We start from the raw sequence: 144,179 nt of genomic DNA, 5'->3' as shown, positions 1-144,179 counted from the left end.
CTCTGGTGATGAGGCATCCTGGGGGGGGTGTTGTCTCCTTCCACAGCGCTGTGACCTGTGCCTTCTTTCTCTTTCTCCCTTCTCTTAGTTGCTGGTGCCCTCTCCTCCCTTGCTGGTGCTGGAGTGCGTGAGGACTCTCCTCTGGAATCAAATTGACATAGGGTCAATGTTGTTGTTCACCTGTGTGTAGTTCTTAAGTAAATTGTTTACACACCTTTGCACAGTGTACTTTTTGTGTTTGGTGATGTGTGTGGCATGCCTTGCTGAGTCTTGTAGTGTATGCATTGCATGTATGTACTCAGGACTATGTCTACAATGATGCATTGCTGGCCCAAAGTATGATCTGTTCTGCAGTGTAATGATTCTACACAGTGGGGTACGGGTTCAAGTTATTGGTTGTGTATTGGGGTACATGCATCTTACCTTGTTTCTTTGTTGCTCTTGCTGTACTGTCCAGGTCTCCAATCCCATGGATGCATTCTGGCTCCATGGTGGTTTCAACAAGCTCCTCCATCTCTGTCAATGTTGGTGCTTTGCCCCTGCCACCTCCTGTCACACCAGCATCCTTTTTTTGCGCTGCAATCTTCTTTTTGGTTATGATGCGCATGTCATACCATCGCTTTTTAATGTCCTCAATATCCCGGTGGGTCACACCAATGACATTGACTTTGCCCTGTATGCCAAGCCATATGTTCCTCTTCACACACTCTGCAACATGCAGAGACTGTGAAGAACTGAAATCGTCATTCTCAGGGGTCTCACTAATACAAAAGAACTTGGCACAGAAGCTGAAATATTAAAAGACATCTTTATTAAATTTAATAAGTGAGGCCATGTCACACAGAAGCCGTAGCAACTGAATGAGGTAGTCTAAAGAATACAGAACACAGAGGTCTTTTATATGCTTAGGTTTACAAACTCAGCATAAAAGAAAGGGGCAGTCCTAGCTTCTGCAAGCATACAAAATACCTAAAATGGACATACAAGATCTGCAAAATATTAGCCAATAGAAAAACATCATGTAACCAGAATGTCCCCCTTACGTCGTGTTTCTGCCCAACCCATAAGTCAATCAATTACAGCACTTATAGGTCAATCAGTAATGGCAGAACATGTCTGTATGCAGTTAGGCCAGCTAGTGTCTGAGATTGCTTTCAAATCAAGGACAGAGGGGGGGGTTTCTACACGTTGCAGTCCAAAGGGCAGAAACACTTCATGAATAGAGCAGTCTGTGTAAAGGCAACACAAATTGATGACAAATGTAAGATGGAGTCAAAATTAAAGAACCTCAGACCCCCCTTTTGCCATTACACAGGCAAATCCTAAAATTATTTTGCAAACATTATGTATTTCAGTGACTATTGACAATGGCAATAAAACAATAAGAATCAGTCTCCAAACACCAATACTATGCGATCGCACGGGAAATACCCAGAGTCCGTCAAAGCCTCTCTGGCAGACTTCTATTGTCCATCAAAATCTGTTTCTGTTGTTTTCTTCCGCATGGGGCTCTACATTCAGGCCTTTCATGAAAATGATGTTACTCAGTATCCGTTGGAGTGCCTTCCTGGCAAACACTCACAGCTCACTTGAAAGTCTCAATGTCTCAATGCAGCGCACCAATATTTCCGGTGCTGCAGGCACTACAGATAGTGTGCTGTTCATTGATCAAGGGCACAGGTCATCTCATGCAGACCCAAGTACTATTAATCGGGGAAGAGCAACAGACTGTCACTCTCAGCAACACTTTCAGGCTCCAACACTCTCTATTCAGTGTCAGAGGATGCTCGGGCTGCTCTTTCATGGGCACCATAATGTAGTGCCTTTTGCCAATCTCAAATCCTCAGGTGCACTGCACCTCCGTTGGAGCAAAGGAAAAGGGGGTGTGTGGCCAAAACTCAGGCCAAGGGGCTCAAGGGACTGCACACTGTCAGAGGTTAACCAGCACATGACAGGTGGGTGGAAAACTGAAGCCTCAAACAACAAGCATCCTTCTCTTTCGCTCTTTTGCACTGAAATTCTGGTTCTGTGGCAAAACCAGATCCTCCTTCTTTTCTGATGTTCAACGCCTTCTGATGAAGCAAGTACAATAGTTGGAGATATCACTGATGGCACGCTGGCGATCGCTGTCCAATCTTGCTACTTTTCTGGGTGCTGGAACATTTCATCTGTTAACTGTCACTGATGGGATTGTGGGTGAGTTCCACAGGTTATTTTGACTTAATCCCGCAGAACCTAGTGACGTAGGAAATGTGACACAGTTGTTTCCTTCAATTAAGTAAAAAAAAAGTTCATTGTATAACAAGGGACTGCAAGCAAGTGGCCTGCAATCTTTAAAGGAGTGGCCATACGTCATGGGACATTTCTGGTCTAGAACACACTGTTATTCTGAAAAAATACAAAGCCAATAAGCAAAACAGTGCCTCTGATTTCTTCAATTGGGTTTCCATATGAGAGCATATCCTCTACCATCTAAGGGTAGATAGTGACATGGGAATTCCATCTGAATGGATGTCCTCGCACATAGTGGCATTGTCTAATGGGGCAAACATATTTTTTTTCTCAATGATTATATATAGGTGTTCCTAAATTCCTTATCTAGAACACCTCAAAAGAGAGATCACATCATACATATTATCAGGGACATGTAGATACCTCCCTTTAATAATTGTGCATCAGGTGGACTATACAATACAAAAGCTAATGATCAAAATGTGGAAACAAAAGACAAGAACTAGAGAGTCCTGGTATTTCCATTATTTAAAATACACCTGGTCCATCAAAAATTAAAGCAGCAGAAAAAAGGACCTAAAAACCAAATTAGAATAGGCATTGAATTTGTCATATTCAAAAAAACGTAAGGTGTCTCCTATTGAGGTGGAAAACTTGCCTTACTATAGTATTGAGTCAGTTAACCAGTCCATCACTACCCTAACAGTCAGACTAAAAAAACATCAGAGTAGGCCTAAAGAACATTTTTGAAAACCAGACTGGTCATACAAAAGGGAATTATACATAATATGGGGTCTCTGGTACATTACTGCAGTTTGGAAGTGTGAACCTGAGCAATACACCAACTGGTGAAAGGAATTTGGAAAAGGGAAATGGGACTAGGTAAAAATGAAGCCTTGTTTCCTTTATGGTACAAAGCCATACACTACTTAGGAAGCAGAACAAAACTGACTAATGTAATATAGAAATTAGGTCACCATGTACAAGAGTCACAAATCTATAATTTATCCTTACATCCAATCAGGATACATAATTTTAGGGCTGCCTGTTCCTTTAAGGGAAGAGGAGAGTATATTGACTAATTGCAGATGACACACTTTGATTCTGTATATCTCTTTTTTATTTTCCTTCAAATACCATTAAAGCCAAATTTGACATACACTGGTGAAGGGTTGTCTTGTCTATCTGTGAAATTTAGTGTCAGAGCAAATCTACCCGTGCTGTACAGGATACACATCGTCATGTATATCTTTTCACACCACAGGTAAACTTGTAATAGTATCAAAAGCAGCAACATGAAACGAAAACATGCATTAAAAAAAACACACACAAAACGCACATGTGTGGAGAAGTGTGGCTCAATGGTTAGAGCGGCAGACCCTGATGCAGAGGTCTGGCCCGGGACCAGGGTTCAATTCCTGCCTTGGCTGGTCTTGGCGGATCTTGGGCTCATAATTCCTCGGACCTGATTTCTCGCCTCGGTGCCTACTCTAAGTATGGGTCCCAAGCTGCAACTCTGGGCAATACCTTGCTTAGTCTCCACAACGGCCCCCTACAGCACTAGGGATGCCTGGTTGCACCCTGGGGATGCCCAGGAGTGGACATTTCACGGGGAAAAACCAGGAAGGGTTCCCTAGCGGTATGAGTACAGCGCCAGGACACTCAGGAGTATCAGTGCGCTTTACAAGTACGTCTACATTTACATTTACATGTCAAGCCATCAGATATACTTGCGTATATCAAGCACAAAAAGCATAGACAAAACAATAGCATATGTAAATAAGCGGTGACACACAACACTATTGCATGCACTTTTATGCACTGTGAACCTGCAGCTCAAAACAGAATATTCAGGCCTGCTTAATTTGTCAGGCTTAAAATCCTCACCCTCCTTTTGACAGCAGATCACCAGTTAGTGGACATTTGGCTGTCAAAACACAACTAACTGTGTCGCTTCTGACACACAGGACCAGCAGGAACAATTCATAAAAGGATAAAATGCTAAAATGTGTAAAACGCACGAACATTTCTGCACATAACACACAAAATATCAACTGTAACAACCATCTTTTGAAAACATGCTAAACCTTTTTAACTTTCCAAAAACTTTTTCACAGACACTCTGCGTGTCCCGTGCACCAACACCCTTTGAGGCCCTGCTTTTCCAAGCAATAATTCTCCATCTCTTTACACTTACTCCTATCCTACCTCACTGACCTGAAGGTCAAAATCTGCCTTGCGGGCTCCTCAGCCCTCTATCTCTTCCTCACTCTAAGGCTGAAAAAAAGACAAAAAACCTTCCCAACTCTTTCTAACCTGCAATAACCAACCCTATTTAAAAACACATGATATATATATTACTCCTGTTAGGGGCTACAATTTATTTCTATACTTAGATTATTAAAACAGTTACTGTGACTAATTCGCAGAACATAATAACACACATACCAGTTTTTAGAACAAATGCTTGTTTGCAATGGTACTCATTTCATCTACCTTAAATGGATGACGGTCTCAGTTAGGTCCAGCAAAAGTTAAAACCTTCCACCCTGATATTAAACTCAAACCTCTGCACCAGGCACATTGGCTCACTGACCTATTTAAAAGGAAACCCAAATGGGAACAACCTGCAAATTTGTATTATACCTAAATGTATATATTTACTGAAGCCTAAAGCACTTTAAAGCTATTGTAAATGGCAAAAATGCCCACATTTTACCCAAATTCGACTTTGATATTTGGGGCACTTAAAAATAAACATCCTATAATAATGTTACATATTAATCATCCTCAGAATGTTCTTTACAAATTGCAGAGATTGGGCATTAAACATATCTCCTGCAAATCCTGAGAAAAATGAGTTTTTCACACCTGCGTCAAGTAAAAATCTATATGCTAATGCCCTCATTATGCAGTATACCATACCTTAAATTAAATTATAATGCTAGGAGGTCACAGTATAAGTATTAAGCTTCATGAATAGTAAAACACTAATTTTGTAGCACTTATTTTTCTAACCTAATCATCTTTGATAATTCCACATATTAAGGCTCTGTAATTCCTCGAATCTGACTTCATTTTCTTTTCTTTTTTTTTTTTTTCGCTATGTGCCACGTAGGCCGACGAACAAAGTGGCCTGGCCTCCCCAGGTCATGTACACATTAACCAGATTAAACTGTAAGAAACTAACTTTCGTCACCCGAAACTGACCTGCAAAGCCAATTTCCCTGATTGATCTTTATCTGAGATTGCCAATCAATGTTCAAGACATCGTTAACTTTTTAGTTTCCTTGGACTTGCTCTATCTTGTTTCAGCATCTGTTACGGTTTCTTTCTTTTTAAATGTTTCTTCACTACATGGGTTAATTATTACTTAGCAACTGAGCCAAGAATTTGCTGAGAGAAATGCTTAAAGAAAGGAAAACCCTTAATTGAATTTTCTTCCTATAATACAAAATAATGAACCTTAGTTTTAGAACCTTTTTAAAACAACATTCTGAAATGCAACGTTTCACCTGTGCAACTGAGCGCAAAGTCCTGGCTGAATAAATATTCCTGTTTATTTAGCTTGTCTCTAAGTGCTTGTAACATGAGCAGCTAGCAGTCTTTTTCAAACTAAAACATATCGATGCGTGTTCTATATTATTTTGAGTTCAGCAGGAGTTTACTTCAGCTGATCTGTTTGCCTGTTAACACCTAACACAATGTATCTAAGGAAAATGCTGTAAGTTTATTTATTTTTTTGCAAAACACCCAATTTAGTTTTTGGGGGCTTTTTATTCCTAGTGAATGTGAATTTACATTTTAGTTTTTAAACATTTAGACATCTTGCTTAATAGACTGAAAACATCATGAAAAAACACAAACACACATTTGAGCTCATTTCAGACAAACAGAAAGGGGTCAAACACTCAGGACACACAATACGGCTCGCGTTCAACCATGCATTTCGTGAATAGCGCCAACGCCATTCACTTACAGAAATTGCACTAATGGGAAAACCACATAGACATTTAAACACACATTTAACCCACATATCAATACTCAGGACAGAAAGAAAGGACAGCCCACAGACTGTACTTAAACCAAACCATTTGTAAATACTAGCTGTAAGTCATATTTACAAGAAACGCTTCTCAATTGTGTTCCAAAAGACTGTGAAAACAGCCCAACAGACTGATGTATGTCCAAGAAGCGAAAATACACTCAATTCACTAGCTTTGACTAGCAGAACACCAAAAATCGCTCTGCATATATTCATTAATAAAATTGCACAGAACAAAGGATCCTTGTATGTATTATGTCCATATTTTAATTCCCTGGGGATACAAAATCACCAAGGAAGAAATATGTTTGTAAATCTAAACCTATTTAGATATTCCCTCTAGGAAAGCCGGCTAATTTACTTCACATCACAACATGGTACCTTCCAAATATAAAGCAACACATTCTCATGTGAGCTTTCAAACAGGCATGCCCAAAATATTGCAAAATATACAATATTATAATCAAAATAGTGCTTAATGTACTTTTCGTACGTGCACCGTTCAACTAAACCAAATAGAGAAAATTCTCCTCATTACCTGTCTACACAAATTGCAATTTGCATATACAAACCTATACAAATCCAAAAGTTGGCCAACACAAATTCCAAAGTTCCAAAGCTACAGTCCCAAATTTGCTAAGATTAGGCATCTTATAGCTCACTAATCTAGCTTCAAACGTCAAGGGGTTATCTCTACCAATACACTCGCAAATATACGAGACCCTCGGTTTTTGAAAATTGCAATCTTCAAATAAAAACTAAGGACTAAACAAACTGAGAACCAAACTAAGAACCAATCAAAACCAAAGAACCAAAGAACAAAGGACTGGGAGCGACCCACTTATACTTAACTCTTACTTTTACTAATCAAAAGGTTATCCAAATTCTAACTGTCAAGTTCTACATGACCTAACGGTCTTTTTAGAATACTCACGCAAAAAAGGTTCTCAGTCAGGAGTGACATCATGTGGAGGATCAAAATCAGGAAGAGCAGAAATACACTGGGCTGCAGAAATGAAGAATCCCCAGAATCCCTGAGCACAGAGTACCTTCTTAGTAGAATCCTGTCTTGTCCTCCTCAGTAGCTTTCTGTCTCCTGACAAGATCACTCCCACAGAAAGTCACTTCTCTGATGAGCCCCACGTGGGGCGCCATCTGAAGAACTGAAATCTTCATTCTCAGGGGTCTCACTAATACAAAAGACCTTGGCACAGAAGCTGAAATATTAATAGACATCTTTATTAAATTTAATAAGTGAGGCCACGTCACACAGAAGCCGTAGCAACTGAATGAGGTAGTCTAAAGAATACAGAACACAGAGGTCTTTTATATGCTTAGGTTTACAAACTCAGCATAAAAGAAAGGGGCAGTCCTAGCTTCTGCAAGCATACAAAATACCTAATATGGACATACAAGATCTGCAAAATATTAGCCAATAGAAAAACATCATGTAACCAGAATGTCCCCCTTACGTCGTGTTTCTGCCCAACCCATAAGTCAATCAATTACAGCACTTATAGGTCAATCAGTAATGGCAGAACATGTCTGTATGCAGTTAGGCCAGCTAGTGTCTGAGATTGCTTTCTAAGCAAGGACAGAGGGGGGGGGGGTTCTACACGTTGCAGTCCAAAGGGCAGAAACACTTCATGAATAGAGCAGTCTGTGTAAAGGCAACACAAATTGATGACAAATGTAAGATGGAGTCAAAATTAAAGAACCTCAACTGCTTCCCGAATATTTGGTAGTAGTGACTTACTACTTCTTCAACAGCCACCTGTAGCTCTTCTGGACTGAACTTTATCTTTCTTTTGCGCTCCCCACCTTCCTTTTGCCCTTCCTGAGGCTCCATTCTGTTGCAGTGCTTGGCTCTAGATGCTCAGCTCCTCCCACCTCAGCTCAATTGTTGTTCAGTTGGTGTGCACCTGCATGGGTGTGGCTACTCCCAGGTACTGGGGAGGGGTGCTTCATTCTGATTGGTTGGATTCTCTGGGCCTTGGTTGTGGGGTGTGTAGGGTGTCCCTGATTGGTTGGCAGGCTCACATGTCGATTTTCATACTTCCGACTCGGTATTTACCGATTCGGTATTTACCGAATCGGTAAATTCACGAATCGGTAAATACCGAACTCAGATACCGAGTCGTTCCGAATCGGTAAATGTTACCGATTTTTTATCTACATACCATTTTCCGATTCAGAAATACCGATTCGGTATGAGTCGGTATTTAAGAATCGGTAATTTGAATTTACCTACATCTGGCCCCAAATACTTTGTAGAAATATTTAACAAGAGCATTAAGAGCACAATGGGAACTCTACCACAGAACTTCAGGAGGAAGATGAATATTCTCCTGATGTCTTGTATTCGCCTACCAAGAAATTCTACAGTAGAGGGTTAGAGTTCAGTCTCTTTGAACTTCAGTTTGGATGCCCAGTGCATGGCCCATACTCCTTTGTCAGCAGAAGGTAGAAGGGAACTCCTAAGTTACTTCAAAAGGATTTGCAAGACTATGTGATTTTCATCAAGAAGATGAAATGCAATGCATGAGTCAGTCAAAGAAAATCCTTTGGGCAATCCAGGTGCTGCTGCTAATGAATAATTGGTATGTGTAGAAAGTAGTACCAACTGTGCACTTGGGTTGAGGGGCAAGGGTCTGCTGGTGTGGGTGCTGAAGCGCATTTGTCCAAGAACTTTTAAAAGAAGGAAGTGCAGAAGATTTAATGAGAGCTTCTGACAGGACCTGAAGCTAGGCTGCCCCCTCTGTGAAATTTACAGGGGGCCCCCTCACGTTTTGTTACACCACTGTAGGAATAGTGCAGAAAAGTGTACCTATTTGCTGACTCTGGCATTGACACTTGTGTATTATTGGCAGATACAGGTGATATCTTGAACTCTAAAGAGTTGGATCTGCTGGATTTCTAAGTCCAGTAGTTCATCAAGGTAGAGGTTGCCAAGGTGTTGGATTAAGAGGTGGCAGAGCATTCCCGTAGTCCATATACCAGTACAGTGGTGTCTAAACCGAAGAAATATTAAGAAAAGTGAAATTGGGAATCAGCAAAAAGAGGTGATTTGTTGATACAAATATGAGACACCAATTTCAGTTAAAACCCTCATGGATAAATAAATTCAATTATTATATCGGCTAACGGCCACAATCTTTCTCTCTGTGATGACAGGATTACAGAGACAAAGTTTTTCGCCGTTAGCTGATACAATAAGTGAATTTATGTATCCATGAGTGTTTTAACTGAAACTGCTTTCTCGTATTTGTATCAACCAATCACCTCTTTTTACTGATTCTCAGTTGAACTTTTCTTGATATTTCTTCAGTTTTAATTTGATGACACACCTGGGGTCTGTTTGCTACTATTCTTTCACTATATACTACCAAAAAGAATTGTTTAATTTTGTGTTTGTTTCTTAATAAAATTTGGTTTGGCTGAACCGTGTTGCATACATGTTGAGTTATCATTGCCTCGTCTAAATGTCTTTAACTTTACATTGACGTATTTGGGGTTTAGCCTGCATAGAAATATCTGTGATATTCATAACTTGCTTTTGTTTGAGTTCCATGTGATTGCATATTTCAAGGATCACTTGATACCCCTAATCACATGGACATAAGGGTTGATCTTGTTGTTTTGTTCAAATAGCCCAGTGGTGTGTGTACCCAAGCAAGGATCCAGAGACTTGTATTTTGTGTGGGCTACCAGGCTCTTAATGAGGTGCCAAGACCAACGGACAGCATATCCCGAGAGCTGATATGCAAGTGGACTGCAAGGGTGCTGCAGCCTACTTCAGCACCTTTGATTTGACCAGTGTCTATGGGCAGATCTTGTTTGCACCTAATGCCACAGAGCATGCATTCTCTAAGACATAAAAGTTATATCAGTGTAGGGTAACGCATTTTGGGCTTAAGAATGCTCCTGTTAATTTCCAGTGCCTGGTGAACCATGCTTTCCTATGGCTCGACGAGTTCTGTGTGGCCTACCAAAAGAATATTGCTCGCTTTGGCATTTTTAGAGAAAACCAAATGAAGCCCCTACAATAGATATTGGTAAATATACACAGAGGGAAACTTGCCATCAAGACAACAAAGGATGTGGGGCAGTTCTCTAATATTTTCCATTGGGCATTAATTAGATGGCTCTGCCAAGACCCAGTCTGTATTGTAATGGGAAGTCCTCACCACCCAGACCCATGTGAGAGCCTTTTCAGGACTCCATATTTATAGCAGGAACTTTGGGGCCAACTATGGGACTTTAGTGCTCTGACATGCAAGAAACAGCCCAAGCTTTTGATCTGGACTGCAGAATATCAGAATGCTTTTGAGGACCCAAAGGCAGCACCATTCAATGCACCTGGTCTGAAGGCTCCTGGCTATGTCATGGTGCAGACTGAAGCCCCAAATAGGGGAATTAGAACAGTACTGGCTTAACTTGATGGAAATGGTAAAGAGCATCCAGGGGCCTTGCTCAGTTGCAAACTACTCACTGGGGAACGCTGTGGCAGCCATTGAGAAAGAATGCTTTGCCATATTATGGGCTATGAGGTGGTTCTAGACTTTCTTGACCAGACAGATCACAAACCACTCAAAGTGTTTGATTGCAATCCCGAATTGCTGACATGCGCTATCTTATTAGAAGGCCTAAATTTCTAAGTGGAGCACAAGGCCGGAATAAATCACGGCAATGCAGATAGACTTTCCTATCGGTTTTGCCGACCCGAAATTAACATAAAAAGAGAGGCAATTATTTTCTAATGATAAGTCGTTATTTCATCATTGAATAATAAGGCCACTATAACATTTATCCCTATAGAGAACCTTTTTTCCCCTTATCAGCTTAGTATGCCCAAGTTCTACCTGGTTAATTGAGCATTCCCCTTTTCTTCCTATATGCAAACCTCAGCATTTCCCTCCTCTGTGTGAACATTAATTCCCCTCTGCCCTGACCATATCATCAAAATATATCACACCCTGTTTAATCAACTCCCAGAATCCCCTCTTGCGGCCATCAACTCTTGCCACTCCTTCATTGTTATAATGTGTGCTGTTTGGAATTCTGCTTTGTAGATGACTGAGTGACTGGATGAGTGAATAAGGGAGTAACATCTGATGCTGAGACCAGCCAGCTACCTCTGGTTACCTTTGGCATTAGGGATTGTCTTTAGAATGGGCACCAATCTAAAAGTAACCAAAAACACTAATCCTAGGCAGCGATCAAGGAACTGCAGTTGATTGTGATTTGTGGGACGAGTTGGGCATTTCTTGAACCTCTGGATCCCTCAATTACCTTGAACCAAAAAGCTCCAGTGGTCTCCTATTCACGTTTTCTTGCTTGATGTGCTGAGAATGTTGGTTTATTTCTCTACGTAGGAATGTAGACCTATTTCAATAAAGCTGAGATGTTGGATCATGGATTTCCATTAAAAAGCACAGCACCGAGGAAGGGCGGCACCTTTGTTATATCTGAAGACAGCCTATTGTTTATGAGCATTGGCCGCATGGTAAAAAAAAACAAGCATTTGCAATGCAATAGGTCTCGCACATATGCGAGTTTGAGCTATTGGCATTGTAAATGGCAATGCCTTTTATTTATATTTTGGTTTTTAAAACATAAATAAAAGGCATTGTCATTTACAATGCCAATAGCTTAAACTCACGTAAATGCGAGACCTATTGCATTGCAAATGCTTGTTTTTATAATAGCAGTGAAACCTGAATCAAAAGCTGCATCAGACGTTACCAAAACTGAAATAATGTGGTAAGGCATGCGGTGTGCTGTGGTTTCACACTTTACTGCAAGGACTTCAATGACCCTGTTATGGTTCGATTGCCTTTTATTTTAACTGTCCATCTTTACTTCAAAACTAGGGTAGACAAGGCTGCCAAAGTTAGAAAAATGCTAATTAGGGAAGGGACTGCAGAAGAGCATTCCCTTCCTTCCCAGTAAGCCCCTCTTTCGAAGGTGATGGTGCTGGTGGGTTGGTAACTGTGCACCTGTAAACATTGGAATAATACCATAATACTTCACAAATAAATGCAGTTACAAGTTAATTCCCACAGAATGGGGAATAACTGAAGCTCCGTTTTTTTCCAGATATTTCTATTTTCTTGGGGATTAATGGTGGAAGGTAAATGTGACTGATGGCATGGCCGGCGGGTTGGGCGTCCAGCAGGACTAGATAAGAAGGCAAAGAAAGATGGTTGGTGGGCATTACATACGCCCCCTGTTTTGATATAGGGTGGAGCAGGGTCAAGGGAACGGAGCAGGGTTTCATTGTATAAAAACACAAACCAAACACTAACAAGCAGTGAGGGCACATGGCATTGACAGGGCTGGAGTGGGAGCTACATGGAAGCATGCTAATGTAGAAAATAAGAAAGGCACGTAGCCCCCCCTTTTACCTCTCAGATGCTTCTGAAGCTCCCACCATGCTTAGGAAGGGAGAGTATGAAGGGATACAATGCCTCATGCTTCCTCGGAAAGTAAATTGAAAAGTAAAGAAACAGTGCAACTCGGGAAGGTGGGGGAATAAAACAAAGCGCAGCGGCGGAAATAAAGGTTCGAGGTGGAGAGGGGAGGCCACTGTAAAACGTGGAGTGAGACAGAAGGCGAGGAGGAGGGGTGCTTCATGCCGCACACCGGAGTTTGCAGATGCTGCGGTGCACGTTCGTTTTCCCATTCACAGTGGGCCACACTCTCCACTTAACTGCATCTCCTAAAAGCAGTGGTAATCATCCTGCACGGCTCTCGGGGCATCCACGCCTTCCAACACACGGGCTGGCTAAGGCTACTCTGGACTGAGGGCAGCTGTGGAGAAGGCGCCCGGGAACGTTGCCCCATGCTCACCGTGTGCCTGGCTGGGGTGATGTTAGATGATTGTGGCTGCTGCCCTGAGTGTGGCAATGTGGAAGGGCAGATCTGTGACCTGGACATCGCCAACCCCTTCTACTGCAAGTGTGGCGAGCACCTGGAGTGCTGGCTGCACGTGGACGACAACTAATCAGAAGTCCCTAAGCCCCAGTGCGCGTGCACACTTCAAGGGGCTGTCTGCGGCTCCGACGACAAGACTCATGGGAACATATGCAAATTCAATTAGATGTATGCAAAGAAGACAAGCATTTGCTCATTTTGGTGCATGCGTATAATGTAAGGCTGCGCACACGTTATTGCGCACTATTTAAACAAAAAAAAACAATTACGCTGTGTAAGCGTAAGGAGACTGAAGTTAGCCAGTGCTGCTCACAGAAAGAACGAAAGTTACGTATTGGCTGGGGAGCCAATAATAAGGCTGCTAACAAAAAAAATGGAAAAGCTAACGAATGACAAGTGGCGAGAAATTACCCTGCAATAGGCGGAGTTTCACCACGCATATAGATTACTAGATGTCTCGGAGAGACAGTCCATGTGCGCTGCCTAGACGAGACCCAAAAAAATGGTCATGTTCCAAAGTGGTATCTGGTGCAGAGCAAAAACCATTTGCGTTCCCCCTTTCTGCATCTCTTATAATCACCAACAACTTCATTCCTGAATGTACCTTTATTTGATGATTCCCGCTTGGGTTTGAGGCTGATTGTGAGCGGACGGCCTTTTTAACAAGGGAATATAATATTCTTACCTAAAACTGCATAAAATCTACCTTAGTATAAAGTGGTGTATACGCACTGCATCCCTCGGCGGCTCTTTGCTCTACAAAATGCCCAATTATGGATGCACATCACGATGAAACACCGATCTCAGCAGGGGGTGCCTCGGTGGGCTTTTATCTGTGAAGAGGGATATTTCATTTGTAAGTAATTAGTCAAACACAGCACCGGGCAGACTTTTTTCACTGAATCGCAGGACTGTTTAAAATATCTGGTGTCTGAAGGATTTTAGAAGAGCAAAAAACGAGTACATTGGGGAAATAATTAGAGTAAAGTTGCAAGAATGCAATGTTTAAAATGCTGCCGCCTTCAGATATTTTGTATATTTTCTGTAGTAAACCACGCATCAGCTAATAAGGGGTTCGCTGATCTTTGTAGTACTGAACACACTTTCAGCTGCTCTTGCAAAGATAATGCTGGAGGCATGCAAATAATATTATTATCCAAAGGATGCGATACAGTTGATTTTTCAGCATAGCATTTATTTTTTCAGTTATCTTCAAAAAAATTAATCAGAAGGAAAACTCATTTCAACATAAAAGCTGTATCCTAATTTCTGTCCCAAAAGTGAAATATGTTTCTCTGAAACTGTAAGCAACACAACATTATTTCTCATGGCTTAGCATTTGATTCGGAGAGCTACCCAAGACTTCAATATGCTTATCAATAACTATAGATTGGTCGAGGGCGTTTCTAAGATATCTTTCAATTTCTCCCCAGAGATTTCCTATTTCCGGGCATTTCCTGACAATGTGTGACCATGTGCCTTCTCCTTCTTCCGCACATCGGAAGCATCTATTTTCTATCTGGGGATAGATTTTATGTAAGAATGCCGGGGTCCTATAAGTAGCCATTCTGTATAAAATTGCTTTCTTTTAAAATTAGCTCCTCAAATTAATGTGGCATTAAACTTATTAATTCTTCTCCAGGTTGATCTTGTAATCTGTATTCCCTCTTTTTTACTCCATTTGTCCTGCAATATCTCATAGCTAGGAACTAGTTGGTTATCATTAAAAAAAATTATCCATGCACTTCCTGAACTTTTTGCCGGAATTCTAGAGCTTCGAGTATTCCAGAGTTTGCTGTCGAGGCCACTATGTCAATCTTTCCTGGAAAACGTTTTATTTTAATATAAGACCATTTAAGCACATCTTTGGAATGGGAAGGTCTTATTTCTATCTCAGACCATTCTTTCCATAAATCTAAGCAGCACAACATTCTTTGAGAGCATAGCTCTCTGCCATCCCAAACATTATTACACTGTGATGTACCAGGGATGCATGATTCTGTCCCTCAATGGCAAACTTTTGGAAAAGGGTGTGCTAAGATAACCCTAATGGTGGGAGAGTAATTTCACTGACTTATTTCTAACAAGACTTGTTCATAATTTGCATTGCACAAGCTAAATCTTGTATAAACCCTGTTTATAGGTAAGAGTATGACTCCTGACTTTTTTACTCACACTGCTACTCTGACTATGACATCTGAGACTTCCTTTCAAGACAAACCTTCACCAGTGAGGCATAATGCGGAGAAATATCTATATGTACTAAACTGCAAAGGTTCCTGCTTTGGCCCTAGGCAGCACACGGTGCGCTAGCATAAGGAGAGCACGGAAATGCTTTACGTCTTTGTAAATATTCTGTGTGCAAAAATTCTGCTTGCTCCCTTTCATGCAACACAGCACGGCTACTTTGCTTGCTGTCCTGCATTGCATGAAGATTAGAAAATATGCCCTTGGATGTGTGCCATGTGCCTGGAGCTTGCAAAAATCACTATGCAGTATGCAAACAATTGGTGGATGTTCACATGTATTCTCCTTGCTGTGACTGCATTATGAAAGGAAAGCCATTTTCAACAGGATTTTCTGACCAAAGGCTCCATTCCTGAACTTTACCACATGATTTTGTTTTCATACAGTGAAAGTGTCATAGATTCTGCTGTGGATACAATAGCAACTTCTTCTTTATATCTTCCAGACACTTTGTGCTCGTTGACTCATTGATTATTTTGGATTCTGATACCGGAGGGAAAACATCACTCATCTCTCATCTTTGTATTAGGTTTAAACCTTTTTCTAAGATCACTGATGGTTGAGGGAGGCATTACGGGTACCACATATATAGGGCCTTAGTTTAGTCAGTGAGATTTAGCGGGTGTGAGTCTAAGATTTCCCTACCATCTCAAAACAGTACTCTGCTAGGAAAGAGTGTTCTTTGAGCAGGAGTTGGTTGATTGAATAGACAACATCGGAATGGTAGAAGATTTGTTAAAGTAATCAATGAAAAGAATGGTGTTTGACTAAAAACTAATGAACACTCTACAAGCCTGTAAAACCTACCTATTAATTTTGTGTTGAATAGGAAGAGCTTGCTAACAGCGAATAGAAGCTGCTATTCTGAGCAGCTGTCTCTTGCACTTTACAGGTTCCAGTGAGACAGATTACAAGATTACAGATTACAACATTAAGTGCCTCAGGCAGTCATCTACGTGTACATTATTTGAGTGCAGAACTTCCATTGCAAGTAAGACACCTTGGTGGGCAAATTCAGCTGTTGCACAAAACAAATGTGTGAGATATTTGTGTGTGTCTGCATGCATATTTTTTACTTTTTAGATATTTTATATACAGCATGAAACTACATATGAAGATTTAATGACCTACGGAGAAAGACAGTTTTATCCCTTGGAAGGTTGCTCTGGATCAGATCATGTAGGAGACATCAGGTCTCACCCTAGCTGAATATTTGCCTCTGTATATTGTTGACTTGAGGTGTGAAACAGAGAAAGATGAGCTGCCCAAAATGAGTATTTTTTTTAATTTAACGGGACATGGACCTCTGATGTAATAAGCCCAAGGAAACCCAACATAGTTGCTTCCATACCCAACTCAGAGTCCCTGGTCCTAACTTTTCCAGTGGACAGCACATTTAATAGTGAGGTAGGAAGGGAGACCCCCTAAACCATCCAGAAGCAACACCCCTGCACATATAAAATAATAGTTAGGTAAACGTGAAGGACAGGGATGTTTTTCACGGAGGAGTTATATGTGATATTTGAAAGTGAGCTGCAGCAGTCTATGATGTCACACAGAACCCCAAGGCTTCATTTTCAGCCACTTTTGAAAGCCTTCTACAAATAATAAAGGGGGATTTCCACTAACATGATCACTATCAACAAAATAACCAGGTCTACAAAAAGGACCAAGAGATGATCTGGTTGAGTGGTTGTGCATCTCTCCTTCTTCCACAGTTCCAGATGGCTCAGGAGAGTTTCTGGCTTTCTGCTGTTCCCGTTCTTTAGCTTCCTATTGCTGATGTTCCAGTCTACCGAGGTCAGCACTTAGAGGGGATCAGGTCCAGTCTTCAATGAAAGGCAATTGAGTAGTTGTTCAGGTGACTGATGCATGACAGGAGTGGTAGTGGTGGTCTTCTTGGTGATCCTAGCTGCAGTGGCAGGAGGGCGATGAATCGTTGAGCTTGCCAAGGATGAATTGTGGGAGATATTCGAATATCAAAGGGCCTCATGTATGAGGCCCTAGTGGCACCTTTGCACCGCTGTAACATCACGTTTTAGACTTTTCAGTGTTGCAGTGTGCCACAGCATGTTTACAAGGCCGCATAAACCTACTTCACTTGGTTTTTCACCACCTTGTAAATATGTGCAACTTTCAGGCATTTAACTGCGTGAAAGGGATATTCCGTGGGTGTTGTTGTGGGCGTCTCACGCAATACCCATGCAAATTGAAGCATTCCCAAATTTATGAGAAAGCAGAAAACTGGGACTGTGTCAGAATCTAACAACACCGCAAGGGTGGTGTTTGTATTGTGCGACGAGGATAACAGTTTTAATCTCTCCGCTTATTTTCCTTTTTCAATGTGTGCAGCATTCTGCAGAACACATAGAAAGAGGAAAGAGCCTGGATTGATTGTTTTTGTGCAGGATGGTGTCCCTTGCTGCACAACATTAATCATGTCTGCAACGCAGACACCCTTGCACCATGGCACAAGGGTGCCTGCATTGGCGTATGCCAGTCATTGTGCCCTAAAATAGGGGAATAAGACAAGAATGCACCCTATCTCATTGATAGGGTGCAAGACTGCCCCTTTGTTAAGCTGCAGGACAGAGCAGCAAGGTTTCTTGCAGCGCTGTCCAGCACCAAAAGCTAGTAAATGAGGCTTCAACTGTGTTTTCAGCATTTCTAATACCAGATATTTTCCTACTTAAAAAAATGCCTCTATTTGGGCTTAGCGGCAGTTCATTTTCTGTAGCAACAGTCTTTACACAGGAAAACCTACCTTGCATGTCATTTTTGGTAAGTCTAGCTAACAGAAGTGGCACAAGTCAAATTCATATTGACACTAGAAAAATGCCACCAAGTGGAGTTGGCACCAACATGTAATTACAAAGATAAAAAAGAGTCGCCGTTATGTCAAATAAATGAACACTACACCGGCATTAAGTTCTGGTATATATCCACCGTATTGTTCTTTAATGAATTACATAGATTTACTGCGTTATGGACCACACATGGATGTTGTATATCTACTTTCATCATTATATTGTGCTTGAAGGGTTCACTCAATGCAAACCCTAAATTAGGAATGCAGACCATTCACCCTTTGTAGATGGCACACATGTGCCGGAACATGGACTGCCCTGATGTTTCGACACCACTACAGGGCCATATCCAAGGTAGCTCCATCTATCTTTGGTACACATGCCTCATCCCTGTTTGTTGAGGCAAGGTAAAGGACTTTGTGAATGAATATTACAGAACACCTGACTCAGACCTTGCCTCATAGCTTGCCCCTAACAAGTTCAATCTTAAGATTATGCGTCAATGTGTGCGGCAACATGCATTCACCTTTGGTTTTCAAAAGAAAGGTGAATGCTACGTATTTTGTATGGTTTTACCATTCTCAAGAATACTCATCTGAGCCACCACATATTTGGTTACAGTCTCAGATGACTACAACTTCTTCAGCATCTTCAGGCAAAGGTATGTTGCAGTGCAAGACCCACTACAACACACTTTGTATCCCCTATCCCCCTCTCATGCTAAGTGGAGCATGTGCCTAACGCTGATTAGAACATTGTGTCACTTTGTTTTTCTTAACAATTTTTTCAATTTCAAATCTTTATTTCGATCACATGATCATAAAAGATGTACAAAATTACCACATTAGTTAAAATTCCAAAGTATAAGTAAGTCGTTAGTATTAAATACGTTGGAAATTTGAAAAGAGAATGATAATAAAAGGGGTGGCAATGAGTCAAGGGGTAAGAATTTTCAAGAGTCTCCAGCCATCTTTATCAGTCGGGTTCGGATGTGCCACATTGCAGTTAGAAATTTTGCCAAGACAAACACAGTTGGCGGCGATAAATCTGTCTTTAAAACTCTACATGCAGGTAAAAATGTTCTAAAACCCAGGTTTTTAAGAAGGGGGACAAGCCAAAATTTCCTGCTTTTCTGGTAGGCTCAACAGAAGAAAATCACGTGCACCTCATTCTCCTTTATGTGGTCACATGCCGGGCACGTCTCTGTGGGAGACCGGCAGGACCATGCTTTTGTAAAGGACATTAAAGGAAGGGTCCCGTACCTCCATTGCAGGAATAGTTTTCTTGTTAGGACAGGAGTCATGCCATCCGAAACACTTTCAAGGTTATATGAGTTTTTAGTTGTAATAAAGCAGTGTGTCAGAGAGCCCTCTCGTGCGCTATCCAGGGTTCGAAGAACATTTTGTCATAGTATGCTCTGGACAGCGCTTTCCTTGGAATCCTGATACTTGTGCTTTCCGGGTCTGACCATAATTCTGGTAGACCAAGGGTCTCGCAAGTTCTCTTGATGTATTTTAACGAAAGGGGTCTTGGTGGCATTAGGTAAGGATAAAAATTCCTGTAACTCAGATCTATAGGAGGGAAGATCTTGGCTACTCCAAAGACGACGCCAAAATGTTAAAGGTTTAAGCCCTAGTTCCTCCGTAATAGGCCTCAGACCCAGGTCCAGTCTTAGGGGCAGGATTGGAGTGCTCAGGGGAAGAGCTGTCAGCTGCCTCAGAAATTTATTCTCTGTGGTTAGCAAATTGGACGATGGAATGTGGCCCCACATCTCTCCCCCGTAAGTGACACCCCCCGCACCTGTGCTTTGTAAATTTGATTAGCAGGGCTGAGAGGGCGATATGATGACTTAGTCGCAATTCTTATAATACCACCCGCCTTCTGGGCCAATTTCATGATCGCCTTTATCTGGTGTGCCCCCCACGTGAGGTTTTGGTTTAGAGTTATCCCCAAATACTCTATTGTGTGAACCCTTTCCAAGCGCACTGTGCCAAGCAAAGGGTTTGAACGCTTGGAGGACTTGGGGTTTAGGACCATGAATTTTGTTTTCTGCGGGTTGATTTCGAGTCCCCTTTCTGTGCAGAATTCCAGGAAACCGTCTAACACCCGCTGTATGCCCATCGGGGATTTGGACAGCAGCAGGGTGTCATACGCAAACATGATTGCGGGCACCCTGCTGCCGGTCAATTTTGGGGCGTCAGTGTTTGCAATCCCCGCCAGGTGGGCGATTACCCCGTTCACAAAGAGGCAGAACAGGGTAAGTGCAAGCACACAACCCTGTCTCACCCCTCTGCGAACGGGGAATCTTTCGGTTAAATTACCACTTCTCCCGCACCTGACGCGTGCAAAGTTGTTTTGATGTAGTTTTATCAGGATTGCGAGGATGTCTTTCGGGACGCCTAGCTCTTCCATTACCCTCCACAGTTTTGATCTTGGCACCAGATCGAAGGCGGCACGTAGGTCCACGAAAACCGTGTACAAGGTGCCGCCCTCGATCAATGCAGTCCTCCAGTACATGAGGTTTAATCTGAATATTTGATCGATTGTAGAGACCCCCCTCCTAAATCCTGCCTGGTATGGACTCAGGGTATCTGTTTCCTCAAGCCAGTTCTGCAAGCGGTCCAATATTAGCCTACCGAAAAGCTTCTGGGATACATCGATAAGGCTTATCGGACGATAGTTGGCTGGGAGCAGAGGGGAGCCCTTTTTGAATATTGGGACCACCTCTGCACCCAGCCAAGTGTCCGGGACCTCCATTCCCTTGAGGATTGCATTAAATATCAACAGGAGATAGGGGGCCCATATCCCTGGCTCCTGCTTGAAGAGATCTCCTGGCACCCCATCGAGCCCCGGGGCTTTGCCTACTGTCAAGCCCACAATTGCTACCCGGACTTCTTTTTCCGTAAAGGGTTCACCCTCCTGGCCACTCGCTGTGATACAGTGGGGTGTACTCAGGGCCGCGTCCTCTATTGCATATAAGGACTAAAAGTGGTTTTGCCAAACGCTCGGGGCAATATTGGATTCAATTGCCGACGGGAGGTCTTCTGACCCATTGTTGACTAACCGCCAGAATTTACAAGAGTCTTTGGTGGCTAATGCACCAGTGAGTTCCTCCCAGTGTTGTTGATCCCACTCGGCCTTGGCATTTGCCAGAAGTATCCTGTATGCCCGTCTTCTGGCTTGGATCTCCTCCCGGAATCTACGTGCCTTAATTGCGAGGAGGAGTTCACGTTTCGAGTCGCGGCATGTGACATTGTACCAGAACTTTTTATATATCCCGCTAGTTCTAACCGTGCCATTTGCAAAGAGATCTAACTCCAAGGTATTTATTATATCTTCATGGGTTCGCCATAGCTGCTCTCTATTTTCCCCATTGCCGAGATCCTTACCAAGAGCGAATGCCTTTTCCAGCACAGGGGTAATTCTGGCATAGAGCCTGGGTAACTTATCCCCATTTGTGGCCAATTTTCCCCACCTAACTCTCCTCCTATTATTCTCCAGGAGTAACCCTGTCTTTACACTTTCATTGTCCTGTCCCATGTCCTCGATACCTGGCATGGCATATTCAAGTTCGAGGGCATTATGATCACTGTCCCCTCTGTCCAATACCCTGAAGTGGATGATTCGTGACCAGCAAGACAGTTGAACTAGGACATAATCTAGTCTGGATTCACTTCCTACTTTATTAAAGGTGCATTTACTTGGAATGTCTGATTTAGTGCGCCCATTACAAGCCCTTAGACCGTGGTTGAGGGTAAGGGCGGTGATCTGCAATGCAAGGGGAGTCCAGGCTCTTGGTGGGGGTGCCACCGTGGCAGGTATCAGCCATCTTAAATCCTCCTCTAGGGAGGGTCCATCAAGAAGGCCAAGCAGTGGCTCATAATGCGAATTCAAGTCCCCTCCAACCACGTATGGGAGGTCTCTTGGAATTTCACTCAGGAAAGTCGAGAGTTCCTCAATGGTATTCGATTCGCGTTGCAAAGCTACAGGTCGCGAGTAGACATTTATTATCATCAGTTTGGAGGAGTTTGGCCATTCTAACAGGACAGGTAATATGTCTTCGGAATCAACAGTTAGCCGTCTGGCCTGACAACCTAATTGATTGGCTACCCAAGTTGCCAACCCTCCTGATGGTCGTCCCCTTCCCCTCCATTTAGCGGGTTTTGAAAACACTGCAAACCCCGGGCTTGTATGCTCCTCTCTTGCCCAGGTTTCCTGGAAGAGGCAGATACTTTTTAAGTTAATAAAAGAAGCCCACTCCGGGCAATCCATTTTGTTACCCAGCCCAGCTACATTCCATGAAATCAGGTTGAGTGTTAGAGGTCTTGGAGATGGTAACACGATGCCAGAATGGTTGTTCTCTTTTGTAACGAGATTTACCATTGGATGTTGTAACAATTTCCCCTGACCAGCCCCTAAATTACTACCATTACCCAATGTATCTACTATAGAGTGACCGGGGTCCTGACAATGTGTGAGATCATTAGGAGCAGTTATCAATTCTAGTGAAACCTGGGGTTGTTCACAATAGATAGTTCTATCCTCACTACTATCTATTAGATGGGATTGGTGCTGGTCCTTACCTTTGGGCTCAAGCAGTCAGTCAACCATTTCAAGGCTGCTGTACCTATTAGAGGTAGGGAAGTAAGCTGGCTGATGGATTCTATATGGCCCCGGAACTCCTCTCACTCTTCCCCCCATCCGCCCCTCCTCCTAGTGCTAATCTCCCATCCCTCCTCATCGCCATGTGGGGGTAAATATTCGGGGACCATACTCCTATGAGGATATGTGTCCCTCCACCCATCACGATTGTTCTCCCACTCTTCTAACAGTTCTTGATGATAACCCCATCTTTGGTCTTCTAATGTATACATATTCGATGGGTAGAAGAATGAGAGAGGGAGAGACTGGATGTGGCTCCCTTGGTCTTCGGGGGCCCAGCTACAGATGTAGGAGGCTGTCCTAGGTTCTCGAAAACTAACCACCACACAATCGCCTCTGATTGTTTTTCTCATGTTTCCAACCCAGATAGTCCGTCTCACCATGAGAACGTCACTAGTTGTGCCTTGCGGGAGAGGTCTATATATAGACAACCAGTTGATGACTTTGTTCTTAAGGGAGGCAGTCGTCTCTATAGCGGTAGATTTTAGCTCAGGTACACCCGCCAAGATTACTGTGTAAGGGTACGCCTCAGGTGGTAGGCTCACAGCTTTAATTTTACGGGGATTATTTAGGATGTTATCTGGGGGTTTTAGGTCACTCTGCAATTTGTCTGAGGAAATGACATTATCTTTAGGGTGTGCAGTTATGTATGGGGGGGGGAGTGGTGGTGCCTGAGTTTGTGAAGGTAAAAATATTTTGTTTGTAGTAGCCAAGGGTTGTGGGGTCTTATTTTGGTTGGGTTTATGTTGTGTGTGTTGAGAAGTAGCTGGGCCATTTTTCTTCGTTGAAACTGTACGATTGAGCTTTGGTTCTAACCCCCCTATAGCTCCCTTAGTTTCTTTTTTCAAGCTATCTGCCAGCTGGACTGTAGATTTTTCGATATTGACCAGCCTGGCTTCGATCTTTATCAGCCGGGCTTCAAGGGGGCCTAGGAGAGACCTGAAAAGTGTACCTATGTCTGCGAGTGTAATATCCTCACTAGAGGGTTCCATTGAAATATTGGTGGAGTGAGAAGGTATGCCCATGGGTACAATGAGTACTGGTGGGGCCTCCGAGCTGATCTTGGATGATTGACCTGAGGTATTACTACCAGAGCTAGCAACGTCCTTTGCGGGGTTGGACTTAGATGTTTTTGACTTGCATCCTCCCTTAGTTTGCTCCCCTTTCTTCCTTTTTTGAATTGCTCCTTCCCTTGCTCCCCTTAAGAAATCCGAAACGTTCTCGCTAATGGTGACTATGGGTGAGTCGGGGTTGGGTGTTAGAAGTGGGATAGATGGTATTTGGCCCGTCGGTAGGGTCATTAGGCTCATATCCTCAAGATCGTTTAAGGCCTCCAAGGTGAGATCTGCGTTAATAGGTGGCTGGTTAGCCCCCAGGCCCTCATGGTTAAAATTATTAGCCTCTGGCCTTCCTTCGGGAGTCTTAGCCAGAGCCATTGGGCCCATTGATGATCTCCTTAGACAATCAATTTCCTGTGAAATGCGTCTTTCAAGCACAGTAATTTCGTCTATCAAAAGTGATCCTGCCTTAACAAAGTAATTATCGATGGTACCTTTAGCGGCTCCTGCCACAGCCTGCGAGGATTTACTCCTTGTTTCCCTGGTGCACATCTCGACATCAATGTAGGCAGGGTCTTGTGGCGAGTGGGATGTTGGAATGATCCGACCAAGAGGGGTGGCCCGGTCCCGGTCTCTGCCGTCCTCGAACGGCCTCAAACAGCCCGCCCTTTGCCGGGCTTCGCTCCGCGCTTCGTTCCGCGCCCTGTTTATGTACGTATACGCTGTGGGGGTGGCTTACAGGGAGAGCGGGCCAGGTGTCAGCTGTTGGCCTCGCAGGGACTCCTGGTTGATGGAGTCCCCGCCGTCACGCTCGCAGCCCTGTTTAGCTGCCACACAGACCCGGGTGGGTGCCCTTGTGCTGCGGGACACGCGGAGCGGGTCCGGCGAACAGTATCACGAAGCTGGAAGCTGGGCAGAACAAGTAAGTCAGAACAGCAAGTCCTGAGGTCCAGTGGTTCGAAGGTGCAAAAGAAAGAGAATACCACCAGGTCCGGAGAGAAGGATTGCTTTTCACCAGGCCGGTGCGCTGTGGGCGTGGCTTACAGGGAGAGCGGGCCAGGTGTCAGCTGTTGGCCTCGCAGGGACTCCTGGTTGATGGAGTTCCCGCCGTCACGCTCGCAGCCCTGTTTAGCTGCCACACAGACCCGGGTGGGTGCCCTTGTGCTGCGGGACCGGCGGAGCGGGTCCGGCGAACAGTATCACGAAGCTGGAAGCTGGGCAGAACAAGTAAGTCAGAACAGCAAGACCTGAGGTCCAGTGGTTCGAAGGTGCAAAAGAAAGATAATCCCACAGTGTCCGGAGAGAAGGGCTGCTTTCCACCAGGCCGGTGCGCTGTGGGCGTGGCTTACAGGGAGAGCGGGCCAGGTGTCAGCTGTTGGCCTCGCAGGGACTCCTGGTTGATGGAGTCCCCGCCGTCACGCTCGCAGCCCTGTTTAGCTGCCACACAGACCCGGGTGGGTGCCCTTGTGCCGGCAAACAGTATCACGAAGCTGGAAGCTGGGCAGAACAAGTAAGTCAGAACAGCAAGTCCTGAGGTCCAGTGGTTCGAAGGTGCAAAAGAAAGAGAATCCCACCAGGTCCGGAAAAAAGGGCTGCTTTTCACCAGGCCGGTGCGCTGTGGGCGTGGCTTACAGGGAGAGCAGGCCAGGTGTCAGCTGTTGGCCTCGCAGGGACTCCTGGTTGATGGAGTCCCCACCGTCACGCTCGCAGCCCTGTTTAGCTGCCACACAGACCCGGGTGGGTGCCCTTGTGCTGCGAGACCCGCGGAGCGGGTCCGGCGAACAGTATCACGAAGCTGGAAGCTGGGCAGAACAAGTAAGTCAGAACAGCAAGTCCTGAGGTCCAGTGGTTCGAAGGTGCAAAAGAAAGAGAATCCCACCAGGTCCGGAGAGAAGGGCTGCTTTTCACCAGGCCGGTGCGCTGTGGGCGTGGCTTACAGGGAGAGCGGGCCAGGTGTCAGCTGTTGGCCTCGCAGGGACTCCTGGTTGATGGAGTCCCCGCCGTCACGCTCGCAGCCCTGTTTAGCTGCCACACAGACCCGGGTGGGTGCCCTTGTGCTGCGGGACCCGCGGAGCGGGTCCGGCGAACAGTATCACGAAGCTGGAAGCTGGGCAGAACAAGTAAGTCAGAACAGCAAGTCCTGAGGTCCAGTGGTTCGAAGGTGCAAAAGAAAGAGAATTTTTCTTAACGTCACTCTTCACATGAAAATGTTGGACAGATTGGTTTAGACACACGTTATAACAGACCCTTTCCATGTCATGGGATTTGGATAAAGCATGAGTTACCTATTTCTAGACTTTGTCACACTGCAAGTCTGTGGTGATGTGTGAGTAGAAGGCGGGTTATGATGATGTGAAACACATGTAAAATGGTGTGTGTTGATGAGTATGTGATTGGCCATTTTTCTTTTTTTTTTAAATATCATTTGTGCTGGCATTTTTAAGATCTATTTCGGTACAATCTGTATGTTTTTACAGCGACAGTAGGTATATAGTCCATACATCGAAGTCTTTCAACAATAGTTACAGTAAACTTCATCAGGGGGCATACAATGGTCAAATTTAATGTTCAGTCTACATCTAGTAACATTTCCATGCCCCGCTACACCGCCCATCTTTACTTTAATATTGAAGTTGTGTTCCTACTATGCAAAGGTTTTGTGCAGGGAGTAGTTGTGTCAGCTGCCCACATCTTACACTCTTGTGTAGCTATGCCATTTATAATAATAATAATAATAATAATAATATTAATAATAATACAGAATTTTGTAGAGCGCGTGCAGTTACCTCAACCAGAGGCGTCCCGGCGCTGAGTGAGCAGCGGAAAGGCAGCGAAAATGAGGAAAGGAAAGGTGTTTATCCCTGGAAAAGCCAGGTTTTTAACAACCTCCTAAAGATTTCTTCGGAAGGAGCCCACTGCAGGGCTGGTGGCAGCGTGTTCCACAGCTTCTCCGTGCTGTCCGAAAAGGTCCTGCCCCCAAACGAGCCCGTCTGGCTCGTGGGACGCGAAGTTGAAGCAGGGAATTTGAGCGAAGGAGTCTCACCTGAGCGTATCTCGGGAGTCGAGTTTTTAAGTAAAGAGGGCATGTTCCATGTAGGGCTCTGAAAAGCCAGCGTCAGAGCCTTGAATTTAATCCTACTTGCTACCGGTAGCCAATGTAGCCTGTGCAGATGCGGCGAGACATGCTGTTTAAACGGGATGTGCGTTATCAGCCTCGCCGCCGCGTTCTGAACGGTTTGGAGCCGTTGGATCAGGTATTTTGGAAGGCCAAGATAGAGGCCGTTGGCATAATCCAGCCTAGAGGTGACCGTAGCATGGATTACCGTTTTTCGGCATCCTTCCGGGAGGAGCCGGAGGAATTTCCGTAAATTCCTCAGTTTGCTTAAGCAACCTCCAACTACCTGTTGGATGTGGGGTAGGAAGGAAAGGCTGTCATCCCACTTCACCCCCAGATTTTTGGCCTTAGTGCTGGGGGTAGGTGCCAGGCCCATTTCTGTTGGCCACCAAAGATCCGCAGAGGAGGGGGGGCCCTTCCCAAAGAAGATGACCTCTGTTTTCCCCGTGTTCAGCTTCAATTTATTGGTGTTCATCCAACTAGCTACATCGCGAAGGCACCCCTTAAAGTTAGCAAATGCCGCCTCTGACACCTCTGAGTAGGAAAAAACTAACTGGGTGTCATCGGCATATGAAATTTCCGTGACACCCCAGTTAGCTATTAACGAGAAGAGCAGGGCAAGGTACACATTAAAGAGCAGAGGACTGAGTGCCGAACCCTGAGGCACCCCACAGTCCAGCCTCCTGGGTTTGGACACAAAAGCGCCCAGTGCCACTTTCTGGGACCTATTAGACAAATAAGATTGCAGCCACCCAAGCGCTATATCTTGTAGGCCCACCTCCGCCAACCGCTGCAGGAGCCTGCCGTGGTCGACCGTATCAAAGGCGGCCGATAGATCCAGGAGCATCAGCATAGCGGATGCCCCTGAATCCAGCGACCACCTGACTGACTCGGCCACCTCGATCAGGGCGGTCTCAGTACTGAAACCGGCCCTAAAGCCCGATTGCGTATCATGCAAGATTTTATTATCCTCCATAAACCTATTCAATTGGCGCTGGATCCATTTTTCTAGCATTTTGCCTGGCGCTGCCAGTAGTGAAATTGGACGTAGATTGCTAAGATCCTCCGGATCCCCATTCGATTTCTTTTTCAAAGGGAGAAGTGTAGCCTGTTTCCAGCAGCCGGGGACACGCCCGAGGTAATAGACGCGTTCCAAATCTGCTGGAGAACAGGTGCAATAGAGTCCGCCATCACACTCCAAAGCTTAGGGGGGCAGGGGTCATCCGGAGACCCAGATTTACCTTTCTTTATTTCATGAAGGGCCTCCGGGTGCGAGATTGCCAGAAATTGACATAGGGTGGGCAGGGGGTCCCTGGCCTCCGCCGTATCCACCTGAGCCGTGGGCCTAGGTGTGGAAAAGGTAGCGCACACCTTCTTGATTTTATCATCGAAAAATTTCGATATGTTGTCACAGAGGGATACTGAGGGGACAACCTCCGTCTCAATGCATTTAGGTTTAAAAAATGACTGTACTATCTTAAAAACTTCTTTACTTGAGTGGTCTGCTTGCTGAATGGAGGCGGCAAAAAAAAGTTTCTTAGCCTGTTTCAATGATTTGTGAAACTTGGGGATGGCAGTTCGATAATGGGCTCTTGCTAAGTCCTCATAATTCGCCCTCCACAGACGCTCTAGCTTTTTGCAGGCTGATTTTTCTGCTCGCAGATCGTCCGAAAACCAGGGGGCCGAGGGGGATTCCCTCCGAGACCTAGTTCGTTTGATCGGGGCGATGGCCTCCACCATGTCACTTATCCAATGATTCAGAGCCATGGCGTCCACGTTGGTATTGGAAGTTAGGGCTAAGGGATTCAGAGCCAGGGCTGGACCGATGACTTCTGGTCGCAGATTTTTCCACTGTCTCTGAAGGACGGAACATTTGCCCCCCTCTCTCCCCACCCCCAATGATGTAACAGAAAAAGGGATTAGGGCATGGTCTGTCCACAGTAGCGGCCGTGGTGCCTCCACTGACATATCACTGATGTTGGAGAATATCAGGTCAAGCAAGTGACCCGCTATGTGCGTGGGCCCAGTGGAGAACAATGACAAATTCGCATTATTTAGAGTAGAAATCAGCTGCGCCGTTAGAGGGCAATCAGCACTGTCAGCGTGCACATTGAAGTCTCCCAAAACTACAAAGTGTGGATGAAGTAGAGAGCATTGGACAATAATGTCCATGAGTGCCGTTGAACTATCCCCTGAACAATCCGGGGGTCGATAGATAACTAAGCCCGCCAGAGATTGTTGAGGGTTAATTTGGAGGCAAAAGTGTAATCCTTCCAACCCTGCGATCGCAATCTACGTTGAGGACGTGAGCCTGTACCGATCTTTATAAATGAGGGCCACTCCCCCCCCCTCTTCTATCAACATCTCGATTGGAGAAACACATTTTGAAGCCTTGTGGTACTGCTAGGGCAATGGTAGTCATGTTATGGTCATTTAGCCATGTTTCTGTCATACATCTGTGTATGTAATGTGGAAGAGTATAATAACAAAACAAAGAAAAGAAAAAGAAACCCACCTAAAGCAAACGCAACTAAGTCCACCAGGGGTCCACATACCGTCAAACTATGTCATCAGTTCCGGTTCGTGGATTTTAGCCCACCTGGTGGGCCAGGGAGTCCAGGAGGGGGAGGCAGGGGTGGAGATCAGGAGGACGAGGGTAATCACCACAGTAGCGCGGCCATATCTCTGTCCACTCATTCTGACATCCCTTTCCTACTAATGCCAGGCAGCTGCCAGTCCTGCTATTGACCAATATTTGCCTCTTGCGCATTCTCAGGCTCTACATTTTCTGCATTTGGCTCTGTATCGTCCGTCTTACTTGCTTCAAATGCCCCTAATATTTCCGCCCATGGCTCCGCCAGAGGTTTGCACCTTTTAGTGACTTTATCTTCATGGATCAGGGCTCTTTCCTCTGCTCTGGCCCAGCTGGAAACATCACTTTCCCAATCAGATATTTTGGGGCTCATTGATGCCCCCCATCTGAGGGCTGTCCTCCGTTTAGCCAGTAGAAAGGCCATGTCTGCGAATCTATGTCCCAACCATTTGGATTTAGGCCTCAGGAAGAGTCCCAGTAAGCACACTCTGGGCAACATGTCATAGTGCAAGCCAGGACCCCATTAATAGTCTCCTCAATCGTTGTCCAGTTCTTCTGGAGTACCGGACAAGACCACATCATATGATCAAATTGGCATCTGTTGTTAAATATCTGGCACATCTCTGATCATCTTTCCTGTACATGATATTTAATTTGTGAGGCATTAAGTAAGTCCTGTGAAGTACGTTAAACTATATAAGCTTGAAGTTAGCATTCCTCAATACCTTTTTTGAGCTGCCCACGTCCTTCTTCCATTCATTCTACAACAACAGCCTAACCGCCATGTCCTCCCACCTCTCCCGTAGTCGGGCAGGGGCGTCTGTGACATCTCGATTATCGCCAGGTACAGCCATTTCACCAGGTGCCATGCAGAGCCTAGCGTCACCCTCACCTGGAGGGCCGTGTGTGTGGCTGCCCCACAGTGCGGCCAGTGCCTCCCTTACCTTGTGATAATTAAAAAATTGCCTTGGTGGTAGGTCGTGATACTCGAGGAACTCAGCTAACGGGTACAAATCACCATCTTAATAACAGTCTCCGACTGACATCGCTTCTGCCTCTTCCCAGCCCCGTAGCTTGCCCTTTGTGGATAGAGGACCCATCCCCATCTATGGTATATCTGTTAATGGTAGGTCTGTTGCGTAAAGTGGTATTCTCGGTGCCCGCTTTGTCCATCTATCTCAGCATGTCACTGCCACTTTGAGCAGTACTTCTATATTTCTAATCTTCTGTTTGGGACTTAACATCCTGGTAAGTAGTACCCCTCTGGAAGTATAAGCTGTTTGGACAGCCATTGGAGGTATGCCGCTAGGGAATATGCCTTGAAGTCAGGTGCTCCCAGCCCCCGTTAAAGGCTGTCTCAGAGTCTTCAGGGATACCTTGTTACATCCACCATCCCACACTAGGTCTCTCAACAGGGTGTCCATAGTTTTAAACCAGCTCTTTGAGATCACCACTGGAAGATTGACAAAATAGTAAAGCAGTATCAATAGCACCAACATCTTGGATAGGGCTACTCTGGGCGTGACTGAGAGTTTAAGAGAGCGGCAAAAGGTCACATTAGTTCTCAGTGCTCTCAAGGCACCTCTCAGATTCCCATCCAATAGGTCTATTTGTCGATGGAACACCTGTATTTCCAGGTATTTGAAAGAGCCCACATGAGTTCCTCTGGGTGGTTTAGTGGTCTGTCCAGTGTGGCCCTCGTCGGAAATAGGCACGTCTTTTTGGTGTTGACTCGCAGTCCAGACAGTTCTGCAAACTCTTCCAAAATGTGCAGCACAGTCAGTACACCCTGCGGTCCGTTTTGAATATAAACTAAAATGGCGTCTGCATATAGAGAGACTATGTGTTCAGTCCCATCCAGTATCATCCCATGTCTCCCGCTTTCCTGCCTGAGTCGTTCTGCACTGGATCCATCCCCAAACCAAAAAGCAGTGGCGACAGATGGCAAGCTTGCCGTGTTCTTCTGTGTATGGAGTTTTGGGCTGACACTGCTCTACCTGTGCGTACTCTAGCCGTGGGGTCCGTAAATAACAGTTGGACACATTTCAGACATTCATCTCCCACCCCCATTCTCCCCATCACCTCTAATAAGAAGTCCCATCACAAAGAGTCGAAGTCCTTATCCAGGTCTACTGCCATCACTACAACATCAGGGAACGTCTCCAAATCTTTGTGGACTTGTACGTGATATAGCCTCCTCAGAGTGTTAGATGTCAAACGCTTTGGGATGAACTCATTTTGGTTGGAATGGACCAATCGCTGCATCTGGGGCAGGAGCCGAGTTGCCAGTACCTTGCTACATACTTTAAAGTGAAGGTTTAGCATTGACAATGGCCTAAAGTCTACTCTGTTCACTACCTCTTTTTTGGTTTTAGGCAAGGGAACCACCAGTGCCTCTCTGATGGATGTCGGAAGGTGTTCTTCCTCTAATGCCTCAGCATACATTTGCTCCATTTCCAGGGCTAATAAGTCAGCGAAAGTGTAATAACATTTTGTCCGGGAGGCCATCTGGCACCCGGGTTTTCCCTCGTGCCTTTTCTTTAATGGTTGTTCTAATTTCCTGCGTGGTGACTGATCGTGCCAGGGTCTCCCCAGTGGCTTGGTCTAGTTCTCACAGTCCTAACCCATCCAAATGCACAAACATCCTCTCTATACACACCTCCTTTGGCTTCTGTATAACTGCTCATAACATTCCCTAAATGTGTCATTGATTAACTTCAGGGAGGAAAACATCTGTCCGCTAGAGTCCAAAATGCTTGGTATCAGGGACCCCCTGCCTTCCGGGCTAATCAGCCATGCCCGTAGCTTCCCGGCTCTGCCCCCTTCCACATGCTGCCTTTCTTGGTATACTCGTGAATTAGGAAGTCTCAACCTTTCCCAAGTGGTGCTATAAATACTTTTCATGTCTGTCATGCATTTCTGGGTGTCAGCCCTATTCCCAACCTCCCAATCCAGTGCCAGTATTTGGGTGTCTAGGGACTTAATTCCTGGTTGATTTCCTTCCTGGGTCGCACTGTCTGTCCCAGGCATTGCCCCCTAACCACCACTTTGAAGGCCTCCCACTCCACCCGGGAGGAGCCAGCCGTCGCCTGGTTCTTTTCAAAATATGTTGCTCTTGCCTCTGAGAGCTGTTGTCTGAAACAATCATCTTCTAGTAAATTGGGGTCTAACCACCATATTGGTAAGGGAGCCCTTTCGGGGGTTGGGACAAATCTCAGCAGGAAGGGGCTATGATCTGAAATGGATGCCTCCAGATACTCCACCTCAGCCAGCGTGGGAGCCAGCTGACTCGAGCAGAGCAACACGTCTAGTCTGGTATGTAGATCATAAAGTGGTCCGTATGTTTTGTAACCTCCAAACATTCAGCCACTCCGACTCTGTGATTCAGCCCTGTATCCCCTTAGTGGTCGAGGCAGCTGTTGTACCCTGTAAAGGGGGGGTTAGATCGATCCATACCCAGGTCATATATACAGTTAAAGTCACACCCCAAAATCAGATCACCCCCGGCAAAGGTTTAGAAAGTTGCATCAGGAAAAGAACTTGATCTTGGTTCGGGGCAAGAATACTCCCCAACATTACCTCTTTTCACTTTAACTTGCATTTTACTAGCCCATATCTCCCATCTGGGTCAATTATCTTACGTGACATATGAAAAGGGACCCCAAGCCTAACCCACACAAGTGCCCCCCTACTGTGTGCTGAATAAGTTGTCGCAAACAGTTGCCCCCGCCACCTGCGCTTAAGCCTAGTAACTTCTACATCTGTGAGATGGGTCTCCTGGAGTATCACTATTTCTGCGCCTCTGCGCGTTATATAATTAAGGATGCAGAAACGTTTGGACGTAGAGCCCATACCTCTAATGTTCCAAGTTAGGAGTTTAAACTCTTCCGCTTGATTAAGGTTTCTGGCCATGATCCATGGTAACTATCCCTCCGTTCCCCATCCCAATGCCTCTTCTTTTGTGTATATAGTGGACCCCATGATTTAGAACAACAAACCCAACTGTGGAACTCCCCATCCCATGAGCAGACTGACAACGGTCAGCTGCCCAAACCTATAATTAAACATCATTCCAGTCAGAACGCTGCCTCCAACTCCAGTGGCGGTTCACTCTGGTGGGGGGTGGAAAATGTTAAATAACTTTGGAAATGGCGTTAGCGCTGTCCGGTCCCGTATGTCATACGGGGGCTACCCCCCTCCTACTTCACACGGTAATGCCATCTAGACAGTCATAGTGCCACTACCCAATGCCATCCTATGTGTCTTTAGCCCCATACTGTTAAATAATGTCATCTGCCGTACGCAGGGTCAGGTTCCAGTGCCAGGCCTCACAGGGCCTCCTTCAGGTCAACTGCACCACTGCCCGATCACACCAGACTGGCAATTTACTTTGGGCCTTCCTAGTGGGCTTTAGTCACTGGCTTGTGGGGATCCTTGTTTTAGCACCTTTCTGGACCGCCTTCCTGTTCCCCTGCCAGCTGCTGCCCTGTTGTCTCTGAGCACTCCCTCCCTGCCCTGCCTCCTCACCCACTTCACTCTCGGGGGTCTGGGATCTTTGGTGCTCCATCACGATGTCCTAGTCCGGGTTACCCCTAGGATTCGCAATCTGCCCCAATCGCCTCTGTGGCCGCGGAGCTCACACCCCCTGCCCTCCTCGTGGCCGTGCTTGGTCCCCAGGCGCTCTCCTCTCCACCGCTATCCTGATGCCTCAGCCTTCTCAATCCACTTGAGGATGTCCCAGGCAGGCGCCGGGAGCGGGCCGTGTTGATGTTCTGCGCTCAGCCACTCTCAGTCAGGGCGGCGCTCTCCGCTCCGCAGTGTGAGGCCCCGCACAGTCTGGGGATCTCGTCACTTTGCTGTCTTCTTCTCTCTGGCTTCCGCGTCATCGCTGCCCTCACTCTCCTGCTGTGAAGGGAGTTTGGGGGGAGGGCAGCCGACCGCAGGGAGGTACCCCCCCCGGGCGATTTGGGAGGGCTGTGGGGGGGGTTGGGTCTTTTTGGCAGGCAGAACATTCCAGAATCCTGGTTGGGCTGCTTCCTAGTAGGTTTTTGCAGCCCAACTTATAAAGCTCCTTGTCCCCGCCTCCCAGCCACCATTTTAGGTTTGGTGACCTGGTGGCTGGGAGGTTAGCTAGCAATTTTTGTGCTTTAGAGGAAAGAGTTGTAGTTATTTAGCGTAAAGTTTATTATTAGGCTTAGTGTATTTTGCTGACACTTACTGTGCTATGGTGCTTGCTGTCAGAAGCCGTCAGGATGGATCTAGTTATCGGTGGGGGCCTGGCTCGTCCCTCGCGCCAGGCCTCTGCTGGCGTGGCTGCGGCAGTGGCAGCTTCTTCCTCATCAAAGAAGCGCCGGTCTCAAGGGGTAAGTGAGCGGGGCCGCTCCCGCACTCGGAAGTCGGTCCCGTCAGAAAAGGCGCGTGTGGAGGGGGAGGATGTTTCTGGGGCTTTACGCGACCCTCCGTGTGCAAGAGCGGTGGTATCTCAGGCAATCGGGCGCCCGTCTGAAGGCGCCCGTGGCAGCGCGCAGCTTAGCGGTTTTGAGGCTTCCTCCTCGACCGTTTCAGGTCGCGGAGGTCGTAAGAGGAGCGGGAAGCGCTCCGCTTCCTTGTCGGCGGTTGAGCGGCGGGAGGGGTCAGGAGCCGGTGCGTCTCCGCGCATGCCTCGCAGGGGTTCCATTGCTTTGGGAAAGGGGAGGGGCGGCTGGGTAGCGGGCGGGGAAGCTCTTCCTTTTGGTCCTGAAGTGTCTGCCCAGGAAAGCGTTCAGCGTCAGTTTGGAGGTGTGTCTTTAGGGGGCATTTCACATGCAGGAGAATTTTGTGTGCCAGACTCGTTGGTTGGGCAATATGCACAGGCAGATACTGAGGTGGTGATGGTTGGGGGTCCTCAGGAGGGTGAACGCTTTGTTGGTAGTCCCTTATTGTTCTCTAGGGAACCTTCAGGACATGAGGAAGTGTTGTCTGTATTGGGTAGTTCTAGGGGGCAGGGGGAATGGTCTCAGATGGGGGAAGGGGGTACAAGCAGAGCTGTTTTTTCTGAGGTGGGGGAGGCACGGACAGGGGCTGGGGGGTCAGTGCTGGGGCTGTCAGCTGAGACCTGGTCTAAGGCACCTGTGGGTGGTTTACAAAATTTAGTTTCAGGTGTGTTTCCACGTTTTGATAGGGATTTGGAACATGTAGGTAGTGTTTCAGTGGGGGGGGTTTCAGATTTTGTTCCCTTTGGTTCAGAAGGTGTGCGTGGCGGAGTTGGTGGGGCCAGGCCGTCTGGTTGGAAGCATTTTGGGAGCATTTGTATGGATAGAGGTGAGGTGCAGAAGGAGGGTGATGAGCGGGGTTTTGCAGAAGGGGTTCTGGGCAAGGGGTTTTCTTCTGACGTGGCAACAGCTAGGCTGGATTGGAGTGATGATGAGGATGTGGTGGGTGATTCGCCTGTGAGGGGTGCACCTCTGAAGGGTTCAGGCAGGGTTTTGTCATTGGACAGGTTGCAAGGACGGTCAGTTGATTCAGTGGTTTTGCAGCGGCCAGGGGCAGGTGTTTTTTTTGGAGATCCCAGCACACCAGTCCAAACTTTTTCTTTTCAGGACATGGATCAGTGCGGTGGTCCGGACTCGGTAGGGCGTGGTTCAGCCCATTTTCGCTGAGGTGAAGTGAGGAGACAGCCTAGCGCGGCGCTCTCTGTACCGCCGAGGGAGCCCGTCGCGGTCAGCGCACGAAGGTCTGGCACGACCTCGCTGGCCCCAACGAATAGCAGGTCTAGGTGGTCTACCTTACCGTCGGCTATGGAGCTTCAGAGTCAGCGCATGGGGGGGTACAGGCGGGTACAGTCTGCTCCCCCTCCAGGAGGACATTCTAATCAATTTAAGCATAATGTTGCTAATGACGGGTTGGGTAAGACCCAAGGTGTGGCTTTTGGAAATGTTGGGCTTCCGGAGATGGAGCCTGTGGAGTTGGACTATGACGAGGATAGTCCGGAGGAAGGGGAATTGCGAGAGGTGGAAGGGGGGGGGAGCCCTCTCATGTGTCTCATAGTGTTTTTCAGGTTTCAACAGTGGCACGGCCGTCAAGGGACAGACGAGAGCGCGGCCCATCAGTCAGGGCTCCTCGAGGACGGACCATGTTGGATTTTTCGGCGCCACGGGCGGAATCTCTAAGGGCAGTGTCTTTAGAGTCAGGTGAGAAGGCAGTTTCGTGGGCCAAACCTAAAATGGTGTCTGTGGGAATTGCGGTTCAAGGGGTTGGGGGGGTTGAGGAGGGCAGATTGTTGAAAGGAAGGTACGTGAAAGACACAGGTGTGGGCACAGATGACAATATTGGGTCGGCGGGGGTGTACAGTTGAAAGTGATACAAACACTGATGTTGCAGGGGAGGTTAAGGAGCCTCTGGGCAGCAAAGAGTTGAAGATTAAAAAATTGCCCTAAATGGGAGTTACTAAACCTTTGGGTGCTCATTTAATGTTGGCAACAAAGGAGCGAATTTGGAAGGGTGAGTATGTGGAGATACTGAAGCTCCTTCACCGCGAGCTCAGGTCCAAGGAGGGTTCTAAGGAGGAGGAATATGAGTTGGCAAAACGCCCAAAAGTTCCATTGACTATTGAGAATTGGACGGCAGCTTTTCTGATTTATGCAAGCGTTTACTGTGAGAAGTTTCCAGAGCGCAGCGTTTCTATACTTAAATATATGGACGTGATCAGGAAGGCACAGCTTACTGGAGGGGGGTATGCTTGGGCCCAATATGATGAAGAATTTCGGGCTCGGATGGCCTGGGATCCAGAGGCAAAATTGGGGGAATTGGATACTGATCTCTGGTAGCATACGTTGGGGGCAGCCTCGGGGGGCAGAACTATTTTTACAGCTTGCGGTCTGCCTTTAATCCATCGGCCCTTTCAGGCTAAACCCACCCGGGACGGGGTGGGAAGTAGTTCAAGTGCACAGTCAGGAAATGGAGCTTGCTGGGACTTCAATAAGGGGTTGTGCGTTAGGGAATACTGTAGATATAGGCATGAATGCTCTAGCTGCGGTAAATGTTGGGTCCCAAACTGCCAGGTGGACAACAAGGGAGTCAGACAGGTACAGGTGTTTCAGGATCCACTCAGCAGTTTCAGGGGGGTTGGGGAGGTAGGGGAGCGCAGGGTTCTGGGCCCAAGGGCTCATACACCAGTTAAGCTGCCGCAATTGCAACGGGCCCTCCAGGATTATGAGGATGAAGGTGTGAAACGGAAGCTTTTGGAGGGATTTCAATTTGGTTTTCGTTTGGGCTATTTGGGGCCAAGGCAGAGGCGTTGAGCGGACAACCTGAAGTCTGCATCTGAACATAGTGCGGTGGTGAGAGAGAAATTGAGTAAAGAAGTGCATGAAGGACGGATGGCAGGCCCTTTTCATGACTGGCCGATCCATGATTTGATAATTTCACCCATTGGAGTGGTACCTAAAAAAGAGCAAGGGCAGTTCAGACTTATTCAACATTTGTCGTGGCCAGAGGGGTCTTCTGTTAATGATTTCATTGATGAGGAGGCTGCTTCGGTATCATATTCCTCAGTTGACCGGACCTGACCTGGTCAGAGCCGGTCGCTCCACCCGCCGCGTGGCCCATCCTGAGTGTGCCCGGTCTCCGTTTGCCGCCGCCGCTGCCAGTATTGTATCTGCCTCACTGTTGTGCCCCTGATCTCGTTCTCCACTGTTGTGCCAGTAATTGTTTTTTCTCGTCAACTGTTGTGCCCCTGATCTCGTTCTCCATTGTTGTGCCAGTAATTGTTTTTTCTCGTCAACTGTTGTGCCCCTGATCTCGTTCTCCACTGTTGTGCCAGTAATTATTTTTTCTCGTCCACTGTTGTGCCCCTGATTGTTTTTGTGCCTCTACCGCCGTTTTTCTCCCGCTGCTCCACCCCGCTCCCCGCTCCCTGCCGCTGCTCCCCCGCGGCCCCACCCCCGTTTCCTCCAGCATCACCGCACCGCTCCCCTCCCCACTCGCCACCCAGCTTCCGCCTCCCAGCAGCTCCTCCCTCCCACTGGATACATAAGGTGGTGTCCGCGAGGCGGGAAGCTGTGACTTGACCTGATCTGGTCAGAGCCGGTCGCTCCACCCGCCGCGTGGCCCATCCTGAGTGTGCCCGGTCTCTGTTTGCCGCCGCCGCTGCCAGTATTGCATCTGCCTCACTGTTGTGCCCCTGATCTCGCTCTCCACTGTTGTGCCAGTAATTGTTTTTTCTCATCAACTGTTGTGCCCTTGATCTCGTTCTCCACTGTTGTGCCAGTAATTGTTTTTTCTAGTCAACTGTTGTGCCCCTGATCTCGTTCTCCACTGTTGTGCCAGTAATTATTTTTTCTCGTCCACTGTTGTGCCCCTGATTGTTTTTGTGCCTCTACCGCCGTTTTTCGCCCGCTGCTCCACCCCGCTCCCTGCCGCTGCTCCCCCGCGGCCCCACCCCCGTTTCCTCCAGCATCACTGCACCGCTCCCCTCCCCACTCGCCACCCCGCTCCCGCCTCCCAGCTGCTCCTCCCTCGCTCCCCCCCCCCCATTCTCCAGTTATGGCCGAGTCCGCACGGACGCACAGCGGGCACGCCAATGGTGCGCCGAAGGCGCGCCAAAGGCAAGCCAGTCTACGCCCGTCCGCGCCTGGACCGCGTCCAGCACCAGACCCCCTGGCCCCCGCAGATGCCAGCCCACCCGGCGGACTTACGACGACGCCACCCTCCGCGCACTCAACACCGGCCGGATCCCCGGTTGCTACCGAGCCACCCCGGGACGCACCCACGGACCCTTCACCTGCCAATCCTGCAAGTTCACCTGCATCCGGTCCTGCACCGCACCCGCCAAGCCGAGCACCAGCAGCAACCACCTGAAGTGCATCCTGCTCAACACCCGCTTCGTCCACAGACATGCCTTGGAACTATGGAACCTGCTCGACACCACATCTCCAGACGTCGCCTTCCTCACGGAAACTTGGATGAACGCCTCCTCAGCGCCCGACATCGCCATCGCCATCCCGGACGGATACAAGATCACCCTGAGGGACTGCGTCAAACAGACAGGAGGAGGCATCGCCATCGTCCACAAGAATACCATCCGCATCACGACCAACTCTGACGACACCCTCACAGCCGCCGAACATCTTCACTTCCAGATACACACCGACCACAGGACCACACTCAGAGGCACCCTAATCTACAGACACCCAGGACCCCGCACACAATTCAGCGAAGACATCGCAGACTTCATCAGCCCATACGCCCTTCTCTCCGCTGACTACATCCTCCTAGGGGACCTCAACTTCCACCTGGAGAACAACAATGACAACAACACCACCACCCTGCTGGACAACCTCGCCAACCTCGGACTCAAGCAACTGGTGAACACCCCCACCCACTACACCGGACACACGCTTGACCGAGTCTTCTCCTCCAGCAAGTACATCTCCTTCAGCCACTCCACCGGACTCCACTGGACACACCACAGCTGCGTCCACTTCAGCTTCAGAAGGACCACGACTCACCACCACCCGCAACAGGTTCCCTGCTGGATCTGGAACAAGATCCCCACCGACCAGCTCACCACATCACTGAACCAGATCCCTCCCGCCAGCTCAACGGACCCCAACCAAGCAGCCAACAACCTCACACAGTGGATCACCAACTGCGCTGACGACCTCGCACCTCTGAAAAACCATCCCAGCAGGCCCGGCAGCAAGAAAGCCTCCTGGTTCAACGACGACCTCAAAAACTCCAAGAAGAACTGCCATACCTTCGAGAAAGCCTGGCGAAAAAATCCGACTACAGACAACATGTCCGCCCTCAAGCACGCCACCCGCAAACACCACCAGCTGATCCACACCACCAAGAAGACAGCATTCACGGAACGACTAGACAACAACGCACACAACAGCAAGGAACTCTTCAGCATCGTCAAAGAGCTTTCCAACCCCAGTGCCGGAAACAACAACATCACTCCCTCACAAGACCTCTGCGACTCACTCGCCTCGTTCTTCCACAGCAAGATCACAGACATACACAACAGCTTCGGTGCACAGACCACGCACCCAACCACCGAACCGACGCCCCCCACCACCACCCTCCGTGCCTGGACCCCGGTCAGCACCGAAGACACCATCCACACGATGAACACCATCCACTCCGGATCACCAACCGACCCATGCCACCACCACGTCTTCAACAAAGCCGACTCCGTCATCGCACCCCAACTCCAGGACATCATCAACTGCTCCTTCAACACCGCCACCTTCCCGGAGAGCTGGAAGCATGCCGAACTCAGCGCCCTCCTGAAGAAACCATCAGCAGACCCCACCGACCTCAAGAACTACCGCCCCATTTCGCTCCTCCCGTTTCCTGCCAAAGTCATCGAGAAGACCGTCAACAGACAGCTTGCCGCCCTCCTCGAGACAAACGGATCCCTCGACCATTCGCAGTCCGGCTTCCGAGCCAACCACAGCACCGAGACCGCCCTCATCGCGGCCACCGACGACATCCGAGCCCTGCTCGACAACGGGGAAACAGTGGCCCTCATCCTCCTGGACCTCTCGGCAGCGTTCGATACTGTCTGCCACCGCACCCTAGTGCAGCGCCTCAGCAACATCGGAATCCAAGAGAAGGCACTAGAGTGGATCATCTCGTTCCTCGCCGGAAGAACCCAGAGAGTCCGCCTCCCCCGTTCAGATCCGAGGCCACCGAAGTCATCTGCGGCGTACCACAAGGATCATCACTCAGCCCCACCCTCTTCAACGTCTACATGAGCTCCCTCACAGCCATTGCACGCCAACACAACCTCAACATCATCTCCTACACCGACGACACCCAGCTGATCCTCTCCCTCACCAACGACCCAGCCACCGCCAGAACCAACCTACACAAAGGGATGAAAGACGTAGCCGAGTGGATGATGAACAGCCGCCTGAAACTGAACTCAGACAAGACGGAAGTCCTCATCCTTGGATCATCACCCTCTGCCTGGGACGACTCCTGGTGGCCCCCTGCCCTGGGCAGCGCACCCAAGCCAACGGACCACGCACGCAACCTGGGCTTCATCCTGGACTCCTCCCTCTCGATGACCAGACAAGTTAATGCCGTCTTGTCATTATGTTTCAACATCCTACGCATGCTCCGAAAGATCTTCTGATGGATCCCCACCGAAACCAGGAAGACTGTCACCCAGGCACTCATAACCAGCCGACTGGACTACGGAAACACCCTCTACACCGGAACCACAGCCAAACTGCAGAAAAGACTCCAACGCATCCAGAACGCCTCCGCACGACTCATCCTGGACATCCCCCGACACAGCCACATCTCCGGACACCTGAGAGACCTGCACTGGCTCCCCGTCAGCAAGAGAATCACGTTCCGACTCCTCACCCACTCACTTAAGGCCCTCCATGACCTGGGCCCCAGGTACCTCAACAACCGCCTGACCTTCTACACTCCCACCCGCCAGCTACGATCGACCAGCCATGCCCTCGCCGCCGTTCCACGCATTCGAAGAGCCACCATGGGAGGAAGATCCTTCTCCTACCTGGCAGCCAAGACTTGGAACTCCCTCCCCATCCACCTCCGTCTGACCCAAGACCACCTCTCCTTCAGGAAGCAACTCAAGACCTGGCTGTTCGAGCAGTAGCGGACCCCTCTCCCCTAAGCGCCTTGAGACCCTCCGGGTGAGTAGCGCGCTATACAAATTTCTTGATTGATTGATTGATAGGTATTGAAACTGATGAGAGTCTTTGTGTTGGGTTGCTTGAAGCATGACTTTTCGAGCCTTGCACATTCCCGGTGTGGACAATGACATAGCGGATGCTTTGTCTCGTTCGCAGTGGGGGAGATTCTGTGGACTGGCCAGGGAGGCGGACCGATCACCAACCCCAATGCCGATACATCTGTGGCACGTAGGCAACGTCGGGTATTACAACTGGTGGTAGGGTCTTTGTCTGTGTCCACGCGTTTAGCTTATTCTTTGGCATGGAAGGAATTTTTTGAATCAGGCGCGTGCAGGCGTGAAGAGGTTTGGCGCCGTTCAGAGGATGTCATTCAGTTCATCCTAGACCTCATGGACAAGGGTCTTTCTAGAGTGACCATTGCAGGAAAGTTGGCAGGGATATCCTTCATGGGTAAGCTTTTTTGGGGCTGTTCTCCTTCGGCTGGCGAGATTGGCAAAAGAATGCTTGAGGGTTGGGCCAGGGAGCGGGGGGGTGCAAGAAGGTCTAGAGCTCCTTTATCTTGGCAGACACTGGCTCGTCTATTGGCGATTCTGCCCTCAGTCTGTAGAGACGATTTTGAAGTTTGTTTGTTCGCCATGCTGATGGCTTTCATGTTCTTTGGGGCGTTTCGAGTTTCGGAATTGTTGGGTTCTAAATCTAAGGGAGGAATTTGTTGGCGAGATGTTCTCTGTTCAGAGGAGGGTGTGCATGTTTGGCTTTCCAGCTCAAAGACTGATCAAAGGCAGTTGGGTAAAGGGGTGTGGTTGGAGGCGCGTTCACCAAGAATTACATGTCCATTGCTCCTGGCTCGCCAATGGCGCATGCTCTCGGGGGGTTGCGATTGTGATCTGGTTTTTCAGCTTTTTGATAAGACGCCTGTGACAGCATATCAGTTGCGCATGGTTTTGCGTAAGGCTTTACAGCAGATTGGTTTGGATGGGGTTCAATACGGAAAACACTCTTTTAGGATCGGTGCTGCGACGGAAGCGTTTAATAGAGGTTGGTCTCAAGGGGACATCATGAGGTTGGGGCGCTGGTCGTCTAACTGCTTTCAGCGATATGTGCGGAGCAACGCGGGGGAGGCGCATGCGTCATCCTCCTTTTCTTGAGTATTCATTGTTTTTTCTTTTACAGGTTCAGTTGCTGGGCCCCGTTCTGAAGTGGTGACGATTTGGACAGTGGGGCATTCGTTCGTCAAGTGGGCACGGGTTCAGGCGGCTCAAAGTTATTTTGGAGAGATGTTGTTGGGTTTCAATGACAAAATGTTCAATATTGTTTGGAAAGGAAAAGGGGGGATGCTTTGGAGGAGACTGGTTCCATGTCTTAATACAGGAGTGGTTGGGGGTTGCTGTCCAGATATTTTAGTCATCAACTTGGGGGAAAATGATCTTGGTGCGACTAAGGGAGTGGTTTTGTTTCGGGCAATTAAGAGGGACTTAGCTGTTATTAAGGAGCGCTGGGCTGGTTGCCATGTTTTTGGGACGGAATTGATTCCGCGTAGGATTTGGAGATGCGCAGTGAATCCTAGAGCGATTGATAGGGCCAGGAAGAAGGTGAATGCTGAGGTTTCCAGATTCTGCAGTCAGCTGGGTTTTGGAAGAGTGTCTCATAGAGAAATACCTTTTGAGTCGGTTGAATTTTTTAGGGATGATGGTGTTCACTTATCTAGAGTAGGTATGGACCTGTATTTGTTGGAATTGAGAGAAGTTTTGGCTAGGTCTTTGACTGTCCGGCGGTGAGTGATATTCGGATCCCTTCCTTTTTCCTAATGGGGGGGCAGAAAGGGGGGTAGTGTTGCTCCCCCCCACCTTCCTGGGTGGCGGGGTCTAGTTATTTCGGGGCAGTTTGTGTCAGATTTTGGTGATTAATGGTCAGGTTTGTGTTATCGACAGGGAAAGGATAAGTTGGTCATTGGTTGACCGTTTATACGTTTTGGGGGTTTGACAGAGGTGAAGGGGCAGGCATGTGATTGGTTAATGGAGGGCCTGGTATTTATAAGTTATTGGGGTTGATATGATGACGTAATGTTTTATATTGATGATGTAATGTTTTATAATGTTGTTGTAATGTTTGAAATGTTGTATTGTATGGGTGGGGGAGGGGCTATGAAATTTTAGGGGAGGGGTGGGGGGCGGGGTCAGGGTTAATTAATTATTTAGTGAGGTTTAGTTTTGGAAGGCTTTTGCCAAGGTTTATTTAATTTTTGATGTGCACCTGTTCCTAATAAAGCGGCCTTTTCCACATTTAAAAATCTTTTCTTGGTCTGCGTTATATCCCCCCCCTCGCCCTCCCTCCCAAGATGACCGCAGTCCAGCGCCGCACACAGGTCTCTCGGTCGAGGCCTTCTCTCGGAGATTCCTGCTCCTCTGGGCCCACGCCGGCTCAATCATCACTCGTCCATCAGGCTCTAAAGCTCCCTAGAGCCCCAGTTCCGGTTATTTTGGACGCCGGAGAGTAACCTGTCTTTCTTTCATCCATGTGCGGGACTTAGAGAAGCCCCACTTCAGTTTTAGACAGGATTACTTTGGGACCATGACGGAGCTTCGCAGTTTTGCGGCTGCCATAACTGCGGTCCTCGCCAAACCCCTCCCCCGCTGAGATGCCCATTTCATATTAGATGTATGGGCGTATTTGTGTTCAACTGTGCCTGCAGATGTAGGGATATTTTGACTTGTGGAGTTGTGATTAATACCTAGATTAACACACAATATGCAATTAGCATTTGGAACCTTGTAGTGGCATTCCAGCGGGAGGTGATGCAACTTCATTGTGCTACTATGTTTTTCCTGGTACATCAAAATACATTGCTATTTGATGCTGTGTTTGGTTGTATGTTACTTGCATGTTTTGGACATACTTATTGCTATCCCTGTTGCACTTCACTCAAGTATCTGTCTATTTTTTCTGTTGGGGTGTAAACAGAGAGTAAGTGTGATGAGATGAGGATAGTACAAGCACACAACATTAATTGCCTTGCCACAATCATATTGTTGGACGTGGGACAGCTACATATTCTCATAATTACATTGACATGTCTATTGTCCAACAGACATGTTGAATGCTGATGCTTTCACAGTAGTCCCGTGGCAATGTATGTGCAGATTAAAAGTTTGGCATTATTAGATCAGTGCAGTGATAAATGATGAGTCATGCACAGGGTGAGTGATGCAAGACATTTCCTTGTTTGTCATTACAGTGATGCATGTGTCACCTATGACAGTAGGGTCACGTGCTACTGCTGGATATGTGTGTGTATGCTTGGTGTTAAATGCATTCCATGCACGGTATTAAGGCATCCGTTAGTCTGGCTCGACTATGCTTTGATTAGTCATCATCCACACCCTCAAGTTGATCCAGTTCCCCATTGTCATGTACCTTTGTGACATTTCTCAGTAAACATTTTTCAAGTGGCACATATTACACAATGAAATTGTTTGTCTACACATTTGAATGGATATGAGCTGTGTGGCCCCACATACATTGATGCGCCATAGACACATTGTCTTGACTCCTACACTCTTGTGTGAAGACGGACCTGATTGTACTTGGGGCACCACACAACAAGCACATTTTATTTCTCAATGATGGAGCATATGAATTCTGTAGTTCCAATGCCCAAAACATTTCCCCATTTCCGGTCATACGTTATCAGCTGTCATATACCCTGCTAGGTGATTGATCTGTGTGACACTATTGTTTTGATCATATACTTTTCATGATTTTTCACATTCTGAAATCACTAACCCAGCCTACAAGTTCTGGGTGGAGTTATAGATTATTAAACATCATCAACATGTGAACATATATGTGACAAGGTATGCATGAACAATATGACAGTGAGGTGATATTAGGTGAAGAAGTTGTTGATGATGGCATCCCTCCTCAGTGTTTCAGCTGCAGAAGTTGAAGGTTGGCTTGGCTTCACTTCTTCCTCCAGCCCATCATCAGGATTGTCTATTCCTTCCTGCTCTTCAGGCATAGGTGTATATGTCCTCACAAAAATGTTGTGCAAGATACAACAAACTAGTATGATCTTGCCTACCAATTCCGGCCTGTACTGGAGTCTTCCACCAGAAATATCTAGGCAATGAAACCTTGATTTAAGGATTCCAAATGTACGTTCAACAATGATCCTTGTGCTGCACAGTGCTACATTGTACTCTGGCTGTGCCTGTGTGTGGGGCACTTTGATTGAGGTCATCACCCATGGCAATAGTGCATATTCTTGATCAGCCGAAACAGAAAATGGAGAATAGGATACATTAGTATACTGTCCTGATGTGTTGGCAGTGTAGATTATTTGACATTGTGTCCATTGTGCTGCTTTCTACATTCTCCTTCCACATGGTGTGGTACATACAAATTAGCTGCATCTATGCCATTGAATTACCTATAGTTTGCAGCCTACCCATCAATAAAATGCCATTGGCCCGGTCCTGTGTATTACCTTCACATTGTAACAGTCAAGGTATATGGGTATCTTTACATACATTTTACACTCATCATCCTTATGCTCACATGACACATGGCAATGGCTGTAGGGATTACTTTAATTAGTGCAAAGCAATCTTTGGGCTTTTATAATCTTTATGTTAAACGTGCAATGGGTCAGGCATGAACATGAAAGCAGATCATTTTGACCCTGTGAGTTTTGATCATCAGATGTTAGTGCATACTGGCCATACTTGGGACACCATACATTTTCCAATGTGCGTATGGAGTTTGGACATTGACATTGTGTACTGCATAAACAGAAAGTCAAGACACCTTGGCGCAAGTGTATATCAGATCTTCGACACTGTTTGTTACCCATTCATTGTGTGTTGGCACTGTCACGTACAGTTCTATTTACCACTGTGACACACACAAAATGCCCTTGAAGTCGTTGTTCTTAGTTGTGGTTAGATGAGATGTGTTGTGTGTATGCAATGTGTACTTGCTGCACAGTCTGTTCCCTTGGATGAGAGTTAGGGTGATGAAGAGTCTCACAAATGTTCTTTTGCTTTTCGTTGTCTGCTATTTATGTCATTAGTTGTGTTATGTTTAGCAGTATTGTCTAGTATGACTAGTGCAGTACGGGTGTCTGTGATTCATTAGCTTACTCAGATGAGTGTGTTATGTCAACTCTTATCTTGCCATGGAAACAGCTTAGGGGCCACTGGGTTCACAGCAGGGAGGATTTGCTTTCACATTGCCTAGCTTTAGCTGTTCAATATGAATTGCGTTTGTACATGTCCTAGACAATATCTGGATGTGCAGAGGTTTGATGATATTCGATGTGTCACTGTACATTGGTGATTGTGTAGAAGGCTGAGCTAACCTGAATGCAGACCAAACCGTAGCACTGTACTTTTGAGTGAAATACTGAACATCCATGTTGTTCATAAGTAAACATAGTTACAGATTGATGTATTTGAATGACTGAGCTGACACTGTTGGCACATGGTGGACATGGCATCTTGTTGTGTGGAGTTGGCATTAGGTGATATGATACATATGTCACAAATCTTGCTATGTGAGCTGAGTTACTCTTTCTTGCATTATGTGATACAAGTTCCAGGGACTAATCATGGTGTATATGAGGATGGCCCCTATGATTATGTATCCCCATTTGGGATTCAGGAGGGTGGCCCAACACTTGAAGCCAGTTAAATGTATGCGCTGCATTAGCAGGGTATGTTGCGGTTGTGGTCTCACGATATCTTGAATGTTGCAGGTTGACTAATTGTACTTCTAAGCCAATGTTGCCATTTGCTAAGTGTGGGATGTCCTTCATAGTGGGTTGCCTTACACGACTACCTATTGTTATTTTGTATGCTCAGCGTTATTTCTGCACATGACCAGCTTGTGGGACAATGGCCATGTCCTCCACCATGGCGGCATGCTAGATGACTGTCCCTCATCCCATGAGACTGGTTTCTGTGACCCAAAATGTCTTGTTGAATTTTCCCATGACCAAATTCTGGGCAGAGGTAGCACACACTAGACATAATTGAGCATGATAGATTGTGGCAGATGTGTTTGACATCCCGTTCTTGGATGTCATGTGTGACAGGACTAGCATTGTATGGACAAAGTAGCAACTTAACAACAGTGTGAAAATGTTATATTAGGCTACAATTGTGAATCAGAGGGTAATGGCCTGTGACCCATAAAACAGGAATTATGGACACTTGATGGATGACCTATTGTTACCTATGAAGGCATGGCAACAGCAGGACAGAATGATGACAGACTGAAATTGAGTGTGAAAGGTAAGCTATTTTGAGTTGGATGGACCTTGAGTGCACATACTTCATAGATTATGATTTGATGATACAAGTGTGAGGGATGTAAACAGTCAACCTCAACAAATGGATTGGGTTGTACATATTTATTTGAAATTGTGATTTGATGTGATGAAAAATGAAATTGGTCGGAGTAATATGGAAAGCAGACCAATCATATTTCACATGGAACTGAGTGATGGGTGGAAGGGCACCGGAATGAATGTAGGCACAGTGAGATTGGATGAATGGAGGCCAAACCAAAGTTGATGAATGAAGGTAAGAAGGGTTGATGGAAGGGCTGGGGGTGGATGATCCAAATAGAAAAGCCAACATAGGAATAAATTATTCATTGTGTGGCAGATCAGATTATTTGAACATGGACAATGAGCAATGCCGAAAACTAGGAAATGTACACTATGTTGAGGGAATGGACCAAGGTAAGGTATGATTTTAAAGAAGATTCTGCTGCACATGTGATTGAAAGTAATGATTCAAATGTTTTTGTGACGTCCATACTTTGAATGCGTGAGGTATATGGCAATCAAATGTCACTGCTGAATGTGCACTTTTAGCACATTCGTATGAATTTGCATCTGCAATATCCATCATTGTGAGGAATTTGGCTAAGGGTAGCAGACACCAGAGGCACTTGAATGCTAAGTGTTGAACTCAAATGGGCTTAGCTACAAGCCCCTTGCGCCACAGGTGTATCACTGTTTGTGATGCACCATCAGAGCTACCCGCTGCCCTGTACTTACTAGGACATATGAAGCCAGCCCACATGTTTTTTCATGTCCTTGGGAATATGGCAACTTTAAACCTGATACTTTTTGTGCTAGGGGCGTGCCGTGGGTGTTGACCTGGGTGTTCCCACACAACACCCATGTATTTGGCAAAATCTCCAGCTTTACAAAAAATTGTAAAGCTTCAAATGCATCATAATGATATGCCTCACCAGGGGAGGCACAAGGATTTGCAACATGGAGATACGTTTACATTTATATTTGTTTTTTTGCTCTTTCTATGCATGCTGCATTCCGAAACAACACATAGGAAGATAAAATCACCTTTTGTGATTGTTTTTGTGCAATAAGGTGTCCCTTCATGGACAAAAACTTTCAGCCCCATGACGCAGGCACCCTTGCACCATGTCAGCTAATTGTGCGCCATCGCAGGGGGGAGCAGAGTGATCCATCATTATATTGTACATATGACACATCCCTTTGCTTCGGAATCAACACAGCACAGTGCAGGCAGATGGCTTGTGGCACCCGCTGCATTAATTCCTTGCAAATTTTGGCTGATGAAGATCTGTATTCCTTGAGTGAATAAGTGGGTTATGAATGCATTTCTATCCTACTACCTTGTTGGAACTAATTACATATATGTTCTTCATTGCCATTATGTGTTTTTGTATAACAGTTGGCCCAGTAACAATATATGCACAATGCAAATTGCTACTTGTGCATTCTTACATAGTTGCCCTACATTACTGAGTGACTTGAGGTGTGTGGTGCGTGCAGTTTGTACTTACCATCAAGCAGTCGATTTCCATTGATGCCATACTGGTACTGCTGGTGGATGACCGATTGGGGGAAGATAAATGAATCATGGACACAGCCTGGGTACTTGGCCATGACATTCAGGAACACACCAAGATGGTCGACTATGGCCTGAACATTCATGGAGTATGTGTGCTTCTTGTTCCTGTAGATGTGGATAGTGTCCGCAGGAGGCAGAAGTTTCACATGGGGGCAGTCCATTGCCCCCAACACATTCGGAAAACCTGCAATGGCATAAAAGCCTTGCTTGTTAGTGCGCTGTTCTTGCGCAGTGTTGGGGAAGTGTAGATACAGCAACGTCAGGCTGATGACGGCATCCAGGACAGTGGGGAGAAACCTGAAGAAGGATGTCTGGGAATCTCCAGCCACTCTGGTGGTGGTTGGTTGGAAAGTCCCTGAGGCCAACATGTGCAGCACAGCAAGTAGCTTGGTCTGTGGAGGGATGTTTGTGCTGCGCTGGGATGTGGCCTGAAGCCTTGGTGCAATCTGGTTGAGGAGGCATAGAATGGAGGATCTTTTTAGCCTGTAATGGTCTATGACCTCATCAGGACGGAGGTGTATGAGGGTGATCCTATGGCGGTAGACCTGCTTTCTTCGGCAGCATTGCCTTGGTTGTAGTGGTCTCCTTGGTGCTCCAATTTGAAGGAGCAGAAGCTCCATGATGTTGTTGAGGTTGCCAATGATGCTCTTGGATTGTCGTCATTATATGCAGGTGTGTTTGCACCATTTTTAAGACCAAGTAAGTTTGACATTAGAAAACTGCTGCTAATTTGACTTTACAGCAGTTTTTTGGGTTTAGTGACATACTGGGATTTATTTGTAAATGTTGCATTGTGTGTTTTGCGACAGTTTTTTCACAGGAACGCCAACTTTGCAGAAGTGGCGATCTTGAAAAATCCTGTTTACGTGAGAAAATTGCCGCTAACTAGAGTTAGATGCGGGGGGATGTCCAAACGCCGGCAATGGTGGAAGCAGGTTGAAAGAGCTCCAGGGCTGAGCCGTACAATCCTGTCATATATCTGTTAGCTGAGGCACACCCACGACTGTAAGCATGCACCGCTGCTTCTGACCACACCAGAGAATCTAGCGATCCTGTGAACAGCCATTAGGAACAACAAGTAAACAGGCGTTACCAGCAATACGAAGAGGGGCAGCCGGGTTGCAGATGCCATATTGCAACGGAGCGACGGGAGATTAGAGGGCTGGCGGCAGCTGATCCTACCCACAAGCAACAAGATGATTGAAATGCCCACAATCAGGGTGGCACTTCATGGTGGATTTGCTCTTCCTGGGGAGCGGGATCCTGTGTCCCAGAGAGTGACTGCGATGATCACCGATAGGCACCTGGAGTGCGGAAAAGAGTGTATGCAGCATGGGGTGGAGCCCCACTTCAATAGCGGAGATCGCACCTTACAGAGCCAGAGACTGGCCCCGAATGCACAGATAGGTCTCGGATGCCAGGTGTGACTGTGGTGGGCCCCTGAAGCTACGCTCGGAAGTGAAGGCCATAAGAATAAAGAAGTATAGCAGCATCACCTGCAGGCCTGAAGACTCGTTGTCGTAGAACCGGAGCAACTCGAGTACTGATTGGCCTCTAATCTGTCATGGGGGCAAGACTTGAACCCGCGTCCTCCTGCTAAATTGCGACGATGGCCACGGGCCAAATTACTGGGCCTGGATGTGAGCAGCTTGCAGGACCCGTGTCTCTGGGCACCCGAAGCATACAGCATGCTGGTTAACTGCTGGATCAGAGCGTACCCGGAGCCTGAGAGCTACAATCGCTATCAGAAGGAAAATATCGTTTGTAAAAGTGGTCCATTTGGCTTTTTAAAGAACAGGCTAGTGATACATGTTACTGCCCCAAAGTATCTCAGGAAATACTGTTAGCATGGGTGCAGTTGAGGGTCGGCCAGACTGAGGAGCGACGCAGTAACTGTGGATAGAGGTGAGACCTGCTCATTCTGTTATCACCGTTATAAGGGGCACAACTGCTGATAATCAGATCCCCAGGCGGACATGATATAACACAGGCAACGAGGAGTGCCTGAAAGATACGGCCCTTTCTTCACTATAACCCCACAGAAACGCTCAGTTGGGCCCAACCCCAGCCCTGGATGGGACATGATATACATGAGCCAGAATAACTAGACCTAAGTTGCACCGCCACTACAGAAAGCAGGGAGCTCCCACCGGACAAACGTTCACGAGGTTGCCGGATGGTGAGGTGCGCACCCGTATACCGCCTACCACACGGGGATCCCCTGGGGCACCCCAAACCTAAAAACTTTGCTGGGACCACTTTGAATAGTGCAGGGGTTTTATGGAACCATAGCGTGGGCACCCACGAAGAGAGGGCCCAGCTTGAGATTATAGGCGAGTGGCATCAACACAGCGCATGCACCATCTCGCCCCTGCCTTGTTCAGTGACCCCTACTTAAACAATGGCAGCGCCACACCGGGCATAGGACTCCTGAAGTGTGGATGCCGTACAACAGAGCTGGGTGACGCTCTAGTCTTTCTCACTGCTCTCCCCTACCTCGCACATTTGGGCAGCTGATGGTGCCAACGTGCACAAGATAGATAAGGTACCCATGTTTTCTAGGCAGCAGACCTCTGCTGTGGGGGACCTCCCTTTACTATTTGCACAACGCAGTCTTTTTACTATTGTTTTTAGTCTAAAACGCGGTCTTACCTCTTAATCAGGATTTGTAGTGTATTTTAACCTGGGTGTTTACCGGTGTTACTTGGTGACGAATAACTGTGTTTTTTTAGCCCGCTCCCCCCCATTCCACCGTAGCATTCCCGGTTGTTTGATGGAGGGAGGACCGGATAGTTTTTAGCTCATTTCCACTTGTGGCTTTCTCCAATGGGCATTTTGGAGAGGTGACACTCCAGTCTTTCTCATTGCTCTCCCCTACCTTGCACATTTAAGCAGCTGATGGCGCCGACACGCAGTGAACGTATGCAGTGGGCGCGCCTAACGCAAGGCCATCTGCGCCCGTCCACACCTGGACGTCGTCAGGAGCCAAAACCCCTGCCCTTTTGGCTCCAGACAACGATTCCAGGCGTTGCTATATGGCCTCTCAACTTCTTCAGGTAAAAAAACGTATTACACCATGCCCATTAGCTTTCGCTTTTGCTAATCTGGAAGGACCTTTCGCCTGTTTGCACTGCCATTTTCACAGCTGTGATGATACATGTGTTACCCCCGAATCTGTGGGTGGCAACATTAGCTCTGATACACTGGCAGGCGTGAGTGTGTCCCCTCACAGTCAAGTGAGAGCCCTCACCACTACCTGACTCCTTTTTGGAGTGTTTTTGTATCGAACGAGCGTACTTTACCTAAGCATGCCACCGAACTGTGAGATCTGTTGGCCTCCGATTCCCCAGATTTAGGCATCCTAATTGAGACCTGGCTTAAACCCACCTCACTTCCTGATATTGCCCTTGCCCTCCAGATAACTACCGGATTCTTAGATCGGAGAGAGAAGGAAAAGTGGCAGCTGGTGTTGCTATAATATACAAAGATGTTCTGAAAGTCGCAGTCATTGACTCCGCCTCTGATAATGAGATAAAAATGTGTATATTTAAAATTGACCTGACCCCCCAGGACAGTCTAAAGGGCAGTCTTATATATTCCCCTGTAGGGAAATGGACCACCTCAATAATTTTGGGTTCACCTTTCATCTGTTTTAGCCTTAAGATGGGCTTATGGTCTGTCTGAACAATGAAGTGAGTGCCAAACAAGTATGGCCTCAGCTTCTTCAGAGCCCAAACCACAACAAAGGCCTCCCTCTCAATATCTGCCCAATGTTTCTTTCTGGGGGTCAGACTTCTGCTAATAAAAGCTATTGGCTGATCCTGACCTTCTTCAATCAAATGTGATAACATAGCCCCTACCCCCAACTCAGATGCATCTGTTTGGACAATGAATTGTTTGGAGTAGTCAGGAAGAATGGGAGCAGTGCACATGGCCTGCTTCAGGTCATCACATGCCTTTTTGAAGCTAACTGCCCACTGAACTTTCTTTGGCATTCTCTTGGAAGTGAAGTCATTTAAAGGGGTCACTATGGATCCATAACCTTTGACAAACCTCCTATAGTACCCAGTCAGGCCCAAGAAAGCTCTGACCTGAGTCTGGGTGGTTGGAGCAATCCAGGCCATTATAGTCTGGATTTTGCTCTGCAATGGTTGAACCTGACCTCCACCTACCAGGTGGCCCAGGTATACAACTTGACTCTGCCCTATCTGGTACTTGGTGGCTTTGATAGTGAGGCCTGCTTTCGGCAGGGGCCTCCAAAACATTTCTCAGGTGGACCAGGTGATCCTCCCAGGTGGAGCTAAAACAACAATATCATCAAGACATGCTGTACTATAGTCTTCCAGGCCTGTAAGGATTTTGTTCACCAACCTTTAAAGTGTGGCAGGTGAATTCTTCATCACCACAAATTGGTAGTGCCCACTAGGGGTAGAAAATGATGTTTTTGGCTTTGCATCATCAGCTAGTCTGATCTTCCAGGAGCCAGCTGTCAGGTCAAATGTGCTAAGAAACTTGGCTGAGGCCAAAGTATCTATAAGCTCATCTGCCCTTGGAATTGGATGAGCATCTGTCCCAGTGACTGCATTGAAACCTCTGTAGTCAACATGCATTGCCCCCTAACCACCACCTTGAAGACATCCCACTCCACCAGGGAGGAGCCAGCCGTCCCCTGGTTCTTTTCAAAATATGTTGCTATTGCCTCTGAGAGCTGTTGTCTGAAACAATCATCTTCGAGTAAATTGGGGTCTAACCACCATATTCGCAAGGGAGCCCTTTCGGGGGTTGGGACAAATCTCAGCAGGAGAGGGCCATGATCTGAAATGGATGCCCCCAGATACTCCGCCTCGGCCAGCGCGGGAGCCAGCTGACTCGAGCAGAGCAACATGTCTAGTATGTAGATCATAAAGGGGTGAGTAATAGGAGTATTCCCTCTTCCGTATGTTTTGTAACCTCCAAACATCCAGCAACTCCCACCCTGTGATCCAGCCCTGTTTCCCCTTAGCGATCGAGGCAGCTATTGTACCTTGTAATGGGGGGGTTAGATCGATCCATACCCAGGTCACATACACAGTTAAAGTCACCCCCAAAATCAGATCACCCCCGGCAATGGTTTAGAAAGTTGCATCAGGAAAAGAACTTGATCTTGGTTCGGGGCATGAATACTCCCCAACATTACCTCTTTTCTCTTTAACTTGCCTTTTACTAGCACATATCACCCATCTAGGTCAATTATCTTAAGTGACACATAAAAAGGGACCCCTGGCTTAACCCACACAAGTGCCCCCCTAGAGTGTTGTGCTGAATAAGTTGTCGCAAACAGTTGCCCCCGCCACCTGTGCTTAAGCCTAGTAACTTCTACGTCTGAGAGATGGGTCTCCTGGAGCATCACTATTTCGGTGCCTCTGCGCTTTATATAATTAAGGATGCAGTAACGTTTGGATGGAGTGCCCATACCTCCAATGTTCCAAGTTAGGAGTTTAAACTCTTCCGCTTGATTATGGTTTCTGGCCATGATCCATGGTAGCTATCCCTCTGTTCCCCATCCCAATGCCTCCTCTTTTGTGTATGTAGTGGACCCAATAATGTAGAACAACAAACCCAACTGTGGAACTCCCCATCCCACGAGCAGACTGACAACGGTCAGCTGCCCAAACCTGTAATTAAACATCATTCCAGCCAGAACGCTGCCTCCAACTCCAGTGGCGGTTCACTCTGGTGGGGGGTGGAAAAAGTTAAATAACTTTGGGAATGGCGTTAGCGCTGTCCGGTCCCGTATATCATGCCGGGGCTATCCCCCTCCTACTTCACACGGTAATGCCATCCAGACAGTCAGAGTGCTAATACCCGATGCCATCCTGTGTGTCTTTAGCCCCATACTGTTAAATGAGGTTTTGTTGACTACCGGGGTCTCAATGCAGTCACGAGGACTGAAGCCCATCCAATCCCAAGAGCAGATGAAGTGGGTGAGGAGGCAGGGCTGGGAAGGGAGTGCTCAGAGACAATAGGGCAGCGGCTGGCAGGGGAACAGGAAAGCGGTCCAGAAAAGTGCTGAAACAAGGAGCCCCAACGACCCAGTGACTAAAGCCCACTAGGAAGGCCCAAAGTGAATTGCCGGTCTGGTGTGATCGGGCAGTGGCGCAGTTGACCTGAAGGAGGCCCTGTGAGGCCTGGCACAGGAACCTGACCCTAGGGAGCTCACGGGAGGCAGACCTTTTGGTGGAATTCAGAGGATCTAAAGAGGCATTGGGGAGTGACCCTAAGTGGAGTGGGTCAGGTATCTTCTAGCCCAGAGTGGTGGGAGAGTTTCAGAGTAGCCCAGCTAGGTCCCTGTATAGTGGGAGGGGTTTAGGGGCTCACGTCCTGTCTCCAAGGAGAAGGAATGAGAATAGGATGCGTCCCAAAATACCCGAAACTCAGTCTCAGGGCCTGGATGGTTCCTTAAGGGAATACCAGGCAGGGAGCCTAGGCTGTCCTGATAGGCCAACCGTTAAGGGAGATCTCCTAGTGTCAGGAGAACTTGGAGTGTCTGTAAGCGGATCTCCATCAGTTCTGGGGTCTGGCAGTGCCACTCCTAAGTGGAGGGTGCAGAAGTCCAGATGAAGGGGTGAGAAAGGGATGCGTTCCCCAGTGGAAGAACCAGTGGGTCAGGGGCCAGCCATAAGGGCTGAGCCTCCTAGAAGTGACCATGATGACACCACTTCTGTCCTGGGGGATCTTCGCTCACTGCCAGATAGACAGGGGTCGGGAGATCTGCTCCAGGCATACTGTCACACTGAACTCTTCCTCCAGGTCAAAGGGACCAGTATGGGGGCCACATGTGCCCCCAGCCTGGCCTGCCTTTATGTGGGAAACTTTGAGCAGAGACACATTTTTAACGAGGCCGCCCGTACTTCGAAAACATCTCTTGCTGGCACCGCTACATTGATGATATTATCTTCATCTGGAGCGTTGCCAGTGAAGAGTTACTCGAATTCTTCGAGTGGCTCAATTTAGGTGACCCAAATCTAAAATTCAACGGACATCATAGTAATTCTAGGGTGGAATTTTTAGATGTCATCATCAAGGAGGAAGATGGGAGCCTTAAAGTTGAGCTTTTCACTAAGCCAACGGACAAAAATTCACTATTACACTACTCCAGCAATCATCCGAAGGCACAAAAGGATAATGTGCCATTCGGAGAATTTCTCAGATTGAGAAGAAACTGTTCCAATTTAGAGGACTTTTATACGACCAAAAGGAAACTAAAAGAAAGGGGTTACCCAAATAGATTGATTAAAAATTCGTTTAAACGTGCACGCTTTTACAATAGAGAAAGCCTGCTAGATCAAAACTAAAGTCGATCTAACACCAAGATAGACCGAATAACTTTCGTAACCCAATACTCACATGTCAGTAATCAGATTAAAAACATAGTCAACAGGAATTGGCTGATCTTAAGTTTCAACTCAGATAACAAACTGAGTAAACCTCTTTTCTCTTTCCAGAGAAATAAAACCCTGAGGAATTGTCTCGTTCACACATACAAACCCCAGAAAGAGACACAGCTCACACTGACAGAAACAATGGCATCAGGCAACTACAAGTGCCGGAATTGCTCCATTTGCCCCCACTGTATCGTTACTAATAGTTTTGAACACAACGGTAAAAAGCTAACCCCTAGCACGTTCAATAACTGTCGTAGCCAGAATGTAGTCTATCTGTTGGTGTGCCCCTGCAATTTGGGCTACGTAGGGGAGACGAGCAGGGAATTACGTACACGTGTTCTCGAACACAAATCAGCAATTCGCACTAATAAGTGCAACGCGCCGTTGACCGATCATTTTAGAGAATCGAACAACTCGTGTGAAGACTTAAGATGGTTCATCTTGGAAAAAATTTGAACCACCAGGCGAGGAGGAGCTATAGATAAAATGAGGAAAACACGAGAACAATGGTATTTCTGCCATCTCAATACTATTCTCAAAGGATTAAACACCAGAGAAGATTGGACAAAGTGCATATAGTGCTTTTTCCATCTAGGTCTGCCCTCCTCATTTTACTAACTTTTCAGCAAGCTCTCTCCTAACTTTAAACAGGCTGATTCTCTTTGTATCATATCCCCGCCACTGATATGTGACTGTATATCGTGAACCCATTGATTGGGATTCCAGTCTCTGTTCTATTTTTCCCCTACCCTTGAGACGTGGATTTCCTTAAGACGCTTAGAAATATCAGTCCAATCTCTTTCTCGTCTTTGGACATGTACCAATACATTATTAAGAAATTTTACACTTGCAACCGTGTTTACAACTGATAGGTCTATCCTACGATCACATTAGTATATATTTGAGATATCATTCTCAATTAATATTTCATTTAGTTTGTCTATTTAGAATAATCAGTCTCCTTACTTGGAGGAATTACCTTCGAGTGAGTAGCACATTACATAGTATAACATCACATTGTAGTGGGAACCTTATATATCACCTCCATAACATTGGCTTTAGCTCGGCGAATCGCGCCGTTCTGCCACCAATGTTAACGCTTCCACGTTATTTTGGCTCGCCGTGATGCGGACCACAGAGAGAACTAGTCACAGCAAACTCGTTCACTTAGAACTAGGAGCGAACCAATAGGAATAGAGATGGATGATTTCATCCATGCTAATCTATAGCTCGGGGAATAACCAACCCGGACGGTTGCATCATTTAACCAATCCGCACCCAAGGTACGGACATTTAAACCGGGTGTATTTTCTGCATTGTTTGAAACACGCCACGGAAATTACAGAAGCTGGGCGCTGAGGACCGACCAACAAGGTAAGCCACAACTAGGCAGAGCTTCAACTTTGCCACGATAGGATACTTTATTAAAGGCGGCACGTATTTAATTAATTTCATGTGTTGTGTCTCACGACATACTATCCGTCCCCTCTTCCTTTTTCCATAGCGTTTTTCCTCTGCAACGAGTGCCAGAGCGTGAAGAGGGCTGAGCCTTACATAGGAGCAATCCACATGGCTCGACATTTCAACTAACAGTTACCCTCCCATGGCCATTAATCCAGGTATGCTGGTTTCCCTCTTGATAGTATCAGTATAAACAGACTGGTAGGGCACACGGCCAATCTTTTCTTGATTTACAGGCTACCCCCTGGTGTTTCAAAAACATTGAGACGCTTATTAACGTTCCAAATAGGGAAATTATATTTGAATTAACAGATGCAATATCCTCGTCCCTTTTCAAGTATTTCAACTAACATCTTTTACAACAATATGAACTAGTCGGACAGTTCTTCCAATCACATATTATATTTGGTCCTTCATCTATATCCTGTATTTTAGACTTATTATCCTGATTTTATGCATTTTGCCACATCCCCGTAGATAGAGGGACCTAGCTGGGGAATCGACCAATTCCTGCTCACATAAGCGTAAGACATTCTTTACCTAATATTGGTTACTTTACTTAAAATGGCATGTCTTAAAATACCTTCCCTTCCAGATAGAAGTTGGCTCCTTTAGTCCAGGAAATCTCTCTAAAACCTAGGTTCATACATCTTATTTAGTCTAGATAAGCAGGCTTCAAAACCAGTGGAAATATTCCATATAGAAGCTCTCTACATCCTATTTGAGCTCTTTTCTGGATTCATCAAATATTTAGTGCCCAACAATGTATAGACAAGTGGGTTATGTGTTCCTTATTGATGGTAAGGCATTCCTGAAATCTATGTACAATGAGGGTTTCATTGAGGGGGTTTCCCCCCAATCAAATGCAATTTGTTGTTAATAAATGTGGTGTATAAAAGACCATTTTTTAGCTATTCCCTAATGTATTGTATATTTATTTTAGGGAAATTTCAATGACCCCCTGGTTACGACAGATATTGTGTTCAGTCTTGAGAAAGGTGACCAAAATTTGGGAAATCCACCGAAACGCATCGACGCTTTCCTGTCCTGTATAATTCAAGACTCTGTCATCGTTGTCGATACATCAACTATCTCAGTACATAACATCGATGTCACAAATAGGAGTTTGAATATACGAATTGTATTGCACAATTCTTTTGTCTTACCGTTTCTGTCTTTTTGTACCAATTATGCGGGTCATAATTGAATGTTATGATTTGTGATGTAATGCTTTTATTTAGCTTCTAGGATTGTGTTGTCTAGTACATTATTGTATTTTTTATTGTATTTTAACATTTATATACATAATAAATTGTGATTCCTACTTTCAGACTAATTTGCGGATTTGTCAGAAATATTGTCAATGTAGTTATAGATTGTTCTTTCTATCTGTAATTGAAGTCCAGTTCAAGGGAATTTTGCTTTCACATACTGTCACACAACACATGAGTCATGTGTTACCCTAGGCGGGGGCATGTGTGCTCCAGAGGAAGTCCTGGTGTGCCAGGTGGGTGCTCAGCCACAGGATTCATTCCTTGGGTTGGAAAGCCAGGTTCAGGTATTGCCTGACCTGGTGGGAAGGGCAACTGCTAACAGTGCCCCTACCGGTTTGTCTTCTGGGGGCACCTCTTCAGATGGGAGGGTGCAGGGCCCCGGTAAGGGGGATGGGGAGCGGGCAGCCTCACCCCTGACATCTGCCCAGTCTAAGGGTACAGACCCTAGGCTGGGATCCCAGTTGCAGGATAGGACCCCTGAACCGGTTGGTGAATTTTGCAGGACACCAGTCCCAGGCGCCCTGACAATTCTGGAAGGGGATACCACTCCAGGTGGGAGGGTGCAGTGCCCAGAGGAGGAGGACCTTATGTGGGAAAGCCCACCACAGTCTTCTGTCCAGCCACCGGGTACAGTACCTGACCTGACAGGCGGGAGAGTGGACAACGGGTGCCAGGCACTTGGGGCTACTGCCCCCCACTCTCTGACACCACAGAGGTTGGAGAAACATGAAAGGCCTGGGGCCTGCCTATCATCACTGACAGCTGTTAGTGGCCATTGTGACTTGCTGTCCTGGTGGACAGAGTTGCCCCTGGGAGGGGGGCAGGAGTCACACCCTGGGGGTGGACTGGGCCACACCACTGTGTTGGCCATGTGGGTACTGCCTGTCTGTTAGGACAGACCTGTGAGCAAGCTAAGGTTAGGTGCTGCACAGATGGTGTACACAGGTGAGGAGAAGGGTTTCCCAAGGGTTAGCTTAGTGGGCCCTGAGATTATGGACAGAGGTTCCAAATAAGTTCAGATTGTCATAGAACTGGAGTATGCCCCTGCAGTTGTGGGCCAGGGTCCATGTTCTGTCATCCCAAGCAGGGAAGCCTATCAAGGTATTGATTAGTCTACCCTGGCTATAGGCTGCAAGGGGGTTGTGTTGGACTTGGCACTTTTTGCAAGGTCATCCCAGAACTTTTTGCCTTCCTCCTGTATTTTTTATGACCTGTTGTTGGTGGTTTTATGGCTCTGGCTTTTTCACTGCTGATCAGTGCTAATGTGCATATGCTCTCTTTTGTAAATTGTGTTATGGATTAGTGTTTCCATGATTGGCTATTTCATTTACTTGTCAGACCCTAGTACAGTGCACCATGTGTGCCCAGAGCCTGTAAATCAAATACTGCTGGTGGGCTTGCAGCGCTGATTGTACCACCCACAGAAGTATCTTGTAAAAGGTGGCTCAGGCCTGCCATTGCAGAGCCTGTGTGCAGTCTGGGACTGAATGTTAGTCACCCCTAAAGTATGCCAGAGTTACCCCTGTGGACAGGTTGTATTGTATGTGAAAGGTAGGACATGTCCTAATGTGTGGGGCATGTCCTGATAGTGAAACACTGCTAATTTCGTTTTTTCACTAGTGCAAGGCTATCTGTTCCCATAGGCCAGAATGGGCAGATTGTTTATAACATCTTATAAACATATCTGACCCTAGGAACAAGATAGGAAAATAAAGTTTAGTATGCCTGAACTCGGAATGTTAAGATGCATCTTTTAGTGAGGGCGATTTTTACATTCTGTGTTTGAAAATACCACTTTTAGAAAGTAGGCCTTTTCTTGCCAAACCATCCAGTGTGCCTCTGCTAGGTTTGTGTATTGCATGTCTGGCTTTTGGATGAGAGGGGGCTAGAGAGGGCTGTGGCTCCATAAGTCTGATGAGTCAGGGCTGGGCTGAAAGGACCTTAGTTGCATTTAGAGTAGAGGGAGGAGATTTCCTTTAACCTGCCTGGGCCAGGTCTGTTTTCAGCAACACTGTCTCCATCTCCTCCCAGGAAGCTGCACCAGGGAGGAAAGAACTGGTTTTGGCTGGGTACAGACACTCTCTGCCTTCAGAGAAGAAAGCATTTGTGTGTATAAAAAGTGACTTTTAGATCACTTCTGGGAATCAAGAGGAACCTTTGCCAAGGAGGAAAGCTGGAGAAGCTGAGGAGGAATACTGCCGCTGTGCTGTTTGCTGTCTGGGGTTGCCCTGCAGTGGCTGCTTGCTGCCATGGAAAAGAGAAAAGGACTTTGCTGTTTGCTTTGTCACCTGCTTGTAGAAAAGTTCTCCAAGGGCTTGAAATTGAGCTCATGGACACAAAGACTTCACCACCAGCTCCCCTGAATTTCCTTGTTGGGAATGCCAACCTGCAAAGAGGTGCCTGCTGCTGTTTAGGACCTCTAGAGACTGTTTGTCGCAGGGAGCTGTAAGATCAATGCAATGGGGGAAAATAGTGTTGCATCTGCACTAATTCCCGACGCGTTGCCGAGCCACGGAGCAGACACGTGCCGCATCTGCACCTGGTCCCGATGCATTGCCGAGCCATGGATAAGAAGGGCACCACATCCACACCAGGTCCTGACACATTGGCGGGAAAACCATTGCAGCACCTGCCATGCGGCTGCAAACATTCACGCATCGTACTGGATCATCGCATCGCATCAAGCCGCCATTTTGTCGCTTTGAACAGGATCCTCGCAATTGCGGCGCCATCTTGTCGCATCGTAAAAGGGACACAGTAAGAAACAGGTGCGTCCCCTCCCCTCCAGTAATGAACAGATGCATCACCTCCCCTGTGCTGCAGTCAGTAACAGACGCTTCACCTCCCCCGAAGCAAGGAACTGACGCATCATCTTCCCTGCGACCCTTTTGTTTGTTTTGCGCAGCGCATCCAAGGTACTTTGTGAGAAAAGTGTTGCATTTACAACTTGCATTGAACTGAACTATTTCTACCATTTAAGAGCCGTCTTTTTGATTCTGTATTGTGGATTTTTGTCGTTTGGTCTTGTGTTAAGTCTAGATAAAAATTACTTATTTTTCTAAACTGGTGTGTCGTCCATTTGTAGTTTTCACTGTATCACTGTATGTGTTCACAAATGCTTTACACGCCGCCTCTGGGATAAGCCTGTCTGCTCGTGCCAAGGTACCAAGGGGGTGAGCAGGGATTATTTTAGGAGTGTATCCCCCTTGCCCTGACTAGAAGCAAGGGTCCCTATTTAGACAAAGGTACCTACCTCTACCAACTAAAGACCCCAATTTCTAACAAATGCAATTGAGACATCTCAGGCTGAAGCCATGCTAAGAGCAGCGAAATCTGGATCCCCTCTAGATGTTATGCCAGTGCATGTATTTTCCCTACTAGCTCCTCTTCTGGCCCCCACCATCTGTGACATCCTTAACACTTCTCTGCGTGAAGGGGTACTCCCACTTGATTGGAAGACCGCACAAGTGCTACCAATTAAGAAGAGAGCTCACTTACCCTCTGAGGTGATTGCCAACTATCGCCCCATTTCGCTTCTTCGGCTAAGTAGCAAAATGGTGGAAGGATATGTCAACACTCAGCTGATGGGTTATCTTGAATCTCAAGGTACCCTTGACCCATCCCAGTCTCGGTTTAGACCCAACCATTCTACAGACACTACCCATATTGGCATCACAGACTATATAAAATGGCTTTGGATAACAACAAGGCAGTTCTGCTGGTTTTATTGGATCTGACAGCAGCCTTCGATACTGTCTCTCATCAGGAATTGATTTATCAACTGAGAGAGTCCGGTCCACAGGGAGAGGCACTTAAATGGCTTACTAGCTTTCTAGATCAGCACACCCGGACAATAAATCTAGGTACCTTTCCCTCCCAAACCTTGAAGCTTACTAAGGGGGTGCCCCAGGACTCCTGTTTGAGTCCTACCCTGTATTCCCTACTCTTATGCTGATGATACACAACTACTCTTATCCTTTGATAAGGATATAGAGCTAGTTGAACATCGTTTTGCTAAAGTCATGCTAGCCATATCAGCCTGGATGACTGAAAACTTTCTCCAACTGAATGCGGCCATGACCCAAATCCTGCTGTTTGGCTCGGCTCAAACATCCTGGTCCCCTAATTAGTGGCCGGCTGTTTTGGGCCCCGTCACGACCCCTTCATCTCTGGCAAAAAATCTAGGGGTCGGTTTGGATGTCTCGTTGTCTATGAGGGATCAAGTCATGACCACCTCAGGGACCTGCTACTACACAGTCTTTTGCGCAGAGTGTTCCAGTGGCTGCCCCTATCTGTCCAAATAACTTTGATTCAGGCATTGGTCATTGGTCGTCTTGATTACTTCAATGCTCTGTTAGCATCAGCAAACTAATCTCTGGTGAGTAGATTACAGATAGTCCAGAATGTTGCCTCACGCCTAGCTCTCAAAAAGCTGCCTCATACCTCCTCTGATTATTGACAAATCACAAGGGCTGTCCAACACCCCTGAACCAGGGACAACTAGTTATAACAACAAACAAACGGTTCAGGTGAACAATTATAACGTAAATGAATTACAAAAAAGAGGGAGAAAAAAGGAAAAAGAGAGAAGAAGCCTAAAGACACATACACAAATTTACAAAGGCAGTCAGAATTTATTATGCATGTATTTCTTTTTTTTAAAACAACATTAAAGGAACATAAACGCTCAAGAAAATTGTTGGCAAAACAAAAAACACACAATTTACATGCCAAACACGTGGCTAACAAACAAACATGATATCTATAAGGAACAGCAAAAACAAAATAATGTGTCCTTCTCAAAATATGGCCACAAGGCGTCGACGGCGTTTCAACCGCTAGGTTACTGTGCGGTCATCATCAGGAGAGAAAGTGTCTTGAGCGAATAGATGTTACTGTGTACAATAAAAATATAAATATCTATCAATTACATATTTCCGAAGTAGGCTTCTTTAGAGGAAAAGACTAGAAGAAAGGAAAAACACCCGATGGGCAATCAAGTAAAGAAATAAGGAAGATAACACCACACCAATCGTGATAACAGCAACCCAAAAAGGTAAAAAAATAACGAATGAGAATCACCTTAATATAAATTTGGCCAATCAAAACATTGTGAAGGCCCTTGGACAATTAACCAGACTCTGTAAATAAGATGTACATATTTAATGGCCATGTCCACAAACTTTAGCAAGGACAAATTCAAAGTGTATAGAAAAAATTATAACACCAAACAACTTACTCAGCAAGTTCTGTAAAATAAACAAGGATTAATGGGTCGACTTCTCAATACTGCCTCCAGGAATCCTCAGTAGAATAACTTCAGCCGTGGCCTCTTTTAATTATGCTCACCAGCATGTCAAATTGAATTTGCTGAAAGGCAAGGGGAGGAAAATAAATGACCTAATCCCCTGCCATTTCAAACACACACCAGAGGACATAGCGTGCTCAATCTCAAAATCGCCAAGAAACCGCGTTAAAGTAAGGCATATGTTCAAGGAAATGCCCGTAAGTAAAGATTGCACGTGGCATGCATATCTATCAAAACAGTCTACGTTAATTAGACATGTCAAAATAAAGACGGTATTTACCAAAACATCCCTGTCGTACAAGGGTCAATTTATCACGAAAACGGAATCAGGGTGTACAGAATTGTTAAAATAGTTGAAGCAAAGGATGCTTACCTCAGCTTAAGCGAATACTCGCACTCGCGGTGCTCCCAACGCAGCACTAACCAAAGGGTAGCGGCGTGCAATTAGAAATAGACATCGGCCCTGCGCATCTAGCGTTCTCGGCCGGCAGTGTAATGTATTTAACGCAGCGTATCCGGCCGCCATTTTGGAGTGGAGTACGAAGTCCTGATTTACTCAATATACCACCAACTTGATGGTCAATAACAAGGAGACATTCAGTATGATACTTCCCAAAGGCAAAAAATTCATATCATAGATATTATTAAACATTCGAAATGTGGACATGTAAACCTTTTTTTATATATATCCAACTTGCCAGCGGTATTATAAAAAACGTTGTCCATTATATTACTTTTTTTTTGGCTGTTTTGGCAATTTTATGCTGTGACGAAGCCTTATGTATCTCCCGTTTTTTTATAATACCGCTGGCAAGTTGGATATATATAAACATATATACTTACATAACCACCACAGCACACATCCTAGGCATCACTCACAATAAGGCCCCAAGTGCTATTTGATCTGGTGAGGCACTGCCAGGACTATCCGGAGGACTGGTCGGGGGTGACCGGTGACTTCAAGGGGCTCCCTTTCGGTGCCTTATGGGCTGCCCAGCTGAGCCACACCTATATTTATGTGCCTCAGCAAACTACCACTGAATATTGATCAGCAGCTAACAGTGAATGCTAGCCTCCTCCCTGAGGACCGCATTGGATGGATAAACTAACTACGCAACAGCATACGCTGATAATGACCAGATGGGCAAACCCAGAACGGAAAGGACACAACTGCAGCCATCAGGTGCGTAGGCCCTGGCATGAAGAGTACGGAACACTCTGGGTCCCCAACTCTTGTTGACCACAATAACCAATCACATCTGTTCAATGAGCTAATGGCAGTCATATTAGACATCAGGACTACCTTGGATTGACACACTAGGTGTTGATATAGGTTTCTTGAGGGAAGATCACAAGAAGCTGAAAGACAGAGTGGAGGAATCGGAATCCACTCTAGCGTCAATGCATCCCACAGTGAATGCAGCAGTGGACCAGCTTCAATATCTCCAGCGAGAAGTGGAGTACCTGAGATCCTGCATGGAGGACCAGGAAGGATGCTCATGCAGGAATAACATGCGAAAAGTTGTACTCCCGGAGCAGGCGGAAGGCCACAATATGGAATTCTAGCTGGAGAACTGGTTCCCCACGGAAATCCTCCAGGGCAAGACCCTAAATTCTTCTCAATTGAAAGAGCTCACAGGGTACCAGGCAGACCCCCGCACCCGGGTAACCCTCTCAGACCAGTGGTGGCGAGGTTACTCAATTATCGAGATAGGACCATATCCTGTAGATAACTAGAGCCCAGGGCTCATAGGAAGTCGACAATACAACATATACCCAGATTAAACCCTGTCAGTGCAGTTCTGCAGATCTTCTTACCTGGAGGTCAAGAAGTGCCTGAAAGACCACAAAATACAATGTACACCACAATACCCGGTCAAGCTACGTAGTCATCATAAAGACAATACCTTCTTCTGTGCCACTCCTGAAGAGGCCTGGGCTTGGATAGATCAGCACAGACTTGCACACACACCGCCCACAATGGTGTCGGATTCTCGCCAAGCATGGAAACTGGATGAACCACGCAAGGGCAGTGGCAGGGGTAGACAGAGACAACCAACGAAAGCCCAGCTGGCCCAAGAACGAGCACAAGCCATAAAGTCAGCGGAACATATTGGCAGCCCACATCTTCCCAGAGACTAGATTCAGACTCGAACACAGCAATGGACCAGACACTACTCCTGAGTGCCTCACAGCACGATGCACTATCTGGGGGCAGCCCGGCTCTCACCCCGCAAACTGCGGAAGCACTAGGCTGAACATCTAGAGAAGTGTCTGAGAGCCTACAACAGAACTGAGTACTGTAAAAAAGAATGATGCCAGCTTGAACATTATAAGGCTGCCAACTGGCAGCATCACCTTGACTTCTGCACACCCTGTTGAGTGGTAAGTAGCTGATATAGCACCCTTGTGACTCTAAGCTTTTTTCTACCTTATCTCTTTCTCTATTCGCTTCTTTCACTATTCTTCTTCTTCATTTCCTTTTACCCTCTTTGGTCCCCCTGGTTCTTTATATTTCAGTTATTTGAATTGAATCCTTTCGAACGTCTCTTTGTAGTTTTCATTAATGTTATTTTTTGTTCGAATTCATTGCATTTCAGTGCAGATGGCCGTTGGGGGATTTTATCATTTGTGCTGATCAATTTATTTATCCGCATGGTGCGGAAGATGTGGACTGATTACTGACTTTATTGTTGCTGGGGATGGGGGTCGGAGGTTTGGGGGCTGGATCATTGTGAGGGGTGGATCAGAGACTGCAATCCTGTGTTCACTTATTTTTTTATTGCCAAGTAGATGACTGATGGTGATTACACTTTGCTAAATTGGAATGTACGTGGCTTGACGGAGTGGTCCAAATGCCACAAGGTGTATCAATATTTGCATAGCCACAAGGTCTCATTAGCGCTACTACTGAAAACACATCTGACCCATCGAAACTCTTGCGTCCCTTTGCAAGTGCTGGAGAGGCACAGTCCTCGGTACCACATACTCAGGGTACACTAGGGGCACTCTTATATGAGTGGCACCCGGAGTCCGGTTAAAGATACTACATTCTAGAATTGACATGCAAGGTTGTTATGTAACCCCGGAAGGCCTCTTGAATGGATCCCCACTGGCACTGATATCCCTTTATGCCCCGAATTCAGGTCAAGCAGGATTCCTGCAATTGATCACACCTTCTTTAATAACAGACCCACAATACCCATATACTGGGATGGACACTTTAATGGGTTCAGGACCTCACTTTAGACCGATCCTGCCCTCCACTTCCAGGAGCACAGTCCATTAAATTAGAACAGCATATGAGGGATTTGATAATTAATATGCAAATACACAACGCATGGCATAGCCAACTCCCAAAGCTTAAAAGGATGGCTTGGGCAGCACATAATGTAATTATTAATGTATAGTGAATTAATAAATAACTTTTATTGTGGATCTCTTTAAATTAGCCAGACTGTCACAAGCGCTGGTGTTGACAATAATTAAGTGCCGGTGCTGAGCACCAGAAACCAGCAACTCAAATTAAGCGCTGGTCACAAGTAAGTAATGCTTCATTTTTTTATTGAAATGGTTGTACATGACACGCAAAGCTTCTGCAGCATCTACAGTGATATTATCGAGAAGAGAGTGCTTCCTTTCCATCATGGTGATAGTCCAAAGAGTCCCTAATGTTACGTGCTGAGATGCAGAAGAATGGAAGTGCAGCAATCCCCTCTCTTGATTTAGACTTCATCAGCAGTTTATTCAGGTGCAGCATAGATGACGAGATGCTACATTACCCCACACGAGAGGCTCTGCCGCCGGCTTCATGAATATGTTCACGACAACTGCCTGTCATAGTTTGGTCCTTGGAGCCTCATATCCAAAAGCATTTTGCATTCACAAACCTGGCAAGTGCAAAATCCCCATTTGTTAGGGCTAAAACCAATTTTATGTGTGGGAAAATGGGGTTAGCGACACATAATGAATCACAATATGAAAGAGGCATCACTGTGGTATAACTTTCAAATTACAATACGTCAACTGATGTATCAATGCTGTGCAACTGCAGTTCTGGCATTGATCAGTTACATACTCCTCAAAGGAGGTGGTAACTGACCTCTTCATCTTTAGAAATGAGATTGGCACCTCAGGGGAGTAGGCACTGACCAGGAGATGACTGTCTGCTTCTTCTGAAGTATTCACAAATGGGTAACCTTTTAAAAAAAAAACAATGCAGCATCCGATCCTTTAAGGAATGTGGACTGCTTAAAAACAATTTACCATTTGGGCAATGCAAACTCAAACATGGTGGTTTGCTCTGCTTTTCAGGCCACCATCCCTGTGTTTGCTGCCAATCACAGGAGGTCACAAATTGTGGCCAGTCTATTGAATAATAAATAAATAGGCAGTTCGTTCTGCAGCCCCCTGTGAACATGAGATTATGCGACTCAGTCTATTTGTAACTCATTTTTGTGGAATTATAGTATAGAAGTCACTTAGAGACAAATCTACTTAAGGGCAGATTTACTATAACTGGTGCATCCCTGTAGATCAGCAGGGATGCGCCAGTTATTGTGCGTCACGGCAGACACCTCTTGCGCCACCATGGGTGTGTCGCACTTACAATGCGGCGCACCATGGGGCAAGAATAGACAGATGCGTGACGCATCTGCTGTGGTAAAGGTGACACATTGCTGGAGTTGCGTCGCAAGTGCGTCGCGGCTCCAGCAAGGTTTGGGGTGCCCCCTATGCCTAACATGCTGCGTCAATCCTTACTTCTGCTTCAAGCAGGCGCAGGATTTTGACAGAGAATGGCCTTAAAAGTGATTGATTAAATCTTGTACATTTCACTCAGCCACTTTTAGGAGGCGTTCCTGCGTAGGAACTCCCACCCCCTGCGCCCAAACGCCCACATGTGGCGCAGGGCTTTACAACGTGACACATTTCCCAGATGCGCCACGTTGTAAATACCCCGCAGCATGGTGCTGGCTTTGCACCACCGATGCGTCACAAAAGTGACGCAACAGCGGTACAAATGTGGCGTACGGGACTTGTAAATCTGCCCCTTATTCTTTTTGAAGTTGCAAAGGGTCAGAATCACTATTTGTGACCCGGAAATCGCTCTTTGTTACGTACCAAACACTAACTGTTATTCAGTAACATGTAATCAAATTGCAATATGAGATTGTGACAAAATGCCCTATTGGAATTTGGAAGGGACGTGTTTAGGGCATCCCTTCCATATAGCGGTTTGGAATGGGATGTATTGATATTTTGAGACAGAAATGCAGTTGCAAATCATTCATATTTAAGAAACTATTCAAAATTAGGGGTAACCCATTCGCAAATTGGAAGGTTTCCCCAAGGGACCCATTCCCTTTTGCGAAAGGTTGCAAACACTTATTTAAGTGTAGGCAGTGGTTCCATGGACCACTGCTTAGTTTTAAAACACTGTTTGAAAAACACACCCCATTTTCTTTTCAGTAAAATGGGCTGCATAAAAAAAGATTTCTTTATTTAAAGGCAATCACAGATATAGTGCTCAGCTGACCCCAGCAGGCCATCATCCCTGTGATTTTAGCAAATCATAGTGAGTCACGATTTGCTACCTACCTCTTTAATATTCATGAGGTAGGTTGAATTACGAACCTCCACAATTCTATATTGTACTGAATAAGGCAATTAAATAATGAACCTCAAATACTGGCACCCCCCTAAAAATAGCATAGTGAGGATGTAGCACTGTGGGTCTCCGAGGCAAAAATGCTATTTTTTTAAACCCCTCACGAATTATTAGACATTTGATACCGCTACTTTCACAGAGCATTCCAATGTTTATTACTTACTTAAAATACTACAGTGCACAGTTATTTTTAATGTATTGTTTTAATTCGTTGCTTTAGTGTATTGTGTCAGTTAATTGTTTTGATTTGTTGAGTTGAAATGATGATGGCTTTGCAAAATATGACACTGCCACCAATATCTTAACAAAACGGCGTAAGGAACCAGTTCCTTGGAAAAAGAAATAAAACACATTTTGTCAGTGATAGCAAGGGAAATTTCCAGCTATTTAGAAACAAGCAATACTGCTACACAGTTTTGAAGTTAAAGGAAGACATATATATTATGTTTAATTTCCAGAAATATCAGTAAAGCGAGTAGTGAGCAGGTGATGTGTAGGTTTGGAAATTATTGTTCTCAGAAGGAATTCCTAGTCTTAGAGACACGTAATTTTTGTATGATCGCTCAAGGAATGGAGGGAAAAATGTCAGTTTCTTTGCAGCATTGAGATGAGTGACAGACATGATTATAAAGTTCTACCACTTTAATAAATAAGTGATCAATTGGTGGGATGTATCAGTATCAACGGGAAACATCCATCACAACGCAACTTTTACGACGCACTACCATTACAACGCAGGATTTACAACGCAAGTCATTACAACAACTTGCGCTGGAGGGCGCTGTAGGATAGGGAATAGTTTAATTTACTATCCAAAACCTTCCCTACTATCCACGGGGACTGGAGTTGGAATAGTAAATTAAACTATTCCACTATCCAGCGCCCCCCAACGCAAGTCGTTGTAACGACTTGCGTTGTAAAACCTGCGTTGTAAAGGCAAGCGTAGTAAAAGCATGCGTTGTGATGACATATATCCGTATCAAAGGGATGCAAGGAAAAATATTGGCAGAAAAGCTAGGCTTGGATGAAGCCTTACTGTTATTGCAGTAAATATTTATTTAATATGGTACATGCAGACAATTCTACCTGCACCCTACACCCTTCGTCTCCCCCCTAGGGCCTGTGACAGCTTGGCACCCATTGCACCTGTGCAGGTGGTTGAACGGTAAAGACCGCCTGCCGGCAAACACTGACAACCCCGTGCCCCTATAACCTCAATTTACTCACTGCCAGCACCCCTTGGAGGGTCCCATAACCCTGCTGCTATCTTTGAAAGGAAAAAAGATGCCCTATATGGGCCAAAATTGTCCCACCAATGATGACCTCACCTGCCATCGGCCAGCATAGTTCACCTACTATCTGGCCCCCCAACACATCCACACTGCAGTGTGCAATAAGTTAACCAATCAGTTAGGTTCTCCGGGACATCTCATTGCCTACTTTGAAAAGTGAACACTCACCTATTAAGCAGCCATGGGGTATGGATGACAGGCTGGCTGAAATGAACAACTTACCAATCTTTTTATTTATTCACCTTGCGGAATCGTTGAGAGCTTTGACATACTAACATAGCCACCTCTACCTACCAACCTCTGCAACGTAGGAATGATATTGGAACAGGTCAGCGTGGCTTGTGGAAATTTCCTTGGAAGCCAGACAAACTCAAACATTACCATTTCAAACAAGTCCCTCCTGCTGATCTCCACCAGATAATTATTGTCGAGATGCACTATGACAACTACTAGGAAGGATACGCCTGTGGCAATATCTTGTTCAAGGCATACTTCAACTGGGCCTACTGTAGTCCTCCTTGGCCACAAAAAGCTAGTTGGTTTCCTGCCTGTTTTGCCCAGTCTTAAAACCACCAGCAATGTAAAATTTGCGAGCCAATTGTAAGAGTGTCCCAGCACTTCTGCAACCTTCGCTGCCTCAGCGTCAACAGGGGCTGTTGAGAAATCCAGCAGTTTACACCAAACTCCATGCCTTCCATCTGGGAACAAAGGGTGTTTTGGGACAATTTGAAATCAGAGAAATGTTGTCTCCCATGTGGGGTACCATAAGGTTCAGCACTATCCCCGACCTTATTTAACATCTATGTCACCCCTCTGGCCAAGATAATCAGGGGGCATGGTATCTCGCTGATCTGTTATGCTGACAAACCTCAGATAGTTATATATATCACTTCGAGTGTTGAAATTGTAGACGGCAGTTTCCATAACTGTCTGAAGTGTATTATGGGAGGATGAATCTGAATTTTCTCTAACTTAATACAGACAAAACAGAGATCATGGGGTTTGGGAAGGGTCGACCTATATGGAATCACGCATGGTGGCCAACAGAGGCAGGTAATTGCCCCCTCCCGTCTGCTAAGGCAAGGAACCTAGGAGTGATGTTTGATGACCAGTTAAACTTTACAGGACAGATCAATCTCGTGACCTCCTCATGTTTTTGTTATTGAAGATCCTACGTAAGATTCTGCTTTTCATTCCCCAGGATCTAAGAAGAACGGCAAAATGCGTGCTAACTCTCCCAAAAATTGATTACGGTAACGCATTATTTCTGGGCATTGACAAGTACCAGGTAGCTAAACTTAAGTCTTTGCAGAATGCTGCAGCGTGAGTGTTGCTTAACATTTCTAAATACTACTCCATCTCTGGTAGCTTCAGGCAGCTCCATTGGCTTCCAATTCAACAGCATGTCAAATTTAAAGCTCTCTGCTTGGTACTTAAGACACTGTATGGTGGGGGAGCAGTCGACATGCAGAAACTCTTTCTTGGGTACTCCCCATGACAGGATCTCAGATCAGCCAGCACAGGACTAGTTCAGGTCCCCAAAATCCAAAGAGCCAGCTGGAGAGGAAAAAGCCTAGCCTACCGGGCAGCCACACTTTGGCACACGCTGCCCGTCACTATTGGGTTACAGCCCAATAGACTGCAGTTTCAGAAAATGGTTAAGACATGGCTATTCCCCAAAAATATAATTCTGCTACTGTCCCTGGATAACAGACGACATGTTACTCTCAGCGTCAAGACGCCTTGGCATTTGTGCGCTCTACAAATACGTTACCTACTTACTTACTTCCTTTGTCTAAAAGAGAATACAGAATGGAGAAAGGAGAAAAAATGGGGGAGGGGATATTAACAGCAGGCCCTACAACATGTGCAGTGTTAGACCTGTCAGCCCTAGGGTGGTCTTTCCCGGTGATTTTTTTGCCCTTGCCTCATTTTTCCCACCTATTTTTTTGTTGGCCCTTAGGTCTTCGGGCACCTTTTCACAGCTAACCTGTGTTAGGGTGCAGGTGCTCTCTACTTTCAACATGGCTGCCACTGGCCCCTGCTACTGCAGCGTGGTCTTTTTAGTGTAGCACCCTAGTTGCCAGGAGCAGGCTGGGTCCCCATACATTGTTGTAACACCAGTCACCCAGCCCCTGTCCATAGTTAGAGTGGGGAAGCTCCTGGAACCTTCCAGAAGGAAGGCGGACCTGACTTTTCCCGCCTTAGAGAGTGGTCACCTGACCTGGGCATATATAAGCCAGGGAGGGAACTTTTTCCAGTCAGTTGGGGCATCACTGACCTGGGGAACCCACGCAGGAGTTTTAGGCGGGAGGGCCTAGTGAGGAACCTATGCTACTGGGAGTGACAGGATTTAGGTGCTGCCTCTTAAGCTCAGTGAGGTGTCCAAAGCTAGCCCCCTGATCCGGCCCAGTGGTAGGGAACCCCAGGGCCCATCTGCAGTGACTGAGGAGAAATTCTTCAAGCCTTCAACTCATTCCCCCCCCCCCTCTTCAACTTCAAGAAACAAGCCACTAAGGGCGCAGAACCATCCAAGCGCCAAGAAACCTACTTCCTGGGGCCAGGTACTGGACTGAGCTGCCCTGCACATTCCCTGCCTCCAGCTGGGCCTACCTGTCTACCCTTGCCTGAACTGTGTGACAAGCGCTATAATTTGTCCCCCTCCTGCCTGCAGATCTGACTAACTAACGTGCAGAGCGCTGTAATCTGCCCTTCTGTCAAGCGCTGTGACTCTGAGGCGCTTTTCACCTCAGAACACCTTCTGCTACTGTTGCCCCCAAAGCGCTCTCCTGACCTGACTGATCGATCCCCTCGCACGAGTAGCGCTGTGGCGCCTGACACTGCCTCCACGAGGCGCTAATCTGATCCCCACTCACCGCCGCAGCCCGGAGCTGTGGGAAACCATCTGAGGCCTTCGCGCTGCCCCGCGACGCCCCTGAGGTGAGGCTGCCTGGTCGGTGTGTGGCGCCTCGCGCCAGTGTCAATTGCCCTCATCGGCGGCCCCAATGTGTGAGGAGAGGGCCGCGGTTCTTCATCGGGCTGGGCCGCAGAAGGCCGAAGCTAACCTGTCCCTGATCACGTGACCGGGGAGCTCCTCCGCCCCGCCCCCGGGCGCCGCGCTGCCATTGGTCCCGGCAGGCGCGCCCTCGAGGTGGGCCACGCGGTTGGCTGGAGCCTCGCGGGCCACATCCTGCAGCGTCCCTGGGCCGGAGCCTTGCCGGTAGGCCCCGAGAAGGCCCAACAATAACGCGGAGGGGGCCGTGGAGCCTGAGTGCGCCCTCCCCTTCAAACCCGCATATCGCCCTTGCCGCGGCCCCGGTGCCCCGGTGCCCCGAGGCCGCCCCTATCCCGTGCCGGGCCGAGGAAGGCCCAGGGAGGGACGAACACCCCCCTCCCCTCTGCCCGACCCAGCGTCTCCAAAAGGGCCCCAGACTGCCGAAGAAGTGAGGTAACCCCCTGGGGAGGAGGGCGGTAGGCCGAGTGAGGCCCGAGGTCGCCCCTCCGCGGGTGTTAACTGTGACTGGGCCCTGTTGGCCCCTTTCTGAATGGGCCTCAGTTTATTGTCTTGCTTACATATTTACAAGCCTGAGTTATTCTTCGTGAACCATATCTACAAGCCTGAGTTATTCTTCGTGAACCATATTTACAAGCCTGTTAAATGAGTGGGAGAGTCACTTCACTGTACTGAATTTTCTTGCAGAGGTGGGCTTCCATAACATGCTGATGGTCTGATCTGGGTCACAGCAGACCCATATTTACAAGAAGAAAGGCTTGTCACAAATGACTAAAGGCTGTGTTCTTTGAAGTTCTTTGTTAGACTGATAAGTACTTGCTGATATATTATATTCCTTCTAAGAAAAGCGTCCATGAGAGGTTTGATGTGCTATTTAGATGCATTATAATTGTCGCTTCTTGTAGGATCCTCCAGGTTTATACCATTACCCCTGTGCCTGTCAACGAGTCTGATGGGACAGGCGGGGTCAGTTAATGTTTCATTGCATAGATGAGCTGGCTGTAGTTTTAATGAAAAGCCTTACTGACATGCTTACTCTTCTCAGGAAATGCAACCTGCACGTGATACATGAAATGTCTTAATGAAATGCTCATTTGAAATGCTAGTGAATTACCAATGCCTTGCTCTAATTGAAAGCCTATATAAAAGATCTTGGTTTTTCAAATACAACATCTGGTGTGGTCTCCATTATTGCACCACTGTGTGTTTCATTGGATGTGTGTGTTAAGTGGCTGCTTTTCACAAAAGCCCCTGGCTGCCTTCCTGCTCGAGCCATGCTACTCCCCGGAGAACTGGCGGTCCCAGTTCTTACATGCAGTCTCCCATAACGTTTGTAACAGTCAGAGTTCCACCTGCCAATCCTTTGAGCAGTTGGGCCTGTAAGCCTCATAGCCACCACAGCAGTGGCAGCCCCAATCCTGAAGTATTGTGACCCACATTCAGCAGGAGCAAACCCCGATGCCCTCAAGGATTCATTAAGGATTCTGCAGATCTGAAACTTGGTAAAAAGCATCCCATCAGTGTGCACCAGGTGTGGCCCCTGTTACACTAGAACTGATGTAGTTGGAAAACCTCGAAGTTGCCTAGTGGGCAATATGCATTACTGGAAGCCTAGTGCAAAAGAATATTATCGCCCCTACCAGCCTGATCTGGCTTGGAGTAGGGAATATGAACACATGCACAAGACACTAACCATTCGCCACGCCCTCCCAGGAATTTGAAATAAGTGCAAAATGCCCCTTCATAGGCATGCCTTGTCCTGGGCGCCAGACTGGCTTCCACAATGTCTGGTAAACCTGGGCACCAGGTCACCACATTTGATCCGGTAAAGGCGTAGGAAACTCCGCTCCTCCTGGGTGGGGGTACCTGAAAGCCTGCTTCTTGAAGCACGATAAAGCATCAGATGCATTATTCAGTACACATGCGACCTGATTGGCTTTAAATAGTACATTATGCTTCAGACAGAGCAACACAATCTCTTTCAAGAGCCTAAGAATAATTTTGCACTTTGCTGCCTGTTGGCTCATGCATTCTACCACTGTCATGTTGTCAGATCGGAAAATTGCAGACTGGTTGCGGAACTGCTCCAGCCATATGGAAGGAGCGACCAGGATGGGAAAAAGCTTGAGAAAACCAATGTTAGTGACTAAACCGAACTGTACCCATTCCCTGGGCCACCGCTAAGTGCACAATGCTGGACCTAGAATAGCCCCACAACCTTCATTGCCAGCCACATCAGTTAACAGACCCATCTATTCATTGGAAGCAGCAGGGCTGTGCCACAACCTCCTTTGACAACCTGATATGGTGGAATTTTTGCTTTAAACCAGACATGGGCCTGGGCTATTGATCAAGCCATGCATATAATGCATAATGTGAAATTCAGCTGCCCCACCACCCCCTGAAGCTGGTGTAAGATAACCTTCGTAGCTCCCAGGCAAGCCTGTTAAGCGAGGGAAAAGGCGTTAACTTTTTCCAAAGGGAGCCTTGAAACCCCAGCGAGAGTCCAACTCGATCCCAGAGAACTTGATGTTAGTCACAGTCCCAAAAGTCTTACCCTGTGCAAAGCATCAGTACACTCTCCTGTTCCAGAGCGGCCCAAAAACAAGAAATTGTCCAGCACTGATTGACATCAAACTTAGATCTATTATCACTGTTGACACCAGTGTTCCTGGGTTAGGTGCCATTCTCTCTCAAAAGCTCAGAACGGTTGAGAAGACGGTGGCGTTCACATCTATGGCCCTCACATCCTCTGAAAAAAACTATTCAGTCCAAGAGAGAGAGGAGTTAGCTGCAGCATGGGGAGTGGAGTACATTCTAAAGTATGTGTGGGGTAGTCAGTTTCTGTTGAGCACTGATCACAAGCCCTTAGTTATAGTTTTACTGCCAGGCAGAGCTGGGAAAGGTTTGGCAAGATTGGCGAGATTGGCAGCCAAACTGCAAGAATATCAGTATGTGATCGAACATGTCCAAAGGTGGAAACATTTACAAGTTGACTGTTTATCCAGGATGTCTATCAATTGGAGACTGGTAGATGGGCCATCAGTTTCAATTGCTGATTGTGATTGGGCAGTAGCTTCTGTGGAATATGTTGGGATGGTGGGTAAGGGTGCGTTTACTGCTGAGGAGTGGCACCAGGAAATGGAAGTACACAATGTCCTTAAGGAGGTGGTGCATATGGTGAATCAGGGAGGAAGAAGAGAGAGTTGTGTAGCTATTTTTGTGAGACCGTATGTGAAGGTTCTGGAGGAGGTAATGTGTGGTGAAATGTTTTAATGAGAGGTGATAGATTTGTACACCTTTTGGATTAAGAATGAAACTGTTGGCACTTGCCCATGAGGAACATTTGGGGAAGACTTTGACCCGATGTCGACTTAAAACTCAGTATTGGAGGCCTGGCATGGATGAGTAGGTGGCACCATGGGCTGAGGAGTGTCCCAAGTTTGAATATGGGGAGAAGAGATTGAAGGTGGGCCCCAAATCCAATATGCGACATATCACTGACCAAAGCAAAGCATGGCATAGTATTTCTTTAGAGTTCATTGGTCCTATAGCTGAATTACAGAAGATAAACAGGTTTGCTATAGCGCTTATGAAGTGGCTGTGTTTAAAATTTGCAGAAGAAATTACTACAGAGACCACCATCCCGTGTTTGGGCAAGTTATTTTTGGAACAGGGTGTTCCCTCTGTACTTATAACAGTCAATGGGACACAGTTAATTTTGCATGAAATGCAAAAAATTTTGAGGGGGTGTGGCATTACCAATCACTGCACCACATTATATAGTCCCCAAAGTAATGGCATTATATAGTCCCCAAAGTAATGACCTGTGTGAGAGAGCCAACAGAATGGTTAAGGGCAAAATACAGATGGCGTGTGTGAATGGACTACTGGTCGACAAAATGGTGGTGGAAATGATGTGGGCACATCGCCCTAGTGTACAAGGAATGAGTCTAAAATCTCTGTTTGAGCATATGCAAGGCAGGGCTCCTGGAACCAAGTTGGTATCTTCATGGATTAAGGAGGGGGTGCCCAATGGGGGAAGCAGTTGTAAAAATCAGGAAAGTGATGTACCAGATGTCAATGGTGCTATTAAGGTTGGCGATTTGGCGAAAATAAAGGCATGGAGGCTTGCTAGAGGTATATTAAAATTTAAATATCCGTTCAAAGTCAAAAGTGTTTTAAAATATTATGTTGTGTTGGGAAATGGTGAGAGATAGAATTATCGACATGTAGCCTGTACCAGAGGGGTGGTAAGGGTATCGTGGGAAGGATGGAAGGATGCAGTGGATATTTGTTAGTGGAAAATATGGACAAGGAAGAGCATGGTATGATTTGTGATTTACGTATTTGTAGTGTTGATGGTTCCCGAGTGTCCCAGGCCGAAAGTGCAGGTGATTCCCAGAGAGTAAGAAGCATTAGGAATCGTAGACCACTAGGGTATTTGAACGATTTTGTACCGTAAATGATTTGTCTACTTCGAACCCCAAGCCTCTTCTTCTTCATTTTCTGTTTAGGGCATAAATATTTTCCTCCGAGGGTATAGATTTATTTTATCAGTTGTATTTGAGCTTCATTAACAAGTGTTTTATTTATTTTCCGTTTATAAAATGTAGAAGGGAAGGAGATGTGTTATATTCTGCCAGTGTCATTTGCTGAATGGTTTATGTCTCCCGACATGGAATCTGATGTACATCAGATTCTATGTAATGTTTTAAAGCTTTAATCCTCTGGTTAGTCAGTTTGCTCCTGAGCAACCAGGAAGTGTCCATTATATTTGATTTGCTCTAACAAAATAAATAGGAATACCTATACATTTTCGGTGTGGTCCATAACTTCTTTACAACATAGTGCAACTCCACCTGGTGGCCAGACGTCTGCCTGAATTCCCACTTGAGAAAAGTACTGAATTTCTCAAAATAGGAGCACGAGACAGAGAAACCCATAGTCATGCACTTGTCAAAGTAAAAGGACCTTTTAAGTTGAAAAACCAGCAAGTAGAAATCGCCCGAATGCACAGGTAGCAGGCAGAAGGCTGACTCTATGTCTGACTTTACGTGGAAAGCTCCTAGCCGCATATCCTGAATATCTTAATTACCTGGTAAAAATAAGCATATTTGGATGAGCATAAGGCCCCGGCAATGGCTTAATTCACTGACTGCCCCCGAAGTGCTGATGGGTTGCTTATGAATCTGTATTCTCCCGCCTCCTTCTTGGGAGAGCAAACAAAATATTTGAATGGGACATCAATAAAGAGTCCCGCCACCCTCCTCAGACTCAATTTCTTGTGGAGCTTACCCCTGGCCACTCAGTGGTTGGACATGAGTGACTATTGATTCCTGCAGTAGGACTTTACGAAACACCCTTCAGCTGGCATTCTAAAGCCTTCATATAATGTCTGAGCTGCTTTGGGATTAGTGTACAAATTGAGCCATGGGACTATTGCTGACCAAAAGGGGGTGATCAGTCCTGTTTCTTGGCCCCTCTGTCCTTGGACTTTCTACAACACTTGGACACTGCATGCATGTTCATTACAATATATATCAATGCTTTGCGACTGAAAACCGCTTGCAAAACATTAAACTTTGACTGATCCCCAAAATTTAGTTGTAAGTTCTTAGCAAAAGGGAAGTGGCCTAATTGGGATACCCTTCCCTTTGTGAATGAAAAAAAAAAAAATGATTGTTGGAAAGTAGACTGTTGTCCAGGGGCAATGTCTATTCTCAAACAAACGGTTACAAAGTTTAAAACTTTTTTTTTAAAAAACATAGCGCATTTATTTCAAGGAAAAAAGGCTGCATTAACAAAAATAATTAAAAAGTGGTCACAGCCATGGTGGTCTGCTGATCCCAGCAGGTAACAATCCCTTTGATGCCACCAATGATAATGAGCTACAATTTGCCAGATGCCTCCTGAATATTGATGTGGTAGGTTTGATTTGACCCACTATTATTTAGAATTATGTGAACAGACCAGTAGTAAATAGGTCAGTTTGAAAACTTCCACAATGGTCGCAAAAATACTCGATAGAAATTTGGAACCAGCGTTTTGCGACCAGTATGTCATACATATCATCCAAATTATTTCTTGTTATTTATGCAGGATTTATAAATCCTGTGCCAGATTTGGGAGTCACACATTTTACACAAGATTAGTGAATCTGGCAGAGGAATCTTAAATCTTTCAGCCACAATATATACTTTTTACCAAATATTTAAATTCCCTGCAAGTGTCTCTTTACTCCCTCCACCACCTTTTCGGACCTGGGGCCTCAGGGTAGCCTCATCAGGCCCCCTCATATCTTTTTTTTTCAACTTTTTCCCAACATTGTACTCAGTGCACTCTGTTGAGTAATGGAGGTTAGCCAATTAGAGCTTAGGAGATTGCTAAACTCGAATGCCGGGAGAAAAAGCTCCCTTGTCCAATGGAATGCCTTTACTTTTTTTTACTGGATTTGTAATTTCTCTATGGATTTGTTCACCTGCCAGGGATCATTGAATTAACAGTCCAAATATATATTTTTTTTTGGGGGGAAATTCTTTTTTATTTGTTTTTTGTAATGAAATACAGAAGATATCAACATAATAAACAATAACAGTGTGTTCGCCCTTCCTGCATCTTGTAGGTTGCTGATATTGGTGACTATTCCACCTTCACAGTTCCTGTTGGCCATCTAACAGCAATAATAGACAAACATCATCTAGTCACCCAAGCACGCACTCTCATTTTGCCCTCAGTGCCAGGAAGGAATTTGTAGTGTTGATTGCTATGGACTTACATGTAATTGATACACTGTACTGATCAGAAGTAAGTAAGTAGTAAAAATGTTTTTGCACAATTAATTAAAATCATTGCAATATACACACTCGGAATTGACCGTTAAAAAAAAGGGAATATTCAAGTCTATTAAAAGAAAAATCAGATTATTGGTTAAAACAGAAGGAGAGAGGTGGCACTTAAGGGGAATAGAACTCAGACTTGGTCAGATGGTAAGATCAAGAAGTTAATTTCTGTGATAAACTTTACAAAGCGTGTTGCCATCTGCGGTGAGTCTCCCCTCATGCATGCATCGAGTGCTTCTTGGCATGTCCTGATATTAAGAAAGAGCCAAATTGGGCGCAGCCAGAAAGTTCTTTGGGCTCACAGGCATTGGCAAATGCACAAAATGTGAATGAGATTTTCCTCTTCCTGATTGCAAAAGCGACATTGGGAAGAAGCTTCTTTCTTGTATCCTTGGCCGAACTTATATGCCTTAGGCGGAATTAAGCCCAAGCGGAGCCTCATTAATTGAAGTTTTATATGAGGTTTCATGGAGGATGCAAGATAGGGCGGTAAAGTTTTCGGGGCATATAGTTTAGATGCCCAGGAGCCATGGATGAGCTGAAGTACCTGTTGCGTATCGAGGTCATTTGATATGATTTTTGCTTGCTTGGTTAAAAGCTTCGATTTTGCCTCGATGGGCAACGGAGTTGACCATATGTCCTTTGCTTTAAGGGATTCGAGGCAGAATGTCAAATATTTGTTCCACGATGTTTTGGGGTTTTTGAGCAATGACCATATGCAGCTCTTTAAAGTGTGAGGGCCTGCTTGTTTTGTTTTTAAGCAATAGATGATGTATCTTGCACTCATAATCCATCTCTGGGAAGATAGAGAAAATTCTTTCCGAATTTGGGCGTGTGAGGTCGAGTTTGGCAATCGAAAAACCCTGCGGTAGCATGACGATTGCGCTCTATCCAACCAATTATTTATTTTGTCTTTAAAGGTTATTGCGCCGAAAGAGATTGTAGGAAGGAATTTTGCAGTAATCAATTTTATTACCGGGACTAAGTCCTGAGAGTGCAAAGCGTTCTTCGCTCCTATAAAAGCCCCCTCCAGGCTACGAGCGACTGCCTGCATTTCAGTTGTATGCACAGAAAATCTCCCTTTGTGATCGATCCAAACACCCAGATACTTGTATGCGGTGACAGTTTCCAGTGGCTTCCCTTCGATGAACCACGTGGTCTTTTTTATTTTGCAGAAGATATTGCCATTGCTTTGGTTTTTGTAGCATTTATCTCTAACATATTGAAGTTACAGTACTGGGCGAGAGAATCAAACAGTCTTTGAAGGCCCACTTGAGTTTGGTCTAAGAGAATGGTGTCGTCTGCATATTGCAGAGTTTGAATTTTCCTTTGAGCAATACCAGGAGGAAAGGCTCTGGAGCGGGACAACCATTCGGGGAGGTGTGCGAGGTAAAAATTAAAAAGTAGTGGTGCAAGAGTGCACCCTTGTTTTAGACCTCTGCTAGTATAAATTTTATTAGAGGTGGACCATCTCGATGTAACTCTTACTTTAACCGAAGTGTCAGTGTGTAGGGCTATTAATGCTTTCAATAGCAGCCAAGGGATGCCACATCTTGCTAATTTTTCCCAAAGTTTAGATCGGCTCACGCTATCAAAGGCTTTACGAAAATCGATAAAGCCCAAGTATATCGATTTGCCTTTTGCAGCTAGGGTTGTTTCCATCAAGTGGGCTATGCACATCTGAATGTCTTCAATATGACTACCTCTCTGGAAACCAGTTTGGGTGAATGGGATTAAATTGTTATTTTCCACCCACTTTGTAAGTGCTGTTAAAAGGACACTAGCGTATGCCTTCCTGTCCACATCGAGGAGGGCTATCATCCGATAATTGTCGGGATTGGACCGCGAACCTTTTTTGTGAAAGAGAACAAGAAGTGATCCTTGCCAAGAGGCCGGGATAAGGCCTCCCAATGTTGCTGCCTCGAAAAGTGGAGTCAGTATCTAGGCCCATTTCTGGACGGAGGCTTTGAATACTTCAGTGGGGATCCCATTGGGTCTGGGGGCGCCGCCTGAACGCATTTTCTTTATTATTCCTGGTATTTCGTCTGTTGTTATCTTAACGGGGGGGATATCTCATCCTGGGGGATTAATTGAGCGAGGGTGGTCAGGCTAGTGATATTTGAAGCGTGCGGTGCTGTATAAAGTGTTTTGACATAGGACTCTCACTCAGCGGGAGAGATATTGGTTGCGGAGGGAGGTTTAAAGGCTTTGGTGGCCTTGTTTACCCAGTTCCAACATTTCCTTTGATCTTTAGATTTTATGATCTCAAAAGCTGTTGCCCAGTGGAACTCTTCTTCCAGTTTCTTTAGAAGGAACCTGGCCTTCCTGTATTCTTTTCTGGCGGCTGATATGTCGCCCTTCAGAGATTTATATTCACTCTCGTTATTCGCGTTGGTTCGTTGCAACTTATTTAGTATGCCCTTTGTAGTGATTATGTGTTGTTTTTGCTCTAACAGGGTAGTTGGAGCCGGAAGGTCCTTCGAAAGGCTGTTTATTGGTTTTAAAGCTAATTCATCTACAAAATTAGTCAATATAATTCCTCAAGAGGGTGCTGTCAAGTGACTAATGCCAGCCGAAGCCCATTTGGACATGAGGTTGTCCACTTCCGCTTCTATTACTTCCCGATTTCCCTCAGACCATCTCAGATTTCTTACACTCTGTAGGTTCGATTCCGTTCCAATCAGGGGAATATTCGAGCGGTGTAGCTGTCTAAGGGCAATCTTGCACGTTATGATGCCATGATCACTATCTGGCGATGGTGTTACCAAAAACTGTTGTACCAGGTGAAAGGCAGTGAGTGATATCCATATATAGTCTAAGGTGGCCATTCGGAAGGGGGATATATGGGTATATGCAGCTGGTTGGTCCGAGGCAATCCTTCCATTGAGGATGCGTAAACCGCATTGATTTAGTTTTGTTTCTAGTTTTATTCCATTGGCTTCCTTCCGTTGATACTGAGATTTTATCCCCGGGATTGCCCATATTTCGTTAAGTAATGTTAGTTGAGAGGATTGGGTAGAGTCGATGTCCATTAGGTTAGAGTTAAAGTCCCCAATTATTAGTCACAAATCGTTTGGGAAAAGGGCTTCAAGATTGTTGATTATAGGTAGCATATTACTCAAAGTAGACTCTCGTCTTATTTTTGTGGGGTGCAAGTAAACACAGCCAAGGATGATTTTTTGCTTTATTTTCCCTTTTTTCGTGGCTCTTAGTCTCGATGCTGATGAAGATGTAGTCGCCCTCACCGTTATAAAGTGTTTCTAATTTTGCCACCAGTGTATTCTTCACAGCGATCAGCACGCCCCCAGATGGATGGCCACCAGCGGTGGATGGAATAGCAAAAGATTTGATTACGGTAAAAATCTTCCCAGGTGGTGTTCTCCAGGGCCCAGGTCTCTTGGATAGTGAAGATGTCATGGGTCTTCCGGAGGTCCATGGTTAATCGTCCGATTTTCTATTTTGTTAGACCCCGGATGTTCCAAGAGCATATATTTAAATAGTGGACTATATCGTGGTTGGGTTTGTTTCCTTGCGAGATTATCCGTGCACTACCCCAAGGCCTGGGAGAGCCAGGACCAGTCTTGGGATTTGTGCGGCTTAAGTACACATTTGCGCGGGCCTCCTGTAATTGTGGCTGTTACTTGAAGCGGGTTCTCAATCCAGGGTGCTGGTTTTGATTCCTGTCGGAGGCCACGTAGCATCTGGGGTAACTGCTGATTGATCTCATCCTGATTTAAGTCTGATCTATTATTGTCAGTCGTTAAGGGTTCAGAGGAATTTTTTAGAAAGGTCGGGTAGCTAGTGATGGTGTAAAGGCTAGCCTGTATGCCCCATTTACTCAATTGTTTTGCGTTCTTCATTAATGTTACCACCCGGTCTGGATTGAGAAAAGTTACCACAGTTGACTCATTTTTTTGTCCCGGTGCGGGGTCTATGAAGGCCACTGTTTCAATGTCCGCTGAATTAACGCTTTCCAAGCCTGGTAGGTGCAGGCATAGCTTTAGGATGTTTCCTCTATTTAAGATGTCCCATTTTCCCTGGGATTCATATTCCGGGTACAGTAGTATTTTTTTATGTTGTTGCTGCACGGGTCGAAAAACTTGGTTGTTTGAATTCGGTTTGTGTGATGGGACCTGGTTGGAACTGAGGGTTAGGGGATTTATCAGAAGCTTTTCATTGCATGGAAACTCCGAAATGGCATGAGTAATTGGTTTTGAAATCGAGAGGCAGGTACTTATAGGCGGGTCGCTTCCTCTCACTGGTTCTTGAGGGGAGGGCGCCTTGTTGTCAGGTCTGGCTGCCTCTGTAGTGGCCTCGATGTAAACCTGTTCCTCTTCTATTCTTGACAATGAAGGTTCTTCAATATGAGTTCTTGTTTTTTGTTCTAGTTCCTGAATATTAGGTTTATTTTTTCCCCAGAGGAGGGAAAGGAACTTTTATTAAGGAATTTAATAGGATTGTCATTTTGCTTTGGATGATTGCTATGAGATTTTTTGTTGATTCTACTATAAATAGTTGTTTTGTTTTCCTTTTGATCTGATACTTTCTGTGCATGATTTGAAAAGTTTTCGAGTTTTCAGTTTTTTCTTTTCGATGGTCAACTGGTTTTTCTGACTGCTTGGTCAAATTTGTAGGTGGATCACTCGTATTTGTTCCGAGCCATTGTAGTAATGCGTTGCCCTTTCTTTTTGCTTTATTTAATTTCTTCAATTTCTTCTTGTTTTTTCTGGACAAGGAGGTACCTTCCTTCAGGTTTTGTTTGGTCTCTATTGGAGGCATAGAAAGAGTTAATGATGTAGACGGAATTTCTTCAGTGTTGGGTTGCGTAGTCGTTTCTTCAGCGTTCGATGTTTGTGAAGAGGCAGTGATGGCGTTGTCAGGATAAAAGACATTTCCTTGGGTACCATAGGAAGAATCTTGAACTACGGGGAGAGGCTGATCATAATGAAAAGAGCTATTGTTATTGTTGTTAGGGCAGTCAGGTATATTTGAATATAATTTTAATATTCTAGGAATTTCATAAATGTGAAGTTGAGTAGGGGTACTTGGTTTCTGTAGTCTGGTCTGGGTCTTTGTTCTCAAATCTTCTATTAGAGTGGACATTATATCGGGCAGAGAATCAAGTTTTTTTAATAGAGGCTCACAGTTACAACTGAATTGTGCGTAATTTAAATAAGAATGTGTATTTGCAGTTGGTACCTGACTTGGATTCGCTATGGGAATATGATTTTGAGCCACGTTTTTTTAGGCCCTTCGTATCAGCGAGTTTAGCTGGTCCAATTTTGACTCTATTCCCATTATGGAATCTGCTACCAATTGTAGGATAGTTATCAGGGTGTCAAGTTTATCCGCATGCATGTGGGCAGCATTGGCCATAGAGCTCAGAGCTTGGTTGGTGGCTGCGAGAAGTGCTTCGACTTTAAGCATTCCTGGGGTAGTTTGAGAGGTCTCTTGCCTTAGGCCTGCTGTGAAGTGATTATTTTCAGTAGGATGATTAAAGACGAAAGATGAATTGATAAGTGAGGTAATTTTTTTAATTTTTTTTTAAAGATCTTTATTGCACACTCTTATGAAGACACAGCTCAAGGCCTACAACCCCAGGGGCCGGCCGCGTCGGAAATACTGGATACTTTACTTATCCAAAAACAACACAGCCTTTCAGCCGACAACCCTGGGGTCCGGTGGCGTATTAGAACAAAGTGCATATTCAGTATTTCAGTCGTGATTTGGATAAGTCATAGGTCTGTGGTTTTTGTGTTTTTTTTTTTTTAAACCATGTGCAACATAATGTAATACAACAATCTTACACGCTGACAAGCAATACAAGTCTTTCTACGCATGTATGTGAGATACAAGTGAATGTATTTGCGGAGTGGTCTGAGTCATTCTATATGGTGTGGTACCTGTGTCACTACCTAGGTATAAGTGAGTTCCTTTGATCGTTTTGAAGATTTTTATTTGGGTCTTGGTTAGAACTACAATCTTTAGTTCCTGCTTTGTGGCTGCTGGTAGTTACTGATGGAACATTTGATGGACTTGTTTCGGTCATCGCCTCGAGTGAATCATTATTTCTGGAAAGAGTGAAATGAAGTGCCCAATTAGGGATCGGAGAGGATGTTTGCGACGGAAAATCAAAACTGCGTTTTTGAGTGTAATCATTCAAGGGACCCTTTGGCAGATTTAGCGCATCTTCATTCGCTGGTAGATTTTGCAAGGGCGAAAGTTTTGTTGATTGAGTCGAGGAATGAGTAGATGAAATCCAAATTATAGAATCAGTAGGGGTACCTGCCATGGTTTTGCCTTTGTTTTTGCCTTTTACCAACTGGGGGGATGAGTGTTCTTTCACAGGATTGAAGGCACGGATAGGGCTGTTGGCATACGACAAAGCAGGGAAAGGAGACATTGCCAGGGAAAGCATGATTTCAGACAGTTTGCTAGGACTTAGTTGTGAAGGTTGTTTCTCAGGAAAAGACGGGGGTAATACCCGATGAAGGAGGGAATGGCTGGCTGATAGATTGACAAAATCAGTGGCAGAATCAATGGCTGAGATCTTGCGACAAATAGTTATTTCTGGATAAAGGGAGGGTGGATTAGAAGGAACTGGCGGAGATGTTAGTTGATAGAGAGGCTTTATATTCTTGTCTCATGAAAATTGAGAAATAGATTTGTTTGGTTGGCCAATCCGGAGAAAGTGATCTCTGATATCAGCAGTACCGTTGATTTTGATTTTGGATGAATGTGAAGGACGAGCAAGTTGCACGAGAGGATTGATTGGCGTTTTTTTGCCCTTAGAGGCTTCCAATAGAACCTTTGAAAGCCTCACGTCAGTCCCTTCCGTTCGTTCAAGGCGCAATGGGCGGGAAGGGGATTGATAACCACGACCTGCCTCCTGGGATACAACAGCTTCGATTTCTGGCGTTTGGCAGTCTTATGGGGGTGGTGAGTGGGTTGCAATTGGAAGCTGCTCCTGGTGCGCATCGTAATAAGATCGCAATGAGAGCAGGCTTGAGAGCAGGCGTTACTTCTGGTTTCAGGAACGTTTTTTGATAAATTGAGACGTGCTTGGTGCCCTCAGTTAAAGTGCTTCTAGCACCTTCCGGGGCGTCTACGCCTTTCTGTTAGAGCGCCGCTAAAGGGATGGCAGAAACGAGCAGAGCACACAGGGGGAGCCGCTGGCGGAGTCGGACCTAGTCAGACCTGCCTGGGCCACCACCCCCAGCTCTTACTTCGCAGCTGCCTCTAACGGCAGCCTCGCTCGCGTTTACTCGATCTAAACTAGGCGACCCAAAGTCAGTTCTGTATGGATCTGTGCAATCTCACCTCAATTCGCAGCTTCAGTGTGGGCGCTGGGTCTCCCGGTGTAGCTCCAAGAGAACCTCCAGGAAAACCTCGCAGGGGAAGATAGCAGGGGCTGCGCTGCCGCTGCACTGCCGCGGCCTCCCCTGATTGCCGCTTGATTGTGGGCGGTTGATGCAGCGCGGACTACAGATACGGGTTGCTGGAGCGACTGATTTGGTATCATTCGTGGCGGCTTTGCAACCTCTTCAAGGGTGTCGAAGTCCTCTCACTCTTGTTCCGGGGCTCGAAGCAGAGCGGAGCTGCCCCTTAATGCCGCGGTGTCCGCGGTGTCTGCAGCGGCTCACAAAGAGTTTGCATGGCGTGGCGTGGCGTAGTGGCGGTATCAAGGTTAATCAGCTCGCTCCCCGCTCCTCGCCGCTCGTAGTCCCCGCTCCTCGTTCTCCCGCAGCCCCTCCTCCGGAAATCACAGACTCAACTGTTGAGCTTAGAGTAAGGAACCATGTAGCTAACGTGCTAAGAGATGTCTGCCTCAAGAAACGAGGCTGGAGGAGGGAATCACAGGGCAGAAGCGGGAAAGTGAAGTCACAGTCAGTTTTGGCTCCAAGGAACTATATTGGGGCAGGTCGTCAACAACGGGCGGTATGAGTGAAGCGTACATCTTAGTTGCAAGTAGCTATAAATCTGGGATTGCTCCAGACACACTTCTTGTTTTAGTTCATCAAATGTTCTGCTACTGGTGCTTCAGTGACATGGCTGAGTGAAAGGTGAGACCAAAGGAACCTCATCCCCAAAAACCTGCAAGTGCGGAGACCTGGGCAGGAGGGAGCAGTATCATACAAAACGGGTTTCCCTTGTGAGTCTGCCTTCCCAGTGGAGGTCCTTAAGTGATGTTTTCCAGATTTTCAGGACCACCAAAGTCAAAAGGGGAGTATATGGTGGCAGTTTAACCCCTTAAATAGTGGAGGGGTAATGGTTACCCATTCCCATTGACCAAGACTATTGGCGGGATGTTGGCGTGACCATAGATCCTGTCCTTAAAGATCAGTAGATGGGGGCTCTAAAGCATGACGTCAAGTCAGTCATTGCTATCCCCCCATTATATCTTGACTGGCAGCCTATGGTGAGTACCAAATGTTAGGGCCCCTCCACCCTCTATAAAAGAGGTTATAGCAGAAGTAAAGGAGCTCAGTATTGCTTTTAGTATATAATATGAATAAATCTGTATCATGTAGAGTAGTTTAGGAAGAGTAATAATTTTGAGCAGCACAATGTGCCCCAGTAATGACAGAGACAATGAGTAGCAACACTAGAGGTCACCTTTCGCCACATTCTTCAGGGAAGTAAGATTGTCAGTTTTGGTCAAAGTCACAGTAGCGCTGATATGTAGTCCTAAATATTGAAAGCCTGTGGCGTCTTCATCCGTCCGGTCCGACGTTCCCATTTGATAGTTCACACTGTTTGGACTATAGGCAACCATCTGGTCTTGTGCCAATTAACTAGGAGGCATAAGTATTGCCTAAAATTATGTAGACTGCCCATAATGATCAGTCTAGAGCTACAGACAAACCAAAGATTTTCATTGCCATTTTTCCAGGGGTAGCCAGAATTATGTAAGCGATGCCCCAGTAAGTAAAGGATAGATGAATGCTATATCAGGGTCAGACCTTTGTTAAAAATGCCCACAATATGATAAGGACAGAACACCATTATTCTTGCCACCATTATGCCAAGGATATTGGGAAATTTCAAAGAGCGCAAACATTTGTCAGGGATGGGACACTATTATCCAGGAATATTCTGAATGTCACCAAGATTGCTCATTATATATCTGGATGGGCCACTGATAAATAGGAATAGAGATTGTGTTGTCAAGAATGGCCACAAACAGGTCACTTTTGGGGCACCGTTATGCAGAAACATACAGCATGTCACCAAGAATGCCCACACACACATGATATTGAAGACCTACTATGAGAAAGGGATGCCCAACAGATAACCAAAAAGGGCAACAGTACACTCTGGGTGGGCCATACATCTGACAGGAAAGCCAGAGCATCACTTAGAAGACTCGCAAATATATTACTGACTGGCTAATATTATTTGAGGGAAAACCAGCAGGCCACCATGAATGCCCATTACTATGCCACATATTAGGCACAGATAACCAGTATGTCATCAAGAATGATCTAAAATGTGCCACTAATTGGCCACTATTGTACAAAGAGAGCTGGCACATCGCCAAAAGTTCCTAGAATTTCAGGTATGGAGTCCAGTAGGCACTGTTGAACCCTCCCAACCCATTCACACCACCGACTGTATCTCCTAATTTTCCAAGCACAGACATGCAAGCACTGTAAGAAATTGGAAGTATTAGTTTAAGAGAGGAGTACCCACCCCAAATAATTATCACAATCCATGTCAAGGACAGGGTTTATGCAGTACCAAAACAGTAATAAAGTCAAAACACAGTACAAGAAAAAGCCCAAACAAATTTAGAAAAACAGAGATAATTCTAAAGAATGAAATGACACCCAAAAGTCAGAAATCCATTAAGGTAAACCACAGTTATGAATTTTTTAAGTTTAAATGTGAAAATAGCATCAACACGCGCTAAGCACCAACCGTGGTCATTTGGTTGTGCTTATAAGCTCCATGAAGTTGACCAGCGGAATTTCTCGATGAGCTTTTAATATTTGTCAAGCTATGCTGTCTAAGTCACTGTAATTTTTTCAGAAAATTTGACATGATCAGCCAGCCACTTCCATGCAGTCTCACTCATAATATATATCGACTTGAAAGATGCTGGATGAACAATGAAAGAAGTGAAGAGAGTACGTTGCATACAGTTTGAAAATTATATGAATTTTGTCTTATGCAACATTTGGAGGCTATTATATTGAAAATCCACTGTTTTCCCACCAGTCATTCACTGTTTTCTTGCGATGCACTACGATGAGCTGCAGGATTCTTGGAGAAGGGTTGACTTGCTGGCGGACAAAAGGTGTAAAAATATTTCACTCGTCCGCCTTCAGACTCTCTAGATTTCAATCCATTGAAGAAAAAACATGTCAGTAAAATTAATCTCTTGGCCCAGCTGTTTTGATAATCTTCTCATGAGATACTCCTTTCAAGCCCTTCAAATGGAAGAGGGGCTTACTTCACTTGATACCTTTGCCCGTTCATTCTAGTTCAATGAAGGTATTTACAGCCCAGCTCTATCAAAATTATGCTGTCACCACCAGTCCCTTTTACTTAATACTTATCGTGACATAGGGGCATATTATCAAGGGGCTTTATCTCCGCTTTTTTGGCTTTAAAAGCCAAGAAAGCGGAGATAAAATTATCTCTCTATTACCAAGCTGTCGCTAACACCAGTTAGCGACAGCTAATAGGAGATAGTGACCATCTTGGGCCCCGCTTTGCATGTCAGTGATATTTATCACTAATGACATGCAAAGTGGGCGTGCCAAGATGTTAGCGACTGAAAACAGTCGCTAACATCGCTATCTCCTATTACCAACTTTTGGAGATATTCGCGCTAAGCGCGAATATCTCCAAAAGCTAACACTTGCCCAGGAGCAGTTCTTAGCCATGTTATACAATGGGAGGTGGATAACATGGCTAAGAGCATTTGCTCGATAATGCATGAATATCGCTGACTTTTCAGCGATATTCATGCATTGCGGCCGTTTTTTATCGCATTTGCGATAAACCTTGCTAATAGCAATGTTTATCTGCGATAAAAATCGCCGATTTGCGGCGATAATTTTTGTCTCTAAACAAGTTAGAGACAAAAATTATCTCTATTGGTTGGTAATATGCCCCATAATGTCTTACAACTTATAAATGCAATCAATTGAGGTTTAATGCTGAATATGAATTGCTAAAAACGGCTACTGATTTGGTTAAAAGATGTATGAAAACATCTGAATCGCCTTTGCTGTGTATAATAAAATTACTAAACCATTAAAGTCTTTTTAAAATAATTTTTTGTTGATGATGTTATATTGGAATATTCAGGATAGAAATGAAAAATAGCAAGCAGGTGCTGAATCGCTGCCCTTTAAGAGGACTGTGACAACAATTTGAGTACCCTTGCAGTATTATGAGGACCCTGGGAACATTATGAGGACCCTGGGAACATTAGAAGTTCACACAATTCGTCCCTTTGCAGCCTTCTGGTTACTCTAAAGGATTGTATCTGTATGAAGAATAAAAAGTACCTGCTGCAACTTTTAAGTTAGTAGGATCCATAAATGTTTAATTGCTATTCTGAGCTCTGGGCTACAATCTGGTAAATTCCCTACTTGCTCCCCTCAGTGATATAAAAACAGAAATTCATGCCCATCCATAAAAGTTTATATTAATGCTACTGACTGCTTTCGAAAAGAGAAATGAAATGTGGCGGTGGCGGACTATTTACTGCTGTGTTTTGTCGCAGTACTTCATTGTTCGAATTCGATGCCAGTCAGAAACTCTGTTCAACTTTATTTATGCCATTCCCTTTATTAAAGAGTTTCTTAGCATCACATGCACACAGACATAAAGTGCAAGAGCTTGTTTGATTTAAAAGGTATGTTCAAATGAGCTTTCAAACTTTCATAAATACAAAATGAGGACTTAGGACTTGGGGAAAAAAACAATTTTATTATTTAATGCGTTTGGAAGTGTTGCTATTTAAGAAGACATTTTTGGTTTACTCTATATTGTGATTTTCATTGTAGGAGAAAGTACTGAACTATGCATTATTTTTTGATCAAATGTCCTCTGGCAATGTTAGTCAAACTACATGTGAATCTTTTATTGACATGTTATATTGGCGGGTTAATGCTCAGCTACAAATGAAAATCAAGGCCTTGCGATAGAAATGTTTAACAATTATGACCTCATTACGAGATCATGTTTATATGGGTGCCTGATCCTGGATTCAAAGTATGAGTTTACTATAACTCATTCTCAGATGCCGATTACTGTTAGAAGTGATATTGAAACAGGTGAATCCTGACACTTCTGTGTGTGATATTACCTCACAATTATTAATTTCCCGCCTGGGAATGGGGATTAAACAGTTAATTGCATGTTTCCTCCCAGTATGAGCTGTAGAGACCGATTTCACTGGTGAACACCGCGGAAGGAAAGAGTGTAAAGTATTGCCGTGAATTGTTATCCCGATTCGGAGTTACTGGAATTATTGGAATAAGGGCCCACCAAGGGTCATATTCTCAAGGAGCTGTCGCCGATTTAACAGCACTTTATCGCAGCCAAAGTTTCGATACATTTATCGCCCCACTCACAAGATGGTGCAAAAGCCCATAGCACCAGTTTACCTGTCCCAGCAGTGGCAAAAAAATTTGCCACAGATGACCCCACAACTATCGCTAATGCCGCAACAACACCACTCTGCAACATTCTCAACGACTAGCCAGATCAGCGATAGGGTCACAAAACATGCGATAAGGCGCGTTAGCAGCAGGAAACTAACACCTGCAGTGTAAAGTCGGACCACAGCCTGCACCAAAAATGAGAGCCAAGGCCAGAGCCACACCTGAAGAACAACAGATGCCATGGAGCCCCTGATCATGCAGCCCGGACACCCAAGAGGGCCACAACACCCACCGCCACCGCCCCCAGGACCCCTCCTCCCTGGGCCCTCCCCCGGACAAAGACATGCCACATCAACTACACGAGTCATGTACCAAACATTCCGCCTGATGTCGCACAATCACATCTGGTTACATGCATGTGTTGACACAAAAATGAGCATCACACATTCACCTTCGAAGCAACAAATGAAAATTTATTAAAACAAACACAGAACAGAAATGAAGACACATGGCGGCACCCCTCGGGACACTCCGTAGGACACAGCCTGCAAGACAAAAATCATGATGAAAAGGTGTGTCCTGCACACATCAAGGGACAGCGAGAGAGCGAAGGAGAGGGAGGGAGAGAGAGATAGATGGACAGAGAGAGATAGACGGAGAGAGAGGGGGAGAGAGAGATAAACGGACAGAGAGGGGGAGAGAGAGATAGACGGACAGAGAGGGGGAGAGAGACACAGAGAAAAGAAGAGAGGGACAGGGAGAGAGAGTGCCAACACTGCACACCCAGGCCACACTGCTCACCTTCCGCCACCAGCGTGTAGAAAAGAGGGCCCACCACATGCCACTGCAAGTCACAAGCCCGGGGCCTGCGGACATGATAGCCTCCACATAATGCAGCCTCACTCCGCAGGCCACCAGGTCTCACATTTGGTGCTGGGTCTTGATTTCTCCAAGGAAGAGGACATACCAGTGCACCCGGCATCATTGCAGGCTGCACACCTGCTCAGCCTCATAGGTGCCACTAACTCTGTGATCCAGGAGGCAACGCCATTTGGCAGTAGGCCCGCGCTGCCCGCTGCACACAAAACCTGAGCCGTCTGGACCGCTGGGACGGGGCATCATCGCAGGCTGCACACCTGCTCAGCACTTAAGGTGCCCCTACCTCAGTGGACTGAAAATCACAGTCCCGTGGCTGTGTGCCTGTGCCGGCCGCGGTGTATCCACCAAGGTGTATCCACAGTTGTATGCCACCAAGTCTGCGCCCCGCTAGTCATGGACCCTTTATGATTGAGTATCGTGGTGCAGACGCCATCATGTCACCTCCGGGCCTGAGGAATATGATGTCGCAGGCCTCTGGGCCCCCATGCCTACATGCACACTACATGGATACATACTGAGAGAGGTTGGAAATTACATTGTGCACTTGCGCCCGGCCCTTTTTATTGGCAGGGTCATATGTGCTGTAATGCATGTGTTGGATGGGTGTGGTGTGGGTGTAAACCAGCCGTGAGGGAGTGGCCATGTCACGCTGACAACTAGATCTGTGAGCAGCAGATCACTACAGGGACCAAGGTACATGTAGCGTTGTTGTCCCCCCTGGAGCGTAAGAGTAGTGGGCTGACCTGGCGCATGCCAGTCCAGCGTGAGGGTTTGAACAATGACCCTGGTGCTCAGGACATGGTTCCGTACGGGGCAGGACAAGGAAGTAACTAATGCATGTGTCACTGTTGTTATATGTCAGTGCCACCCAGACAACATTCGGCAAAGTGTCACCCTGTGACCCAAGTCCAACGACATGAGCCACATGGACATAGGGGAAATTCACTGAGCCTACATTCATCAATACTACCACACATGAAAGACCATAGACAAAACAGATCCATGTGATGCAGAATGTTTAATGCACATTCAGTGGAGTGTTGCATCTGGAGCAGTACAGGGCCATGCAAACGCCACTTTACAATGTCGGCCCGTGGAGGGCCAGCCAGAGTCCTTCAGGGAATGACAAGTCCAAAGGAAGAGGAAGAGTTCAGTCCACAGTCTGTTTACTGTGTCATTGGCGAGCAAACAGAATATGGCAGTCCATTGCATGGTCCAAGGTGAGTGTCACAGAGTGTATCGGGGGACAGTGGAAGATGATGATGCAGAGGGCAGAACCAAGTTGAAGCCGGCCATATGGTGTAGATGAATGCTCCTGCTTCCTTCTTACCACGATGGTGCTTTCATCTGCCTTTTCGTCCTCTGCAGTTCCATGTGCCTCACGTGTGGGTGGTGCTTGTCTTTATCCAGCACTGTGTGGCAGTGACACCTCAGTGGCCGGAGTTGGAATGTCTGCCGCTCTGTGTGGCACTGACACTTCAGGGGGCCTAGATGTGGATGTAGTGGTAGCAGCAGCATGCATCAGCGCCAGACCTTGAGGCCGTAATGCCGTGAGGATGGTTTTGAGGAAATTGAGGAACCCAGCTACCATTTGCTGGTGTGCAGCTGTGGCAGCCGATCTTTCTGCATTGGCCCGCTCCATGGTCTCCATGAGCCTCTGCATGTTTTCCACCTCCCGGGCAAGCTCGATTGAGCTACTCTGACTAGTCAGTCGTTCCTGTCTCTGAGTCAGGACTATGGCGATGTCAGCCATGGTTAGTTGGTGAGCATGGAGTGGACTGGAGTGTCCGTTAGGGACTGTGAGTGGCTCCTGATGGGACTTAAACACCCATGTATGGCATCTAGTTTGTCTGCCATGCGGTTGCAGTCCACCTGCACCTGTTCATCCAGCTGCTCCTGGCCTCCCAACACACGGCGTTGGAAGGCCATGTGTTCTTCATGGGGGTCCTGGGAGGCAGCTGTGGTGGTGGGTGCTGCCTACTGTGTGGTCTGTGCAGGGGTTGGGGTGTCCTTGTTGCAGCTGGGCTGCCCTGCTCCTGAAGGTGGGCTGCGGAGGCTGTCAATGAACTAATGGAGGGCATCGGAGTCGAAGCTGTGGTGATCCTCTTCTTCATCAGAAAAGAGAGGGTTGAGCTGCTCTGCAGGAGGTGTTGATTGACCCTCTGCAATGTGAAGGGGAGATGCAGTTTAACAATGTGTTCACATGTGTGTTGTCGCATTGTACATGTTTCCATACAGACTGCATGATTGTGTACATCGTGGCTGTTTGGGAGGAGCTGCCTATTTGATGGGGGACAGTGGACATTTTGACAACAGACGTGTGTGTGTTTGTACTTGTACATTAGCAACTCACATTTCCCTTCAATGCCACTTGTGATTGGCCAGTGCATACACTCAGTTGGCACCAGTCGTGTCCTGTGCTCTGTTGTGGATGTGTTGCGGTTTGTGCCACATTGTTGTCAGTGTTGCTGTGCTCTGCATGTTATGTGTGTGTGCTGCATTATGGGGGTGAGGCCCCTGCTTCTCTGTTTTGCTGCCCCTTTTCCCTTTTCTGCAATGAGCCTTTGCTTTCTGTGCTTATATAGTGCTGAGATGTTGCATACTTGGGTACATTGGTCTCTTGGTGGGAGTTGGGGTCTGGGGCATGGTTTGTCCGCAGATGTGCTCAGCTCAATTGTGCATGTGTCCCATTGTGCCCATCTCCCCCGTCCCTCCAGTCCCTGGTCGTTACTCACTCTGTTCCTGTTGTGTCAGGTCATGTTGAGCAGTATCCGCTCCCCCAACTCCTGCCACCGTCTCCCCACTGATGACTGTGGACACCATTTCCTCTATGTCGTCCAGCTCCTCCTGTGGCGCCGGACTCCTACCTCCAGTCTGCATTGCTGCCTTCCGGTTGTTGGTGAGTTTCAGCTTGGTTTTGCGCTTGGCATCATTCCAGCACCTCTTGACCTCTTCACCTTGTCCACGATGGCCTGCCATAGTCCATTTTTGGTTGCGGATCAAATAGTGGAGGTGACAAACAGTTGTTGATGGTGTTCAACTGACTCCATTATCAGGATCATGTTTTCCTGCGGACTGAAGTGCTTCTTCCTTCTCTTCTTCTCCTTGGCCTTCCCTGACTTCAAGGTCCCAGGCGGTCCTCCGGGGAGCTTGTGGGGTTCTGGTTCTCCTCCGTACTTGCTCCGGCATCATCCATTGTGCTTCGCTGTTGTTTGGCATTTGTTTGTCCGTTTTTTTCTACTTTTATGGTGATTTTTCCCGCCTGACGCTTGTGGATTGCAGTCCTGTTGCTGGTTATCGCTGATTTTAGTATCGCAATTGGCCTCATCGCAGCTTTTTTTGCGTTCGCATTTTGCATTTTTGCGGCGTCATGTTGATTTAAGCATGGTCAGTTGACGGGTTATCTGGGGACTATTGAATGGTACGGCCCTGTTGAGAATGCTTGGTTAACAAGGCATAATTTTCCCGCGACACACTGCGATGTTGGATGTTGCGTTAAGTAACTTTTGCGATGGTTATCACACGTTCTTGAGAATATGCCCCCAAGTTTTTTGCCAGCAAAGAAAAAAGAACTTTGCCCAGAAATAAAGAGGTTGGAAAGATGCAGTAATGCAGTCCTCGAGTATGTAAACTTTAATACTGCATGTTATGCTTCATTCTGCCTTCCCCAACTCAGCTGGTAATAGGGACAGAAACACTTTCCTATTTAGTATTTGTCCATGATGTATTACTATGCTAGAATACCAGGGAAATTGTAACCTTGTAGAAAGTGAAGACAAGAACACTGCAAGTCTTAAAAAGATACAGTTGGTAACCATAATAACAACCCTACGAAATAACCAAAAAGATAAGGAGGATGCATATCACTTGAGCTCACAAAATTGTATAATATGGCAATTTATTAGCATTACAAACTAAACATCAATGCTTTGCTAAATACATAATAAAATACATACACTTCTAATAACTCTGTATCACACAACATATTGACATTGATAGGGACATACTACATGGCATTTTGTCATATAAGTATGTTTTTTTTAGGTTTGACCACCATAATAGGCAAGCATTGTGTTTGTGTTTTTCCTGAAACAACTTCTGGCAAGTAAAACAACTGTTCCTGTTCCATTCTATTGTCAAGGAAGAAAGTACTATTATAAAACTATTGTGTAAGCATGCATTGTGCACATATAAAAAACAATCCCTTCTTCAACATTGCAGGAAAATAAAGTGAATCCTCAACTGCAACTTGTCACCATCTGCTGGCCAGACTCCTCCCACACACATGCTTTTCCATTTTGGTCCAGCTCCTTGAGCCCTTCTTTGCATGAACACTAACCATCATCATTTGTTTGTCAGCCAGCCTGCCTCCTCTTCCTAATATTGGGAGTCTGTTGTTTGGAGAAGGCTCCAGTAGAAGGAATGGGGTAGATGGAAAGGTGAATACGTTTCTTCATATGGGGAGGTTAGACTAGGTGTTCCTGGAGTGAGAGAAGATATTTCCTGAAAGGGGGAGGAAAGACTCACTGCATTAGAGGACAGTAGGACGAAGAGACATGCAACTTGTGGTATAGTCAGATTCAAAGACATCATTTTGGGGAAAAGCTAATTGGAGCCTTACACTTGCCGTGAGGGGAACGGCTCTGTTGATAATCATACCGCCATGAGGGGGACGGCTCTGCATTTACTTTCACCGCCTTGAGGGGAACGGCTCTGCATACACTTTCAACGCCGTGAGGGGAACTGCTCTGCATACACTTTCAACGCCGTGAGGGGAACTGCTCTGCATATACCTTTACCGCTGTGAGGGGAGGGGAACGGCTCTGCATTTACTTTCACCGCCTTGAGGGGAACGGCTCTGCATACACTTTCAACGCCGTGAGGGGAACTGCTCTGCATATACTTTTACCGCTGTGAGGGGAACGGCTCTGCATACACTTTCACCGCAGTGAGGGGAACGGAATACTACATGCAGCTTCCCCTGGCCGGCGCGAGATAGCAGCGTCAGCCTCGCATCCGGAGCTTCCCCGAAAGTGCTGCTGCCCTCCCGCAGCGCAGGACACGCTCCCGCAAAGCCCTGGCAAAGCCCAGGCCAAGGGTGGGTCCGTCCTTGCCCTTCATTGACAGGAAGAGGCAGGGCAGGGCCAGCCCCCTAATCCCCAGGTCTGAGGATTTCACCCGGTATCAGGAGTCAATTGAAAGGTACTGTGAGCCCCATTCTTGACTGTTTAACCATCTGTAGCTATCTTTTAACCTTGATTTAAGCAATCTGTACACCTTGTAGTAGAGTCGATTGGAAATATTTAAAAAAAAAAAAAAATTGTTATTTAGTTGGACTGAACAGTCGTGCTATCCAACTTCTCTCACTGCGGGAACGGAGGCTGTTTGTGCTGTGGGCTATTGCTCTGACTCTTTGCCAGCGGGACTCACCGGTATACGGACCACAGCCCTTGCGAGACCCTGGTGGGACTCGGTGTCCCAGGGTGCACAGCATTGCCCCATTCTCATCAGCTGCCGTGGGGTGAGGCATGATAACGCGCTATAAAGCCTGTAGGAGTTTGTGCCAGGCTACCTTTCTAAGAACTTGGTTACAGGGTTTTGTTTGGGAACAGTACTGTTTTGCCTGGATAATATAATAGTGTACATGTATTCGGTTAACATGAGTCAGCGTACTAAACCCAGTATAGGCAAGGGTGTGGTAGGGACTTTAGATGCTTTTCTATTGAGGGCAGAATAAGCCCTTGTTACTGAGATAAAGCATACTGAGCGAAGCCTGTCCCTTGAGTCCCTACCCTCGCAGAATAGAACTTTCCCTAACTCCTGCAATTTCTGAATCATTGGTGGCGTCAACCATGAAGTATCCCCATCTAGGATTAGTGAGTCTCCACATGTTGTTTTGGATCCAGTGACAGATATTGTCTCCTTCTCATCTACTGACCTAGAATTTAGCCCTGTTAGAACAAAAGTTACGACCAGAGGGCAGAAAGCCAAACTTAGGATGGAGCATATTAAAAAAAACCTTCCTAAAAAAGGAAGAGTCGAGGAATACTAAAATAAAGTAAACCTGCCCAGAGAATAATTGGAAATATAGTATTACCCGCTAATACTGTAAGTGAACCTATTGAGGGCCTCCCTAACCCCACAGTTCACATGGCGTCAGGGCAGCTCACAGATAGTATACAGTAGGGGAACTTCTAGGGCAGGCTTGAAACCATGATGTCGACCTTACTGGAACCTATCCTGCACAAAATAAGTCTTCTAGCAGTCAGATTATCAAAGATGGAGGAAATGGTTAGCTGTAAACCCCCGGCTATATTGGCAGCTAGCTTAAAGTCTAGCGTAGATCCATCAAATATTATGGGGACAGGTACAGGGTGGGCTTTTCTGTTAGCTCAATTGCAAACAGACAGGCATCAGAAAAGAGTAGTTCCAATAACACTGCGCGTAGTAGTGATGACATCCCAACCTCTACTGATCAGACCCCCCTAAGGGCAGGTTCTTCTGTGCCTCCAAGGGTTGGAAGGTTGGAGAAAAGGGAGAAACAGCCAACGAGTCTCCCAGTAATAGACCTGCCCCCGGAATGTACCCTTTATGTTGTGGTTTTGGGGAGTGTTCCTTCTCTCCCCCGAGGGGCTTGTGAGGACGTCGGGCAGCTGAAAAATAAATTAACTCACTGGTTTGCACATAACACTGTTCTGGGTGCCTATGTGGCTAAAAACTTTCTTATGGCCGCAGGGTGAGCTGGATTGGGAGTTCGGTTAAACAAGCACCGGTAACCCCCATACAGCGGGCAGGATCTTCTCCAGGGGCATATGTCATGCTCCTTTTAATTCTGGATCTGTGATCAGGGCCTTCACATTGGGCTTCTTTTATAAACCGGTTTATTCTAGGGAAATACATCACAACGTCCCTATGGTAGTTCCTCGAGGTGGGTGGTTAAATAGACCGGTACCTAGGCAACAGCCTACTCCCATGGTGTATTCATCACTTGTAACAGATGGCCAGCTTGGTGCCTGCCCTTCAATGGAACTAAATAACATATTTTCTGCTTTATCAGGGTTGGAGGAGTGCAGTTGACTAAGGATCCCCACACAATCGGATAATGAGCTTGTTGCGCATACTCAGCTCCCAATAGATGTAGATGAGAGGACCATAGGTGAAATATCCAATAATGTTATATCTTGGAACATTGCAGGGTTGGTAAATAAGCTACGAGACCCATTATGGGTGCAATTTGTGAAGCAATTCCCTAAAATTAGCTTCCAAGAAACTTGGTTGGTGGATTGTGATCGATTTTTGGAAGGTTATAAGGCTTTCTTTGTCCCAGCTACTCCTTCGCCGAGTGGAAGACCCAATGGAGGTCTAGTTGTATATATATCTTTGGCAGTCAATTGTCAGATTCAGGTTGTGTCAACCAGAAACCCAGGAATACTGGCAGTAATAGAGAAAAAGGGAGACATTAGATGGGGACTTATTAACTTCTATAACTCTGTGTCCTGTCCACTTGGTGCTTGCAACATCACCACCCTGGATACATTTATTAGACAGTCCTTTGGTTCTATTTTGCATAACCTTATGGTTTTTGGTGATTTTAACATCCATCCGTGTGGAAATCCAATGTTATCTTGTATATCTGAGTTGTGTTGTCCCCGTATGAAGGGGTACTATTTGAACATCATGCCCAAGCGGAATCTCTTTGTTAAATGAATTGGATATGTGGGCCTTGATGTCCTTATGTGCCCCGCACACCATATTTTCTGTGCTAACTTCTAAAGGGAATTACAGGGGTTTGTTTATAGATTTCATTTTCTTTCTTCTTCCCTACAAACCTTATTTTATGGTTTTAACATTCCGGAGAACGTATATACTGACCATAACCCACTTTGTGTCTATATGCAGGGCCCATTATCAGCATGAATTGGCGAGGTTACAAGCAGATGTTCACTTAGACCAACTGATGGCAAACGACAACTTAAATGGTCCCAGATCTCCCCAGACAAGTTTTATAGGGAAGTAAATGTTTCTTTCACTCCTGATTTAGTACTATGCACTTCTGCAGGCTCTTCCACTAGGGAAGTTATTGGCTTGTAGGAATCCATAGCGTGTAAAGTCGGTGAAATCCTAAGTGTCCCGGCAGGTAGAACGGCTGCTTTGGGCCCCAGATGGTTTGACTCTCACTGCTTTCGGGTGGCAAACAAGCTGACCGAAGTTCTGTCAGCCAAACCAAGAAATCAAATCAAGGGACATGTTTGCCATAAAGAATATAAATCAGCCCTGGTTAGCCGCAAGGGTGCCCTGAAGGAGGAGGCTTGGAGGGAGCTGATTTACTCTAGTACTCTCAGGAACAGCTCTAGGATTTGGAGTGTCCTGAATCACCAAGTTTTGGGTCAGGAAGGGGGTGGCTTTAGACTCGTATATCACTGAGGAGGAATGAGTGCTTCATTTTGAATCTATGTTTGACAGTCCTACGGAGCACACTTGAAAAGAAGGGTGGAATATTAATGTCCCTGTAATAACTTTTTGTAAAAGGGTGATGTTGTGGCAGGCATTGCAGGGCTATCCACCAATAAAGCGGCGGGCCCAGATGGTATCCCTCTGGACCGGTTTAAATCCAACCCTTCGTTCTGGGCTCTGGTACTGAAGGCTGTGTTTAACGCAGCTGCAAAGAACAGTTGTCCTCAGTCTTGGATCTCTTCCACCATAGTCCCTGTTATAAGAACGGTGACAGGAATAGCACCCACTGTTACAGGACAATCTCCCTCCTTGACTCAATTGTTAAGGTTGTAGGACGTATTCACTTGCAGAGACTATCCACCTGGGTGGAGGAACATAAGAGGTATACAACCTTTACAACGAAACTTTTACAACGACCTACCATTACAACGCAACTTTTACAACGCAAACTATTACAACGCATTGTTCTGGGGGGAGCTCTAAGATAGGGAATAGGTTAATTTACTATCCAATAACCTTCCCTACTATCCACGGGGACTGGAGTTGGAATAGTAAATTAAACTATTCACTATCCAGCACCCCAAAGCGCTATGCGTTGTAATGGTATGCGTGGTAAAAACCGCGTTGTAAAGGTAGGCGTTGTAAAAGTATGCGTTGTAACGTCATACATCCACGTAAGATCCTGTCGGATGTCCAGTTTAGCTTTCGGTCGGGATGTTCCACCGTTGCTCAGTGTCTCAATTTATCTATGTTACTGAGCAAATATACAGTTGCCCGCTCTGGCACTGTCTACCTTGTCTTCATGGACTTGTCCTCTGCATTTGACTGTGTCAACAGGGTTAAATTGTGGCAGTCCATGAGGGCAATGGGGGTGGATACCAGTACTGTTAACTTTTTAGAGGATTTGCACAAGTCAACCAAGACTAATGTCAGGTTTTCTCCGGATCTTCGGGTCACTAGGGACCGGGAGATAAAGAGGGGAGTACGGCAAGGTTGCATCCTGGCCCCATTCTTGTTTAACCTCTACATTAATGATTTTGATATTGCTTTAAGAGCCACCAGGGTAGCTACCCACGTGTAGGGCGGCGTGCCATCCCCGCCTTGCTTTATGCAGACGATGCCGTCCTTATATCTATAACTGCACTAGGCTTGCATTCTCTATTAAAGGCATTTTCTAAATTTACAATGGATCGGGACTTGGCAATAAATAATTTTAAATCTTATATAATGCAAGTAGTGTTGGCCCTGCTAAGATGCTAAAAACCCCAAACTACTGTTTTTTCTTATTTAGGGGTTCTCTTTGATGATCATTTAAAATGGGGTCCATTAATTTTGAGGAAAAGGGGGGACCTGGCCTGCGCGAGTGCGGCAATTTTTAATTTCGCCTCAAAAATAGGGAAGAAACCATTTGGAGCCATGTTGAACGTTTATCAAGCCAAAATCATGGCCATAGCTAGCTATGGTAGTGAAATTTGGTGTCATATTGCTGCAGATTCCCTCCAGGTGGCTAAGAGCGATATTTTGAAGTGCCTGCTGTGTATTCCGCGCAGAATATCTAACCTAGCGGCCCATGAGGAACTGGGGGTCGCCTACCTAAGTGATGTCATGGTCTTGCTTCTAAAATAGTTCTACCCCAGTGTACCTAACCTAAGTGTAGTACAAGGAACGAAGTAGGTGTTGTTTAGCTATAGTCTAGTTTAGCTAAAGTTTAGTTTTGCCAAGAGATGTCAAAAGTTTCTCTAGGTTCTAGTCTGCTCCATACCTTAGCATGAGAGAGGTTGGTATCTTTTTCTGGGACTCCATCTCTAACACCCCGCAAGGGGAGTCAGAAACACTGGAGCTGGATTCTCGGGGAGGAGGATGACAGCGTCTAGTTAGTGCGTCAGACGGGGACTTGACTTCCTTCTGAACTTGCCGCGGCGAGCCGTGTCGTGCAAGTAGGCAGCCAAACCGTGATTTGCCATGGCAAGTGAAGGTATATTTATACCTTGAAGGTGTTTAGGAATGCCAATATTGACGTACAAGTCGGGCACAAGAACGTCATGAATGAACCCCTAAGGAATAGATGTTCATGCATAATAAATGAGTTCTTGGAGAAATCAATTTCCAGGCAAGGGGAAGTCCTAAAGGCTTAAGAGACTGGTTTTCCTAGAACTCGTTGTAACGAAGATGAACGGATGTAGTTGACCATGCCTGTATTTGGTTAGCATCAGCAATGCCTAAATAAGGGCAATGTTAATTGTACCTATGTAAGGGCATGAATCTGGAAATCTATATACGGTATCTAAATCGACACACAATACTAAATCCTAAACATGTTAAACATATCTAAAATATAGCTACACCGAAGTGCTAAAACATGTCTCAAATACATTGTAAAAAATGCATTAGAACTGGTTGTAAGCAGAAAAAATGCAATGGTGCTGTACATATTAAAGCAATGTTTCATTCTAAGCATATGTAGACATTTGAATGTTGAATGAGTGAATCATAACCATATATCTATGTGATGAAATGGCTCGTAAATACAGAAGAATAAGGGCCAAAACCATTTCATGTTAGATTACATAAATCAATTTGTTGTGGACAAGGTTACATATTGTCTCTGGAAGTATTCAAAGAATTCTGTTCTCTGTGAATAGTTGTACTATAAGCAGATTACTTGTACCAAAAATGAAAAATAAAAATTTGGAGAAAAAAAAATAATCATAGGAAAAAAGTTACAAAGTTAGTCCCTTGTTTTGAAGGTATGAAGGTCAGATTCAGAGTTTCTCAGTACACTGTGAGCCAAAATCAAAAGTCAGTGTTTGGGCTTGGAGAAAACATGAAATCTTCTTTTTCTGTAGACAAAAAGTTTGAATACCTTGTTTATAAGATTAACCGCACATAGATGTGAACTATCTCCTTCAGTATTGGTCGCATCAGCAATGTCTGTATCGGATGTTACCTGTGCGCCGTCATCAGGATTGGTAGCCGCTGGGGACAACACAGAGCATGGGCCATTACAGAATCCAGCAGAGTATCGACATCCGTAGGCATGACTGATGGGAGTATTAGACAGATGTCTAGCACACATTCTTTACCGCAAAGCAGGCAGTGTAGAACAGGTAAGATGCAATCTTGCCAGATTGGTCTGAATGACAGAAACCATGTGGTATTTAATTCTCGTAGATGAGAAAAAACCCAAAATTTGGACGATGCACTCACAACACTTCATCTCCAGCAGAGCTCTCTCTACGGTGAATTGGGTGTCGCTGGTGATTTGGCGTGCCATATCGTAGCAGTAGGAGCAAAAATAGGATCCCTGCAATGAGTGCTAAAAAGAGCGGCGGTCCGCCAAACACAGAGTGCACGAAGTTTGGAATTATTCTGAGGACTGCTTGAAAAGGTGCTAACAGTCCGGAACACAGGGTCATTAATACATGTACAATACCGCTCATATCAGACATGTTTAAGATACACCCTAACATTTCTGTGAAATGTATAGGGCAGTTTGTATTCAAAACGGCATGTATCTCGGCACAAGTCCTTGCAACTTGTAGATCATAGATTTCTTTGGCCGAGGTCAGTGGCACTGTTTGTTGCAAAAGAATGGCTTTTATTCTGCTTAGAGTATCAATTCGTATAGAAGAGATGTTCAGTGAAGGCCATAACGGCGACTCCCTGGTTGTCTTGGTTTGTGGAAACAAAACTTAACAGTCATCAGATATGGGATACCTGGCAACATGCCACAGCAGCTGTGATCATTCAACATGAGGAAACTTCCACTTGAAAGTTGTCCAAAAATTGGATCAATCACCGCAGCTGGTGAGCCTTGCAGGTGACAGGATAAGTTGGTAGTGGAACTATCGCAGGTGCCGTGTAAATTAATACCCTGACAAAGGAGAGAACCACTTCGTGCGTTTTCACAGTTTGTACCACTAAGAAACACTTCACATCCCCCACTCCAACATCTATGTGTGTATGGTAAATCCCGGGATGTCTTGATGTATTCTTTACCCAACCTTTCATATTTGCCTGCTGGTATGTGTTTTAGGCAATACTGAAAATGGAAAATTGTAACAGGCAGAGTAATTTGACCATGTATTATCCACTCAGCAGCTGGTTTCTCTGCCATTGTGGATGGTAAGTTTTCCAGTTTTTCAAAGCTCAGCACCGTATAGTTTGCTCCTCTTTGTGCCAGTTTGATCTGTTTATCAGTGAGATTGACTTCTGAAAACAGTGACGTGGTGTTGATTAAACGCCAAGGCACATAGCCTGCACGCAACTTTTGCAGCATCCAGCCTAATAGCATGATAGAACGTAACTGAGACTGACCATGTTGCAACATGACCAAGTCTTGTTCCATGATGTCTATGGCAGAAGACACAATGCTGTCCAATGAATGAATGTCTGACAAAATATCAATTACAAAAATATCTTCCTACAAAAATATCGCAACAAAAATGTCGATTGCAAAAATGTCGACATGCTATCTCTAACAAGGTAAGTACAAAAATATATAGAAAAAAATATCGATGTCAAAATATCGTAATTAAAAAATATAGTTTTTTAAAATAAAATAAAAATATGTAATATCAATAAAATAATACTTATAAATGTAATAAACATAGTTAAAAATATGTTTTCATATTTAAAATTAATAAATATTATACATAATTTAATTAACAAAATAATTAATAATATACATATATACATAATATATACTTCCTTAATTTTTTTCAAATAATTTTAATAACGTATAAATAAATAAAAATATTATAAATTACAAATAAATTTAGACACATAAAATAATAATATAAATACAAATTAATAAAAATGTTAAACAAATTAAAAAAAATAAGTAAATGTTGGATAGCGTATGGGTAAAAATTACTATTCCCACTCCAGAGAGTGCAACAGTAGGGAAAGTGTTGGATAGCGTGGGGGTAAAAATTACTATTCCAACTCCAGAGAGTGCAACAGTAGGGAAAGTGTTGGATAGCGTAGGGGTAAAAATTACTATTCCAACTCCAAAGAGTGCAACAGTAGGGAAAGTGTTGGATAGCGTAGGGATACACATTTCTATTCCCACTCCAGAGAGTGCAACAGTAGGGAAAGTGTTGGATAGCGTAGGGGTACAAATTTCTATTCCCACTCCAGAGAGTGCAACAGTAGGGAAAGTGTTGGATAGCGTAAGGGTAAAAATTACTATTGCCACTCCAGAGAGTGCAACAGTAGGTAAAGTGTTGGATAGCGTAAGGGTAAAAATTACTATTCCAACTCCAGAGAGTGCAACAGTAGGGAAAGTGTTGGATGGCGTGGGGGTAAAAATTACTATTCCAACTCCAGAGAGTGCAACAGTAGGGAAAGTGTTGGATAGCGTAGGGGTATAAATTACTATTCCAACTCCAGAGAGTGCAACAGTAGGGAAAGTGTTGGATAGCGTGGGGGTAAAAATTACTATTCCAACTCCAGAGAGTGCAACAGTAGGGAAAGTGTTGGATAGCGTAGGGGTATAAATTACTATTCCAACTCCAGAGAGTGCAACAGTAGGGAAAGTGTTGGATAGCGTGGGGGTAAAAATTACTATTCCAACTCCAGAGAGTGCAACAGTAGGGAAAGTGTTGGATAGCGTAGGGGTAAAAATTACTATTCCAACTCCAAAGAGTGCAACAGTAGGGAAAGTGTTGGATAGCGTAGGGATACACATTTCTATTCCCACTCCAGAGAGTGCAACAGTAGGGAAAGTGTTGGATAGCGTAGGGGTACAAATTTCTATTCCCACTCCAGAGAGTGCAACAGTAGGGAAAGTGTTGGATAGCGTAAGGGTAAAAATTACTATTGCCACTCCAGAGAGTGCAACAGTAGGTAAAGTGTTGGATAGCGTAAGGGTAAAAATTACTATTCCAACTCCAGAGAATGCAACAGTAGGGAAAGTGTTGGATGGCGTGGGGGTAAAAATTACTATTCCAACTCCAGAGAGTGCAACAGTAGGGAAAGTGTTGGATAGCGTAGGGGTATAAATTACTATTCCAACTCCAGAGAGTGCAACAGTAGGGAAAGTGTTGGATAGCGTAGGGATACACATTTTTATTCCGCCTCCAGAGAGTGCAACAGTAGGGAAAGTGTTGGATAGCGAGGGGTACACATTTCTATTCTCACTCCAGAGAGTGCAACAGTAGGGAAAGTGTTGGATAGCGTAAGGGTAAAAATTACTATTCCCACTCCAGAGAGTGCAACAGTAGGTAAAGTGTTGGATAGCGTAAGGGTAAAAATTACTATTCCAACTCCAGAGAGTGCAAAAGTAGGGAAAGTGTTGGATAGCGTAGGGGTAAAAATTACTATTCCCACTCCAGAGAGTGCAACAGTAGGTAAAGTGTTGGATAGCGTAGGGGTAAAAACTCCAGAGAGTGCAACAGTAGGGAAAGTGTTGGATAGAGTAGGGGTAAAAATTACTATTCCAACTCCAGAGAGTGCAACAGTAGGGAAAGTGTTGGATAGCGTAGAAGTTAAAAATAACATACTTAAAAATACATTCATATTTTAAAATATAAACAAATATATTAAATAAATATAAACTATTTACAAATACCAATACATAATTATTGAAAACATGATTAGCAATAAATATTTAAGTAAAAATAAATTAATAATAAATACCAATTTATAATAATTAATTGCCAATTAATAATTAATTAACAATAATATAATTAATAAACCATGTAATTACAATAAAGTATTACTTATTTACAATTAAATTACTTCCCAATCTATTCCCCTATAACCCATAACCCACTACAGAACATAATTATCAATTAATCAATTAATTTAAAATAATTACCAATTAAAAAAATTAATTACCAATTAATTAAACTTAATTTATAATTCCTAAAAATGAATAATTAATTTAGTATAATTAAAGTACTTCCCACCCTATTCCCCTATAAAACCGTAACCCGCTACAGAACATAATTATCAATTAATCAATAATTAAAATGAATTACCAATTAATAAAATGTAATTACCAATTAAATAAAATTAGTTTATAATTCCTAAAAATTAATAATTAATTTAGTATATTTAAATTACTTCCCACCTTATTCCCCTATAAACCCATAACCCGCTACAGAACATAATTATCAATTAATCAATTAATTTAAATTAATTACCAATTAATAAAATGTAATTACCAATTAATTAAAATTAATTTATAATTCCTAAAAATAATAATTAATTTAGTATATTTAAATTACTTCCCACCCTATTCCCCTATAAACCGACAACCCGCTACGGTACTAAAACACAAAATGTACTTAAATTACATATATAAAAATAAAATACATATTAAATACATAATTATATACATACAAATCATAAAAACATCGTTATTAGTAACATCTATATTACTAACATCCATATTAGTTACATCGATATTACTAACAGCGATATTAACAAAATCGATATTACTTACCTTCAAAATTCTATCCCATCGATATTAAAAATATCGATATAACTTACCTTCTATATTATGTTCCTTCGATATTTAAACATTGACATTATTGTATGTCTAAATTTAAAAATCAATATTTTGTCTGCCGACCCCAATGAATATGTCCTGGACGACAGAGGCGTTAACCCATTGTCTACTACGGAGAGAGATTACTCTAAATTAATACGATCAATTTCTCGTATTCGTTCTGCAGTCTCTGCTTGGATAATCCTCCATATTTTGTTATATGCAGCATAGATACCGGCATATATGAAACGTTTTTGATGCAGTTTTCTTGGTACTAGCAAGAATTCCCTAAAGTCTGCGCCATCATTAAGTAAAGATAAAATACAAATCAGTCCAGCAATTGAGAGAATTGTACCTTCAATATCCCGACAATCGGTCCTTTTGCACTTATTGTACTTTGAAACAAAAGTCGCTGAAACGGCGCGACTTGTGCTGGCGCTACCACAACATTTCGGAAACAAAGAACTTACACGCGCGCGATCCTCTTTAATACGCATGCGCGCGTAATAAGTGGCTCATCAATACGGCGGCACTTCTAACACAGACCCGACTTGAGCTAGCAACCAGGTCGGCGCATGCGCTGTTTGCATACAATCGCGCCGAAGACAGGGAAGTGTTTGAGGTCCGTACGATTAACATTACGAGACCGCGCAAGCTCCCCTGGTGACGCGATAAGATAATACATCTAAGCCTCTTATAACGCGGGCTTTTACAGGGCCCAATTAGATAATAATATCCAATTTAACCAATCAACGGCAGTATAAGAAGGGAGCTCACATCATCCTCGGCACCTCCCATTTTGCTCGTAGATCACGACGAGGTACCGACGGATAGGTGAGTCTGGTTGATGTTTTCTTGTCAGTCAGTATCCAGCGCTCGGCTGTGTTTCCTCAAACCTGTTTTTTTTAACTGTTTTTTTGAACTTGTGTGTTAAACTTGACTTTAACAGCTGACAGTATCTGCCCTATTTTTCTGATTTTCTTATGAAACAAGATTAGAGAGTATAATGAATTTGGTGGTGAATTCTGAAGCCTTATTCGTAGTACCACCAAACTCCTTAATATTCATTCAAAAAAAGTGCAGTAACCTCTTCGACATAGAACAGCTAATATAGTCAATTTCGATGGGTTATTCAAATTACACTTATGTCCCACCAGACTGCGCCCACACATCTGGGTGGCACAATCACATAAAAATAAGCTTACTATTTCTCAGTCGCTGTCTACCTACGGCCGTCACTGTTTCTGAGTGGCTTGCTACGTGGTCTTTAGATAGAAGTTTTTTAGTGTGAGCATACTATGGGTACAATAGAAGGATAATGTGATTACCCTTTGTCCCCCTATGTTCTTGTCTCACTACTAGAGCGGGGCCTCTATCACCGAGCAGTTGCCGGGTGAGGTGAGGCTCACTCCCACAAAAAGCTGGGTGAGTACTTTTCTAATTATTATTATTATATTTGTTCCCTTAAATGAGTACTTTATGACAAAGGGTTAGTCGAACACAATGTTGAAACGACTGTGTGATATGATTCGCCTATTTGTTTTGAGCACATTCTTTTGCCGTTCACAATTGCATCAAGCTGCTTTATTCTCGCAAATACTCTTTTCTCCCTTGTTTTAGGATGAAGAAGTAGCTTTCAAACTACCTACACATGAGTAACATGTCTGGTAGGGTGGTAATAAACCACTGATTTCATCACTTTTTCAAAATGTATTTACACAATACTTCTTGCATTTAAGGTTTTTGCAGTAGCACTTTCACATATAAGGTCCTGAAGAAAGCCAAGCCAATGAGCTTCATGGCTGAAACATGTCGACCCCACTTGTAGCCAATAGATAGTTCACATTATTTTATACTATCAGGCGGTTTTTAACATAGGGCATCAGGACAATTCCTAATAAACATATTTTTTGTCCTTTTAGTCATTTTTATTTACACACACGTTTATCACCTGCACTGCACTCCATCAGTCCTCACATACCTTGAACAAACAAAGAGGCTGAGACTGTTTTGAGAGTAAGAGGCCCAGTATCTACGCCTAAGTATCATCTTTGGCTAGTGGTGACCCCGCTCTCCTGGTTTTCCAGATGACGAAGTTCCGCCAAATGGGTGGGCTGATGGAAACCATGCTCAAGCCTGAGATTGTGCGAGTTATGTATCATTGGTGAACTGTAGCTGCTCTCACATTTGTGGTCTTTCTATTACACCAAACAGACCGGTTCCCTTCCTGTAGTTAGCAAAGATAAGTGTTGTTTCACATTCTGTAGTGTAGCTTTCTGTAGCCAATCGAGGCATAACTTCCCTACACTGTGGGGTCGATTCCGATCCTGGAAAAAAACGTCCGTACGATTCGTATCTGGAGCCCTCTCCGTACGAATTGTAAACATGCCGTATGACCCGACGAGTGCGATCCGGACCGGGGTATGAGGATGCAATTCGTACGGTCCACGTCAGGTAAGGGCGAATCGTACAGAAAAGCACACAATCACATACACACCGTATGGTCCGTACACCCCATGATCGCAGGGGTACACTGCGTACCCCTGCGATCATGGGGTGTACGTACCGTACCCCGTGATTGCAGGGTGTACGCACCGTACACCCAGCGAACATGGGGTACGATGCATACACCCCATGATCGCGGGGTACGATTCGTACACCCCATGATCGCAGGGGTACGCACCGTACCCCTGCGATCATGGGGTGTGTGCACTGTACCGGGGGTGGCCGTTCCGTACCTGTTTGGAGGTGAACTCTGCTTCTCCGGATGTTTTCGGCTCCCGAAGAAAAAGCACCTTACGGTGCGTACCCGACACAAATCGTACTTGCTGGGTCGGAAAAACCAGCCGCGAACCGTACGGATGTCACACACAGCGGGTTCCGATGGAGATTCGTCCGGGGATTTGATTTGTTCGGTCTCTGTACGATTCGTACGGAGTCCAGCTCCTGGTACGAATCGTACTTCATCGTATATACGGGGGACGTTGAAGGGCACGAATCGTACGGGAAAAACACTCCGTACAGCTATTCTGAGCGGTTTTTCCCGAATCGGAATCGACCCCTGTATGTTATTATTACCCCAGGATGCTGTCTTTGAACATATTTTGGTTCTGGCCTATTGATAGTGAAACCCTGTGTTTTGTTCAGGAATCGATCTTGACAATCTATTGTACCCCAGACAAATTTTGTCTCAATGTTGTTTTTCCAAAAGTTGAAACCCTGTCTAGACAATAGGTCAATAAAGGCTGCAGAATAAATCTGTTTTGTATTGGTTAACATACTTTTCATTCCTGTTTTGTTCACATTTTTAAAGTAAAATGTTTCTGCATTGGACACATTGAACGCTGAAAAATATGGAAATGTCATTGCAAATGTTTTTGAGCTACCCTTTGGAGGTGTAGGACAATGTTCCCATTGCTTATACATATATACTTTTCTAGGCAGTGCAGATTTGTGCAAGAAATGATTTCCATTATGGTTATAACAATACATTTGTTGAACCCTCTAAATATTCATGATTTGTCAATACTGCAGACATCTTTAGATCAGACATAATGTTATTAACAGTCTCGAAGTCCCAATCATCAGAAAAGGTACTAGAGGTAATAAAGTCACTTAAAGAAATTTTAAATAAGTGTGGAATCTTCAAAAGCTCAGGCAGGCCTAAATTGCCATATTCAGTTCTGTCCCAAACTATACCATCTTGTATAGGTACGGCTGTGATGTTCACTGCTGACAAGTCTCTTCTTTCTCGATGGGATGATTTGTGCGCCTGGAGAAGTAAGTTCACTCTTTTACTTGCTGTGTCCATTTGAATATATCTTCCATTTATCAGCATTCCCAGAGTTATTTCCAGAGCTAACCAAAGAAGAAAGAAAAATGTTCCCAACACAATCCAAAGTTCAATCCATGGTGAAACCAGATAAGTCTTTTCCAGGTGATGAAAAAAGTCTGTTGCTTGTTCTTTAAATGTTCTTTTTGTTGGCGTTGTTTCAGGTTCGCTGGGATCCTCAGAAAACATATCAAAGTTAATGAAATAGCAAGAGGCAGTTCAGTCAAGGGTTGGAATTGCCTCCAGATTCGTTGAAATCACTGGAACCACTTGATCACGTGTTACTTCGTTGTAGACAGGTGTATCAGGACGAACTGTTATTTGGGTCTCAAGAGGAACAAATTCCATAGCTTTGTTGCTTAGTCCTTCTTTTCTAACTGCAGAATCTTCAAGAGTGATGAGTCTCTCATTTTGACCTCTTGGATTGTAGCTAGAGGAGTGTGTCTGCTACATTGGCGGAGTCCACTTGGCCTACTGCTTAGTATCGGCCACAAAGTGTGGTTTGATCAGGTCGATAGATACAAATCTTCTCCCCTTTTTACCAGCAAGGGGCGGCAGGAGTACTGTTCTTGATCCGTGGATTGCTAGGGCAGGTACTGGCTGTCTATAAGAAGGCCCAAATTCCTTCCTGTCCACGATCTTTTCTCTGCCTAGATCCCCAAGCTTTGGGATCCAGACAGGCCTTGCTGGGATGGCTGGTTTTTCCATTGTGGTGGTTGGCTTCAGGAACATGTTGCTTTGTTTCGATCTTAGTTCATTTAATTCCCGTAAAACAGCCAAACGATCTTTGATATTAAATTTCTTAATTTCCACCACTGTTCCAGGACAATCAAGATCTGGAACCAACATTCTTGTCCCAAATAGGACCTCATATGGAGTGACACCCCCTAGAGAACTTCTTGGCAAATTGTTTAAAGCATTTTGAACCCCATAAAGGTGTTTGACCCACCCATCACCCGAACCTAATACCCTAGCTGTTATAGACTGCTTTATGTCCTGTTTTTTTCTTTCCACAACAGCATTTCCCTCAGGATGGAATGGAGAACAATAACGCAATTCAACACCGAAACTGGCCATGGCTTCTTTGTTAGCTCGAGAGCTAAACGCAGGGCCCTGGTCAGAGTGTAGTGTGCCTATTGCGTAAGTGCCAATAAAGACTCGCAAATCTTTTATAACAATTTGAGCGTCAGACGAGCGCTGAAACCACATCCAAAGGAACCTTGAACACGAATCCACTGCAACCATGATATATTTGTAGTTACCATCCCTTTGTAAAGGACCGCAGTGGTCCAGGTAAACACACGCTAATGGTTTATCTGAGATTAACAGGTGCGTCTGCGCAGGATGTTTCACAGTAGAGACTTTCATCTTTTGACATATTTCACAATCCAAAACATAGTTCCGGGTCTGCTTCCTAATGCCTGGCCACTAGTACCTCTGCTTTAATAATGATACTGTGGCAGAAACACCTGCATGAGCAGAGGTGAGCCCTTCATGTGGTGCTCGGATTAGTCCTAATCTATGTTCCATGTTTGAAATTACCCTATCCCCCACTCCAGGGATTGGAGCAAACGGAACATTGTTTGTATCAGTTATATACGAGTATTTAATAAGCATGGGCGTAAAATCCGTTACGCTCGCGGATTTTTCGTATTTTCGGAGAATCCGCAATCCGCGAACTCTCGCGGATGTGGCGAGAATCCGCAAATCCGCGCGAAGCTGATTTTTTGTTTGTGTTCGCACTGCTCGCGGTCAATCTCGCAACAATCTCGCACTCGCGAAAGTACAAAAATTACAAGGGGAGGGGTAAAGGAAGTGGCCCAGTCTCCAACTTCCTGTTCCTGTCCAGCAAGCTCCTCCCATAGGGGTGGGGTGAAGGAAGTGCCCCAGTCTCCAACTTCCTGTTCCTGTCCAGCAAGCTCCTCCATTTCCTGGCCACTTTGATTTCGATCTTGACTGGGAAGGATTACTTTTTGTGGTTGCTGCTGGATATTTGGATTTGAGGCCTTTTGGATTACTTTTGGATTCGAAATTTGATTTCACAAACAAGTAAGTTGATGTTGTTTGTTTGTGGTGATTTTTGTGTGTGTTGCTTTTTTTTCGACTTTTTTGGGGGGAAAATCTGCAAGTTCGCGAGCTGAGGATGTTTTTGCTTGTGTTCGCACTGCTCGTGTCCCGCGCAGCAACAATCTCGCACTCGCGAAATTGTAAAAATTACAATTCTGCACATGAATTGAAAACCACCAGGCTTAGTTATGGGTGCATGCATGATACAACTGTTTTGTTGAATTTTTTTTTAACATGATTCTGGCCAGGGCATGGATGGCATTGGATTGTGGTGATCTTTGTGTGTTTTACGACTTTTTGGGGTGGTGTTGGGGGCTTGCTATGTGGGTGGGGGCCATTTTATTGCCTGGTCCCTTGTGGGTGGGGGTCTAGGGGCCATTTTTAAGCCAGTTTGTGTGCTTTGTGCCATAGGCCTGCACCCAGTGTGCTCTGATGTCATCCATTATGCCCAGGGGGCCCAGAATCGGTCTGTTCGCGGATTTTGCTGGTTTTTCGCCACGTTCGCGCCGTGAAGCAACAATCTCGCACTCGCGAAATTGTAAAAATTGCAATTTTGCACCGGAAAACCACCAGCAGGCAGCATAAGCCTTCTGAAACTTGATGGATGGCATTGGATTGTGGTGATTTGATTTGTGTTGTGTTTTTTCACTTTTTGGAGTAGGGGTTGGGGGCTGGCTATGTTGGTGGTGGCCATTTTGAGGCATGGTCCTGGCCATGTGGATGGGGGGGTCAAGCGGCCATTTTGAAGGCAGGCAGTGAGCTTTGAGACATAGGCCTGCACCCATTGTGCCTTGCTTTCACCCATTGTGCCCAGGCGGAGTCAGGGGTACATGAAAGTACAACCCTCTCTGTGTGTGCTCTCTTGGATCAATGTTAAATTCCTGTTTCCCAAAAATTTAGCAAATCCTAATTTTGAAATTTCCATATTGTGTGGTGTGCACGTGTGTATTCATAAATGCCTACTTGCAAACTGTTTATTGAAGCGCTACATATGCAACATATATTTACTGATGTTCCTCTGTCTTCGTTTGCTTTTAGGTGCACAAAACTCCGCATCATCGTTGAGCATCAGTGCCAGGAAGAAGTCCTGCTGCGGCCTGTTGTTCCGACATCTGAAGAAGATGGCTCCAAAAAGAGGTGCCCGTAGGTCCTCTTGCAAGAAAGATGTCTCTACTAAGGAGAAGAAGAAGCAAGTGGCACCACTTACCAAGGAGACTGGTGGCTCAACCAATAATTTTTTGGGGGAAAAACAACAAAAAAAACAAAGGCCCACCATGAGTGCTGCACAGGTAGCCTGTTTAGTTGTTGAATCACCAACGACCAGTGATGTTGGTTCATCGCAAGAAAGTAGCAGCACACCATCAACACAGGTTGTAACTCATCTCACAAGTACTATTCAACAACCAAAGCCGCAACAACAACTGCATGGGCTACTAGTACAAGCAGAAGTACATGCGCAAGGAGCTGTCCGAGAAGGAGCTGTCCGAGAAGGAGCTGTCCGAGAAGGAGCTGGCTGTGAAGGAGCTGGCTGTGAAGGAGCTGGCCGAGAAGGAGCTGGCCGAGAAGGAGAAGGCAGAGAAGGAGAAGGCCGAGAAGGAGAAGGAGAAGGCCGAGAAGGAGAAGGACGAGAAAGAGATGGCCGAGAAGGAGAAGGCCGAGAAGGAGAAGACCGAGAAGGAGAGGTCCATGGAGACTTGCAAGTAGAGGTCAGTGAAGATGCCCATGTAGCGGCGCATGGAGCGGTGCAAGTGCCCACAATGGTTGTTCTTCCAGAAGTAGGGGCACAGGAGGAAATTGACTTTGGAGCCGGGGTATCATGTCAGGAAGACGAAGCCACTCCTCCTGATGATTCATTTTCTCCCAGCTCCCCAGCAAGGAAAAGATCAAGGAGGGTGTGTAGAAGTTCCTCTTCAAGCCCCGCTCCATCAGATGATGATCTGGATCTAGATTGGCAACCATCTCTGACGTCTGAGAGGGAGGCACACCATGAGCTGCGAAAGGTATCAAATGTTAAAAGGAAGGGCCCCGGAAAGCTCATACTTATGGATCCGAACGTCGGACTTGATGAAGTGGTGCATTCTGATGTTGTTGAACAGGATGACAGCAATGACCTCATCATCACACATGTCAGTCCAGCCACACCGGCCATGCAGCAGACAGACATTTATACCCTATCCCGACGTCATGCTGAGCGTGACCCTGGCGACGTGCCACTGGTAAGCATGGGCGGATCTAGCGGATCTCGCGTACGCGAAATTGCGGATTTACGGATTCGCAATCCGCGAAGATACGCGAACTCTAGCGGATTTGCGGATTTTCCCGTTTTTTGTGTTGGCGCGCGTTCGCGCCGATTTTGGGACAAGTTCGCAATTGCGAACTTACTTTTCGGCTTGCAACGGCCGCGACTATGTTGTTTCTACGTCTGGTTTATCATCACAGGTTCACAGCACCCTCTGTTTCACCACTGCCACCCTCTGGGACACCCATGCCACCCTCTGGTACATCCTCACTGCCACCCATTAGGTTTATTTATCACTGTAGATTATGGTGGTTGAAAAAAGCAAGCACACCTGCCCTTCTTCAACTGCCATCAATTAATTTGTGGGTCATTAATGTGTCAGTAATTTTGAAAGTTCCAGTCTGGCTGGCACCTGCTTCCTTCCTTATCTGTAATTTGCTTTTTGTTGCAGTGAAATTTTTTTTCACAGGACCTTTATGGTCTACTTGTAGCTATTCTATGAGCCTGCTGTTTGGGTCATAGCAGGGTCATAGAATAGTTGCAAACTCTGGAGGGGCCCCTCAGGAAGCACTACCTTGAATGTTACTAATGTTAAGTTTGAACTTTTGCACCTGCTCATTGCTTTCAGTTTAGCTAAAATAGTTTTTTCTGCAATTTATCTCCCCAATGCTGCATCAAGCCGTACGTCGGCTTCAAGCGCGCAGGGTTTGAGTCATGCATCATTGTCCTAAAAGTGACTGATTGACATCTTGTAGATTTCCCTCAGCCACTTTTAGGATTCGTTCCTGCGCAGGTACGCCCTCCCTTGCGCCGGAACGCCCCCTGATGGCGCAGGGCTTTACAACGTGATGCATCGCCCATATGTGGGTTTTTTTAATATATACGCCGCACCAACACCATGGCGAGTCTTTTGTTCTGCCGCTGCGTCACAAAAGGCACGCAACAATGGAGGAAAATGAGCCGCAAGGGACTTCTAAATCAGCCCCAATAGACTGAAGTCCAGTCCTTCCTTTAGACACATGGCTATAAGAAGAAATAGTGGCGGTGGTGGGTGGATTGATAGTTTGAGTATTCACTGATCTGCAAGCAGGATGGACTTTGTCTGTCACTTCGCGTGCTGCGGACTGCTGCCTGCAGTGCCAGGCCTTGGCAAACCTCTTTAGTAGTCTGTTTATTGAATTACATAGGAACTTTCTAAGTCAACGTTCCGCAAATCAGGCAATACGAATAACGTAGTATACCACATGAGATAGATCCCGTGGAATAGTTGTCTATCTATTTGCTATTTCTCCAAAATATTTTGTTATTGTTCTTTTGAAATGTTTGATTTGGTTGAAAAATCTCATCCATGTTTTCTGGTTTTTCTTTCTTTCATGTTGTACATCAGCTCCCCCCAAGGGCAAGAGGACACAGGAGGAGGGTGCTGAGGATGCAGGCCAGGATCGGGCAGGCAAGGGCTCCTTTGCTGGCCCCAGTAAGTTTACATTTTAATAAAGAGTACCTATTTTTTCCTAGCGTTCTTCATTCGATTTTTTCTAAATCGTCTTTGATCTTCTTGTAGACTGGATATAAATTCTTATCCTGCCTCGAATATGACTCCCTGTGGTATTACTAGACTATTCTTATTAGTCTGTCTGTGTAGCTAACTAAGATTGGACATTTGGCAATTCCATTGGACTCCCATTCTATTCAGCAATAGCTCTATGCACTGTCTCCTTACTGACTAGATAGTGTGGCAGAGTCATTCAGCTCCCGAAGTCACCGATTATTGATCCCCAATGATCTCTAGATTATCGTACGCAGGACAAGAGAGTACGGAGTCACAGCACAGTCAAGAAGTGTCAGAGGCACTCATGCTTGCAAAAATTCCAAAACCTTTAGCTCATCCACTCTAGTCTGGAGGAACAAAAACCACAGAGTCTATTTAAGTTTAAAAGCTTTATTAAAAGTAAACACATTTATTAAAATCTACTTTGTCATAAAACTATTTAACTGAAAACGGAAAAGTGGTTAGTGCTGACGATTAATTGGACACATTTCTTGTGGTCGAGCCGAGCTCTCACCTGGTTTGAACTTGATCCTGGTCGTGTTCTTAGGAGTCAAGCTTCTGTCTGTTAGGAGAAAAAGTGGTGCGTGTTAAAAATCAAAAGCAAGCATTCATCAGTTGTGCATAAAAGTGCAGCAAGACAACAGCCTTCCCTGGAAAATGGGACATTTTTACTTTGGAGTAGACAGTCACAAATTATGACATTGTATTCAGTTTTTTTAACATTTCTCCTAGACCAAATATTATATAGTAGTGAGTGGTGTATTCTAACATTCTTAAATGTACTTTGTAGGTGTAACATCTGGATACGGGGCCAGCGCGGAGGTGGCTGTGTTGGGCGAGGACTCGGCGGACTCTGGGGAGGAGGCGGTGCAAGAGCCGGCGGACGGTCCTGTGGGGGTTCAAACGGTGGTGGCGGAAACAGGTAAGCTATATATTCCTTACTTATTGAGATTGAAGACTGCATAGTGTGCTTTCTGCACGGGTGTATTACAAATCAACCAGGTAGTAGCCTCCTCGAAATGTACTTCGACTTAGCTGTGAAGTTTTTGGTGAGAAGAATCCCAATAAGTTCTTAGACGAACGTGATGGATGGGATGAACGAAAAGCGAAAGAAGGGTGTAAGTAAGTGGGACGCGAACTTGTATGATGGCTGGCAAAGAAGAACGATATGTGTTTGCTTGGCCCCCGAGGTGGCTGGGAAGGAAAGAATATGGTATGGTGCATGGCTGGGTCAATGATGAAGCAAGGATGGGTGGAAGGACAGCAGCCTGGGTGGGTGAAACAGAAACTGTATGTGTGCGTATACTTTGACTGAATGGATGCCTGGAGCATGGTATTCTCTGACTCTTAGATAGCACATGTGTATCTAGAGAGAGTAGATGGTCGCCAGATGAAGTGTTACCTTGAAGAGCATGTACCACCGCACCCGCACGTCCGTTCCAGTGCAGGGAAGGCAAGGAAAAGAAATTGTAAATGTGTCCAATACTACCATGAATAGTAGCAGTACTTTGTATTGCGTCTGCAATCACAGCATATATCTGGTTATTACGGTGGACACTCCGTACCTCTCTTAATAACTTTAGTTTACTTGTAGTACGTCATTCATGTGTGGGTGTATCACTGTTCACTCAATATTAAGCAAAGCACCTAAAGTCATCCCATATGTCATCAAATACGTCCCATGTGAAGTGATAGATAATCAAATTAGTTAGCTTCTTCATTTTCCTTTTCTAGTACTCATTTGCACTGTAGGGTGAAAGGTAAATTAATTAAGCAGTAGCCCTTGTAACAGAGTATTCTCAGTGCCACCCGTAATAGAAAAGTAATAGCTTCACCACCTGCATGTACTGGACCGGTACAGTAACGCAAGTCTGTCTCACTCATCATGGTGTGCAACTTTTTTTCTCGGGTGCAAGTTCACTGTGCTGTCCATGTCATTCTGCCGGCTTGCATAAGATAACGTACCAATTTCCCTAAACAAGAGAGAAGAAGAAGAATAAGACTGGTGTACTGTCATAGTCGACTGTAATGGAAGTCCATAGTGGTCGTAGAATTTGTTCTTTAAACTACCACTAATGTTAGAGCAAGGATGCAGAAGTGGGAGGTTACATAGATACTGTCCTCAATAGTTATGTACTGTGCTTTCAATTTGCTACTTGTACTGTGACCCAACTTTCGGCTCAATCACTTTGTGTTATTAATGCTAAGGAGCATTGGTTACAGACTATGTCTTTCTTTCTTCATATAGTTGCTCCTTCCAAATCAACAACACGGAGGGAGCAGGCTAGAATGGCCCAGCAACGGAGGCTGGAGGCCACTGTCGCCGAATATCGGCGGCTGGTGGCCCTGGAGGAGGAGGAGGACACGCAGTCGAGCGGGGCAACAACAACATCCTCGACTGTGACCACTGCATCCTCCTCCGTGACTAAGCCAGCGGGACTGAGCCGGGCTAACAAAGACAACCGCCACCGCCAAGCAACATAAATACCAGCTGCCCCCCACAGGAGCTGCAAGGAACGCCAACGCCGCCTACGAGTCCGAATGTCCAACCTGGAGCAGGAGGTCCTGAAGTATAAGAACTTGGTTAAGGGCCTCCGCTCCGAGCTTGCCACCCTCCGCAAGGAGTATGATGCCCATGCCGCAAAATGCACCAGCACCAGCACCCTCCAGTAGTGGAGTGTCCCTTGCCCTTTTTTTATAGACTTTTGGGGGGTGGGATTTGGGAGTTGGGATCGTTTTGGGACGTTTCAAAGACAATCGTTGGGGTTAGGGTGGGTGAGGGAGATTATTTTGTTAGGGCTACATAAATATATTTTTAAACTTTATCTGACCATACCTGTTTTTTACTGCTTTTCAGTCTGGTAGGTGGGGGGCGGGGGTGTAACAGTAACTTTGTTTTCCTGAACAGTCGTAGGACTTTAGTAGTACAACCGTCAATCTCTTGTCTACTCCGAAATAATACTCCATTATACTACCTCCCACCAAACGCTTATCTTACCTGTAATTTGTGTTAGAAATTAGGGCTAGGCCCAGGGCTGGCTCCACGTGAAATGGGGATTAACGTTGTCAATCCTGGGCGGGTGACATTTCCTCATTGCGGTGGTACTAGTGGTGTGACACAGTGGCAGTTGCATGCCTATGGAAAAAAAGAAAACGAAACCTTGTTTGTCCTTACTGTAGCATTACAACGGTTACGGTACGATCGAGAATATAGCAGGTGACAGACAGAACAGTGCCATAATGTAGCCTAACAAATGGTAAAGTATTTGCTTGCAAGTATAACTAGTACTTGCGTTGAATTTATTTGACATTGGCTACTACTACTAGAAGATATAGTACTGAAGCTGAGTAAGTCTAGAAGATATCCTCGTATTCCTTCACCAGCCTGTTGCTATGACCTTATCCTCCCCAGCAAGTGTGTGGAATTATTGATGTCATTTTAGTCAGACATCAAGCAAAACAACACAGCCCGGGGGAAGAGGGTTAGGGTTTGTAAAATGGATGGGAATGGGGGTTTCTTTTTAGGTAGGTTTTGTTGAGAGAAGAAAAGAAAAGCAGAGCATGGACAAACAATAATTGAAGATAAAGACAATCTTTGGTTACAAAGTAAAGCTAAGCACATGCAGTCACACTCATAGAATAAAACAATGGATACTGTATCTGTATTGCGTATGTTGTTGGAGTTGTCCTTGAATTTGGTAAGTAAGTTGCATGCAGCAAACAATTCCTCTTATTGGCGGCACTCCTCCATTCCAGCTGACGCTTCGTCCATCAATGTTGGTGACCACTGACAGAAGACACCCTGTCCACTGCCTGCCTGGCGGATGTTGACTGAAACCCGGCCTGTAATTATTGAACGGAAAACAGGAAGTGCTATTACAATACCACTGATAAATAAATAAAAGGTATGTACGCTGTGTGGTTCAAAATGTGACACTTTGATTTCCCTAATAGACAGTACAATATTTTTGAAATTGCGTGCTCTGTCTGAGTCACCTTTTTAAGGATAAATAAGTATGGCCAAAATATTATAGCGGATCTTTCCCCTCAAGGTAGGTGTACTGTAAACTGTGTTTTAGAACAAAATTTGACCTTCCCAGCAATGCTCCCACCAAGACCCTTACTAAAGCCAGTCGCAAAAATGTAGAAGAACCCCAATCAGATCTCCAAAAACGATGCCTAGCAGAAAAATGGTTACAAAACGTACTTTGAAAGTAACAGTATGCCCAAATACAGACCGTGGATTGTATTCAAACCACTTGCAAGCAAGCAAAAGTATCCATAGCCAGCATCGCTCCAACAGTGCTCTACAACACCAGAACTGCGTTGCAATAGAACCCCCCGAAACACATGCAATCCTGCTGCTAGGGCTAACCCTAACGAACCCTAACTTACAAAAAGTGCCAAAACTGGTGTTTCCTTCAGGATTTTGTCCAAAACACTTCTATCCGGTATTAGACCTTCCCAGGAATGCCCCAGGCAAGACCCGCCAACCCACCCGGAAAAAACCACCCGACAACACCCCCAAACAGCGAAAAAGCTAAATCTCATACTTACAATATCTCTCGGCCTTCGTTCCAAACGCGGCGCTGTGCAGCTAGGTCATCATCATCATCAATCATCATAACTCCTGTTTTCCACCACGGATTTCCTGAAAAGCAAATGCAATCAAGATTAGATTGTCGCAGCAGTGCTTCGACAGAGACCCCGGCCGCAACCCACCCACGAACAGCAGGAAGCCCCCCAAAACGCTACATTGAGCAAGATGACAGAAGAAATAGCAAAAAAAAGGCTGTTCCTTCAGGATTTTGTCCAAAACACTTCTATCCGGTATTAGACCTTCCCAGGAATGCCCCAGGCAAGACCCGCCAACCCACCCGGAAAAAAACACCCGACAACACCCCCAAACAGCGAAAAAGCTCAATCTCATACTTACAATATCTCTCGGCCTTCGGTCCAAACGCGGCGCTGTGCAGCTAGGTCATCATCATCATCAATCATCATAACTCCTGTTTTCCACCACGGATTTCCTGAAAAGCAAATGCAATCAAGATTAGATTGTCGCAGCAGTGCTTCGACAGAGACCCCGGCCGCAACCCACCCACGAACAGCAGGAAGCCTCCCAAAACGCTACATTGAGCAAGATGACAGAAGAAATAGCAAAAAAAAGGCTGTTCCTTCAGGATTTTGTCCAAAACACTTCTATCCGGTATTAGACCTTCCCAGGAATGCCCCAGGCAAGACCCGCCAACCCACCCGGAAAAAACCACCCGACAACACCCCCAAACAGCGAAAAAGCTCAATCTCATACTTACAATATCTCTCGGCCTTCGGTCCAAACGCGGCGCTGTGCAGCTAGGTCATCATCATCATCAATCATCAGAACTCCTGTTTTCCACCACGGATTTCCTGAAAAGCAAATGCAATCAAGATTAGACTGTCGCAGCAGTGCTCCCAGACACCAAAAATTACCCACAAACACCCGGAACCCCGCCAAAGAGCACCTCAAAGGCAAGCAAGTCAGCAAAAACGGCAAGAAATTTCCACCTCATATTTGGTCCAAAACACTTTTGTCCATTATTAGAGCTTCACAGCAATGGGCCCAAATCCGTCAACTCACCCGCAAAGAAGTACAACACCCCCACAAGTGCTGAGTCTTTCTTCATTGGGCGTAATCCAGCACTCTGCTTTGAGGGAAATCGCATTCTGGAGGAGGAGGATAGAGGAGCATGTTCTTCAGAACTTGTGAACCTGAGGAATGTAGACTGCGGCACCTTCAAATCAATAAGCAAACAAGTGAAGACAGTTCTGATGATGGTCTTGTTTTTGGGATTAGGTGATTAAAGTTTGAATTAAATTAACTGTGCAAAACAAAGAAAGAGAGACACAAAGCACACAGGAATAAAAGTGAATAAGGACGAAAAAGAAAGTTCTTGATTGATTGTCTCATTTTCAGGGCTCGGTGTCAGGGAATAAGAACAAGATTTCGTCATCATACTCTGCGAATTCAGGCTGGATGAGGTCAGTGCCACCGAACAGAGAACAAATCCCCTCATCTACGTTGCCGTCCTCCTCGTCTTCATGCGGCGTGCTTTCTCGTACTTTGTAATCTGGTGGTATGAGGTGCTGATTCATCTTGATCATTGTCAGCCGCTCCACATTTTTGGGCGAGAGGCGGCTCCGTTTGGGAGTTACAATGCCACCAGCAGCACTGAAAACACGTTCAGAAGACACACTTGCGAGTGGGCAAGACAAATAGTTTATAGCCAGGTTGGAGAGCTGTGGCCACAATTGTTTTTTGCCATGCCAATACTGCAATGGCTCATCATTAAGAAAGACCTCTGTTGAGTCATTCAGATAGTCCTGCACCATCGACTCAAGGTCATCAGCGGTTCCTCCACTTTGCTTACTTTTTGCTGTGCCTGTGACTTTTTTTCGAGAACCATACCCAAGCAAACTTAGCCAATCCTCTACAGCAGCCACTGTTTTTGTTGTGTGTGGTGCAGATGATCCAGTTGCCGGTGTCTTTAACGGCTGAGAGGTCACTTCAGCCACAGGTGCAGAAGTGGATTCTTGTGACTGGGGATGGCCTGCTGATGCTGATGCTGATGCTGATGTACTGGCTTCTCCTTCAATAACCTGCCGTTCTTTTTCAAACCTCTTGGCTGACCAGGCTAACCAATGTTTGTACTTTTGAACATCTGCATCAGCAAAAGGAAAGAATGCTTCGTCTTCCAGCGCCTTTTTGTAGCGTGGATCCAGAATAGTAGCACAAATGTAATGCTGTTCTGAGTTGATCATTTTAAGACGTTCATCACCACGTAGGCGCTCTAATAATTTCTCAGACAAAATAAAATGGTCTTTTTTTTTTCATCTTTTTCAAACTCAGAAGACAACGCCATCAGTTGGTGCTCCAGCATGCACAACAATGGGATAGCTTTTCCCAAATTACAGTCCTCCTGGCTGACTGCACGCGTGAAGAACTCAAAAGGACGAAGCATGTCTGTCAGGCTTTTAACTATGTCCCATTGCGCCGCACCCATCCGCATGTCCTCCTTCTGAGATGTAGCCTCTGTGAAGAAATAGTGATCGAGTACCGTATACTGCTCATACAGATGCTCAAGCATGTAGAAGGTTGAGTTCCAACGTGTTGCCACCTCCTGGATGAGTGCTTTCACTGGCATTCCACGTTGAAGTAGCAGTCTCCGCAGATGCTTCCGGGCCTTAAAAGAATGGCTGAAATGGTTGCACATTTTGCGGCAGGTGGCCATTACCTCGAACGCTGGACTCTGTTTATCACTCAAGAATTTTTGAACTACCAGGTTGATACAGTGCGCCAAACACGGCACTCTAAAATGGTCACCCTTCAACATGGCCTTAACTACATTGGCGCCATTATCCGTGGAAACATAACCAATCTTGCGTTTTAGGGGGGATAGCATTTTCAAGACCTTTTTGTTAAACTCTTCCAAAAGGTTTTCTGCTGTGTGACTTTTCTCCAAGCCAAACATGGCTAGTGTTGCATGTTTCCGAGCAGCTTTGAAAACTTTGTCCGGGTCAACACCTGCGTTTAGCTTTGCTTTAACACCTGAAAAAGAGACCCAGTGTGCAGTGATGCACATGTAATCAGCGCCTGCGCCACTGGTCCACATGTCTGTTGTCAGATGTATTGTGTGAACAGCACTCTTCTGCAAAGCTGCCCCAATCGCCTCCAGCACATCTTCCTGTAGTGCTGGAACCGCAACTCTGGCAAAATAGAACCGGCTCGGAACCTTCCATTTAGGGCAGAGCGTTGCCACTAATTCAAGAAAACCTACCGCTTCTACAAAAGAAAAAGGTAGAAGGTCCACAGCTAGCATTTTAGCCAGCTTAGTGTTATACAGACGCGTCAGTGGGTGGTTGCGTTCATATGGCACGTCTGAAGTAAGCATTGTTCTAATGTTGCCCTGGACCAAGCATTTACGGGCTGAGAATGACTTTGTTGACCCAATTTTGCTCGCTGGTGAACTTTTGTGCGTTGGTGTCTCACTCGCTCCAACACTCTTAGTGTGCCTCACATTGGGTGTGCTGCTGACAGGGGTACTGGGTGTAAGGGAAGTGTTTGACACGTCTTCTTCCTGCTCGTCATCATCAGATGAAACATCAACGTTTCCTTGAATTCGGCCTTTCTTGATCGCATCTAGGTGCGCAAACCATTTGACAGTGTGCTGTCTCCTAAGATGACCTCTCTGGCCTCCGGTACCATAGTTGGTACCTGGCTTACCACGACTAACTGCTTGCTTACAAATGGTACAAATGGCAAACTTTGGATTTTTTGGACAAACAGTAAAGAAGTCCCAAACTGGGGACTTGAAGTGTCTGTGGGACATGGAGGAGGCGGCGATACTGGTGGTGGTGGTCATGAAGCTAATGCCAGATGAAGTGGAGGATCTGGATTGCCCAACTTTTGTACGTTTTGCACTTTCACCGCCACTAATTAAGGTCGAGGTTGACGGAGGTCTCTTCTTGCCAGAAAGAAATATGGAAGCGGGACGAGTTGGTGTACTACTTAACTCCAATGATTGTGGTGTTTCCACTGCCTCCTCATCGACAACATCATCATCATCATCACGCTCAGCAGCTCTTCGGGCTAGGGTCAAAATGTCTGTTTGCTGCATGCCCGCTGGGGCTGCAGTGACCTTTATGATGACTGGGTCGTCGTTGGCAGAGTCTTCATCAGCAGCAGTATCCGCCACTTCTTGTTGAGACTCATCACACTCCATAACTCTGAGACTTTGGACGAGCTTCCTTTTACGCTTAACTACCTTTGTCGGATCATGGTGTGCCTCACTCTCAGACGGCTGTGGTGCTGGTTCCCAAGTTTGATCCGTATCATCAGAAGGAGGTGTGCTTGAAGAAGATGTAGACACCACCCTTGATCTCTTCCTTGCTAGGGGTGTGGAAGACAATGAAGGATCATCAGGAGGAGTGGCTTCCTCAAATGATACCTCGCCTTGATTGTCGATTTCCTGATGTGCCCCTACTTCGGGAGGAACAACTATTGTGGGCACTTGTGACCCTCCATGCACCTCTGCTTGCGCATCTCCTTGCGCTGCCTCTCCTTCCACATGTACTTGGGCTTGTACTTGCACATGTGATTGTTGTTGCGGCTGTGGTTGTTCAACACTCGTCAGATGAGCTACAACAACCTGTGTTGATTGAGGGACATTGCTGCTGCTTTCTTGCGATGAGCCAACATCACTGGTCGATGGTGATTGAACAACTATACTGGCTGCCTCTGCAGCACTCAAGGGCTTGGACTTAAGTTGGCGTGGTGGTGGTGGTGGCACTGAGCCCAATGGAGCAGGGGTGCTGCTGCCAGCTTGGTCCCCAGCAGATCCCGCTGCTGCTGCTGCAGGCATACTTTTTTTTTTACTCCCAAAAAAAGGGGCGGGCAGCACACCAGTGTCCTTGGTAACTTGCTTCTTCTGCTCCTTACTGGCACCTTTCTTGCTAGAGGAGCTACGGGTTACTTTTTTTGGGGCCATCTTCTTCAGAGCAGGTCAGCAGGCAGCAGTTGCACGAGTTGCAGAGGGTTCTGTGTCCAGACGTGACGTCGCGTGACGTTATGCTGCACACACACACCGCTGCAGGACTTCTTCCTGGCACTGGTGGTTCTCTTGAGTCTTCTTGTGCACCTAAAAGCAATGGAAGACAGAGTAACATCAGTTCAGTTATACACCCCAAAAAATCAAAAAAACACAGAAAAATGAGCACAATCCCATGCCATCCATGATGTTTACATTGAAGACACCCCACAGAAAGACTAGGGACATGCAAGTATGCAACACTCACTACCCCTGGGCATAATGGATGAAAAGTAGGCAAAATAAGTGCAGGCCTCAGACACTGCCTCTCCTCAAAATGGCCCCTTACACCCCAAGCACATGTTGCCTGTACCAGCCAGCACTCAAGATGGCCACCACCACCACCCACATGGCCAGTCCACATCAACAGTACACCCCCAAAAAACAGAAAAACAGCCAGAAATCACCACAATCCAATGCCATCCATGATGTTTACATTAAAGAGAGTGAGACCACACCACAGGCACACTCAGTCCATGCACCACCACCCCTGGGCAAAAGGCCACACCAGCAGCCCCCCAAAAACGACAAAAAACAATAAAATAAGCACAATCCCAGCCCATCCATGGCCTCAATTATGTTTAAATTCAAGAAGACACCCCACAGAAAGACTAGGCCCATGCAACACTCACCACCCCTGGGCAAAGGGCCCCACCAGCAGGCCCAAAAAAACGACAAAAAACAATAAAATCAGCACAATCCCAGCCCATCCATGGCTTCAATGGTGTTTAAATTCAAGAAGACACCCCTCAGAAACACTAGGCCCATGCAACACTCACTACCCCTGGGCATAATGGATGAAAAGTAGGCAAAATAAGTGCAGGCCTCAGACACTGCCTCTCCTCAAAATGGCCCCTTACACCCCAAGCACATGTTGCCTGTACCAGCCAGCACTCAAGATGGCCACCACCACCACCCACATGGCCAGTCCACATCAACAGTACACCCCCAAAAAACATAAAAACAGCCAGAAATCACCACAATCCAATGCCATCCATGATGTTTACATTAAAGAGAGTGAGACCACACCACAGGCACACTCAGTCCATGCACCACCACCCCTGGGCAAAAGGCCACACCAGCAGCCCCCCAAAAACGACAAAAAACAATAAAATAAGCACAATCCCAGCCCATCCATGGCCTCAATTATGTTTAAATTCAAGAAGACACCCCACAGAAAGACTAGGCCCATGCAACACTCACCACCCTAGGGCAAAGGGCCCCACCAGCAGGCCCAAAAAAACGACAAAAAACAATAAAATCAGCACAATCCCAGCCCATCCATGGCCTCAATGGTGTTTAAATTCAAGAAGACACCCCTCAGAAACACTAGGCCCATGCAACACTCACTACCCCTGGGCATAATGGATGAAAAGTAGGCAAAATAAGTGCAGGCCTCAGACACTGCCTCTCCTCAAAATGGCCCCTTACACCCCAAGCACATGTTGCCTGTACCAGCCAGCACTCAAGATGGCCACCACCACCACCCACATGACCAGTCCACATCAACAGTACACCCCCAAAAAACAGAAAAACAGCCAGAAATCACCACAATCCAATGCCATCCATGATGTTTACATTAAAGAGAGTGAGACCACACCACAGGCACACTCAGTCCATGCACCACCACCCCTGGGCAAAAGGCCACACCAGCAGCCCCCCAAAAACAACAAAAAACAATAAAATAAGCACAATCCCAGCCCATCCATGGCCTCAATTATGTTTAAATTCAAGAAGACACCCCACAGAAAGACTAGGCCCATGCAACACTCACCACCCTAGGGCAAAGGGCCCCACCAGCAGGCCCAAAAAAACGACAAAAAACAATAAAATCAGCACAATCCCAGCCCATCCATGGCCTCAATGGTGTTTAAATTCAAGAAGACACCCCTCAGAAACACTAGGCCCATGCAACACTCACTACCCCTGGGCATAATGGATGAAAAGTAGGCAAAATAAGTGCAGGCCTCAGACACTGCCTCTCCTCAAAATGGCCCCTTACACCCCAAGCACATGTTGCCTGTACCAGCCAGCACTCAAGATGGCCACCACCACCACCCACATGGCCAGTCCACATCAACAGTACACCCCCAAAAAACAGAAAAACAGCCAGAAATCACCACAATCCAATGCCATCCATGATGTTTACATTAAAGAGAGTGAGACCACACCACAGGCACACTCAGTCCATGCACCACCACCCCTGGGCAAAAGGCCACACCAGCAGCCCCCCAAAAACGACAAAAAACAATAAAATAAGCACAATCCCAGCCCATCCATGGCCTCAATTATGTTTAAATTCAAGAAGACACCCCACAGAAAGACTAGGCCCATGCAACACTCACCACCCCTGGGCAAAGGGCCCCACCAGCAGGCCCAAAAAAACGACAAAAAACAATAAAATCAGCACAATCCCAGCCCATCCATGGCCTCAATGGTGTTTAAATTCAAGAAGACACCCCTCAGAAACACTAGGCCCATGCAACACTCACTACCCCTGGGCATAATGGATGAAAAGTAGGCAAAATAAGTGCAGGCCTCAGACACTGCCTCTCCTCAAAATGGCCCCTTACACCCCAAGCACATGTTGCCTGTACCAGCCAGCACTCAAGATGGCCACCACCACCACACACATGGCCAGTCCACATCAACAGTACACCCCCAAAAAACAGAAAAACAGCCAGAAATCACCACAATCCAATGCCATCCATGATGTTTACATTAAAGAGAGTGAGACCACACCACAGGCACACTCAGTCCATGCACCACCACCCCTGGGCAAAAGGCCACACCAGCAGCCCCCCAAAAACGACAAAAAACAATAAAATAAGCACAATCCCAGCCCATCCATGGCCTCAATTATGTTTAAATTCAAGAAGACACCCCACAGAAAGACTAGGCCCATGCAACACTCACCACCCTAGGGCAAAGGGCCCCACCAGCAGGCCCAAAAAAACGACAAAAAACAATAAAATCAGCACAATCCCAGCCCATCCATGGCTTCAATGGTGTTTAAATTCAAGAAGACACCCCTCAGAAACACTAGGCCCATGCAACACTCACTACCCCTGGGCATAATGGATGAAAAGTAGGCAAAATAAGTGCAGGCCTCAGACACTGCCTCTCCTCAAAATGGCCCCTTACACCCCAAGCACATGTTGCCTGTACCAGCCAGCACTCAAGATGGCCACCACCACCACCCACATGGCCAGTCCACATCAACAGTACACCCCCAAAAACATAAAAACAGCCTGAAATCACCACAATCCAATGCCATCCATGATGTTTACATTAAAGAGAGTGAGACCACACCACAGGCACACTCAGTCCATGCACCACCACCTCTGGGCAAAAGGCCACACCAGCAGCCCCCCAAAAACGACAAAAAACAATAAAATAAGCACAATCCCAGCCCATCCATGGCCTCAATTATGTTTAAATTCAAGAAGACACCCCACAGAAAGACTAGGCCCATGCAACACTCACCACCCCTGGGCAAAGGGCCCCACCAGCAGGCCCAAAAAAACGACAAAAAACAATAAAATCAGCACAATCCCAGCCCATCCATGGCCTCAATGGTGTTTAAATTCAAGAAGACACCCCTCAGAAACACTAGGCCCATGCAACACTCACTACCCCTGGGCATAATGGATGAAAAGTAGGCAAAATAAGTGCAGGCCTCAGACACTGCCTCTCCTCAAAATGGCCCCTTACACCCCAAGCACATGTTGCCTTAAATTCAAGAAGACACCCCACAGAAAGACTAGGCCCATGCAACACTCACCACCCCTGGGCAAAGGGCCACACCAGCAGGCCAAAAAAAAGGACAAAAAACAGCACAATCCCAGCCCATCCATGGCCTCAATGGTGTTTAAATTCAACAAAACAGTTGTATCATGCACCCCTAACCAACCCTGGTCCTACTGGATACTGTGGCTACCCACAATATAATTTATTTAATGTTCTGAAAAAGTTTCAAAATGTTACTTGCAGCAACTGTAATGCCCCAAACAAACTTACTTGTGAAAGTTGATTTCTAATCCAAAAGTGATCCAAAGACAGTCAAAAAGGCCTCAAATCCAAATATCCAGCAGCACCCACAAAAAGTAATCCTTCCAGCTCCAGATCCAAATGAAAGTGACCAGGAGATGGACAAAGCACTGGGAGGACCCTGCTGGACAGGAACAGGAAGTTGGAGACTGTGGGGCACTTCCTTCCTCCCCCCCCCCCCAAAATGGACTCCTTGCAAAAAAAAAGGCCATGCAAATGTCAACCTGAGGAGTGATTCTGATAAAAATCATAATTTTCTGAAGGTTTATCCTGTTTGCTGGTGATTTTCTTGTGCGAAATTGCAAAATCTCTATTTCGCAAGTGCGAGATTGTTCCTTTCCGCCGCAACTACGTGTTCGCAATTGCGAACTCTCGCGAGTTGTGCTGTGCAAGGTGGCAAGCCGCGATTACGTATTCGCGGGCGCCAAACTCCCGCGGGAACACGCAGCAAGATCTAAAATGGCGCGTCACTTGCAAAGAAAAACAACTCGGCAAACGCTAAATGACGGAAAGTGAACGCCGTGCACCACGCCGCGCGCCGCAACCAAGCAAAAAATCCGCCGCGAGCGGATTCACGGATTTTCAAGAAAATCCGAAAAATCCGCGAGCGGAGCGGATTTTACGCCCATGCTTAGCCACTGGTAGCACCACCAACGCAGTCAAGTAGTACAACAAGTTCAACAAAACCTACAGCTCCCATATTTTCTCCCCAGAGGGGGACTCCATCCAGCTCGACTCCCTCAAGTAAGGTTGCTGCAATAATTGCACAACCCAGTAGATGTCTGCAAGGCTCATCCACCACTGCTTCATCTGGCATTGGCAGCAGTATCCCCTCGTGCGGCAAAACCAGAAGTTTCCAGTCCCCAGTTTGGAACTTTTTTAGTGTCCATGAAAAGTATGATAACATAGCCGTTTGTTGCATTTGTAAGACTAGCGTTAGCCGTGGTAAGACTGGTACCAACTATGGAACCGGAGGCCAGATAGGTCATCTTGAAAGAAAGCACGCTGTCGAATGGTTTCCGCACCTAGCAAACGTCAAGGGAAAGCGATCCCAAAGGGCAAGTGGCCAAAATATACCCATACTAGGTGTTTCATCTGAAGATGACGGGGAGGTAGAAGAAGCGTCAGACATGTGTCCGGTTGCACCCAGTACCCCTGGCAGCACCACACCCTCCGGAACACATAGAAGGCACACTGAGAGTCTGGGAGACACACCAATGCGGAAAATGTCAAAACTGATCAGAAGTGGGTCGAAGAAGGCATCAGCATCATCCCGTAAATTTGTCCAGCGCACCATTTCAGCCATGTTCTCCTCAGATGTGCAATTTCAACGCAACCACCCAACTGTACGCCTGTATAACACTAAGCTGGCTAAAATGCTAGTGGTGGACCTTCTCCCTTTTTCGTTTGTCGAAGGTGTGGGTTTCCTTGAACTCGTGGCAACACTGGCCCCTAAATGGAAGGTTCCTAGCCTGTTCTATTTTGCCAGGGTTGCTGTTCCAGCACTACATAAAGAGGTGCTTGAGTTGGTGGGGGCAGCTTTGCAGAAGAGTGCTGTTCACAATATACACCTGACAACAGACATGTGGACCAGTTGCCAAGCCCTTGATTACATGTGCATCACTGCACACTGGGTCTCTTTTTCAGGGGTTATAAAACAGATAAATGCAGGTGGTGACTTGGTCGAGATTTTTAAGGGTGCTCGTAAACATGCAACATTAGCCATGTTTGGCATGGAGAAAAGTCATACTGCAGTCAACATTTTGGCTGACTTTAACAAAAAGGTCTCGCAATGGCTGCCCCCAAGAAATTGCAAGGTTGGTTATGTTTCTACAGATAATGGCAGCAATGTAGTTAGGGCCATGGAGGACGGTTTCTATTTCAGAGTGCCGTGTTTGGCGCACTGTATCAACCTTGTTGTGCAAAATTTTTTGAAAAAAGAACTTGCAGTCGACAAAACACTGACCATCTGCAGAAGAATATGCACACATTTCAACCATTCGTTTAAGGCCCGGAAGGAGCTGAGGCGCAAGCAAAATGAACGTAGAATGCCAGTGAAAGCACTTATCCAGGAGGTGGCAACACGTTGGAACTCAACCTTCTACATGCTTGAGCGTCTGCATGAGCTGTTTCCAGTAGTCAATGAGTATTTCTACAACCTGGGTGGTGATACGACAGAAATGATGCTAGCGGTGGAGCAATGGCAGCTAGTTAAAAGCCTGACAGACATGCTTCGTCCTTTTGAGGTCTTCACGCGTGACGTCAGCAGGGAGGACTGTTCTTTGAGCAAAGCTTTCCCATTGTTGCTGAAGCTCGAGCACCAAGTCAAGGTGGTGTCTTCACAATTAAAGGACATTGGAAAGAACGAAGCACATGAGTTGGCGCAGAGATTATTACAATGCCTAGTTAGCAATGAACGGCTTGTAAAAATCAAGAAACAACAGCACTACATTTGTGCTACTATTCTGGATCCACGTTACAAAAAGCCATTGTTTGGCAAAGTAATAATTCCTTTTGAAACATCGGATGTTACAGAGTACAAAGGTTGGCTAGCTCAGTCAGCCATTCGTTTTGAAAGAGAGCGGAAGGAAACTGTAGGAGAAGACAGTACTACTAGTGAATCAGCAGGCCATCAGGCGTCCCAAAAAAGCACTTCTGCATCTGTGCCTGTGGCAGAAGTGAGTGTCTTTTCCTCTGAGCCGTTAACCACACCAGCAACCGTATCATCTGCACCAGGCCCAGGCGATATGTCTGAAGCGGGTTGGCTAACTCAGCTAGGGTTTCCTTGTCCTAGAAAGGACACAGAAGTGCAAAGTACAGGAATCCGGGAGGACATTCTTTCAATGGTGCAGGCCTATCTGGATGACTCAACAGAGGTCAATATTACTGAGGACCCATTGGCGTATTGGCATGGGAAAAGAAAAATATGGCGAGAGCTCACCAACCTGGCTATCAATTACTTGTCTTGCCCACTCGCAAGCGTGTCCTCAGAACGTGTTTTTAGTTCTGCTGGTGGCATTGTGACTTCCAAAAGGTCCCGCCTCTTGCCCGCAAATGTGGAGCGGCTCACCTTGATAAAGATGAACCAGCACTTCATACCACCAGATTACAGAGTACGAGAATCCACGCAGGAAGAAGAGGACACCGACCTACCTGAGGAAAGTTCTCCTCAGTTACTAGAAGTAACCCCGACTGATGATTTAGCAGAGTATGAGAACGAGTTCTGCTTCCCTGACAGCGAGTTCTGAAAATGAGTCAATCATTCATTAATTGTAAATTTAGTCCTCCTTATTCACTTTTATTCCTGTGTGTCTGTCTTTCTTTAGCAAGTGCTTCATCACATTCCCAACAAAACTGTAATCAACCAATAAAACAACAAGCCCATCAACAGAACTGTCTTGATTTTGATGCCGCAGCATTCCTCAGGTTCACAACAGTTAGTTGACAAGAACTCAGTCCTGGTCGTCTATCCTGAGTCCTCCTCCTCCAGACTCACCCTATCCATTACCCATAATGCTGATGCCTGGATTCTGCACAATGAAGAAACGTACGTTGACGAGTCCCCTAACGCCTTAGGACACTGTGAGTTCCAGGTGGAGCCAGCCCTCAAACACAAATTACAGGTAAGATAAGCGTTTGGATGGGAGGTAGTATAATGGAGTGTTCGGAGAGGCGAGAGAGTGACAGTGGTACTAGCAGTAAAGTCCTAGGGCTCTTGAATTAACAAACTCTGTGACAGGCATTTACTTTGGAAAACATTTGGCCTATTACACGTGAACGTTTAGGCGTTAATATTGCTCGCTTGCCTGTCTCAGGGGTGCTGTCTGTGGGGCTTCTAGGTTTTTGGGTTGTGTGAGCACCGCTGCCACATTTCTAATGTTGATTGCTTTTGTTTTGCAGAAAATCCACGCCGGGAAACTCCAGTTGGGGCCCTGCTGCAGAACGCCTTAGGACACTGTGAATTCCAGGTGGAGCCAGCCCTCAAACACAAATTACAGGTAAGATAAGCGTTTGGATGGGAAGTAGTATAATGGAGTGTTCGGAGAGGCGAGAGAGTGACAGTGGTACTAGCAGTAAAGTCCTAGGGCTCTTGAATTAACAAACTCTGTGACAGGCATTTACTTCGGAAAACATTTGGCCTATTACACGTGAACCAACACGATGACAGTGTTCAGTAAAACGAACTTACTGCAAAACCACCACCCACCAGGCTCAAAAGTAGTAAAAAACAGGTATGCTCAGATAAAGTTTGAAAAAGTATATTTATATCCCTAACAAAATAATCTCCCGCAAGACCCTCCCTAAACCCAAATAAATAGTCCATCAAAAGTCCCCAAAAAACCCAACTCCCAATTCCCACCCCCCAAAAGTCTCTAAAAAAGGGGCAAGGGACACTCTACGGATGCAGGTTGTTCACTTTGGCCTCCAGGGCATCATGCCTTAGGGCCAGGGCATCGTACTCCTCCCGGAGCATGGCGTGATCTAAGCGGAGGCCCTCCATCACCTTTTTGTACTCCTCCCATTTCTTGACCTCCGCCTCCAGGTTGGACACTCTGCGGAGTGCACGGCGCAAGCGAGCCTTTACAGTACTGTGAAGAGGTGCAGCCTTTGCTGCTCGGCGGTGGCGTCTTCCAGCACGGCTCTGGTTGGCTGGAGCACTGCGCTTACCGGCAGAACGTGGGGTCACGGAGGAGGATGCAGAAGATGTAACATTTGATGCACTTGAGTGCGTGTCGTCCCCCTCCATTTCCACCAGCCGGCGATATTGCGCAACAGTGGCATCCAGCCTCCGTTGCCGGGCCAGTACAGCCAGCATACTCCTGCTCGGTTTTGCAGTTTTAGTATTACCAACTATATGAAGAAAGAAAGACATAATCTGTAACGAATGCTCTTTAAAAATATGATTAACACAAAATGATTCAGCAGGAAGTTGTGTCACAGTACAACTAGCAACTAGCCAGCGCAGTACAAATCTATTCAGGCCAGTATCATGGGCGTCTGCATGGAGGGGCAAGGTGGGGCGCTTATGGTTTGGTGCTCTTTCATATGAAAGAGATCTGGCAGAAGTGAGTGACTTTTCCTCTGAGCCGTTAACCACACCAGCAACCGTATCATCTGCACCAGGCCCAGGCGATATGTCTGTTTCCCTCTCTCTCTCGCTCTCTCTGTCTCCCTCTTTCTGTCTCCCTGTGTCTCCCTCTACCTCGCTGTCTCTCTCTCTCTCTGTCTCCCTTCCTCACCCTCCCTCTGGCTCCCTCCCTCTCTCTCTCTCTCTCCTTCTGTCTTCCTCTCTCTCTGCCTCTATCTGTCTGTCGGTCCCAGCCTGCTGTAATTACCATATTGTAATTTGTCACTGGGCCAGCACTGGATACACATCATATGCTATCTAAGAGTCAGATAGTACCATGATCCAGCTTACCTGTACTCGCCACCACCACTGCCTGCTTCCTCACAGTCTGATTGTCCGCTGGCGCCGCATCCTCCACAGAGTAGTCCTCAGACTCGGAGTCGATCACGATCACGTCCGAGCTGGCCCCGCCACCAGATGTTCCACCTAAAAAATATATTTAAGACTGTTAGATTACACCACTCACTAGTATTTGGTTTAGGAAGGAAGAAATTTGAAAACAACAGAAAAAATAATTGACTGTCTACTCTAGTCTAAAGTAAAAATGTCCCTCCTTCCAGGGAAGGCTGTTGTCTTGCTGCTTTTTTTTGTCACAATTGATGAATGCTTGCTTAATTTTAACACACACCATTTTTCTCTGAACAGACAGACGCTGGACTTCTACGGACAAGAGCAACATCAACTAAACCAGGTGAAAGCTCGGCTCGACCACAAGAAATGTGTTCCAACTTCCATTACTCATCAACTCAGCACCAAGCACTTTTCCTTTTCCAGCTAACTTTATTTTAATATATGTGTTTACTTTTACTTTTAATAAAGCTTTTAAACTTGAATAGACTCTGTGGTTTTTGGTCCTCCAGACTAGAGTGACTGAGCGAAAGGTTTTGTAATTTTTGCAAGGAGGAGTCCATGCCGCTGACACTACCAGGTTTATACAGTGTGCCAAACACACCACTCTGAAATATTATGACTCTGGTCTTTGGTGTCCATAGTTTGGTTTGTGGAGAATTGTCCCTGCAACAGTAGTATTATTGATTTTGCTCCTATCTAAACACTGTTTCGAAAAAATTAAAATAGGAACGCTTGGACAACAATAGGTCCTCTATATTTAAATGAAAACTTACTGGGGCCAGCAAAGGAGCACTCGCCGCCCTGGCCTGCATCCTCCTCCTCCTTTGGAGCCACTGCATCCACTGTTTCTGTCCGCTTGCCCCTGGGCGGACCTGACGTACAACATGAAAGAAAGAACAGAAAAAATTGATGATTGCTGCGTGTCGATGTCCTTGTCAACCAAATCAAACATTTAGAAAGAACAAGAACCAACTATTTCAGCCAAAAAGAGGGCTACAAAGGAAGGACTGCACCTGAGCCTCTACTCTAGGGGCAGATTTACAAGCCCCTTGCAGCTCTTTTGCTCCGTTCTTGCGTCACTTTTGTGACGCAGCGCCACAACAAGAGAGGCGCCATGGTGTGGCGTATATTAACAATGTGACGCATATGGGAGATGCATCCCATTCTAAAGCCCTGCGCCATAAGGGAGCGTTCCAGCGCAAGGGAGGGCGTTCCTGCGCAGGAACGCATGCTAAAAGTGGCTATGGGGAATATATAAAATTTCAATCAGTCATTTAGGACAATGATGCGTCACTGAAACCCTGCGCCTGCATGAAGCAGACTTACGGCTTGACGCAGCATTGCTGGAGCTGCGCCATCGTTGCAACGCAACTCCATCAATGAGCCGCCTTTACGGCACTGATGCGTAACGCTTCGGTGACGTTTTGGCACCATGGCGTGCCGCATTGAAAATACGGCGCACCATGGGTGGTGCTGGCGTGCCTCACACTTTGCAGGGATGCGCAGGTAATTGCTAATCTGACACTTAGGGGCATACTTACGAGTTCTGAGCTGGACACCTCCAGATGTGCACCAGAACAAATGCGTAACGCAAAACTAACCTTGCGTCACGGCAGATGCGCCGCAATTACAATGCGGCAAACCCTGGCGCAAGGGTAGGCAGATGCGTGACGCATCTCGTGACGAAAGAGGGGTGCATCTCTAGAGTCGCGTCGCAGGCGCGATGCAACTATAGCAATGCTCAGGGCTGCCCAATACTCAACATACCGCATCAGTCCTTACGCCTGCTTCAAGCAAGCAGGCATAAAGAATTGACGTAGCAGCGTCGCGGAAGTGCCTGCGTTAAATCTTGTAGATTTCACGCAGGCACTTTTGCGAGGCACACATCTGCCTGACCGCCACCCCTCCCCCCCCCTCCCCCTGCGTGGGAACGCTCCCATTGTGGCGCAGGCCCAGGTCTTAACGTGGCGCATCTCCCTAGATGCATCACGTACATGACTCGCAGGGATGCGCCACGTTTACGTCGCTGTGCGTCAGGTAAGGCAGCGTAAACGTGGCGCAAGGGGCTTGTAAATCTGCCCCTTTGTGTCTAGCATTACGCAGTTCTGTAAAGTACACTCATACATTACTCAGCCCAAATAAATGAACACAAAATAGAAAACAAATAAGCAGTGGCACCGCCACAGAGAAGGAGAGCAGTGCACCTGAAATGCACAGAAGATTTTGAAATATTAATTTACCTCTCCTATCAATGTAATCAGCAGCATTATTGCTCTTTGTAAAAAAGTTAAAGCAAACATTTGCAATATTATATAACACACAGAGCAGGAGAAAAAACAGAGTAGTGACGAGTGATGAAAAAATTGCTACTACTACTCACCAAGCCCGGGGACCTCCACTCCCAGCAGGTCAAGCAGGTCGTGCTCCCGGTCCAGGATATCGGTCCAGCGGTGGGTCACCTGATTATAGGTGCGCTGGACCCCCGTGATGTTAAAAAGGGCCCGGCACACCTGCCCCCACCGCTTCCGTCGCTCCTGGCTGTTGGTGTAACCGGCAGCGATCCTGCCGTCTGCCGCGATGGTCCTGGGGAGACGGCGCTGCACATAATAAACCAGTGAGCCCACCTCCTCAGGACTGAAGATCTCCCGGGGCACCACCATTTCCGCCCTCAAGCGGCCACACGGGAGCCGGGCACGGGCTGCGGCGCCCGTCTTGGGCAGCTTGACTGCTGTCTTCACCATGTTCTGGGCAGGTAAGGAGACAAAATGAAAAAGAATAAGAGTAGAAAAGAAGGAAATAAAAGTTTAAAAAAGTAGTTGAAAAGTAAACAAAAGTAGACTAAAACACAAAAATATAGACCTAGAAAACAAGAGGGATAGAAAAAAAGTTTAATAGATAAAAAAAAAAAAAAAACAAGCAAAGGATGGCAGAGATATACAGAGGATAGAAACACCATGCCCAGACACATAGGAATGAATGAAAAACAAGATGGCCGCCCGAACACGTGCCTGTAAGTAAGTTCGCACGCGATTTCTCTCGCGAACTCGTGCAAACTTGTATTCGCAAGGCGCTCATCGCGCGAGATTACACATAGCGGGCGGAAACGGAAATACGTCACGCAAACAAAATGGCGGCGCCCATACTCAACCTTGGGGTAACTCTCACGAGTTCACGGCTTCCACGGTCGATTTCGCACGACGCCGCGCCTCGCGAATAGGGCGAAATTACCAAAAAACAAGTTTTGCAAAAGCAAAACCAACGAGCAGGTGCAAAAGTTCGAGCTCATCATTTGTAACCATTTACCTGTAGTGCTTCCTAAAGGGGCCCTCCAGAATCCGGT

This window comes from Lissotriton helveticus, chromosome 4_1 (genome assembly GCF_964261635.1).
Source record: "Lissotriton helveticus chromosome 4_1, aLisHel1.1, whole genome shotgun sequence".
NCBI lineage: Eukaryota > Metazoa > Chordata > Amphibia > Caudata > Salamandridae > Lissotriton > Lissotriton helveticus.
The sequence above is the reverse complement of the archived record's forward strand: the minus strand, read 5'-3'. Positions refer to the sequence as shown.